Genomic DNA, 144,179 nt, shown 5'->3' on the forward strand with positions numbered 1-144,179 from the left:
CCAGAAAAAGTCAACTTTCTAGACACCACAATTTCCATCAGTACGACTGCTTAACACTATGGCCATATACAAACATCTATCTACAGGAAACTTATGCACAGATGCAGCTGCCTACACAACTCCAGCTTCCACCCTTCACATACAAAAAAATCCTGTATATATCGCCAATCCACATGATGCAATCGTATCTGCTCTGACCCAAGAGCCAGAGATAAATGCCTCAAAATCCTGACTGAATCCTTCAAAAAGACTACAGTCTAAAAATAATTGAGAATAATTCCAAGAAAAGAGAACCACAGAGAGAATTCCCTTGTAGTGACATACAATCCAGAACTGGAAATATTGAGAAGAATCATAAAAGATCTACAGGAGCATGAATTACTGAGAGATATTACTAGCTCCACCAGTGCTGGCCTTCAAACAGCCACCTAATTTGAAACACATCCGTGAAAAGCAAGCTCCCAATACAAGCTGAAAAATAAGATAATGGAACATGTCCCTACGATATATCAAGCTGCAAACTGTGCTAATACATTTCACATGATCCCACAATCACTCACATGGGAAAAATATTCAACTTCAGGGGATCCTTATATATCATTAAATGCAAAAAGTGTGAAGAAGGGTGCTATATTGCAGAAGCAAGCCATTGCTAAAAATGAGAATCAATTTACATAATCAATTGAAAGACGGTAAAAGAGCACACCAAAAGGTAAATACAAAAATAAAAGCACACGACCTCCAGAAACAGGACAATGAAGAGTTCTTTATTTGAAAGACCTGAGACGGGCTGTGTTTCGGCGACCAAGCGCCTGCATCAGGGATCACTGAAATTGCAGAACTCTTAAATGATAAAGATAAGAAATCTTCTGTGAATTCAGTTCAATGACGGGTACTGTCCTCTGTTGAACTGATGCTGCTATCAGTGAAAAACCACCAAAACATGTCATTGAACTGAATTCACAGAATTCTTATCTTTTATCATTTAAGAGTTCTGCAATTTCAGTGACCCCTGATGCACGCCCTTAGTCGCCAAAACATGGCCTGTGTTGAGCAGTGGCGAAATCAGCAATGTTTGGGTGGGTCAACAGGTTCGATGGGTGGGCACTAGAGAACAACCTGCCACCTGATGCACCCATGCCCCACCCCATTCTACCCCTACCCCAATAACTTCAGTGAGGGTAGCAGTGCAGTCTTCAGTGGTTGCAGGTCACATTGAGGGCAAGGGGGAAAGTACAAGAGGCTGCATTCATCTTCCATTGAGCCATGGTCTCTCAGCACACATGCTTCCCCCAAATATTCTGTATCCATTGAAACCCCTGGCCCTCCCCCCAATAGTGAATGCAGAACAGAGCTAGGGTATTTCCCCATAAAACTCACTATACACAAAAATTTACCTCAACAGGCATATTGTAAAGTAATACAAAAAACTATGAAACAAAAAGTCACTCAAGAACATAGAGCAAATCTACCATGCCAGCACTAACATCCAAAACAAAGATCCTATGACATTTTAGGGCCCTAAATATTCCGATGGGGACCTAAAATATCAATACATCTATTGAGAAATCCGAACAAGCTAAATGACTACAGACTACTACATGGAAAATTCATGCTAACAGAATACCTTGGTCACCCACAAAGAACACATGCCAAATACAGAATAAGTGACTACAAACATAAATTAAGTCAAAACCCCAAGAAGCTAGATCTTGCATGTAGTACAACTCCAGAGAAATAGAAGAGATGCACTTCTTCCTACCCTTTGCAAAATATAAAGATTGCACATGCCAGGGATAGTGTTAGGGGGTAAAACTAGAGCAACTGCCCTTGGCCCCCTGGCTGAAGAAGGTGTGGCCTCCCAAATTTATGACCTGGGCCTTTTGTCTGGTCATTTTATTTTTCAAATCATGTGGGTCCCAGCCTCTGGTTTCTGCTTCTCTCTGTCTTCTCTTAACTTGCTCACCAGGGTCTCCTGTCCATTTGGCATTTCTTCTCGCTCCATGTCCACTATCCATCTTCTTCCATCTCTGTGTCCAGCATCTCCCTTACTTTGTGTCCCTGTATTTCCCTGTCCATATTCTCCCCTTTCATCCTCCCCCATGCCAATGTGTCTGTCTCCTCTCTGGCCCTACCCCCATCCAGCTTCTGCCCTCTCACTCCCCCCCCCCCCCCCCCTCCAGCATCTGGCTGGCTTGCTTGCTTGCTTGCTTGCTTGCCTGCCCATTCCACCTCCCTCCTGTGGGTTTAGCATTTGATCCCCTTGGTCTGGTATCTCTTTTTCTCCCTCTCCTGCAGGCCCAGCATCTTTCTCCTCCCTCCAGCTCTTCTCCTCCTCTCACATCCAGCACACCTCTCCCTTCCCTGCAGCCCCCTCCTCCTAGAAAGTCCAGCACACTCCTCCCAGAAAATCCAGCACACCTCTCTATTCCATGCAGTTACAACCAAGAAAAACCAGCACAACTCTCCATTCCCGGCAGCCCCCCCAAGAAAGTTAGCAAACCTCTCCATTCCCTAGAGCCCCCTCCTCCTCCCAGAAAATCCAGCACACCTCTCCATTCCCGGCAGCCCCCCTCCTCCCAAAAAATCCAGCATATCTCTCTCTTCCCTGCAGCTCCCCCCACCTCCCAGAAAGGCCAGCACACCTCTGCCTTTTAGTCTGTCGATCCTCTGGCACGGGAGAGTGGGGAGCGAGGTGACCTGGGGCAGGTACTCCATGGGCCCTGCGTAGATCTCTCTGACGAGAGTGAGTGGAGAGCCAGGCGACCTGTGGCAGCCGATCCCTAGGCCCTCGTGTGGATCCTCTCTCTGACCCACGACTCTACTAATTCTGGTTCATGCCTCTGCCTTGCCTGTCCGCTCTTATCCCTTGGCTCCAGCCTGCTCCAGTCCGGCTTGTTCTGGTCCGCTGCCCTTCTCTTCTGCCTCCGCTCCTACTTGTCCCCTCCGTCTGTCCCCAGTCCCAGCTTGCTCCACTACCTTCTGCTCCACCTAATCCCAGTCCAGCTGTTCCAACCTCTTCCAGTCTGTTCCTGACCGTCTATCCAGCCTGTTCCGGTCCTGCTCCATCATCGTCTGTTCCAACCTGTTCCTGACTGTCTGTCCAGCCTGCTCCAGTCCATCATCATCGTCTGCTCCTGCCTGTTCCAGTCCATCTGTTCCAGCTTGTCCCAGTCCATCGACTCCAGCCTGTTCCAGTCCTGCTTTACCGCTGTCTTCTGCTCCAATTTGCTCCAGTCCTGCTTTACCGCTGTCTTCTGCTTCAATTGGCTCCAGTCTACTCCTGCTGTTCCAGCCCACCTGCTCCACCTTGTTCCAGTCCGCCTGTTCCTGCCTGCCCCAATCCTTCGCTCCAGCCTGTACCGATCCGCCTGTTCCAGCTTGCTCCAGTCCAGCTGTTCCAGCTTGCTCCAGCCTGTTCCAGTGTATTCCTTCCCAGCCCGTCTGCTCCAACTTGTTCCAGTCCATCCGTCCCTGCCTGCCCCAGCTTGTCCCAGTCCGCCTGTTCCAGATTGCTCCATTCCATCCATCTCAGCGTACCCTGTCCATCCATCCTGTTAACCCATCAAGTAACCTTCCTGCCTGCTGCGAGCCTCCCAGCCACTGACTTACCTGCCTGCCTGCTGCTACCTTGTCAACCATTGACTTACCTGCCTGCCTGCTGCTACCTTGTCAACCACTGACTTACCTGCCCGCCTGCCTGCGAGCCTATCATCCATTGACTCACCTGCATGCCTGCTGCTAGCTTGTCAACCATTAACTTACCAGTCCATCAACCCCAAGCCTCCAACCCAGCTCTCCATTCTATCTATCTGCTTAACACCTTAGTCACCGCACAGTCACCTACTACACCTCAGTCACTACGCGTGGGTCCTATCCACATTCTCTTCCTTGCCCTGTCCCTTCCTAATCTTTTCTCCTCCCCACTCCCACTGTCCACCACTGGAACTCGTTGCCCTCCCGCTTGGCCCGCCACGGCAATACCCTTTTCACCCCCATCCCTCACCACCTCACCTTCCCTCTTGTCCCCCTCCTCAATCCTTGCTCTCAACCTTCAACACTTCCTTCCTACTATTAACCCTTCCCCATTCCTCCTAAGTGCACCCCGCCTTCGTCGCCCGTCCTCCCCATCCCTCCTCCGCTCTCTCTTGCTCCTCCTCCTGCTATCCGTGGGAGACATTAACCCTAATCCAGGCCCCCCTCATCTGTCCCTGTCCTATCCACGCGGACGATCCCGGGACGTCTCCAATCTCGTCTCTATTCCCCTCCTCCCCCCCCTCCTCCCTCCCCTTCTCTTGCACCTTGTGGAATACCCACTCAGTCTGCAACAAACTACCCTTCACCCACGATCTCTTCATCTCCCACTCCCTTCAACTGCTCGCCCTAACCGAAACCTGGATCTCCCCGGATGACTCTGCCTCAGTCGCAGCCCTTTGCCATGGTAGTTATCTCTTCTCACACACTCCCCGCCCAGTTGGCCGCTGTGGAGGCGTTGGGTTACTACTCTCGCCCTCCTGTAGTTTCCAACCCCTTCTCCTACCGCAGTCTCACTGCTTCTCATCCTTCGAAGCCCACTCCATCCGGCTATTCAACCCGCTGCCTCTCAGAGTGGCAGTCATCTACCGCCCCCCTGATAAATCCTTCTCCTCCTTCCTTACCGACTTCGATGCTTGGCTCTCTGTTTTTCTTGAACCCTCATCTCCGTCTCTCATTCTCGGAGACTTTAATATACATGCTGATGACCCATCCGACCCTCACGCTTCTAAGTTCCTCACCCTAACATCCTCCTTCAACCTTCAGCTGTGCTCGACCACCCCTACTCACCGTGACGGCCATTGTCTTGACCTCGTTCTCTCTTCATCCGGCTCACCCTCCAATTTCCAAGCTTCAGCTCTCCCTCTCTCCGATCACCACCTGATCACATTCACACTTCACCCCCCCCCTCTGCCCCACCCAACCTTAACCACCACCTCCAGGAATCTCCAGGCCATTGACCCCCCCCACCTTATCCGCTAGTATCTCTAATCTCCTCCCATCCATCATGTCCTCCGAGACTGTCGACAAAGCGGTCTCCGCCTACAATGCCGCTCTCTCTTCTGCTCTGGATACCCTCGCACCATCCACCTCCCGTCCCACAAAGCGTACTAATCCGCAGCCTTGGCTGTCCCCTTGCATCCGTTACCTTCGTTCCTGCGCACGATCTGCTGAACGCCTCTGGAGGAAATCTCGTACTCATTCAGACTTCCTTCACTATAAATTCATGCTATCCTCCTTCCACTCCTCCCTATTCCTTGCGAAACAGGACTATTACACCCAATTGACCGATTCTCTCAGCTCGTCGTCTCTTCGCCACCCTTAACTCTCTCCTCAAGGTGCCCCCCGCTCCCACTCCCCCCTCACTCTCTCCTCAATCACTGGCTGACTACTTCCACGACAAGGTGCAAAAGATCAACCTTGAGTTCACCACCAAGCCATCACCCCCCACCCCCCCCCTCTTCACCCACTAACCCTCTCCCTCAACCAACCAACCCAGGCCTCCTCCTCCTCCTTTCCTGAGATCACCAAGGATGAAACCTCCTGCCGCCTTTCCTCCTCGAAATGCACCACCTGCTCCTCTGATCCCAACCCCACCAACCTACTTAACACCATCGCCCACACTGTCAACCCCTCCATCTGTCGCATCCTTAACCTCTCTCTCTCCACTGCAACTGTCCCTGACTCCTTCAAGCATGCCGTAGTCACACCTCTCCTCAAAAAACCATCACTTGACCCTACCTGCCCCTCCAACTATCGCCCCATCTCTCTCCTACCCTTCCTCTCCAAAATACTTGAGCGTGCCGTTCACAGCCGCTGTCTTGATTTTCTCTCCTCTCATGCCATCCTCGACCCACTCCAGTCCGGTTTCCGCCCTCTCCACTCGACAGAAACAGCACTTTCTAAAGTCTGCAATGACCTGCTCCTGGCCAGATCCAAAGGTCACTACTCCATCCTCATCCTCCTCGATCTCTCTGCCGCTTTTGACACTGTCAATCACGATCTACTTCTCGTCACACTGGCCTTATTTGGGTTCCAGGGCTCTGTCCTCTCCTGGTTCTCTTCCTATCTCTCCCACCGCACATTCAGGGTACACTCTCATGGATCTTCCTCCACTCCCATCCCGCTATCTGTTGGAGTTCCCCATGGATCTGTCCTTGGACCCCTTCTCTTCTCTACACCTCTTCCCTAGGCTCATTGATCTCATCTCATGGCTTCCAGTATCATCTCTACGCTGATGACACCCAGCTCTATCTCTCCTAACCAGACATCACCGCAGAGACCCAGGCCAAGGTATCGGCCTGCCTATCTGACATTGCTGCCTGGATGTCCAACCGCCACCTGAAGCTGAACATGTCCAAGACCGAGCTCCTCGTCTTTCCACCTAAACCCACTTCTCCTCTTCCTCCACCCTCTATCTCAGTTGATAACACCCTCATCCTCCCCGTCTCATCTGCTCGCAACCTTGGAGTCATCTTCGACTCCTCCCTCTCCTCTGCGCATATCCAGCAAACTGCCAAAACCTGTCACTTCTTCCTTTTCAACATCAACAAAATTCGCCCTTTCCTCACTGAGCACACCACCCGAACTCTCGTCCACGCTCTCATTACCTCTCGCCTTGACTACTGCAACTTACTCCTCACTGGCCTCCCACTTAGCCATCTATCCCCCCTTCAATCCATTCAGAACTCTGCCGCACGTCTTATATTCCGCCAGAACCGATATACTCATATCACCCCTCTCCTCAAGTCACTTCACTGGCTTCCGATCAGATACCGCATACAATTCAAGCTTCTCCTCCTTACTTACAAATGCACTCAATCTGCTGCTCCTCACTACCTCTCTACCCTCATCTCCCCCTACGTTCCTGCCCGTAACCTCCGCTCACATGACCAATCCCTCCTCTCAGTACCCTTCTCCACCACTGCCAACTCCAGGCTCCGCCCATTTTGCCTTGCCTCACCCTATGCCTGGAACAACCTTCCCCAATCCCTACGCCAAGCCTCCTCCCTACCCATCTTCAAATCCTTGCTTAAAGCTCACCTCTTCAATGCTGCATTCGGAACCTAACCTTTCGAACCTATAGGTTGCCCCAATCTGTCGGACCTATCAGATTAACTGTACATTTGTCTTTTAGATTGTAAGCTCTTCGAGCAGGGACTGTCCTTCCATGTTACACTGTACAGCGCTGCGTAACCCTAGCAGCGCTTTAGAAATGTTAAGTAGTAGTAGTAGTCTATCATTGATAGCAGCTGCTTCCTTCTTCCTCTGTCGCCACAGCAGTGCCTGCAGCTTACATTTTTGGGCCATCTGCAATTGACACAGGCAGTCCAGGGCCTTCCCTCTGCTGCATCTGGCCCTCGCATAAACACAAAGTTACATCAGAGAGGGCCGCCCATGGCAGAGGGAAGGCCCCTGATTGCCTGTGTGAATATCAGACAGCCTGAAAATGTAAACTACAAGCACTACAGCGGCGGCAGGGGAAGACGGAAGTGGCAGCGATCCCGGACCTGTGGCTAAAAAGGCAGAGAGAGTGATGGATTTTGGGTGGCCAGCCGGGTGCACCATCTCTGGGTGGGCCTTGGGCCCACTTGTGGCTACACCCCTGGTGTCTGGTCTTTCCAATCAATTTACATAGACATCATATTAAATATCACAGTGCCAACCAGGATATCATCTCTGTGGGCCAGCACTTTACAAAACCAAAACACTGCATCAATGATTTTATTTTGTTACATTTGTGCCCCACGCTTTCCCACTCATGGCAGGCTCAATGTGGCAGGCAATGGAGGGTTAAGTGACTTGCCCAGAGTCACAAGGAGCTGCCTGTGCTGGGAATCTCTCAGTTCCCCAGGACCAAAGTCCACCACCCTAACCACTAGGCCACTCCTCACCTAAAGGAAAGTTTAAGACAATCCAGGAATCTAACATTTGAAGTCAAAATGATGAAATACTTTGACACCTACCAAACAGGACAACAAAGATCTGAGTGTTCTATCCTTTATAAAAACAAAAAGTGTTTTTGTTTTTATATATCACGGTTCCGTGAGGATTTTACCTCCTTTTTGTTTTATCTATCCTTTATAAACCATAAAATTATACTGCTTTTGTCTCCCTCTAATCACCCATCCACCCCCCCCCCCCCCCCCACACACACACACACTGTCTCTCACCAAACTCACCCCACCCTGTTCCTGTGAGCCTGGTATTGGAATACCAGGTTCATTCACATATTCTGATCTGAAGAAAGGTTACCTTTAAAAGCTAATATTAAAAAGTAGCGTTAGTCCCATAGAAAAAGTATCATCTTATTTTTCTTTTCTCTGTTTTATTTTATTTCTATTTACTATCTGAAGTGTATACAAACTCGTAAAAAAAATCTATACTTTTTGGTGTAAAGTCTGGAAGTACTTTTAGGCTTTGTATTAATTTTGAGAAAGAAGGGACATCGCTCATCGTGACTTTAGGAAAGTTTCAAGAATCCTTTTATCCTTACTACTACTACTTAGCATTTCTATAGCGCTGCCAGGGTTATGCAGCGCTGTACAAGTTTAGAGAAGGGGAAGGACAGTCCCTGCTCAAGAGAGCTTACAATCTAAAGGTAATAAGCTATGTAGTCAGTGTATGTATCGGGAATGGGGAAGGTGGTTAGGCGCCAAAAGCAAGAGAGAAGAGATGGGCCTTGAGTAAGGACTTGAAAATGGGCAGGGAGGGCGCACGTCGTATGGGCTCAGGAAGTCTGTTCCAGGCATAAGGTGAGGCGAGGCGAGGCGAGGCGAGGCGAGGCGAGGCGAGGCAGAAGGGGCGGAGTCTGGAGTTAGCGGTGGTGGAGAAGGGTACAGATAGGAGTGATTTGTCCTGAGAGCGGAGGTTACGGGTGGGAACATATGGGGAGAGGAGGGTAGAGAGGTAATGGGGGGGCTGCAGATTGAGTGCACTTGAAGGTCAATAGGAGAAGCTTGAATTGTATACGGTAGTGGATCGGGAGCCAGTGAAGCGACTTGAGGAGAGGGGTGATATGAGAGTATCAGTTCATGCGGTAGATAAGACGTGCGGCGGAGTTTTGGACAGATTGAAGGGGGGATAGGTGGCTAAGCGGCTAAGCGAGAGGCCACCGAGGAGAAGGTTGTCAAAAACCTAGATTTACTAATACAAATCAAGGTAAGGTATACACAAAAAGTAGCACATATGAGTTTATCTTGTTGGGCAGACTGGATGGACCGTGCAGGTCTTTTTCTGCCATCATCTACTAAGTTATGTTATGTTACTAATATTAAATAGCAGGAGCAGAGAAAAACCCACACAAACAGCTCTTTACATCTTCTCTCTCCCCGCCCCTCCGTGACGTGATCGTCCCTTCTCTGCCTCTCGCGGCTTCCACGTAAGATTGGCGGGAAAAAAGGGTTTTGGAGCCAGTGTTTTCATTGGGTAAAAAGGCGTTTTCCGGCTGCGGAGTATAACAAAAGTCCTGAAGAGCAGCGAACGCACACAGCGGCAGTATAAATTCTCCCAAGCTTTTACCTCTCATCCTATCTGGCAAACGCGGCTGTGGTGGCGGTTAATAGAGGCGAGTACACGTGCATAATATCAGTCCCCCTTGTCTCAGGAGAGCGGAGCGGTGGAGTTTGGCGGGTAACCTTCGGCGACGACTACTACGTTTTATTCATTTCCCCCATAGAACACCGCCAGAGCAAACAAAGCGTAGAAGCACAATATCCCCCCCCCCCCCATCTCCTTTCTTTCGATATATGTATTTCGCTTTGGGGTTGGGAGCAGCGCGTGCCTGTCTAGAGCGCCGAAAGACTACTTAGGCAGAGCTAGAGTCCTTCCGCGAGTGGCTGGTGGGCGGGATAATAGCGGCCTTTCTACCTGGACGCCACGGCCCGGTTAATAGTAGCGGCAACGCACCCTTTTCAAACAGCTGAGGTCCGAAGTGAACAGGAAGGCGCCCTCTGAGCAATCGCAGGTGAGTATCTTATCTGTATTATTTGTTACATTTCTACCCCACATTTTCCCACACGAAAATAGCCAGTGCCAGTCAAGCCCCCACCCCTGTGGGCCAACACTTTACAAGACCAGAACACTGCACCAGTGATTTCACAGTAAGAATACTGAAAGGTAATTTTAAAACAATACAGGAACGTAAGATCTTTGAAATAAGAATGAATATTTTAACACCCAACAGACAGGACTTAATAAGGATCTGGGTTTTCTAACCCATTATAAACCATAAAGCTGTATTTCTCTGTTTATTACCCTCCTCTCACCTACCAACACCCATCCTGTTAGAATATCAATGAAATGCTTTGATGTCCCCATGCATACCCCCACCCTCCCACTCTGTCAGACTGTCAAAGTAATGCTTTGATGTTTCTCTTATATATACTATCTGCTACCACATTTGCTTATTTCCGATCTGAGGAAGAAGGGCAACCTTCGAAAGCTAATCAAGAAATGTATTAAGTTATGTCCAATAAAAAAGGTATCATCATATTTTCTTTTCCATGTTTTTTATTTTGTTTGATTTCTATTGATAACCTTAATCGGTAGGTAACAAATGCAAGCTTATATTGTGGTCTAATGAGGTAGGTGTGTATTAATATTCATTTTTTTCTCTCTCGCGTTTTATACACACACGCACACCTTACATAGGAGCCGACTTTTCAAAATGTTTGGGGGAAATTAGCCCTCCCAGGACACTGTGTGTGTGTGGGGGGGTGGGTGCTCAAACACTATATGTATGTATATATCGGCCCAGATGCTCAGAACATTGGCGCTGCACCAAACAGCACAGAAAAGCAACTCCCTAAGGCGCTCAGTGTTAATGACAGTGGAGGAATGGCCTAGTGTCTGGAGCACCCGTTCAAATCCCACTGCTGCTCAGTGGCGTTCCTAGGGGCACTGACACCTGGGGCTGATCGACGATGCGCCCCGCCCCCGGGTGCACGCCGCTGGGGTGGGTGCCGCGCGTGCTGGTCGGCTCTTCGTTTCCATGCTTCCTCTGCCCCGGAACAGGAAATAACCTGTTCCGGGGCAGAGGGAGCATGAAAACGAAGAGCCGACAGGCGCGCGGCGCCCCCCCCCTTGGGGCTGCTGCTCCTTGTGATCTTGGGCAAGTCACTTAATCCTCCATTGCCACAGGTACAAACTTAGATTGTGAGCCCTCCTGAGGCAGAGAAATATCCAGTGTACTAAAGGTGTGAACAAAATGGAAATAAAAAAAAAAACAAATATAGGTGCATTCAAGTATTGAACATTAGGGAGTTCAGGAGGATTGTGCTTGGCACATGCGCAGAGGATGGTAAGGGGTTCCTGTGCACATGCGTTTGGCAAAGCTCAAATGTAAAGCACGCGTTGGCATCTGTTTTCTGCAGCCTAAATATAAGCATTTTTAATGTGTGCTTTCATTTTTGGGTCCGCTGTGACTTGCACATATTCATTTCTCACAATTAGTGCTTAAGGGCTTGCACGTACTTCCTTATGCTTTCAGCAGCAATCAAAATCGGCAAAAACCGGCAGATTTTGAAGAAGGCATCATAAGAAATCCTCTCTTCCAACACCTTAATGCCTGCTGTGACCTGGTGTTATTTTTTGCAGCAATAAGGCAGTTTTGTTTTGGGTGCTCTTTTCTGAGCATTGGGGAGGAATACAAAATTATCTTAATTTTCATGAGCTTGATTACATTAGCATGCCACATGCCCTGTTTACATGCTTGTTTGTTTCTGCACTTTGGGCCTCTGTACATTCTGTTCAGGTAAATGTGGGCACTAGTCCAGCGCTAATTGCTCTAGCGCCCGCGTTTACCTTTGAACTTCAGGGCTATAGAGAGGGAGAAGAATGGCTATTTGTATTCACTAGAGCTTGGATGGCAGAGCCGGTGGTTGGGAGGTGGGGCTAGTGTTTCTACAGTCTGTGCCCTGAAAATGGCAGATACAAATCAAGGTAAGTACACAAAAAGTAGCTCATATGAGTTTATCTGGTTGGGCAGACTGGATGAACTGTGCAGGTCTTTTTCTGCCGTCATCTACTATGTTACTATTCCAATATAAACTTGAGCAAAGGTCGGTGCAGCCTATTAAGACAGAGCAAGAAATAGGCAGGGGACCATCAAGTGTCAGACTGCATGCTGGGGTGTGTGGGGGGGGGGGGGGTTTGGCTGAAGAAAGGAAAGTGAAGGCAAAAGGGTAGGTGGTAGAATTGGTCAACAATGCTGCAGGATGACAGACATATGAGTTGACATGACTGAGGACGAGAGGGATGGGTGGGTGGAATCTAGGGACAAGCCCTAGAGAAGGCAGTCCTCTCAGGTGAGGCCCCCTCAGTCTCAGACAGCAAGGTTGCTAGATTTTAAGGGACTAACATCCAGAAAACTGGGGAAAGCAGGGTCTCAAGCTAAAGTAGCCCAATTTTATAAAGACCAAATGAAGGCTAATGGCTCTTTAGGGAACTGCTGCAACCAACTCAACACAAGAGGCCTGTGTCTAGAAGAGTAGGTGTCTTCTGTGTTTAGCATGAATCTTGCTCTCCAGTGTTTGTTCCTAGTTTGTATTTTGTACTGCCTTCAAAGTACATTATCAAAGCAATTTACAGACGTATAACCACCTAAACTTCCGGAAATCACTTAAAAACTTACCTGTTCAAAAAAGCATACCCTACCGACCCTACTTAAATACCTGAACCCTGCAACATTAAGAAACCAAAGCACGCAATGGACATAACGAAACTCTTCCCCTATACGATTCCTTATATGTTTGTTCCACATGAACCTTATTCTACCACAGTATCACTGTGTAACTGTCTATACCGGAATTGGTGAACGCCGTTATGGTACTATGTAAGCCACATTGAGCCTGCAAATAGGTGGGAAAATGTGGGATACAAATGCAATAAATAACATATTCACTTACAATTACATTGACAAAAATCAATAGTCAAACTATTACGAGCATAACAGGAGGAGGTATGAATAGCACAACAATTTATCTTCATTGAAAAGACATTAAAACAAAATTATTATGAGCATAAATTGAGTTTTAGTACACCCCTCTTCAGGTGATGCAGCAGAAAGCAAAATGATTGCCCATTTAAAATATTCACATGTAAATAGTAGCAGGTCTGGACTGACCTGTTGGGACTAAAGGAAAGAGAATTATCAGGTAAGACATAATTTATCAGGGGCAATTTCTCCAAATGGGTTAGTTTTGCACATATCATGACAAGAATGAACCTCACGCCTAACCAGGGTACGTGGAGTATGATCTCAGCCTCTTAAATTTACTGCTAACGCGTGCCAAAGAGAGCTGCTTTTTGGAGTTCATAAGGTATTATGTTTACGGGCAGCTATTCAGGTGCATTTGGAAGTTCTTTTTGGTTAAGCCTGTGGCACCCAAAATGATGGGAAATATTTCTGTATCTTTCTGCCGCATTTTCATGGTCTCAGACTACATTTCTACAGAGTAATCGCTTGAGCCAACACCTTTGTAATCCATGTCGTTCTTGTGTTTTTCTTTTTCCTTTCATGTGTCTCATGGGTTTTGTGCTCTGTGTAAAGATGTCACCAGTTAGGGATGTTTGAAAATTTGGTGTTAATCGGTCCAGTTGACATATAGGTGATATCTAGGAAACGAAGCAATAAGTGAGCAAGGAGTACATGCCCATTAGGCACTACACAGAAGTTGCAGTGAAGAAGAGACCTAAGCAGTGTTCAAGAAGTTTTGATCTTGGAAAGTTGAGTAACAGCTGGTCTTTCAGAGACTGGAATTTCTAGGACCCTTTATACTAAGAATTCCTGTTGATATTAAGGCATTCAAAGAGAGTGATATGGAGACTTGTAACTTATGAAAATGCAAATTCATCACCCAGAAGATGCACTATGGTGATTTAACTTGATAGTTTTACCAAAATAAAACGTGTACATTTTATTTCTTGTCGCATTAGCTGTGTTGTAAAGAGTGATCTTTTAGTGAGAGTTGCTTTTGTTCCCTAAGGGCCCATAGATGTTATCTTCTCTCCATTTATGACCGATCTTACTGGGACTCAGTAGTCAAGCTTCAGTTTCCCAGTGATATGGGAGGAAGATTGCAAGTAGAATGACTGGAAGCTAGCTTTGTCTGGCAGAATACATGTTCTAATAATTAAAGGTTCTAGTGGAAATGCAGGCTTTCGCATAGCTGAGTCTATGTGAGCAGTGACCATGCTAATATTGGTACTAGGCAATGGAAAGATGGGTGCTGGAGGGAAACTAAGTAGAGATTTTCTATCCTGTTCTAAACAAAATGATGGTGTAAAGAGGAAGAAGACAAAGATGGTCCTATATGAGGAGACATCTTTTGTAAGTGTTCTTTAATATTGTGGTCGGGATAAAACTAGACAAACTGGGCCAGATGGTCTTTCACTGTCATCGTTTATTATGTTCTGTCACTTTTCTTTTTAAGGGGATGGGATTTGATATACCACTTTTCTATGGTTACAATTAAAGTGATTTACATACCTAAATATAGGTGCTTATTTTGTACCTGTGGCAGTGGAGGGTTAAGTGACTTGCCCAGAGTCACAAGGAGTACAGTGGGAATTGAATCTTATTCCCCTGGTTCTCAAACTGCTGCACTAACCATTAGGCGGCTGCTCCACTCCTCAGTTAATGTTCATTCCAGTGACTGAAACAAATTCCAAATAAGGGTACTTTTTGGAGGGTAGGTGGAGGGTCCTCCACTTAAGGGAAGGGAGAGGGAAATGGGACTTGATTTACCACCTTTCTGAGGTTTTTGCAACTCCATTCAAAGCGGTTTACATATATTCAGGTACTTATTTTGTACCAGGGGCAATGGAGGGCTAAGTGACTTGCCCAGAGTCACAAGGAGCTGCAGTGGTAATCAAACTCAGTTCCCCAGGATCAAAGTCCACTGCACTAACCACTAGGCTACTTAAGTGTCTGGAGGACAGAATTGGTGAAGTAAATAAAATGTGGCATGGATTTAAGTCTTTGTAACTGTAAGAACAGTAACACAATGTTGTTGTTTTTTCTGCAGAATGAAGGTGGTCACTTGTGAAATAGCCTGGCACAATAAAGAGCCTGTTTACAGTGTAGACTTCCAGCATGGAACAGATGGCAAAATAAATCGACTGGCTTCAGCTGGGGTAGACAATACTGTTCGAGTAAGTTAGCTCATTGCACATTTTCCCATCAATATGATACTTGGAAAAGTATTAGGGAAGCAGTAGCAGAAGTTGATGTTCTCACGCCACTCTCCTGTAAAGATGCAGATATAGTGTTCAGTAGCACAACAGGCTTCCTGCACCCCTTATATACTCTGAGAGAATTTAAAGCTGGAGATAATTGTTCCCATGTTTATTTCCTTTATTCATACATTTCAGAACTCTCTGTCGTGTTCATTTTTAAATGTGCATTTTCTGATCCCTGTTATCTTGTCAGCTTGATTTGACTAGCCTATAAGCTCCATGGAGAAGGGTCTCTTCTGTTTATGTAGTACTGCCTGTGTCATAGAAATAATAGTAAAATTTTAATGTAAAACAGTAACAAAATTCAAGATAAGCACAGATTATTCCTAGTTGCAAAGAAATAAATCCAGAGAGCAGTTGGAACAAGAAATAGACTGGGCAAACTATTGTACTGACGTATTTTATGTTTGTAGCAATATATATTTCAATAACTGTTAAGTTGTCACACCAACTAAGCTTCTATTCAAGTTTTACACATATTAATACATAGAAGGTGGAGCACTTTCAATTGAAAAGAAGCTCTGGAACCAAGAGGTCATAGAATGAAGGTGGAAGGGTTTAGACCCATGAGTAATCTAAGGACATTAATTTATGAATAGGGTGGTGGTTGCATGGAATGGCCTCCCAGCAGAAATGGGGGAAGTGAGGACTCTATCTGAATTTAAGAAAGTGTGGGACAAACACAGAGGATCTCGTGAGGAAGAAATTGTAGTTGGTATGCATGGGCAGACTGTATAAGTCTGGTCTTTATCTGCCATCTTGGGCTAGTCACTTAACCCTCCATTGCTTCTGGTACAAAATTAGATTGTGAGCTCTCCATGGACAGGGAAATAATGTAGTGTACCTGAATATAACTCACCTTAAGCTACTACTTAAAAAGGTGTGAGCAAAATCCAAATAAATAAATAAAAATGGTGTCAGCCGAAATACCCTGAAGAAAAGTTCTGGCATCTAGTTCTCCGAGGACAAGCAGGCTGCTTGTTCTCACGACTGGGGTGACGTCCGCGGCAGCCCCCACCAACCGGAAAGAAGCTTCGCGGGACGGTCGGCACGCAGGGCATGCCCACCGCGCATGCGCGGCCGTCTTCCCGCCCGTGCACGACCGCTCCCGCCAGTTCCTTTTTTTCCGCGACTGGAGAGAGTTGTGCTTCTGCCACTCTCTCCGTTTCAGCCGCCGGATTTTTCGACCGCGTTTACGCGGATCGTCGCTTCGCTTCGGATTACTGTTCGGTTTTCCTTTTTTCTTGTTTGTTAAAAAAAAAAAAAAAAAAAAATCTCTGCGCGTGTGGAGCACGCGCTCCCCTTTTCCCTCGCTTCCAGCGGGGACGCCACATTGCGGCCTAGTGGTCGCTCGGTCGTTTATCTTTTCGTGGTGTGATTTTAGCCACCATTGACGACTTTGACTTCGCCGACGCGATTTTTCCGTCGATGTCCTCGAAGGTCCCGAGTGGATTTAAAAAGTGTGGTCGCTGCGGCCGGCCGATCTCGCAGACCGACACCCACGCTTGGTGCCTCCAGTGCCTCGGGCCGGAGCACAATCTCAAGTCGTGTGCTCTGTGTCTCGGTCTCCGGAAACGGACTCAGGTTGCGAGGCAAGTTCTGCGGGACCGTCTTTTTGGAACTTGCGCCGGCCCCTCGACGTCGACCTCGACAGCATCGGTATCGAAGGCCGGGTCTTCGGTACCGGTATCGATGCCCGAGACATCGGCACCGATGGCAGCGACCCCAGGAGAACAGGTCCCGTTGGCCCGCCGGTCCGCCGGTGAGAGTGGGGTTGAGAGGCCACGTGGGCAGTCGGCCCCGGTCACTCCCTCAGCTCGTGAGCCACGGGACCGACCCCTGTCTGACCCGGTGCCTCGAGACCGAGGGGGATCGACCTCCTCCTCCTCCATGCCCTCCGGCGCCGGTGACGTGCATCGAAAAAAGGATAAGAAGCGTCGTCACCGGACGCCCTCGGTGCATCCCGAAGAGGAGTCGACGCCGAAGCGTCATCGTCGAGAGGAGAGGTCTCCGTCGGTTGTGGAGGTACCGACGCGTCGGGGTTCCGGCACCTCGGTGCCGTCTCCTGGCTCCCAGCAGCTTCCGGCACCGACACCCTTACCGGCCCCACCGCCTTTCCCGGCAGCGGGCCTGGACGAGTGCCTCAGAGCCATCCTTCCGGGGATCCTGGAAGGGCTGATGCGCCAGGCTGTGCCGGCGCCGGGGGTGCTTGCGCCCTCGGCGCCGATGACTGTGGCGCCGGCGAGCTCTAGCCCGGCGCCGGGGCTGTCGACACCGCCGCCGCTTGCGGTGCCGGTCTCGACTGCCACGCAGGTGGAGTCCCCGTCGACGTCGATGGAGGGAGCTCCGTCCCCGCCGGCGCGGGAGTCCACCGCTCGACGACACCGAGACCTCGGTGCCTCGACGTCGAGCCGGGCCCGGTACAGGACTCAGCTACATGAGCTAATGTCCGATACCGAGGATGAGGACTCGTGGGGGGAAGAGGAGGACCCTAGATATTTCTCCTCAGAGGAGTCTACGGGCCTTCCCTCGGACCCCACGCCTTCACCGGAGAGGAAGCTCTCACCTCCTGAGAGTCTCTCCTTTGCCTCCTTTGTGCGGGATATGTCTATCAGCATTCCCTTCCCCGTGGTCTCTGTGGAAGAGCCGAGGGCCGAGATGCTCGAGGTCCTCGACTATCCATCACCACCTAGAGAGTCCTCCACGGTGCCGCTGCACAATGTCCTGAAGGAGACGCTGCTCCGGAACTGGGTGCGACCATTAACTAACCCCACCATTCCCAAGAAAGCAGAGTCCCAGTACAGGATCCACTCTGACCCAGAGCTCATGCGGCCCCAATTGCCCCATGACTCAGCGGTCGTGGATTCTGCTCTCAAGAGGGCACGGAGTTCGAGGGATACCGCCTCGGCGCCCCCGGGGCGGGAGTCTCGCACTCTGGACTCGTTTGGGAGGAAGGCCTACCAATCCTCCATGCTCGTGACCCGCATCCAGTCATACCTGCTCTATATGAGCATTCACATGCGGACCTATGTGCAACAACTGGCGGACCTGGTCGAGAAGCTCCCGCCGGAGCAGTCCAGGCCTTATCAGGAGGTGGTCAGGCAGCTGAAGGCGTGCAGGAAGTTCCTGTCCAGGGGTATTTTTGACACCTGTGACGTGGCATCTCGTGCTGCGGCCCAAGGTATAGTGATGCGCAGGCTCTCATGGCTGCGTGCCTCTGACCTGGACAACCGCACCCAGCAGAGACTGGCTGACGTCCCTTGCCGGGGGGATAACATTTTTGGTGAGAAGGTCGAGCAGATGGTGGACCAACTGCATCAGCGGGAAACCGCTCTCGACAAGCTCTCCCACCGGGCGCCTTCAGCATCCACCTCAGCAGGTGGACGTTTTTCCCGGGCCCGGCAGGCTGCACCCTATTCTTTTGCAAAGCGTAGGTACAACCAGCCGGCCCGAAGGCCTCGTCAGGCACAGGGACAGCCCCAGCGCGCTCGTTCCCGTCAACAGCGTGCGCCTAAGCAGCCCCCTGCGCCTCCACAGCAAAAGCCAGGGACGGGCTTTTGACTGGATCCACGGGAACATAGCCGCCCTCAAAGTGTCCGTACCGGACGATCTGCCGGTCGGGGGGAGGTTAAAATTTTTTCACCAAAGGTGGCCTCTCATAACCTCCGACCAGTGGGTTCTCCAAATAGTGCGGTGCGGATACGCCCTGAATTTGGCCTCCCTGCCTCCAAATTGTCCTCCGGGAGCTCAATCCTTCAGCTCCCATCACAAGCAGGTACTTGCAGAGGAACTCTCCGCCCTTCTCAGCGCCAATGCGGTCGAGCCCGTACCACCCGGGCAGGAAGGGCAGGGATTCTATTCCAGGTACTTCCTTGTGGAAAAGAAAACAGGGGGGATGCGTCCCATCCTAGACCTGAGAGGCCTGAACAAATTCCTGGTCAAAGAAAAGTTCAGGATGCTTTCCTTGGGCACCCTTCTGCCAATGATTCAGAAAAACGATTGGCTATGTTCCCTGGATTTAAAGGATGCATATACTCACATCCCGATACTGCCAGCTCACAGACAGTATCTCAGATTCCGCCTGGGCGCACGGCACTTTCAGTATTGTGTGCTGCCCTTTGGGCTCGCCTCCGCCCCACGAGTGTTTACGAAGTGCCTCGTGGTGGTGGCGGCGTACCTACGCAGGCTGGGAGTGCACGTGTTCCCATATCTCGACGATTGGCTGGTCAAGAACACCTCGGAGGCAGGAGCCCTCCGGTCCATGCAGTGCACTATTCAACTTCTGGAGCTGCTGGGGTTTGTGATAAATTACCCAAAGTCCCATCTCCAGCCATCCCAGTCTCTGGAATTCATAGGAGCGCTGCTGAATACCCAGACGGCTCAGGCCTACCTTCCCGAAGCGCGGGCCACCAATCTCCTGGCCCTGGCTTCGCAGACCAGAGCGTCTCAGCAGGTCACAGCTCGGCAGATGTTGAGACTTCTGGGTCATATGGCCTCCACAGTTCATGTGACTCCCATGGCTCGTCTTCACATGAGATCTGCTCAATGGACCCTAGCTTCCCAGTGGTTCCAAGCCACCGGGAATCTAGAAGATGTCATCCGCCTCTCCACCAGTTGCCGCACTTCACTGCTCTGGTGGACCATCCGGACCAATTTGACCCTGGGACGTCCATTCCAAATTCCGCAGCCTTCGAAAGTGCTGACGACGGATGCATCTCGCCTGGGGTGGGGAGCTCACGTCGATGGGCTTCACACCCAGGGTCTGTGGTCCCTCCAGGAAAAGGATCTACAGATCAACCTCCTGGAGCTCCGAGCGATCTGGAACGCACTGAAGGCTTTCAGAGATCGGCTGTCCTACCAAATTATCCAAATTCGGACAGACAATCAGGTTGCAATGTATTACGTCAACAAGCAGTGGGGCACCGGATCTCGCCCCCTGTGTCAGGAAGCCGTCGGGATGTGGCGTTGGGCGTGCCGGTTCGGCATGCTCCTCCAAGCCACATACCTGGCAGGCGTAAACAACAGTCTGGCCGACAGACTGAGCAGAGTCATGCAACCGCACGAGTGGTCGCTCCATTCCAGAGTGGTACGCAAGATCTTCCGAGAGTGGGGCACCCCCTCGGTGGATCTTTTCGCCTCTCAGACCAACCACAAGCTGCCTCTGTTCTGTTCCAGACTTCAGACACACGGCAGGCTAGCGTCAGATGCCTTTCTCCTTCATTGGGGGACCGGCCTCATGTATGCTTATCCCTCCCATACCTTTGGTGGGGAAGACCTTACTGAAGCTCAAGCAAGACCGCGGCACCATGATTCTGATAGCGCCCTTTTGGCCCCGTCAGATCTGGTTCCCTCTTCTTCTGGAGTTGTCCTCAGAAGAACCGTGGAGATTGGAGTGTTTTCCGACTCTCATTTCGCAGAACGACGGAGCGTTGCTGCACCCCAACCTTCAATCCCTGGCTCTCACGGCCTGGATGTTGAGGGCGTAGACTTCGCTGCGTTGGGTCTGTCTGAGGGTGTCTCCCGGGTCTTGCTTGCCTCTAGGAAGGATTCCACTAAAAAGAGTTACTTTTTCAAGTGGAGGAGGTTTGTCGTTTGGTGTGAGAGCAAGGCCCTAGAACCTCGCTCTTGCCCTGCACAGAACCTGCTTGAATACCTTCTGCACTTATCAGAGTCTGGCCTCAAGACCAACTCAGTAAGGAATCACCTTAGTGCGATTAGTGCTTACCATTATCGTGTGGAAGGTAAAGCCATCTCTGGAGAGCCTTTAGTCGTTCGATTCACGAGAGGCTTGCTTTTGTCAAAGCCCCCTATCAAGCCTCCTACTGTGTCATGGGATCTCAACGTCGTCCTCACCCAGCTGATGAAACCTCCTTTTGAGCCACTGAATACCTGCCATCTGAAGTACTTGACCTGGAAGGTCATTTTCTTGGTGGCAGTTACTTCAGCTCGTAGGGTCAGTGAGCTTCAAGCCCTAGTAGCTCATGCTCCATATACCAAATTTCATCACAACAGAGTAGTGCTCCGCACCCACCCAAAGTTCCTGCCGAAGGTGGTGTCGGAGTTCCATCTTAACCAGTCAATTGTCTTGCCAACATTCTTCCCCAGGCCGCATACCCGCCCTGCTGAACGTCAGTTGCACACATTGGACTGCAAGAGAGCATTGGCCTTCTATCTGGAGCGGACACAGCCCGACAGTCCGCCCAATTGTTTATTTCTTTCGACCCTAACAGGCTAGGGGTCGCTGTCGGGAAACGCACCATCTCCAATTGGCTAGCAGATTGCATTTCCTTCACTTACGCCCAGGCTGGGCTGACTCTTGAGGGTCATGTCACGGCTCATAGTGTCAGAGCCATGGCAGCGTCGGTGGCCCACTTGAAGTCAGCCACTATTGAAGAGATCTGCAAGGCTGCGACGTGGTCATCTGTCCACACATTCACATCTCATTACTGCCTCCAGCAGGATACCCGACGCGACAGTCGGTTCGGGCAGTCGGTGCTGCAGAATCTGTTTGGGGTGTAAATCCAACTCCACCCTCCAGGACCCGAATTTATTCTGGTCAGGCTGCACTCTCAGTTAGTTGTTCTTCGTAGGTCAATTTCTGTTGTACCCTCGCCGTTGCGAGGTTCAATTGACCTGGGTTATTGTTTTGAGTGAGCCTGAGAGCTAGGGATACCCCAGTCGTGAGAACAAGCAGCCTGCTTGTCCTCGGAGAAAGGGTATGATACATACCTGTAGCAGTTGTTCTCCGAGGACAGCAGGCTGATTGTTCTCACCTACCCTCCCTCCTCCCCTTTGGAGTTGTGTGTTTCATCTTTTTGCTAGTCATTCAACTGGCGGGAGCGGCCGCGCACGGGCGGGAAGACGGCCGCGCATGCGCGGTGGGCGTGCCCTGCGTGCCGACCGTCCCGCGAAGCTTCTTTCCGGTTGGTGGGGGCTGCCGCGGACGTCACCCCAGTCGTGAGAACAATCAGCCTGCTGTCCTCGGAGAACAACTGCTACAGGTATGTATCATACCCTTTCTAGAACACTGTGCTAAGAACCTATTGGTATGTAAATCGTTCCCATGCATATTCATTGTGGATGTCCTGAAAACCTGATGGGATTAGGTGTGCCTCAAGGACTGGGTTGAGAGGCTCTTCCATGATGGACAAATCTAATCCTGCACCTTATGAAACATTAAACTTGCCTAGGGATTGCCACTGCTCTGCGCCACCCTGGATTTGTTGGATGTGTGAAGGAATTTTCCTCCTGGTGGACTTGATTACATGCACTTGACGTATTACCATGCAACACAGTTGAGCGTTGATTAATATTCTCTGAGGACAAGCAGGCTTGCTTATTCTCACAAGTGGGGTAGATGCTGATCCGCATTGCTCGGTCCGGCAAATATGCCATAGAAAAAACTAGAGCTTTGAAGAACGCAAGCCGAGCTCCTCTGCGCATGCACGAATGCCTTCCCGCCCGCCACATGAACGAGACTCCCTCAGTTTTGCTTTTTCCGCATGAGGAGCAGCTGCTTTTTGTGGTGTCTTCTCACGCCTGGTTTAGAGCGATTTCTTATTCTTTTGAGTGCCTTTGGCCTTTTTTTGGCTTTTCCCTCACTTTGTTTTTCTTTTTTACAAAAAAAAAAAAAGCCTCAACTCCTAGTAGTTTGCCGGCGTTTTTTTTTTTTTTTCTTTTTCGGCATGGGCCGTTAGGTTTGCCTCGGTCGGGTTGCTTCTTTTTGTACCTTTGCCCTTTTTTTCAGGCACCATCGTGTCGTTTGATTTGGCCGGAGAAGTTTTTCCTTCCATGTCCATGAAGATTCCTGTCAGCTGTGCAGTGCGAGCATTTAGTGTAAGCTCTGACCAATGTATACATTTGGTACATCTGTGCATGTACAGTACATCCTGTGAGCAGTCCCATGAGAAGCAGCAAAACTGTGCAGCAAGAGAGGTAAGGGGACAGGCAAAATGACAGAAGATGCTGCTGCTTTTGTAGAGAATTCAGCCTGTGTCTTTATGTGAATGGCCCTAAGAAGTCTGCTGGTTTGAATTGTCGTTGTTCTGATGCTTGGCCACAGGAAGGAAGAGTAGTGGGATTGTGATGAGGATAGGTGGGAAGAAAAGTGCTACTAGCAAGTGATAGGGACAGAGTAGGAAGAGGAGGGTGCCCAGATAACTTCTGTTGAATTTTTATTGGATTACTTCGAGTACATAACTTATTAGTTAAGCATAATCTTTGCTCCAACCAGATTTGGAAAGTGGAGAAGGGACCAGATGGGAAGGCTATTGTGGAATTCTTGTCTAACCTCATGCGTCATACCAAAGCTGTGAATGTTGTACGTTTCTCTCCCAGTGGTGAGATACTATCATCAGGAGCAGATGGTGAGTACCTGAGTGACATTTTCTCTTTGTTGGGGGTGGCGAGATGGGAAGGAAAATGAGTTTGCAAACAGGACACACTGTGCTGATGAACTAGCTTGTGCTCAGAGTATAATTCACATGTTTATATAAGGCTTTCATTGAAACTGAACATTTTGACCTTTCTTCTCTAATATTTTTGTTATTGTGTCATTGCGGTAACTTGCCTTAAGATCCTTTCCTTAGTGTCCTAGCTGTACCATTCTGACTATTGGGTTGTATCCCCTTCCTACCAGCAGATGGAGATAAACTGATTATTCCCAGTGATATCAAGGGCATAAGGACTGGTGCACTATGAAAAACTCCAGTATTTTCTCTACCTCTAGCAGATGGTAGATTGTGCAGGCTAGCGTTCCTGGTTCATGAACTGCACCTGATGGAACACAGAGAGTGACTGTACAGTCCCAAGTCATTGCTGCAGGGGGAATGGGTCCCTATCCCCTCCCCCTTCTGCCCTCCTGCATCCCTAGTGGGTGCCTCTGGTCCCCCCACAGCTCCAGGCAACCATTAAAAAAAAAAATCTATCTATTTAATCTCCTTAGCGTACGCAGCAGATGAATCCAGCAACTGGTGGGTTGTGTCCATCTACCAGCAGTTGGAGATAGAGATTACAAAGCTGAAGACAGCGATACAAGATGGTCGACTCCTCCTTCACTTAAGTATATCTCTTTCTCTAGCAGGTGGTAGACGGTGTCTCTGCAGCTCCTGGATTCATCTCTTGGGTCTGCTCCTGGGCCTTTTGGCCAGTTTAGCTTAGGGGGTGTTTGGGCTCTGTGCCAACTTTAGGGGCATACCTTGTGACGTGGGTCCCTGCCTCACCTCTTGGTCCCTTTCCTCCCAGAGTTTGGACTGTAGCCTTCCTCACTTAAAAAAACAAAACAAAAAACCCTCTAGTCCACAACAGACCTCTGTTTGCTGCTGTTATCAGCTGTTACATTTTTTTTTTCTTTTAAAGAGCAAAATTCGGGACACAGGCTCTGCAACTGCAACAGGGCAGCAGGTTGCTAAGAGGAGCCTTGGGGGCAAAGTGTCTTGAGTCACTGCGTGTGTGTGTAGCCGCCTGAGCTGGTTTGGTAGCAGGCTTGACTGGGAGGTCCTGCTGTCAGCGGGAAGTCTGGCTGTGCGCTTCTGGTGAGTGCATTTTTTTTTCTGCCATTGGGGGACTCACGGTATTGGCGGCGGAGGCCACCATAGGAGGCTCGTGTTCTGAGCAAGTGTTGGCAGCAGCGGGGGGATGTGTGTTGCCGGGTGCACAGAGGCACAGGCAGGCATCAGGGATTTCTTTCTCTCGAAGCGGGATTCCCGCTCTGAGGTGTCTGGTGCACATGCCATATTCTTTTTGGCTCCTCCCGATGAGGCTCCCGCTTTCCGGCTGTTGGCTGCATTGGCGGCTTCGCCTCTGCTATGGGGACCCCTTCATGCTTTGTACCAACCTCTCCTGATTTGGGGGAATTGTTTTGTACCCAGATTTTTTTCTTCCTTTTTCTCCACGTCCACTGGTTGAAGTGGTTTTTGCCCCCTCAGCATTTGTCTGTAGCCCGCTCCTTTTGAGGGTTTACAGTAATGGCTTTGCTACCCTCTGCGGTAGATCCAGTGTTCCAGGAGAGGTGACTAGGTGCCGTGTTGGAGGTGGAGTCATTGGGACCCCTCTCTGGTTCCCCCTTGGATAACTTCAGACTCGGGGGAGTTCTTACGCCCATCTTGAGCGGATGGGTTCTAGACCTCAAGGTTTTCCAGAAGGAATCTGATGGTCCTTTCTGCGGTGCACCTTGTTTTTCGGGATGCACCATCAGCCAGCCAATCTGGGGCTTGGGAGCTTCTGACCTCCTTCCCCCCCCCCCCCCCCCCCCTCCGAGATCATTCTGCTGCTCCATATACCTATATTTTGCAGAAGCCTGGTAGGGGAAACTGACAATTCCTTTTTAGTTCGGCCTTTTGAGATTTCTGACTTGTTCCCTGTCTGTTTCCACTGATGGACCCTGCTCCAAAGAGGGGATTTTTTACTCTCCAGCTCAGTAGTAGGTTCCATTGCTCTCTTGTCTTCCTCTATTCAGAGGGTCTTTTCAGGACAGTCCCTTTCTGCACAGAGGCAGCAAGAATCACCTGAACTGGAAAGACATGCTTGCCTAAGTGGGTGCTTTGAGGGCAATAGACCTCACTTTGTCTGTGGTGAGCTAAGATTTTCTTATAGTTCCTGCGTTGGCTAAAGGCTGTTCTTGGTGTGGGAAACAGTGAACAGCATCAGAGCAGGGCTCCTTGTGTGTTGGCCCTCTGAAAGGGCCTATTTTGTATTTTTATTTAGACTTTTCGGTCCCCTCAGTTTTGTTTTCTCTGAGGGAAGTTGCTTAAACACCCTGAAGTTTCCCTTGCTTCCTTTGTGGAACTTTTTTTTTTTTTTATATTGGTGGTATAGGTATTGTCTATGGGTAACATAGTAAGTGACGGCAGATAAAGACCTGTACGGTCCATCCAGTCTGCCCAATATGATAAACTCATTTTACATAGTGTGTGATACTTTATATGTATACCTGAGTTTGATTTGTCCTTGCCTTTCTCAGGGCACAGACCGTAGAAGTCTGCCCTGCACTCTTCTTGTACTAAAAGTTCTGAAGGTTCCAGAATCCCAATTAGTAGCAACATTCCATGAAGAAACCTCAAAGAGTAACATAGTAAATGACGGTAGATAAGGACCTGAATGGTCAATCCAGTCTGCCCAACATGATAAACTCTATTTACATGGTACGTGATACTTTATATGTATACCCGAGTTTGATTTGTCCTTGCCTTTCTCAGGGTACACCACCCTTTTCTGAGCATTGGGGAGGAATACAAAATTATCTAATTTTCATGAGCTTGATTACATTAGTATGCCACTTGTGCTGTTTACATGCTTGTTTGTTTCTGCACTTTGGGCCTCTGTACATTCTGTTCAGGTAAATGTGGGCACTAGTCCAGCGCTAATTTTCTCTAGTGCCCACGTTTACCTTTGAACTTCAGGGCTATAGAGAGGGAGAGGAATGGCTATTTGTATTCACTAGAGATTGGGTTGCAGAGCCGGTGGTGGGAGGCGAGGCTAGTGCTGGGCAGACTTCGTCTGTGCCCTAAAAACAGTGGATACAAATCAAGGTAAGGTATACACAAAAAGTAGTACGTATGAGTTTATCTTGGGCACACTGGACCGTGCGGGTCTTTTTCTGCCGTCGTCTACTATGTTACAATATGTTAAATGAAAAAGCAATATATTTACATATTTCTCACATCTAGCTAGTTGTATGTTGCAGTGTCTCTCTAGTTTATTGCACTTTTGCATTTTTTTCTGGGTATTAGACAGCTATCTATATTGCAGAGCTACTTAAATTTAGCATTCTTCCCTGCACTTCTTCTCTAGGAAGCATTTCTGCTCTTTCCTCTTTGGTCCCCTCATATGCGGCTTCTCTGGTTGGCCGTTCTGGACCCTCATGTTCAGTTTCGGCATAGCTACAGCTCCGTGCACCTCTTCCTAGGTTTGGTAGTGTTTCGGCATTATCTGCAAGGACAGCATAAGAGTGCACCCTGTTCTAGACGAGAACCAAGAGTTAACCTTCCCGGGTCTCGCTGTTGGAATCCTTGGGCTGGGTGGTCACCCTTCAAATGAACCATCTTGTCCCGTCCCATACAGCTCTGATGCAATTTGTTCTTGACCGAGTACTGGAGGATCTAGCTTCAGACTTGGGTGCGCAGTCTGCTCGGGGCGCCGAGTCCTTGGGCCTGGCAGTGCGATCATATGTGGCGGCTACTTTGGAGGTAGTGCCGTGGGTTGTGCTCACATGCGACATCTACAGCTCTTGCTTCTCGGCAGGTGGTCTTCTGTGTCCCAGGAGTGTCAGTGCCATCTTCCGTGGCTGTTCTTGGCACAGCTGTGCATGAATTGGTGGCTCCGCAATTCCTCCCTGTGGAGGGGATGCCTTGGCGCCTCCGCAGTGGATGGTGGTGGTCACGGATGCAAGTCTTTTGGGCTGGAGAGCCCTTTGCCTCCTTCCACCACCAAGGTGATGGTTGACATGGGAGACGGTGTGGCCGATCTCCTGCCTTGTCCTGTTTTTGGTGCTGTTCCTCTTCTAGCCTTCAGGCTGTTGCAGGCCAGGTGGTGATGCTTATTCAACAGGGTGGGACTCAGTTGGGCCCTGGCCACCAGGGCATATCGTCCCCATGGAATGGGGAGAGGACCTTGTGTTCCGTTTCTCTTCAGCCCACTTTGCGGGCTTTTCCTACAGTGAGCTCTCTTTCTGCTGTCTTCTGGTCTCAGTGGAAAGGTTATTCCGCCCCAGTAGTGCTTCAGTTTGGCCTCAGAGAACTCTGGAGGTAGATCTGATGGTGTCCTGGCTAGACACCGAGGTGCCTTCTTTCTTTTGTCATCAGAAAAAGGGCGATTCGGCAGGGTTGGTTGTTCAGCTGCTTTTCTGCGGCAGAGTTCTTTTCGGATTGCTCTCCACTGGGGTCAAGTCATTCTGGTAGCTCTGGATTGGCCACGGTGCCCTTGGTATATGAATGTGGTGCAGCTCCTGATGGTGCCTCCGTTTCGAATTCCGCTCTGGGCTCTTCCTTCAGGGTCCCTTACTGAGTGGAGGATCTCTTACTTTTTTTTTTTTTTTTGTTACATTTGTATCCCACCTTTTCCCACTTATTAGTAGGCTCAAAGTGGCTTACATAGTTCCGGAGAGGTGGTTACAAACTCCGATGTGAACAAATACAGTATAGGGGTAATTACGGCCTGGGTTTTTTGAGAGGTTGACTCTGAGGAACAGAGTTCTTCGGACACAGTGATTTCTGCTCTATTGTGAGCTTTTATACTGTTCACTTCAACCGCATGTAGAGGATTTTTTGAGGCATGGTTGTGTCCCACACTTGGTCTCCATTGTGGGTGTCTGTTTCTCAGCGATTATTTTTTCTCTGCAGGACGGGTTGCAGAAGGGCGTGGCCTCTAATCTGCTTCGGGTGCAGGTGACGGTAACCTTCTTCTGGGAGAGAGTGTCAGGCTGTTCTCTGACTTTGCACCCAGATGTGGTGCATTTCTTGCAGTGCTTTGCTCCTCCTCTGCTGTGACCTTGTTCACCCTGAAACCGTTCTTGTTTTCCGAGCCTAGTTTTAGGGCTCCTTGTCTATCGGGCATTGCTTCAGACTCCTTTTGATCCTTTGCAGAAGGCTTCGCTTAGGAGCCTACTCTCAAGTGGTGGTGTTGGTTGCCAATTCTTCGGTACGCAGAGTGTTTTAATTTTTAACCCTGCCATTCCAAGCTGCTTTTCTGCAATTTGCTGACTCTGGAGTGACTTTTTTTTTTTTAAATTGTGATTAATTGCGCTATTAAAACTTTAAATTTTGATATTTAATCACATGATTATAGTTGGGTCATAGCCATCTGGTTGGGGGGGGGGGGCACATTTCCTCTCTAACACACACACTTTTGCTGGTGGGGAATGCTGAAGCCAGATGAAGAAGTCCACTGCCAAAGTATTCCCCATCCTGCATGTTTTGCTTCAGCAGCGAGGAAGTCAACAGAGTGCCTCCAGCCGCCAAAGCTGGCACTTCCCGAGCATGCACAACTGAGCGTGCTTGGGGAGTTCAAGCGTTGGTGGCTGGAGGCATCCCGCTGGCTCCTTAGGCAGTACGAGAAGAAGGGGATGACTCATTAAGTGGATTTCATCAGCTGGTGGGGCTATTGCACCAGCCATTGACCAGGTACTGTAGCTTTGGGAGGGCCTTCACCCATTCTCGTGTCTCCCTGTGCCTTTACCCATGCTCTCTCATGTGCCCCCCCCCCCCCCCGTGCCTTTACCCATGCTCTCTCTCATGCCCTCCTGTGCCTTCATCCATTCTCTTTCTTTCTTGCTCTCTTGCCTGCTCTCCCGCTCTCTTGCCCGCTCTCCCGCTCTCCTGTTCTCTCGCTCTCCCCTGTTTTCCCTCAGTTCCTCTTTCGCTCACCTGCCATCTCTCTCAGACCACAGCTGTGGCTCTCCCCTCCCGGTTTTCATGTTATCTTGCAGTAAATCTTCACCCTGCAGCGGCCGGCAGCGTATTGAAATGCTGCCTCGGCCTGCACCGGGCCTTTCCTTCTGACCTGGTGGACCTTTCAGAAAATATGAAGTTGCGTCAGAAGGAAAGGCAGCATTTCAATACACCACTGGCTGCTGCAGGGCGAAGATTTACTGCAAGACCACTAATGAGGTAAACTAGGAGTGGAGGGGAGAGCCGCCAGAGGTCCAGGAGGGGAGCAAGAGATGCCAGACTGGGTGGGCGGCAATCATTACCCGCAATTTAAAAACTTTAACTGCGATTAATGATTGACACGTTGCTCGCAGTATTAATTGTGATTAATATGCAGCCCTAGTAATAACACTACTACTGAGATATGTGAGTATTAGCTTCTTATCACCTGTGCCAATAGCAGACTTAATGTGATCTGAGAATTTTCCCTACAGACTGCTGCTTGCACATGACCCTGCAAGTGAGGATTAAGATTAAATTAGTGTAATGAGGACCATTTTTCTGCAGATGCTGTTATATTATTGTGGAAGCTGAATGACAGCAAAGAACCAGAGCCTGCTACCTTCCAAGAGGAGGATGAAACTCATCTGAACAAGGAGAACTGGACCGTCATTAAAAGTTTACGGTAAGCAAAATCCTTCAAGGAATGTAAATACGTGGCTTGGGAAGCTGAGACTGAACACAGACTAAAAATTTTTAAAATGTATGGAAACATTTATTTCATTGTTTGCTATACTGTTAATCAAATATCAGAGGGCTTGTGGCATATATTTTGATCTAATGGTCCCAGAGCCTCAGCGTCTGCCTTCATCACTCTGTCTGGTTTATCTCCCAACCTTTCAAAGGCAAGACTACGATTCATTAAAATTTTGATGTTCGCAGAACCCTTCTGCAATATTTGGAGGCCACCAATGACTTCAGATGCTCTGGCCATCTTTTTGTTCTCTTTTCTGGTCCCATGAAGGGAATGCAGGCTTCTAAAGCCACTGTTGCTTATTAGTTGAAAGGTTCCATTTCCTTAGCTTACATTTTAGTGGGGAAACCTCTTCCCTTGGACCTTAAGGTCCGCTCTACTAGAGCACTGGCTACATCTTTTACAGAGTCACACTTGGATTCCATTGATGAAACTTGCAGGCATTCAACCTAGTCTTCCTGTCCTACCTTTGCTAAACACTATTTGTTAGATATTGTGGCCAGGAAGGAAGCTTCATTTGGAGTTTTGGTTCAGCAAGGGTCATCTCTCTCCTCCATTCTTGAGGATATAGGAAAAAAAAGGGTAGATAAAGACCATATTGCTTATGCAGTCTGCCCATCCCAACCTCTTCCTTAGAGATCCTATGTAATTGTTCCAAGTTTTCTTGAATTCAGATAGTTTTTTATCTCCACCACATGCATTGGAAGACTGTGTGAAGAAGTATTTCATCAGTTTACTCAAGATTCAAGTCCCCTTTCACCTTCATCCTACTTGCCCTCATTCCGGAGTTTCCTTTCAGTTGAAAGAGACTTGCCTCTTGTGCATGCATGCCATAGAGGTATTTAAACATTTCTATCGTATCTCCCATTTCCCGCAGTTCTTCCACTTTTCTACCTCCCTTATGTTCTGGACTGATTTGTGGGATGCTAAGGAAGGAGAAATTAGATCTTACCTGCTAATTTTCTTTCCTCTAGTCCCAACAGATCAATCCAGAAGCCTGCTGTAGTTCTCTTGCTCTGTGTTCATGTTTCTGAAGGATGCTTATAAGTTTTTTTCTTTGTTCACAGACACAAGTCATTATTTAAAAAAATAAAATGAACAATAAAAATGTTTGAAACTAAAAAAATGAAATAAAAAAATATATAAATATGAGTTAAAAAGTGTGGTCTGCATTGTTGCTAATTTACAATGGTTTGCATTATGTTAGAGGCAGGAGATTTTTCTTTCCTATTTCTGATGTTCCATTGCATTACCAAAATATTGACTGGAAGCAGCTGCACTGTAGTCTTTATGGAAGAGCTTTGTCATTCTCTATCTCCACTTGCTTGTAAATGAGTTTAACCCACAAGTTCTAGACTGATCTAATAGAAAATTTAGTAGGTAAGATCTCCTTTTGTACATTCCTCCTTGAAATGCTCAAAATTACAATAATTGTAGTAAAGGGTAACAGAGGAGACCACACAGGAAAATATAGAATGGACATATGGATTATTGCTATTGGGGGATGAGGGGCCCATGCAGGAAGTGGGACTTTCTGAAGCATTACAGAGATTCATAAGGGTGCTGCTCATCCTGGTCAAGTAAACCACCTTAAAATTTTGAATCGAAGAGGTGGTGAGAGGAATGGGAAAATGAATGTGTGAGGAAGAGAAACACTTCAGACTGGGGATAAAAAGAGAGTTTGGGTGTAAACATTAAGCTGTAGTTAATGTACTATCCGACCACCTTATTCTTGTGGAGAATATCTTGCTTCTAGACCCTGTTAGAACTTCGGCTTAAAATCAATAGTAGTGTGGCCACTGAATCATTTGTCTTGCGGGGCATATCCAGCTGCTGCTATTTTTGTGGCAAATGCTCAAGTATTTCTAACTCAAATTTATAGATTCTGAGACTGCCTTTAATTCTGTTTGTTCTTCCTGTACACAGTACTGATTTTTATTTCTTTTATCAACATTTTGTCTCACTCTGATTGTATCTAAGTGTGTTTGTTGGATCGTCCGAGGTGTCGCTCGCAAGCTATTTACCTTCCTTTAAGATTAACACGTCAAAATCGTCATAAGTCCAGCTAGGGAGGGAGGGGTGGGGAGAGGGAGGGGGACGGGAATATTTTGGATTGTATCAGTGAATGACTGTTTGATAAGCAACATGTTTGTTATTATACAAAACCAATAAATAAATACAAATTTAAAAAAAAAAAAAATCGTCATAAGTCCATGTGCAATAAAGTTCCTAATTTTTGTTAATTAAATGTTTCAAATTTTAATTATGAATCCACCGTATTTAAGGGAAAAAAAAAGCTTTATACTCATCTTTCACTTCAAAATTATCACAGGGCCTGGTATAATGGTGGAGCTGACATATTTGAAGGTATGTTGAATTTTTTAAGAATGGTTGATCAAATGGAATAATTATTTAAAATGAGTATAAGATTTTAAGATAAAGTTGAATATAGAATTTGTTTTACAAAAAATATAATTTTTGTTACCGGGAAAATTCCTTGACACAGCATGATTTCACTAGAGGCAGGTCTTGTCAGACAAATCTGATTTCTTTTTGTCTGGGTGACCAAACAGTTGGGTGTGGGAGGGGCACTAGATTTGGTGTACTTAGATTTTAGAAAAGCCTTTGACATGGTTCCGCACAGGCGACTGATAAACTGAGTGCCCTTGGTATGGGGCCTAAAGTGACTGATTGGGAGTGGTGTACCACAGGGATCGGTCCTTGGGCTGGCTGTTTGACATTTTTGTGAGTGATACTGGTAAGGTTTGTCTCTTTACAGATGATACCAAAGTTTGTAATAGGGTGAATAGCATGAGAAGAGATCTAACAAAGCTTGAAGAGTGGTTCAGTAATTGGCAACTAAGATTTAATGCTAAAAAATGCAGGGTCATGCACTTGGATTACAGAAATCCAAGGAAACAGTATAGTAAAGGGGGTGAAGTACTTCTGTGTATGAAAGAAGAGTGGGACTTGGGTGGGGGGGGTGATCATAGCTGATGATCTTAAGGTGGCCAGACATGTAGAAAAGGTGACAGTCAAAGCCAGAAGGATGCTCGGGTGCATAGGGATAGGATGACAACAGGAAAGAAAGAGGTGATAGGGCCCTTGTATAAGTCTCTGGTGAGGCCCCATTTAGAATACTGTGTGCAATTCTGGAGACCGCACCTGCAAAAAGATATAAACAGGATGGAATTAGTCCAGATGACGGTCACAAAATTGGTCAGTGGTCTCTGCCATAAAACGTATGGGGACAGATTTGTAGACATCAATATGTATACTCTGGAGGAGGGAAAAGGCGGGAGACAGGTGAATATGATAGACATTTAAATACCTCCATGGTATTTATGTACAGGAGGTGAGCTTTTTTTCAAATGAAGGAAAAAACTGGTGTGATAGGGCATAGGGTGAAGTTAAGAAGTTACAGGCTCAGGAGTAATCTAAGAAAATACTTTTTCACAGAAATGTTGGTGGATGCGTGGAATAGCCTCCCGGTGGAGGTTGTGGACCGTGAATTTACAAAAGCATGGGTCAGGCATGTGGGATTTCTTGGGGAAAGGAGGAGATAAGGGCCAAATGGCCCATTCTCAGTAACCATTATATCTGCTGTCATGTTTCTCTGATGCAAAACATGATTTTATATCAGAAAAGGATACTAGTGCCTCTGCTGAGTGCAAAGCTTTTTTTTTTTTTTTTTTTTTAAAGAATATAGTGGATTCAAGTTAATTACAATTTTGAAAAATATGAAAAAAAAATTTTTAAATGAAAAAAATTTGTAGGAACTGCATTGCATATTGGACTTATGACGATTTGGTACGCTAAATAGCTTGAGTGACACATTTGAGTTCTCCTAGATTTAAACGATTTGCCTTTTTATAAGTACATCCTTCTTTGACATAAAACTGTTGATGATTACAATATAAATGCTAATGAAACTCTAAACATTGCTGCTTTTTCTAACTAGAAATACTTTGTCTTAATTAGAGGGCACTTAGAAGATGTTTATGATATCTGCTGGACACTCGACGGGAACTACATGGCTTCAGCGTCTGTGGATAACACAGCTATCATGTGGGATGTCAGTAAAGGTAAAGCACCTCATAGATAGTGATGTAGAGCTCGGCAGGGGATAATGTAGCAAGCTGGATTACATGCAATCAGCTGATCTTTTCCACATAATTTATCTTGGGCTTCTGCCACTGCAAGGATCTGGCATTGACTCCAACTGGCATTATCAAGAAACTGCTACTGATTTCTATATTTTTGACAAAAAAATCATTGCTGTGGTTAAAAGAAAGTTAGTTACACCAGTGAAAATGTAATATGCAGAGTCTTTACAGGTTAGGTAAGTGTTGCTATTTTTTTCTATAAATTTATTAGAAGGTTTCAGTAGAAAAAACAGCAACTTGAGTACTATCCAAAAGAGAACTTCATTAATAAACCCCCCCCCCACCCACATATTTCCCACTTCCCATCAGAGCTTACTGTTGTTCCTTCAAAGAGCTCCAATTACATGAAAAGACTCAGTCCTCTACACCAACCTTTCCCCATCTACAAAAATGTCCTGCAGTAAGTAGCTCTTTTCTGACATGTAGAAACAGTATTGCTCCTCTCCCATCTATGGGTTCTATGATTATTAAACGTTTTTTTCATTATTCCAGGTCTTTTCTGTTTAATTTCCCTCTGGAATACACGGGGATCATTTTACAAAGCCGCTGTAAAAACTGGCCTGCGGTAGTGTGGGTGTGTCTTTTAGGCATGTGCTGGACCATTTTTTACCGCAGCTGGGAAAAAGGCTATTTTTAATGGGTCTGGGAAATGGGCCTGTGCTAATATAAAAATTATCCCATGTCTATTTATGGCCTGAGCCCTTACCGTTATCCACTGACCTAACAGTAAGGGTCACACACTACCCACGTGGTAACCATGCAGCGCATGCTGCCAGTTACTGCTGGGAGCGCCTCCCCATGGTAGAAAATAGAATATTATTTTCTACCAAGGGATTAGCGCGTACCAAAATCAGAATTACTGCCGGGCGCATGCGCTACTCCAGCAGTAGTGCCGATTGGACATGCGCTTACCCGTGCATTAGCCCTCCCATACCTTTTGTAAAAGGGCCCCATGCTGCATTACTTGTATCAGGAGCTGCTTCTGTGAATCGTGTGATGTACTACATTTACAGTGGAAAAAATTACCGTTTAATATTTTTTAATGTTGGTAATTTCTATTTTTCCCCAGGGCAAAAGGTTTCAATTTTTAATGAACACAAGAGTTATGTGCAAGGTATAGCCTGGGACCCCCTGGGACAGTACATCGCAACCTTAAGCTGTGATCGGTAGGTAGCTGTGTTACAAGTTTATCTTGACATTTGCAGCAATTCGTTTCAGTTGAGCAGTGAACTCATTAGGGTGAGAGAGAACAATTTACTGCCCTTTCTGGATGTGCTAAGGACCCAACATAAATAAAACCCACTGAGTTTAATTGATACAGTAACGGTACTGTTTTTACCAGAATGTTGTGATTAGGGATGACATGACCAAGACAACACAGTCTGTGAAAGAGCCAGGAAAAGGAACAACATATAGGGATTTGCCAGAGGCCACAGGGAAGAGAGTAGCATTTAACAAGATTTCATGTGTCAGTACATGGTCTTGCTTCCCCCTTCATGTACACTGAAAGCTTTTACTTGATTACTTTCTTTGTACAGTGTGTTGCGAGTGTATGGAACGCAGACTAAGCGGGTGGCATTTAATGTCGGTAAGATGTCTCCTGGAACAGCAGCTGAAGGAGAGGTGAGAAACACTGTCCCTGTGCTGGGGATTTATCTGCTGATTTGAAAATTGTATCTCGCACAAAATGTTATCGGAGCACTTACAGGAACAGCTCCTTCTATACAGATTACTGAAAATACAGACTTGGGGGGGGGGGGGAGGGGGAACAGTTCTTAACTGAGTTTTTTGCTTATCAAACTGGAATATGTCTGAAAGAAAAACATCCAAGGAGGAGGCTAGTTTAGTGCTACGTATGTAATATACTGCTTTCATTTTGGATTTGAGAGGTTTATAGTTCTTCGTTGAAAACCAGGATAATATGAGCTACACAAGTTGATGTCATCTGACAGTGCACAGATGGATTAGTTTTCTATGAATGCAGAAAAATCTTATTGGCTGAGGGGTTGGAACAGAAGATAGGGTTGCATGTTGACTGTGTTCTATTTATATATCATGGAACAATCCTTTTGACTTTGTATCCTGATATAGAACACATTCAGTCTTATGAAATTATGCCGTGGAACCCAAGAGGTAGAGAATTGCAGGTATGCTGAATTGCCCTTTAGGTGGAATAGAAAGAGTATTAAACTTTCCCTGCCCATCAAAGATAGTGCAGCATGCAAGTATGGACTAAAATTGTGAACGCCTCTTTCTAATGGGCAACTACCAACAGAATTAAAAATTGCAGTGGTTCACCCTTTGTCATGGTCAAGGTTGTTTTTCTTTAGCAAACTTGAAAGTTACCAGCCAGTATCCGACATCCCATTTCTAGGGAAGCTTATAGAACAAACAGTCTGTGTTCAACTCAGTGAATGGCTAGAAGAGAGAAACTGGCTAGGTCCAATTCAGACCTGGTTATGGAACAGAAACGGTCCTCTTATCCCTACTAGATGATCTTCACAGAAACTGAGACTGGGATTTGCCTCTGTGTTAGTACTGTAGATTTCTCAGCAGCTTTTGACACTGTGAATCATCATATCGTGGTAGCACAACTGGCAGAAACGGGTATCAATGTAACAGTACTTGCCTAGTTCAGATCCTATCTTATCAGACAGACAATCCATAATGTTTTTTTGCAGCACTTCATCGCTACCATGGGCACTGACCTGTGGGGGTACTACAAGGATTGATACTATCACCCATTCTGTTCAACATCTCTACCTCAAGCTACTAGCCGAGTTGATTTGGTCAATGGACACTCAATTCTACATTTATGCGGATGATGTGCAGCTACTCATACCCATTGAGCCTGGATTACCTACAGCCCTGAATAAAACTGATTTACCTGTCTAACATCAGTTCAAGAATGGGCTAAGCACAACAAACTTTGCCTGAACCCAAGTAAAATTGAGCTTCTCTGGGTCCCTAACACAAGTGGACACTTACCTGACATCAAATTCCATATCATCAAGCTGATCAATCCATAGACTGGTGGGTTGTGTCCATCTACCAGCAGGTGGAGATAGAGAGCAAACTTTTGCCTCCCTATATGTGGTCATGTGCTGCCGGAAACTCCTCAGTATGTTCTCTATCTCAGCAGGTGGTGGTCACACACAGCAGCAGCTCTGGCTAGGCCTCCAAGCCTAATTTTTAGGTTTTGTTGAGTGCCTGGGGTTGAGGGCTCTTTTGAGCAAGTGCAAACCTGGTGGTGCCAGGTCCCTCCTTTTCTCCCCCCTCCCGCTGGCTCCGTTAAATAAAAAAAAAAAAAAAAATTTTTGAACGTCCTTAAAGGCGTTTATTTCGACGTTTATTTAAGCGTCTATTGCAGCTACTCACTGGGACACCAGGTCGTTACAACTCGGAGCGGACAGCAGGTAATTTTTACCTTTTTTATAGCGGGCAGGGGGTTCCCCGATTCTTCTCCTCGTGGCATATGGCGTCGGAGGGCGAGGGCGCAAAGGGTCGCTCCCCGGGTCGCTTGAGCGCTTCTAGAGGGGATGCGGGGGTCTTAAAGCCTGATTCGCCCTTGTTGGGTGACAGTTTCGTGACCGATGAATGTCCCGGTCTTTCCTCCGGCGTGGCGGTTTTTCCCGCCATAAACGCCCATCCCCCGCTCCTCGCCTCCGCCATCTTGGCCGGCCACGCGGCTCGGACGGCTTCTTCTTGGGCCGCCCTTGAGGTTGGAGACATTAATGCCATGAACGCCCTTAATTTGGGCGACGGCACAGAAGCGGCTAAAGTTAAGAGCCGTTCTTCCCGCGCGGCTCCTTCGCGGAGTTTCGCGCCGGACGCCATTTTGGATGCGCAGCATGTCTCTCCCCCGCTATTGCGAGCGCCGGTTGAGGGTGCGTCTAGGGCTGTTGCCCAGGCTGCGGAAGTGCACAGTCTGGGGGGTTTCTCCCCCGAGTTTGTTTTGCTGCTGCATCAGGCCTTCCTCATGCACAACGCTGCCCCTGCTCCCTCGTCTGGTAAAGAGGTTGAGGTTCCCAGAGGTAAACGCCCTCGGGTTGATTCCCAGGCCTTGGAGGAATTTGTCTCCTCCGATGTAGATGAGGGCAGCGTGTCTGAGGTCTCCCAACGGTCCTTTGCGGATTCCTTGGAGGAGACGGATCCCCGCTCGGATGGAGCGGATGACCCCTCTGCAGCGCGGCTTTTTAGCCCAGAGGATTTGCCCAACCTGTTGTTACAGGCCATGGACACTTTGAAGATTTCCTCTCCGGAGGACGTCTCTCCCTCAGCCCCTGTTGGCTCTGCCATTATGCTGGGGACGAAGCGCCCGCCTAGAACCTTCCACGTGCATGATGCCATGCACACCTTAATTTCGGCTCAATGGGATGTCCCAGAAGCGAGCCTTAAAGTGGCTAGGGCTATGTCCCGCCTCTATCCTTTGGCTGTGAGTGAACGTGAGGCCTATCTGTGGCCTACCGTGGATTCTTTAATCACTGCGGTGACTAAGAAAACGGCGTTGCCGGTGGAAGGTGGCACGGCCCTAAAGGACGCCCAAGACAGAAGATTGGAGGCGGCCTTAAGGTCGTCCTTTGAGGTGGCTGCTTTAAGTTTGCAGGCCTCAGTTTGCGGCTCCTATGTGGCCAGGGCGTGCCTGACTATGGTGCAGCGGGCTTCCCCCTCGGATCATTCCTTGAGGGCTGATTGGCCGGCCCTGGAATCGGGCTTAGCCTATTTGGCAGACTTGCTGTATGATGTCTTGAGGGCCTCAGCGAAAGGCATGGCTCAGACAATCTCTGCGCGGCGGTGGCTTTGGCTGAAACATTGGTCTGCTGACCACGCCTCTAAATCCCGCCTGGCTAGGTTGCCTTTTAAAGGCAAGCTGCTCTTTGGGGTCGAGCTGGACAAAATCGTGACCGATCTCGGCACGTCTAAGGGCAAGAAATTACCAGAGGTCAGGGCTCGGGCTAGTACTCGTCCCGGTACCTCCAGAGGACGGTTGCAGGAAGCCCGTCGGTACCGCCCGGGCAAGTCTGGTTCCTCTGCCCCCTCTTCCTTCAAGAGGAATTTCTTCCCCAAGCAGCATTCCTTTCGCAGAGACCGCCGTCCCGGAGGTGCTCCCTCCGGTCCTCCCCCAGGGTCTCGTACCCAATGACGGGATCTTGGTCCACGCCCCAGTGCAAATTGGAGGACGGCTGTCCTCGTTTCTGGGCGAGTGGACCACAATAACTTCAGACGCGTGGGTGCTGGAAGTCATCAGAGACGGCTACAAACTAGAGTTCTGCCGACCCTTAAAAGACGGGTTTGTACTCTCTCCCTGCAAGTCTCCGGTCAAAGCTGTGGCAGTGCAGCAGACCTTGGACAATCTGATCCGCCTGGGCGCGGTCGTTCTGGTGCCAGAAAGTCAGCTTGGCAAGGGACGTTACTCCATTTACTTTGTGGTACCAAAGAAAGGAGGTTCTGTCCGGCCTATCCTCGACCTCAAAGGGGTCAATCGGGCCTTGAAAGTGCGGCACTTTCGCATGGAGACTCTCCGCTCTGTTATAGCGGCAGTGAAGGCAGGAGAGTTCCTGGCATCCTTGGACATCAAGGAAGCGTACCTGCATATTCCCATCTGGCCTCCTCATCAACGCTTTCTGCGTTTTGCAGTCCTGGGACGACACTTCCAGTTCAGAGCCCTCCCTTTCGGGTTGGCTACTGCTCCGCGGACCTTTTCCAAAGTAATGGTGGTCATCGCGGCCTTCCTACGAAAGGAAGGGGTACAAGTCCATCCTTATCTGGACGACTGGTTGATCCGAGCCCCCTCTTATGCAGAGTGCGGCAAAGCTGTGGACCGGGTAGTTGCTCTTTTGAGCTCCCTGGGATGGATCATCAAGTGGGAGAAGAGCCAGCTGCGCCCGACTCAGTCCCTGGAGTACCTGGGAGTTCGATTCGACACCCAAGTGGGCAGAGTGTTCCTGCCAGACAATCGGATTGTCAAACTTCAGGCTCAGGTGGACCAGTTCCTAGTAGCCTCTCCCCTTCGGGCTTGGGACTATGTGCAGCTGTTGGGCTCTATGACGGCCACGATGGAAGTTGTGCCCTGGGCCAGGGCTCATATGAGACCACTTCAACACTCTTTGCTGCAGCGCTGGACTCCGATGTCGGAGGATTATGCTGTGCGCCTTCCCTTGGACCCAGCAGTGCGCAAGGCGCTGAGCTGGTGGATGCAGACAGACAAGTTGTCTGCGGGAATGCCTCTGGTGACCCCAGAGTGGATTGTCGTCACGACGGACGCCTCGTTGTCGGGCTGGGGAGCCCACTGCTTGGGAAGGACAGCGCAGGGGCTCTGGTCTCCTGCAGAGGCAAAGTGGTCTATCAACCTCCTGGAACTCAGAGCCATTCGGTTGGCGCTTTTGGAGTTCATCCCGGTACTGGTGTTGAAGCCTGTACGGGTCCTGTCGGACAATGCCACGGCTGTGGCCTATGTCAACCGCCAGGGAGGTACCAAGAGCGCCCCTCTAGCCAAGGAGGCTATGAATCTTTGCCAGTGGGCGGAAGCGAACCTGGAGCAGCTTTCAGCGGCCCACATTGCCGGAGTCATGAATGTCAAGGCGGACTTTCTCAGTCGCCATACCTTGGAGCCCGGAGAGTGGCAGCTATCTGCTCAGGCGTTCTTGGACATCACGAAGCGCTGGGGCCAGCCGAGCCTAGATCTGATGGCGTCATCGGCCAATTGCCAAGTGTCGCGCTTTTTCAGCAGAGGACGGGACCCTCGATCCCTAGGAGTAGATGCTCTTCTCCAACAGTGGCCGACACAAGAGCTTCTCTATGTGTTCCCGCCCTGGCCCATGTTGGGCAGGGTGCTAGACCGGGTGGCAAAGCATCCCGGCAGGGTAATCCTGGTGGGTCCGGATTGGCCCAGGCGTCCCTGGTATGCGGACTTGATCAGGCTCTCAGTCGACGATCCTCTGCGGCTGCCAGTGGAGCAGGGCCTGTTACATCAGGGTCCCGTGGTGATGGAGGATCCCTCCCCCTTTGGTCTTACGGCCTGGCTATTGAGCGGCAGCGTCTGAGGAAGAAGGGCTTCTCAGACAAGGTCATCGCCACTATGCTGAGAGCGAGGAAGCGCTCTACTTCTACTGCTTACGCCAGGGTTTGGCGTATCTTTGCAGCGTGGTGTGAAGCAGGCTCACTTTCTCCCTTCACTGCTCCAATTTCTTCAGTGTTGGCGTTCCTGCAAGAAGGTCTGGAGAAAGGCCTGTCGCTCAGTTCCCTTAAAGTCCAGGTAGCGGCTCTGGTTTGCTTCAGGGGCCGCCTGAAGGGTGCTTCCCTGGCTTCGCAGCCAGATGTGGTGCGCTTTCTCAAGGGAGTTAATCACCTGCGCCCTCCTCTGCACTCAGTGGTGCCTGCGTGGAATCTCAACCTGGTACTAAGAGCATTGCAGAAGCCGCCTTTTGAACCCTTGTCGAGGGCATCTCTGAAAGACCTGACGTTGAAAGCAGTCTTTTTGGTGGCTATCACTTCAGCCAGAAGAGTTTCCGAGCTCCAGGCGCTCTCATGTCGAGAGCCTTTTCTGCAGTTCACTGAGGCAGGAGTGACTATTCGCACAGTGCCTTCCTTCCTGCCCAAGATTGTTTCTCGCTTCCATGTGAATCAGCAGCTCTGTCTCCCTTCCTTTTGTAGGGAGGACTACCCAGAGGAGTACTCTGCTCTTAAATATCTGGATGTGAGACGAGTCATCATCAGATACTTGGAAGTGACCAATGATTTCCGGAAATCGGATCATCTGTTTGTCTTGTTTGCAGGTCCTCGTAAGGGTCTGCAGGCTGCTAAGCCTACAGTGGCAAGATGGGTCAAGGAAGCCATTGCAGCGGCTTATGTGGCCGCGGGGAAGGTGCCGCCTATCCAGCTGAAGGCTCACTCCACAAGAGCTCAGGCGGCCTCGATGGCAGAGGCCGGATCCGTCTCCTTGGAAGAGATATGCAAGGCGGCAACTTGGGCTTCGGCTCATACATTCTCCAAGCATTACCGTTTGACTGTGGCTGCACGGGCGGAGGCCCGGTTTGGAGCTTCAGTGTTGAGGTCAGGGATTTCAATGTCCCGCCCTGGGTGAGTACTGCTTCGGTACATCCCACCAGTCTATGGATTGATCAGCTTGATGATATGGAAGGTAAAATTATGTATAATCATACCTGATAATTTTCTTTCCATTAATCATAGCTGATCAATCCATAGCCCCTCCCGGATATCTGTTTTTATTCTGGTTGCATTTCAGGTTCAAGTTTAGTCTTCAGTTACTTCAGAAAGACTTCGTGTTCAAGTTTTTTCACTTGGATTCTTCAAGAGTTAAGACGAGTTTGTGTTACAGTGAGCTGCTGCATTCCTCTCCCCTCCGTTTTACGGGGCTGGATTGAGACTTAAAATTCTGCCGGCACTCCCTCCCGCTTCGTGCGGCTGTAGGGCAGCTTTGTACCCTTCCCGCTTCGGCGGTGTTAGGGTCAGTCAGCTCCTCCCGCGGTTGCGGTTGCAGGATAAGCCAGATCCCCCCGCATCGGCGGGTGTGGTGTCCCTCCCCCGCTCCGCGGGGATGAGCTGGACGGATTCCCCTCCCCCACTTGTGTGGGGATGAGCTGGGTTAATTCCCCTCCCCCGTTTCGGCGGTGGTGAGCTGGGCAGAGTGTCCCTTCGTGGGTGTAATTCTCTAAGTGCTGAGTCCTGCGGATGGAGCTTTGATATCGACATACTGAGGAGTTTCCGGCAGCACATGACCACATATAGGGAGGCAAAAGTTTGCTCTCTATCTCCACCTGCTGGTAGATGGACACAACCCACCAGTCTATGGATTGATCAGCTATGATTAATGGAAAGAAAATTATCAGGTATGATTATACATAATTTTACCATCTCTTTTGGGAATCCCCCTCAAATCCCAAGTTAGAACCTTGGAATACAGTTAGATTCAGCACTTGCTCGGATTCCCCAAATCCAAGCAACCTTCAAGAGCCGCTTTTACTATTTGTGACATCTGCGCTGCCTCTCTCCTTACATTGAGAAGGAAAATCTTATCCCAGTTGTGCATGCCATGATAACATCAAGACTGGATTATTGTAATGCATTCTACAATGGTCTGACTACAAAGTGCCTGCACCAGCCCCAGTTGATTCAGAATGCTGCAGCAAGACTCATAGAAGGTTGCAAACGACATGACCACATCACACCATTTTTGCAGAAACTTCATTGGCTACCAGTACAGTACAGGGCTAAATTTTAAAACTCTGATCTTCAAGGCCCTTAAAGGAAATGGCCCCAGGTACTTGAAGAACAGGATGACCCTCTACACACTTCCAAGGACACTAAGGTCCTCCCAAAGGGTATCCCTAACTACACCCTCTCCAAAAGACATTACACGATGTGATACCCGCAAGTGAGCCTTCTCCGGGGTAGCCCACACACTCTGGAATGCACTCCCTGAAAGGCTTCGCTTAACACAAGACTATTTATCTACTTCAGGAAGCAGGTGAAAGATTGGCTGTTCAACCAGGCTTTTAATGGAAGATTTTAATGAAAAGAAGTAACTAATTCTTAGTCTCACACACGAGTGACACAGGTTGTACATACTGCAGCAGCACATGTTTATTCACTCCTACCCTAGCTGAGATAACATGTAATCATCTCTCTGACCTCATGTGCAACTTTCTTTAAATTAGTCACCTTATTTTTTTTAAATCCTCTTACTCTTTTACCCATCTATATGTTCCATCTTTGCTTGTATCCTATGCTGTCTATTAAAATGTTCTATTACATATTGTGTTCACATAGTAACATAGTAGATGACGGCAGAAAAAGACCTGCACGGTCCATCCAGTCTGCCCAACAAGATAAACTCATATGTGTATACCTTACCTTGATTTGTACCTGTCTTTTTCAGGGCACAGACCGTATAAGTCTGCCCAGCTCCAGCCCCGCCTCCCACCACCGGCTCTGTAATTAGTATACTATGCCATACTTCGTATTATTTGAATATTTTTACTGCTGTAATTTTCTATTGCTTATGTTTGATTCTTACTGTACACTGCCTTGAGTGAATTCTTTCAAAAAGGTGGTAAATAAAACCAAATAAATACCTTGGGGATGAAACTTTCACGGACATTATGGTTTTGTAGCAATTGAACCTTTGAGGAACTTAAAAAAAAAATGGTGGTAGTAGCTGGAGGTCCCAAACTAGATGGCGCCTTGAACATTTATTCTAGGACTGCAATGAATATTCGTATTAGATTCAATTCACTCCTGAATAGTGCACCGAATACGTTATTTTTGTTTGGCCGAATAGTGATTTAAATTTGAATATGAATAATCCGAGGCTCTGCTGTGCTAAAGCCTACTAAAATAAACACTTTATTTCACGTTGCTTCTTTTATTATTTTTTATGTTAAAACTCAATGCCCATTATTTGTATTTGGTATTTGTATTCTGCCAAATGGGATTATTAGACAAAGATGAGATGTGTCTCCTAGAATAGACAATGGGAGTAAAGAACAAAAGAAACAAAGCCAAAAAAAACCTTTAAAATATCAAATATGAAAAGCACTAAACTTTTTAACATAAAATTTTAAACAAGACTTAAGAAATACAGACAAATGAAAACAGATGACATGTGCCCACACCAGAATATCATCAATGTTTTCCTCAGGACGTTTTGAATGAGCGAGCCACCTGGCTGATTTTACTGACCACCTGACTAACTTAACAGGAAATTTTATAAAACTGCACAGTATTTCCCCTGCCTCTACCTGGCTATTCTTTCATGCAACCAGCTGGCCATATTTTCTGGAGAGAACACCAGTCTTGATACCTTAACACATGTAAAAGTCAGAAAAATATTTGAAAGCATACCAGTAAAAATTACCCATTTCTGTATCTTACAGAGGCTATATAGTACTAGCCTTATATATAAACCATAACATAAAAAATAGGTTAGTATTAACACTTGCCAGAGCTGCTTACTACAAAAAACCCCCTAAGAATGGACCATCACCTTTTTCTTAAAGATACAAAAGGCAAAATAATAATAACCAAATTTTCTAAAACTTCTGGGGATTATGCAGTCCCGGCCTCACAAAAAAAGCAAGTAAAATCCAAACAACCAAAAAAAAATTATGTTCTTTCAGCTAAAACCAAACCATAGCATAACAGGAATAGGCTCCTTCTTCACATGGTGAGTTGCTGTTTCTTTCCCCGGTGGGAACGCTTTTTTCGCTATTGTTTGGATTTCATGCCACTGAGAAGGGCAGTTCACATTGTTCTAGCTCCCTGTTCTGCCTTTCACTCATGTGCTGGTTCTTGTTTTTTCCGTCTTCAGTCAGGTCTGTGCAGACTGCATTGTAAGTTTGGCGGGCTCTGAACCGGTTTGTGCTGGGGCAGCCGCCATCTTGGGGTGTGGTGTTCCTAGCGCGGATTGTTTTTCTTTGTGCTGGCTCTCGATTCTATTGGGGACACTGTCAGAAATCTGGCGGAGTTGCTCGGGAGCAGTTTAGTAGATGTGGTCTCTGACCCGGTTTACTGCGCTTCAGTTGGGCTCGGGGACCACTACCTTAATATTTGGATCATGGTGTAGTGTTTGGGTCCTTCTGTATTTGTCCGATGAGTGCTGTTCTTGTGAATCGGATTGGCAGCTGGTCACACGCTGACCGTTTCAGGTCTCTGGCGTATGCCCTGTTTTGGGGGGGTAAGTTTGTCTTTGATCTTAGCAAGCGTCTGTGAACAGATATTTTCTTTTTCTTTTTTTTTTTCTTCTCAGGTTCTGAGAGGAATTTTTTGGTCTCCCATGCTTAGAAGCCACCATTTCGGCAGCAGGGGAAACGGATTATATGGTTCTGTCTCTTTAGGGAGGATTCAAATGAAGTAAGGGTCCGTTGGCTCTAGCCATCTTGTTTTGCCCACACGAGTGCCCCCTTCGCATATTTTACTACAGTGTTGGTTGTATCATTCAGCTTTGTCTATATTCTGATAGGTCCAGGAGACTTGAGGGTCTGATGCACCCTAAACTCTGTGTGTGTGTGTGTGTGTGTGGGGTGGTTCCTTTGCCCTCAGTTCCCTTCATTGCTAGCTTTTGAGCCCATGGCTGTCACTTGATTTTTTTATTGTCAGGGCGGGAATTGCGCCCCAGTTGCGCTTCCCACATCTTCAACACTGTAAATCCTCTCTGGACTTCTGTTCTCCGATTCTAGCACCTTATTTCTGCACTTTGTTTTGCTCCCTTGCTCTTTATCAGAGCAGGGTAGTGCAGACGATGTTTCTGGAAATCCAGTTTTATGCTGTTGACACCATGGTGCTGGAAGATATGTTACTTGTTACTTGCTGCAGCTAGGGCTCTCCTCAGAGTTCTGGTTGCCATAGTAATCCTGCCCCCCTTTGCATGGCTGTCACTGCTCTCACTGATTCTGTGTGCTGAAGGTTTGGAATGGCACCTCAGGGCAGGGTCAATTCGCCCGTTCCTGGCATCATGGCCTACCTTGCTCCTTATTGGGAGGTCCCTTTCTTTACCTATGAGTGTTGATTCTTCCTCCGGATGTTGAGCCTTGCTCAAGCCTCTGGCCATGAACACTGCTCCGCCTCCGAACAACGAGGCCTGCTCCTCCTCCCTGGGCTTTGAGTGTGTCCTCGTGGGCTTCGCTCAGTCTCCAGATGTTGAGCTCTGTTCCTTCTTCGGGACATTGTGCTTTCTCCATTTATAGATGTCTCCGCTGGCTGCATGCTAGCATTCCTGTGCCTGCAGTAGGTAGCATTTTGGTTCCCTGGGTGTCCACAGCACCTTCTTTGTGGTGGGAGCCTGATTTGTATAGGCTTTGGTCTGGTGGTACGCCTTATTTGCTAGTGCTGGGCATCCCAATAGCGGCATTTGTCAGCCTTCTGGTAAGCTGCATCTTACAAGTTTTCTGGTATGCCGCAAATGAGTTTCTGACCAGGAGTCTCCATCTTCCTTAGTCGCCACTTTTTGGTGGTGTTCTGGTATGCTGCACAGGGGCACCTTGTTTCTGAGTAGCATGGTAACCATATCTGTTTCTTTCTCTCTTATTTTGCTGTGGCTGCTTGATGGCTTTCATTCTGCCTCTGGTGAGTGAGCCAGGCATCCTCTGTCTCTTGAGTGTGATGTCCTTTCTGTCAGTCTGGCTCCTCAGCTCTGTCCATTTTTCCTTGCCTCGTAGCAGATCAGCGTGGCAGTAGGCGCTCCTATTCACGATGGACCTGTCTCAGGGGCTCTCGGGCCTTTCCGGGCTCTACTTTTCGTTGTGAGTCATGCATTCTCGTCTACGGGATGATGCAGTGGAGGCTGGTCTTCGTTCTGTGGCTTGGAGATCTACGATATTTCTGGCGTTGGGGGGGGGGGGTTCCTTCTTGCTGGTTATCGACCTTCCTCGGTCCTTGGTTTTCGAGCTTTTCTTTTTAGGGAGCCGCCTTACGTTTGGTGGCTAGATCTAGCTCCCTGCTCATGACTAATGTTGAGTGGTTTTCCTTTTGTCTACGATCTGAGGAATTTCTTTCGTTCCGTCCGGTGTTGGCGAGTCCTTTTGGGGTTTTGTGACTACTACGGCCCCCATCTTGGGGTTTGGTTCCGGTTTTGGCCTCGGGCCTTAGTCTGTTTTGGAGACACCACCCTACTTTGGGGACTGCTTGTGTACATCCCACTCATCTCTGGCTTGATCTTTGGGATGCTGTGGAAGGTAAAATTAGTTATTACTTGATGATTTTCTTTCCATTAGTCCTAACAGATCAATCCAGAGGCCCGCCCTTTGCTGCTGTTTGAGTACTTTCCCTTGTTTATGGGGGAGCTGTTTATTCCTGTTTCTAGTCTATTAGGTTCTGTCCTATTCTAAGAGACTAATAAATAAAGGAAAACTACAGAAGATGGAGGACTATCATGATGCAATTCGCCACTTCGGCAGTTTCCCTCCCGCTGTAGCGGTAGAGGAAGAGCCTGCACAGGCTTTCTGGAGGCAGGAGAGGACTTTTATGTTGGATTTACTTTTCTTGTGCTGTTTTGGTATGAACAATACTGAGATTAAGGTGGCTGCACATGTTCACGTATAGTAAGACTGAAGTTCTCTCTATCTCCACCTGCTGTTAGGGGGACAAAACCCACTCTTCTCTGGATTGATCTGGTGGGACTAATGGAAAGAAAATTATCAGGTAAGAACTCATTTTACCTTTTTTAGCATTAAATCTTAGCTGCCAAATTCCAGACCATTCCTCTAACTTCACTATTCTTTCCTCATGTTATCCACACCATCGGGGTGTCTACCCTATTACAGATTTTGGTATCATCTGCAGAGAGGCAAACCTTACCAGACAGCCCTTCGGCAATATCGCTTACAAAAAGGTTAACAAGAATTGGTCCAAGAGCTGAATCTTGTGGCACACTACTAGTAATATCCTTTTCCTGAGAATGAGCTCTATTTACCACTACCCTTTGTTGCCTTCCACTCAACCAGGTTCTAACCCAGTCAGTCACTTTAGGGCCCATACCAAGGGCACTCAGTTTATTTATTAGTCATCTATGCGGAACCTTGTCAAAGGCTTTGCTAAAATCTAAATACACCAAATCTAGCACTCCCCCCTCGATCCAACTCTCTGGTCACCCAGTCAAAGAAATTCATCAGATTGGTCTGACAAGACCTGCCTCTAATGAAACCATATTGTGTTGGGTCCTGTAAAATCCACTGAATTCCAAAAACTTTACTATACTTTGCTTTAAAAGCGTTTCCATTAATTTACTTACCATAGAAATCAGACTTACCGGGCTTGTACCCATGATCTGAAGGTGACATAACTGCAGGAAGGTGATCAAATTTTGTTGCTGATACTTGGGTTTACAAAGGGTGTCTCTCTTGAATTCCACAGGTGAAAAGTTATCGAATGTTTCATGATGACAGCATGAAATCCTTCTTCCGGAGGCTCAGCTTCACTCCTGATGGATCTCTGCTCCTTACACCTGGTATAGAAATTTGTTCAAATTTATCAGTATTGAGTTTTTAGTTTGTCTTACTCAGGGCAACGGTAATATTTGTTTTTGTCTCTACTAGATTAGTCCAGGATGAATGGGTTATGTATATCTACCAGCGGAAGAAGACAGAGAAAAAAGTAGTCCCAAATGGTTTTCCCTTAAAGGGTATTATGCAGCTGGAATGTTCAGTATTTTTCTCCGTCTCCACAGAGTCTACACCCTCCTAACCTTTTAGGGTTCTGGTTGTATGCTAGGTTCCACATCTCTTCCAGCCACCTAAGAGGAGCATATAGCATAATCTGTAACTATCTCTCGTTGGTTCCTATTCTTGGGCATCGTCTTCTGATGTACTTATCCCTTTGTTGCCTATTTGCAGCACTCATATGTCTCCAAGACTGTCATATTACAGATGCTTTACAGCTGCAACTTGATAATGAATACTATGACTGAAATGCTCGGTTTTTCCCTTTCTGATACCTGTGCATAGAAATCTGTCCTTCCTTCACTAGACATTGATGTTCTAAGGATTAGCTGGTACTTGGAGTACTCTATCCTTTTGGGCGGCCCTTGCCTGTAGATTTCAGGTTCTTTGACATTACCGCTGTTTTTCCTTGCTCTCTGTTGGCCTCCATTCCTGGTACTCACCTATTGGAGCTTTATTTATTAGAATTTCTGGCTCTTATGTAAAAATATATCTTCGTTAGGTATGGAAACGTATGTTTCCGTCAGGAGATCTTTCTTGCCCTGCAAAGTTCCCTTCTCAGAATGCCTATATGAAACATTCACAGCATGCTCTGATTGGGTTCTGTTATTCTGACATTCTGCAAAGGTGGTCTTTCTCATTTTGCCTCTCAGGTTCAGTCGTCCCCCCACCAATAGGGCACTGCATTGCTATGTCCCATTCATTCTGGATTGATCTGATAGAGATGAAAATGAAGGAAAAGTTGTCTTACCTTTTTCTTTCCTTTAGTCCTACCAGACCAATCTTGATTTAATATGGTCTCACTCTTTTTCTCTCTTTTTTTTGTTTCGTTTATTCATCAGGCTAAGACCCAATTGGCACATCTTATTTCAGATTTTATTATATTGGCCAGTATGCGTGTCGTGAGGACATTGCTTGGCTATTTGAAATACTGAACATTCCAGCTATAAAGGAAAGTCACTTGGGGACTGCATTTTTTTTTTCTCCATCACCTTCCGCTGGTAGATGGACATAACCCATTCGTTCCTTAGCGTCCCTCCGGACCGGTCCAGGAAGTGACTGATGGGTTGTGCACTCCTTCCAGCAGGTGGAGACTCGAGAGAGCCAATAAAAGCCCTGGCCAACTAGCCCTAGATTCAGTATTCTTAGTCTCCAGCAGGCGGAAGGAGGTGAGCCCGTCAGTCTCAAACTTTTTATTTCTTCCTTTCTGTCTTGGTTGTTTGAAAAAAAAAAAAAAAAAAGTTTGCCTTTTCTTCTGTTCCCTGGAGTGTTTTGGCTTTTATTGACTGAGTGTGGTGTACATTTGTTAGCCTTTGGGTGTTACATCCAGGGGGGTACCGGGTCCCTCCCCAATGATTTCCTCTGTAATTTGGGCTAGGCAGTGCTCAATCTCTCCGGCGGGAGAGTATTGCAGTTCTAGGAGAGGCAGCCGACTTTAAAAAAAAAAAAATTTAAAAAGAGGCGCGAAAGGCAGAGCAGCTCTGGGGCCACGATTTGGGGATTCCCTTGGCCGGTTTAATCAGCTGTTCTTGTTTTGAAAAAAAAAAAAAAGACAGAGTGAACTGTGGGGCTGTGCTATGGCCAAAAAGTTACGCAGGTGTGCTGTTTGTCAGCGTCAGGGGGTCGGAGCCTCCAGCACCTGCAAGTATTGCACAGCGGTTCAGACGATGGGTTCGACTGTGACGATGGGTTCGGCTGTATCTGCTCCTTCCACTTCGGCTGCTTCTGAGACCGCTCCAGTTTAGTCGTTTCGCATGTCAGTCAGTGCGCCCTCCCGTTTTGGCAGGAGTGGCGGCCATTTTGCCAACTCCCAGTGTTTTAGAGGACCGTTCTTCTCTGCCTGAACCTCCAGTGAATTCAGCACTGGTGCTTCCTACTCCGGGGGGGGGGGGGGGGGGGAGGCTCAGGAGGGAGGCTTCCCCCCCCCCCCTGGAATTTGTGCTTCAAATGTACCAAGCGTTTCTCCTGAAGCAAGTAGGTCCTTCCTCTCTTCCTGCTGGGGATTTAGGAAGCAGGCAGACTGTTCCTGCTAAAAGAGCTAGGGAGTCCAGGAGGCTTGAAGAGGATCAGACCTCAGACCAGAACTTTGAAATGCCTTCCCTAGGAGAGATGGATGTTCGGGATGATCTACAGTTGGAGGATCCTGGTTCCTCTGAGGCTGGGCTAGATCCTTCTTTACTAGGTGAGGATCCGTCGGTTGTCCATATATTTCACAAAGATGACCTGCAGGAGCTCATTGCATTGGTAGCTAACTCCTTATGTTTTGAAGAGGTCTAGCTCTGCGGTTCCAGAGGTGCGCAATGTGGATCTGCTAGTTAAAGGTATTAGGCGTCCAGGAATCACTCTTCCCATGCACCAGGACATTAGGGATATTATTCAAGCTCAGTGGGATTTCCCAGATTCTCCTTTTCGGATGCCGAGGTCAGTGGTACGGCTTTATCCAGTACCAGATGCGGATAAATCGCTTCTCAAAGTGCCCGTGGTGGATGAGGTACTGTCTGCTGTCACTAAGCGCAATATAGTCCCGGTGGATGTCGGTACTGCTCTTTGGAATGTTCAGGATTGCAGAGTGGAGGCTCCTAAAGAGTAGTTTTGATGTTTTTGTCTCTGGCAGTGCAGGCAGCTATTTGTGGCTCCTTGGTGGCTAGAGTTTTTTTTCGGTGGTTTGAGTGGATCTTGGCTAGACCTTCGGATGACTTGACTTCCATTGACTTGGAGGTTGTTAAAATTGAGATGGGCTCTGCCTTTTTGGCAGATGCTTTGTACGATCTATTGAGGGCTTCCTCAAAATCCATGGCGCTGGGTGTTGCCACTCGCCGCTGTCTTTGGTTGCGGGGTTGGTCTGCGGATGCAGTGTCAGTTTCCCTTTTGAGGTTCCTTTTTGTTTGGGGACGAGTTGAACAAGCTGGTCCGTAGTTTGGGAGATACCAAGGTTCCTCGTCTTCTGAAAGATCATCCTAGAGTCCCTATGCGGGGTTCTGGTCTTGGGCGAGAGTGAGATTTCTGCCGGTTTCGTTCAGGCAGAAGCTTTCCGTCGTAACGGTTTCGTTTTTTCCAGAGGAACCAGTCGTTTTGAGGAGCTCATCGAGGAGGTAGAGACTCCGCTTCTTCCTTTCAGTCCCAAGGCCATCCAGCCCAATTAAGGTGTGAGGGCCTCTCCTCTAATTCCGGTAGGAGCTCATTTGGCGCTGTTTTATCAGAGGTGGGCCCAGATTACCACAGATCAATGGGTATTGGAGGTTATTCGAGACAGGTACGCCTTAGAATTTGCTCGACCTTTCCTCCTTTCTGGAGTCTCCCTGCCGGTCTCGTCTGAAGGCGGCAGCGGTCCGGGACACTCTGTTAAGACTTCTTCAGCTTCAGGCCATTTACCTGGTTCCTCCTTCAGAACTCAGACAGGGCCGTTATTCCATTTACTTTTTGGTTCCAAAGAAGGAAGGTTCCTTTCATCCAATTTTAGATCTCAAGTCGGTCAATCGTGCGCTCAAGATCTCCAGTTTTCGGATTGGAACTCTTCGCTTGGTGATCGTGGCAGTCAGGCCGGGGGAGCTCTTAATGGCCCTGGATTTGACGGAGGCCTACCTGCACATTCCAATTCGGCAGGGACACCAACGCTTCTTCCATTTTGTAGTCCTGAACCAGCATTTTTCAATTTCGAGCGCTTCCGTTCGGTCTTGCCACAGCTCCACATACTTTCACCAAGGTTATGGTAGTGGTCGCAGCAGCTCTCAGAAAGTAGGGAATCTTGGTACATCCTTATCTAGACGATTGGTTGAGTTGGGAGAAGTTGTATCAGGAGCGTCTACAAGTCACGGACCAAGTGGTTCAGTTCCTGCAGTCCCTTGGTTGGGTGGTCAACTCAGAAAGAATCGTCTGGTGCCTCCTTTAAGTAAATCTGCTGGCGAGTATCCTATCCTCATGAGTCTGACTTATGAGGATACTTGCCAGCAGATTTACTTAAAGAAAGGAAATATTTCAGTGTAAACGCTGAGCAACCCAGTCCACATGGCTGTTAAATCAGCATGAACAGAGTAGCTGAAATCTTTTCCTCATAATAAGAAAGATATTAGAGAGTTTTACTTGCTTGCAGTGGACTTTTATATATATGTGTTTTATAGCAAGTACCAGGTATAAGTTAATTGTAAATAGTATGGAAGAACGAGTTTTTTGTTGTAATGTTCTTGATTGTTTGGAGCTGCTTTGTCATTTGTGTTATATATAAAATAAATAAATAAGATAAAAGAACTACATTGTTCATTTTTTCTGGGCTAACTGGCATGGTGGTGTCGATGTTTTGCCTGATTCCTCATTATTCTTATGGATCAGCTGCTTGGATACTTGGTGGCACAGAAGGGGTTTCTTTTTTTCTTCTGCTTTGTTACTTATATACTGAATCTAGGGCTAGTTGGCCAGGGCTCTTATTGGCTCTCTAGGGTCAGAGTTCTCAGTCTCCACCTGCTGGAAGGAGTGCACAACCCATCAGTCACTTCTGGACCAGTCCGGAGGGACTAAAGGAAAGGAAATTAGCAGGTAATATTTCTCCTTTTTTGATTGGTCTGGGAAGACTAAAGTAAAGAAAATTACCATAGTAATACAGAGTTTCCTGAATTAAAATACAAGTTGGGTTGATATATATTTGTAGATTTTTGCCCATTTCGGGTACTTCCCTCCCTCCCCATCTTTTCACTGCCCCTGGGATGGTTGGGAATCTACTGAGCCCCTCAGTGTCCCTCACATGCCAGCAGGGTTAAAAGCCAAAGAAGATGATACACTAAGGGGGGTAAGGATCTATTACCAAATGTGTTTAATAAACCAAACATAGCATTATAGCACTATTTATTCATAGGTATGGGTCTTGCCACACTCCAGTTAATGCATCGGTTGCGTGATTCTTCTTTTTGTTGTTATTCCTAGGTACTGTTCATATTCTCCCAGTATATTTTGTTTCATTTTTTTAATGCCAGAGTAACATAGTAGATGATGGCAGAAAAAGACCTGCACGGTCCATCCAGTCTGCCCAACAAGATAACTCATATTTGCTGCTTTTTGTGTATACCCTACTTTGATTTGTACCTGTGCTCTTCAGGGCACAGACAGTATAAGTCTGCCCAGCACTATCCTCACCTCCCAACCACCAGCCCTGCCTCCCAACCACCGGCTCTGGCACAGACCGTACAAGTCTGTCCAGCACTATCCCTGCCTCCCAACCACCAGTCCTGCTGCCCACCACCGGCTCTGGCACAGACCGTATAAGTCTGCCCAGCACTATCCCCGCCTCCCAACCACCAGCCCCGCCTCCCGATCTTGACTAAGCTCCTGAGGATCCATTTGTTCGGCACAGGATTCCTTTATGCTTATCCCACGCATGTTTGAATTCCGTTACCGTTTTCATTTCCACCACCTCCCGCGGGAGGGCATTCCAAGCATCCACTACTCTCTCCGTGAAAAAATACTTCCTGATATTTTTCTTGAGTCTGCCCCCCTTCAATCTCATTTCATGTCCTCTTGTTCTACCACCTTCCCATCTCCGGAAAAGGTTCGTTTGTGGATTAATACCTTTCAAATATTTGAACGTCTGTATCATATCACCCGTTTCTCCTTTCCTCCAGAGTATACATTTTTAGTTCAGCAAGTCTCTCCTCATACGTCTTGTAACGCAAATCCCATACCATTCTCGTAGCTTTTCTTTGCACCGCTTCAATTCTTTTTACATCCTTAACAAGTTATGGCCTCCAAAACTGAACACAATACTCCAGGTGGGGCCTCACCAACGACTTATACAGGGGCATCAACACCCCCTTTCTTCTGCTGGTCACACCTCTCTCTATACAGCCTAACAACCTTCTAGCTACGGCCACCGCCTTGTCACACTGTTTCGTCGCCTTCAAATCCTCAGATACTATCACCCCAAGATCCCTCTCTCCGCCCGTACCTATCAGACTCTCCCCGCCACCCTCTGGTGTCTGTCCGTCAACCAGTTCCTAATCCAGTTCACCACTTCAGGTCCTATCTTCAGTCCCTACAGTTTATTTAAGAGCCTCCTGTGGGGAACCGTGTCAAAAGCTTTGCTGAAATCCTAAGTAGATTACGTCCGTAGCTCGTCCCTGATTCAATTCTCCTGTCACCCAATCAAAGAACTCAATGAGATTCGTTTGGCACGATTTTCCTTTGGTAAAACCATGTTGTCTCGGATCTTGCAACTTATTGGCTTCCAGGAAATTCACTATCCTTTCCTTCAGCATCGCTTCCATTACTTTTCCAATAACCGAAGTGAGGCTTACCGGCCTGTAGTTTCCAGCTTCTTTCCTATCACCACTTTTGTGAAGAGGGACCACCTCCGCCGTTCTCCAATTTCTCGGAACCTTTCCCCTCTGCAAGGATATATTAAACAAATCTTATATTAAGAGTAAGTGTAAGCACCTTGATTTTAAAATCGCCTTCCTTGTGCCTATTCTTCATACTGTTCTGTGTGCATGTTTTGATGTGATTTTCTGCATATGGTTCAGATGAAGATAGTACAGCATTGTCCAAACATATTTACACTTATGGGAATGAATCCAAAGGAGCTTTCATGAAATTTATATACTAAAATCTCCTTGGAAGTGAAATACAAATCAGGTAAAGCATGTGGGATGTGAAGAATTTTCTATATGAAAGCAATCATGTATTTCTGTTGTGGCACTTTCATGCCCAAGGTAACAGGAGAATCCAAGTTCCCAACATTATAATACCACGTAAGTAGATGTGTATATAAAAAAAAGACTCTAAAGATCACAGCCTTTAATGGTAAGTAAGTGAGAGATTTCTTTTTAATTTAGTATATTTAAAGTGATCTGCTTTGGTCTTTACATTTCCAGTGTGTGGTATAAAGAAAAGTGACTTTTTTTTTTCCTTCCAGCCGGATGTGTTGAAGTGGGAGAAAATGTCATGAACACTACCTATGTTTTCTCAAGAAAAAATTTTAGAAGGTACAGTGAACTTGCTTTTCTGAAATGATAAATTGCAAAGCACAGTAGGGTCCTACTTAGATTTGATGCTTTTATAAGCACACAGTAATATATTAATTTACTTGTGTGTAGTGATTTCTGGTTTTAATTTTCCTTTGTCAGGCCTATAGCCCATCTACCATGTCCTGCAAAGGCTACACTTGCTGTACGTTGCTGTCCAGTTTACTTTGAACTGAAGCCAATGCCTAATAAAGGTACGAGGAGCTCTGTGCGAACAACACTGCAACTTCACTTTCTAGCCAGCTATGTGATACAGCCTTATAGACTAATGGGTTAAACTGGACCTTGATTGCAGAGTAAGATCATTTTTATTTCATCCTAGACCAAACCAGTCCAGATGTGAGACAGAGATCCACAATTTTTCCACTGACATCACTGTATACGAAATAGTTTAGCTGAAAAATGTCTTGCATTCTCTGTCTTCAGCAGTCTGCTAGATTGATTCACTAGAATCATGAGAGGTTCCTAGGGCTGTTTTTCCCTGCTCAAGAACAAGCAAAGGGGAGGGACCTTGGAGATCAGCCAGAGAGGTCTGACTACCTTACAGTCCTGGACTACCTCCCTGTCCTAAGTACAGCGACAGTCAATCTCTGGGGGTTGAATGGTGCCTCTTCTCGTCTTGGAAGATAAATAGTGGAGGACCCTAAGGATCAATAACGCTGAAAATAAAATCCTTCACTAGAGGAAGGGAATTGCAGCAGTAGTCTGTCTGGCAGGTGTTGGGAGAGCACCATTAATATATGACCAAGCAGAGAGAGAAGCAGGTTCTTCAGGGACTATAGAATCTACTACTGGAGTATATTACTAACACCTGTGAGAGCTGATTGGAGTGATCTACATGGGAGTGGAGGATGACTTTACACCAGAATTCATTTAAGTTGTGTTCCAGGCATTCTGCTTAATGGAGAAGCCTGGGAGATCTACCTTGGAGCAAAATTGGTATCTTTTCTTTTGAGGCAGTTGGGCACACATTCTAAGTTCCTTCCTAAGGTTGTGCCGGAGTTCTATGTTAACCAGTCAGTTATTCTGCCAACATCCTTTCCAAAACCCTATTCCCATCCCATCAAAAGCGCATTGCACATCTTGGACTGCAAGAGAGCCTTGGCTTTCTATTCTGAAGTGGACTAAAGCCCATTGATAGTCTACCCAGCTTTTTGTTTCCTAATAGGCTTGGGATTACCATCAGCAAACACACACTATCCAGTTAGCTCGTAGACTGCATTTCTTGTACTTGTGCCTAGGCTGGGCTGACTCTGTAGGGTTATGTTACAGCTCATAATGTTAGAGCCATGGCTGCGTTGGTAGCCTACCTGAAGTAGCTCTGCAATCTCCTAAATGGAGGCTGACAACATGGTCTTCAGTTTATACATAAAATCTCATTGTTGCCTGGAGCAAGATTCCCGGTGCAACAGTTGATTTGATTGATCAGTTCTACAGAATGTATTTGGAGTTTAGAATCCATCTCTGCCCCTCTAGGCCCATTTTATTTCTGTTCTAGGCTGTTCAAAATTGAAAAAATAAAGAAAACAAAATATATAAAAAAAAATGTGTTCTAGGCCTTGGCTTGTTGAAAGCCTTAGTTTCTCTTGTTTTATTTAGAACAGCCTGGTAGCTAGGGAATCCTATCTATGTGAATACGTTGTCCTGCTTGTCCTCCAAGAAAGTAAAGTTGCTTACCTCTAGCAGGTGTTCTCCGAGGACAGCAGGAGACACATTCACACATCTTGCCCACTTCCCCTACTTGTATTCTGTTGGCTTTCTAATAGACTGCCTGGTCCTGCATGGCAACAGTAGGTGGGAAGGTAGGTGCGCACACATGCACAGTGGGTTTTCTAAAAGCTTCAGGAAAAGAAGCTGGGGAGTCTTACCACGCCGTGCTCCATTGGATGGCGTTGGCCACTTGTGTCCTCCAAGGACACCTGCTACACATGAGTAGCTTTGCTTTGTCTCTTAATATACTGTATGAAAGCCTCAGTGCAAAAGTGAAGCCAATTCATTCAGAAATTCAAATTCTGGACAGTGAGCAGTGTAAAGTGGCCTGAATGGTATCGGTTGGATCAGGGAAGCCTGTATTAAGAAAGGATTTCAGGTATGACTTCATCCCACAATATAGACAGGTGGAGAGAGAGCTCCAGACCATGGCCTCGTATACATTAAATTTAGCAACCCATCGCACCCACAAAAGTAAAAATAAAGCAGGGGGAGGGGGAAAAGCCTGGAGCAACAGAAAATGTCCAAAATTAAAAACTGTCAATTTTAGCCTACATTTATCAAGCGGAAAAAGAGAAGACCCAGGAAAACCCAAATATGGCGACAAATGTAAACAAAAAGGTGGGAATATGAGCCAGGCAATCCAATAACTGGATCCAAAATAAAGTTTAAAATAAACAATATTTATTAATTTTCAAGCAAATGATGATAAAACAATTTCCACATTAAAAATGACTTGACACAACGTTGTGTTTCGGCCAGATGGCCTACATCAGGAGTCTTGATGCTGATGATAGCAGTAAAAATAAGATCATCAGGTGATGTGATAATGACTTTTCAAATCACAAATAAGAGGTGTGCACATCAGGATATTAAAAATGGTCTTAAAAAAGACCGTTTGGCGAATAATCCGTCTATCACTGCACGCTACTACAAACAATGCAGTCAGGAACTCATTACAGACATGTGAGTAAGAGAAGGTGAGCAATGCAGTAGAAAAGCCAATTATGTGCAATGGTTTTAGAGCTGATCCAAGACATTAAGAACGGGCAGTGGTGAAAGCTGACTTGATCAAAATGATAGGAGAAATAAAGGCAGACTCAGCAAAATGGCAGACAAATGGAGGAGAGGAGCTTGAATTTGATCCTTTTGCTGGCAGAGAAGGTTTTCTGTTTGCAAGTGGGTGGGGGTGGAACATAGTCTTTTCGTGGTTGTGGATAAAAAGAGCCCAGAGAGAGAGGAGATCGGAAGTCAGGTTTGCCCAGTGGCGTAGGAAGGGGGGGGGGGGGGCGGTCCGGCCCGGGTGCACGCGCTTGGGGGGGGGGGGGGGGTGTCGGATCGCTGGTTCCCTGCTCTTTCTGCCCCGGAACAGTAAGGTTACTTCCTGTTCCGGGGCAGAGAAAGCAGGGAAGCAGCAGAGCCGATGCAGCTCCCAGTGACGTGCACTGGGGGCGGATCGGCCCTCCCTCCCGCCTGCCCCCCCCCCCCCCCCCCCCCCCCGCTGAAAGGTAGGGTGCGTTTCAGGGGGGGGCGCTCCGGAGGGGGGGGGGGACGCCGTGCCCTGCACCCGGGGGGGGGGGGGGGTGCGCAGCGGTGACCCGCCCCGGGTGTCAGGCCACCCTCGCTACGGCACTGGGTTTGCCTACAATTGACTTCTTTGACTGTAAGAACTGGGATCACCTAGTGTATAGTAATCCAATCACAATGCAGGGACAGTTGAAACTAGTTCTGGATTTTGAGATGAAGGCATGGGTTTTGAGGAAAAATCAGTTTGAACTGGTTTAGCTGGTCACAATTCTAGGTCCAGCAAAATTAATAAGGCAGCAAAAAAAAAAAGCAGACAGGATGCAAAGACTGCCCTGTTGTTTCCTTGGGCCAGCAAAATTAATAATCTAGCAAGTTTATCACATGCTCTACATCAGGTATTCCTTTAAGGCAGATATCAGCTGAGAAAGCATATGACATGAGTAGTAAACGAATCAAACTGGCAAAGTGGCAGGGCTTGATAGCATCTCCTCCATTGTATAAAATGTAAGGCACAGCTGATGCCCAGGTTAGTGGAATTGTTTAATTCTATATGAGAGGGAGGAGACATGGAAACAGATATGAAAATGGCAGGAATTTTGGTGTTAGCAAATCAGGGTTCTTACAGGCTGAGATCATTTTTAAACCTGAAGTTAAAAAAAACAGTTAGTTTTGGCTAATAGATTAGTAGCCTATAGAAATGCTTAGTAGTAGTAGTAGTAGCCCATATGCTTACATTGATACATGAAGACTAAGCAGACATTATACCAGGAAGATATGCAAGAGACATATGCAGAATCTTGAATTTATGTGGTGGGCTAAGAGACAAAATACTAGGCAAATATTTAATTCGGCCTTGACTAGTTTCCCCAAATACATTATTTGTAGTCGTCTGAGTAGCGATTTAAATTTGAATATGAATAATCCGGGGCTCTACTATGCTAAATCCTACTGAAATAAACAGTTACTCTGATTTCACATTGCTTCTTTTATTATTTGTGATGCTAAAGCTCAATGCCCATTATACTTATTCAGCCAAATAGTAAAATACGGTATTAGGTACAGCTCTACAAAATACCATCTTTATTATTGGCAGTAGGTGTAAAAAAAAATAAAAAAAAGCTTGTGCCCTGTGCATTGAGTCTCTGTTTACAACTTGGATAAAAATGAGCATTGGAGATAAGTATTGCAGATGGATACAAGCAATATATGCGGAATGAAAGGCAAGCATTTGAGTGAAGCGGAGGATATTCAAAGGAGTTCACACTAAGTAGGGAGATTTGGCATGGCTGGCTGATGTTTCCTGTCAGTCTCTATAACAGTAGAACTATTAGTGGAAATAAGATGAAATAGAGCATCATAGATGTGGGCTCAATATATCCAAAATATTATAATATACAGATGATATTCTATTCACAATTGCTAGTCCCCAGCCGGCAATGATGATCTTAATTTAAGAGCTGCAAATATACAAAAATGTAGTGCTGTTTTCTGTATTAAGGTGTATTATGACAAATCAGCAGTTCTAAAAGTTTACTTAACTGAAAAAGAAGAAACAACGACCAAAGAAGTAGTCTTTTTTTCAGATGAGCAAAAGAAAATGTTAAATATCTGGGTGTCCAAATCTCAGCAAACATAGAGGGACTGTTTGGAAATATCTATGGAATGTTATTGAGAAACACAGATTGGGATCTGGAAAAGTGGGACAACTTAAATTTTTCATGGATGGGAAGAATAGCAAGTATTAAAACCAAATTTTTTTGCTCTTACATTTATACCTATTTTTTTACATTGCCAATACATATAACAATAGCTTTGAAATGGGTACAGAGAGAGAGTTTCTATTATATCTGGTGAAAAAGACCACCAGAGTGGCGAGGGCAGTAATGTTTAGGAATTGAGATCAATGCATATCTGATATACTGGAATACGATAGCTCATCACAACTTAGCACCCTGATAGAATAGTGGGAAGGAAGTCAAAAGAAACCATAGGCCAGGATAGAGCAGGAAATAGCAGAGTATAGTATTGTGGAATAGAATCTGATTGCTGAAGGATTTAATCCTGAAGAGACTTTAACAAAATTCCTTTACTAGGTTAACTCTGGAAATTTGGGAGGAAATTTGTAGGAGAATGCTGAGAGGTAAAAGATCTGGATTTCTTCCTATATGTAATAAATAACTCCCCCAAGGCGTACAGCAGTCTGCTTACAGGAGATAACAGCAGGATAGATAGTGAAAAAAGGGGGTAGCATAAGTGTACGAGTTGGGAAAACAGAGATTTTCTATATTGTCTAAATTTAAGACACTGATGATAGGAAGTATTTAAAGAACTTAAGGCAGATACTATGGTATTTGATGGGCTCATGTGTAAATATAAAAGGGAGAAGAGAGACTTTATCAAATTTATTATGATGCCACAGGAAGATAAAACTACAGTTTATGTGGGGGTGGGAAAAAGACCTGTGAAAGGAATTACAATAAAAGTGGTCAAAAACATAAAAGCAAATGAAACGAATGCCTGTGTACTTAGAGAACAATGTTCCCTCCCCCCCCCGCCATTATGTCCCAAGGATCAGCCCAGACAAATGAGTTGTGACCATCCGCCAGCAGGTGGCGATAGAACTCCGAGTTGTGCCTTATAAACTCCTGCACTTAGCAACCAAGCCAGTATTTTCTATCTCCAGCAGGCGGGATAGCAGCTGCTGTGCGCTGTGGTTACTTCTGTGTAGTCTCCTGTCCTGCTTGCAGGTTCACTTGAGTTTGGGGTTGGGAATATCCTCTGGTTCGGAGGACCCGATGCACAGAACTCTGGCATTTTAAGGAACAGCACCAGAGAAGCACCTCATTAACGAGTCGGAATTACCAACCAATGCTCAACAATAACAGCATGCAAATTATATGCATGCTGTTAGTGTTGCGCATCAGTCAGAAAAGGGGTCCAAGTGTTCCAGCTCATTGATTTTATGAATGTTAATATTGTTCTCTGCCAAGAACATTGGGTTGAGCGTAATATAAATTGTTAAATGCCCACAAGAGCTGTGCCATTGGCGCAGCTCTTGTGCATATGGCCGCTGATTAGACCTCTTCTGACCTACCACAACCAAAAAAGGTCCCTTGAGGTCCAGTGGACCTCCCGCCACCTAAAAACATGCCCAGTGGACCCTCTCCGACCCCCAAAAAGAAATGACTAGTGGCCCCTGAGCCGCACCGTGCTTAGGCCCCTCCCATTGCATCCCAGGATGCACCGGGCAGGGACTAGGCATCGCATTTTGAAGCGGGCAGGCCTGGAAGGAGAAGGTGGTCCTCTTGACTCCAGTTCTAAGTTATGTGCAGGGAGTGGATGGGAATTCCGTTAGACCACCAGGGCTTTTAGTGGCCTGGGGGGTCCAGAATGGCCCAGGGCCTGGTGGATCAGGTTGGTGGGCCCGCTAGATCACGGGGTTATTTCTTTTGGGGGGATAGAGGGGACCACAAGGGATTTTGTTAAGGGGTGTGGGGGGGGGGGGGGGGATCAGGAAGGGGGGTCCACTGCTTCTCCCTTCTTAACTGATGTGAACTCGGTCTATTCAAACCAGCATTGAAGAAGCCATTAAAGGAGGGAGAGCTCCCTCCTGAGGAGGAAAATGACCAGAGAGAACTGAGGTGGTTTCATAAAGAGGAGTTCTAAACTTCTGCATATGAGTGTCCTGCTTTTGCATGGAAACGCTAAGCGCAATCATAGCCTCGGTTCAAGCATAAGCATTTCTCACGGCCCTCAATCTCCAGGAGGCATACTTGCATATTCCCATATGGCCACATCGGAGGTTTCTACATTTTGCGGTGCTGGGCCATCACTTCAAGTTCAAGGCTTTGCTCTTCAGTCTCGTCACGATTCCAAGAATGTTTACCAAGGTTGTGGTGGTGGCGGCGGCGGCCTTCAGTGCCTAAGAATCAGAGTTCACCCGTATCTCGACTACAGGCTCATTCTTGTGTTGTCTTATTTGGACAGTGTGGCAGTGACGGACAAAGTTGTCCATCTTCTTCAGTCATTGGGTTGAGTGATCAGTTTTGAGAAGAGCAGACTAACTCCTATCTGGGCATTCTATTAAACACAACAAGGGAGAGAATCTTTCTTAACGGAATACAGGAGGTCAAAGCTGGTTCAACAGATTCATGTGGAGTCAGTGACAGTGGCGATGGAAGTGGTGCCATGGGCAAGGGGGATGCTGCCCAGGAATTTGACCGTTGGAGCTCCCTTTCTGATAACACAATGGAAGCTGGTGACCACGGACACCAGCAAGTCAGGTTGGGGAGCTCATTTACATCTGGCACAAGATATGTGGACGGAACAGGAGTCCCGGTGGTCAATAAATTGCTTGGAGCTCAAGACAATTCGGAATGATTTTTGCAACTTTGCTCCCTTTCTGGTAGGGGCCCCAGTCCAAGTTTTCTGCAACAATGCAACCGTCGTTGCTTATATCAACAAGCAAGGTGACACTTGCAGTAGTCTGATGGCAGTGGAGGCGGCCTTCCTCATGTGTTGGACGAAGAAAAATCTTCTCTGCTTGTCAGCAGCTCACATTGCTGGGTTCTTGAATGTGAAGGTGAATTTTCTCAGCAGGCACTCCTTTACTTTAGTCACCTTACCCAGAGACTGTCAAGAATGTTACTCCAGTAAAGAAGGAAAGGTGGTACAAAAGGGGGTAGGACTGTGCTGGAGGAAATGTGGACCCAGAAGCAGCAGCTTTTAGTTATTTATCAATGTATTTATAACCCACATTATCCCCACAAACATGCAGGCTCAATGTAGCTTACAAAACCAGAGAGAGAGAGAGATCTCTGGGTGATATCAGAGACAAATTAGAAATGAAGAGCAGAAGTGCAAGAAAGAAAAGACACTTTACAAAGAACAGTACAAAAGAGTGGGTCCAACCAGAATCCACGTTTGCTTGCTGGCAGGGGTTATAGATCTACTTAGGTCTTGTAGAAAATATTTGTGCAAACAGATGCGTTTTTAGTGCCTTGCGAAAGAGAAGGTAGTCACTCAGACTGGTTTTGGCTCTGGGAAGTGCATTCCAGTTTCGCGCACTGATGAATGGAAAGCTTGACGCCTGAATAGAGCCATGCTTACATCCTTTCCAGCTTGGGTAATGCAAGGTGAGATATAATCGCGATGTTCCAGCATTTCTGGCAGGCAAGTCAATCATGGTCAGCATGTAATTTGGTACAACCCCATTGATAATTTTGTGTACCATGGTGCAAACCTTGAATACAATTCGCTCCTTGATTAGAAGCCAGTGAAGTTTAGCAAGAAGAGGCTTTGCGCTATCGAACCGGGCTTCATTGAAGAGAAGTCTTGCCGCTGTATTTTGGGCTGTCTGTAATTTCCTCAAAACAAAGTCTCTACACCCTGCTAACGTACCATCGCAGTAGTCTGTATGACAAAGCACTAATTGTATCATATTTCTAAAGAGATACCTTGCGAAGAGGTGGTGTACCCGCTTCAGCTTCCACATCATGAAGCAGCAGCTTTTATCACATGTCGTGGGAATACCCAGTTAGATGTTTTGGGATGAGGTGGTAGGCTTAAGAAAATTGTAGGGCTATAAGAAGCAAAGGACCCCAAGTGTTTATGGAGGAGGAGAGAAGAAAAATAAGCTTTTGTATGGTGGCAGTACATTGGAAGCAGAATAGATTACCCTACAAAAAGAGGTGGTCAAAAAAACTCTGAGAACATTTCTAGAATGGCTAAGATTACAACTTTCAGACAATCATTATTGAAATATATGAGAGTCTGTGGGGACCTTTTGAGACGTGGAAGAAGAGAATAGAGAAAATATCAACATTTTGAGAAGAGGGGCAAAAGGAGGATTTAAAGCACAGATCAAGAAAGGGTGTGGGAGTATATCAGAAATATTTGTATTAATATGTTAAATGAGATCTCTAAAACTGAGTATATAGAGAAACGGGGCTGTGGGGGGGGGGGGGGGGGGGGGAATAAGTACTGCATATATACTCAAATATAACACATCCGAATATAAACTAAGGTAACATTTTTCCCCTAAAAAGGGAGGGAGGGGAATGTTAACTTGAATAGTAAACTGTCTATATTCCAGAATTCCTCCTCTTCTCCCTTCCCATATTGTCTGGGAATTCCTTCCCTCCCCATGATGATCCCTCCACTGCTGCTGCCCTCCCCCCGGAACCAAAAGAGCTCACATTACCACCCTCCTCTTGAACAGAGGAAGCTCTCCTGGGTCTACCGTATAGTCCTAGTGGTCTAGTGGAGAGTCAGGGCAGGAGTAGTCCTCACTTAGAAGCCATTTTGAGACTGAAGCCAGTACAGGCAGGACGTTTCTACCCATGCTGGTTCTAGTCTCAAAATGCTGCTGGAGATCACGGCAGCCAATCTCGAGAGACTGCCGCTGGAATTCACATCAAACGTTTTGACTGAAGATGGCATGAGCAATAATAGCAAGTTGGGATCGTTCTTGCCTGATGCTCCACTAAACCATCAGGGCTATATGATAGGTCTGGTAGGGAGCTTTCTCTATTTTGGAAGAGGGTGGTTCAGGGTAAGGGGTAACAGCGGGGGAGGGACATAATGAGAGAGAGGGTAAGGAAAGGGAGCAGAGGGGAAAATTTCCCGGACTCCATAGGGGAGGGAAAAGGGGAGGAATGCTAGACAGTATGAGAGAAGGCTCAGACACAGAGATACAATTTTGATGGCTTTTTGGCCAAAAATCTGTTTATATTCTAGTATATACGGTACTGTTGCGATTTATAAATATTTGTACAGGTTCATGGGAAAACATTGTTCAATTTTAAGTTGCAATTGTATATACAAAGGACCTTTGTGAAATAGATGTTTGTACTTCCAATTTTTTTTTTTTAATTTGTAATTTATGTTTGGGTTGATAGAATTGCATATGCTAGAAGTATTATAGTCCCACTTAACTAGAGTGTGAACCATGCTGAACACAATGATTTTCTTTTAAGGATGTTTGTGAAGCACCAACTCGGGCCTCCCTGCATTTCTTTGATATAGGTTTTCTAGCAGCCTTGTTCCTAACCTGGGCAGAAGAAAACCAGCTTTCAGGTATTTCCCACGTCAGGGCTGGTCTGGCAGGATAATAAGGAAAAAAATTAAGCTTGCCTTTTATTCCCTTTCCTTTATTGTGCCAGACCGGGCAGGTCTGGATTTGGATTAGAGAACACAGAAAACGACATTTCAGTTTGTTTTGTTCCTTATTCAACTTTCAGAGTTTCTCTGTTGAGTGACTGAGAGGAGGACTGGGGATGTATGTTCACTTATCTTCCTCTGATGATAAAATCTAGTGGAGGGGAGGGATTAACATGGTCGCCTAGTTCAAGCTCTATATTGAGTAGTGGTAATTGTTTAGACCACAGTATACTGGAAATTGTTCAGATGCATCATATGTTAATGGAAACATTGATCTGTCTCCATCCTTTGGCAGGGTGATATAGTTCACACATCTGGATTGGTTTAACTGGATTCAAGAAAAGGAAATTAAAGACAAACTTCACCTTTGCTATCCCACACCCATTGTTAGAAGATTAAAGAGAGGCAGAGATCACAAGCTGTAGAATTAAGTAAAGCCATTGAAAGTCACCAAAACCGTTCATTGTTCTGGTAGAGTTAAAGCATCTCTCTGCTCTTTTAGGGCCTTTTTTTCTTAGATGATATGTTCCTAAAAGTTGCCTTCTTTAATTTTAACAGCAACTTCAATTTCTGTTAACTGATTTATTTTTAATTTTTTTTCATGGAAGAGTGTGTGCTTTTCTTGGAGTCTCCAAATGCACAGTATTCTAGCAGCTATGGGCCACATGTTTGATATAATTTCCGATGCTGGAAATGGTTCAAAGCTGTTATGCTTTGCTCTTATCTTCTAATGATTTGTGGTATCCTTGCCCTAGATGAGACATCAGAGAAGCAAACCCAGGGCTTAATTAACCAGCCCTATCGCATGGTTTTTGCCGTGGCATCAGAAGATTCTGTGCTGTTCTATGACACTCAGCAGTTGTTCCCCTTTGGTTACTTGTCTAATGTGCATTATCATACACTAAGTGACATTGCTTGGTAAGTAACTTTGTTCATAGCTCTTATTTAGGTAACAACATCATGTATAAAAACCTTTTATAATCATTGCGTATGTTGATCTTTGCTTTTTGAACAGTGCCCTAGAGACGCTGCTGGCCAATCAGATGTGATTATAAAAATGTTTTTGATTTAATGCTGCAGTAAGCTGCTTGCACAACAATTACATTGCCAAGGCACTGAGTCAAACCAAAATAGCCTGAAGTTGTCATTTTAGGACTTGAATAGAGAGGTTAGCCTACTTGTGAAAGGATGAGTTTTCGTAACTAATTTTAACAGTTTTCTAACTCAGGAGCAGGGCTATCGAGGGGGTACACCAAACCTTCAACTCCTACTCATCTGTTTTTCTACTGTCCAACTCCTGCTATGTATAGTAAAGCTAAGAGAAATTTGATTAATTATAGAAACATAGGATATTTCTTTATTTGAAGTTTGAACAAAGAATCTGAACAAAAAATATGTGTAAAAATTGTATTTGATAAATTTACCATATATTATGCTAAGATTTTATTTTGAAGCTAGAGTTGATACATTTTTACCGACTCCAACACCACCCAAAATTGCTTCTGACTCTGATTCCACAGCCCTGCTTGAGAGTTATAGCAATCCTTCTTCATTGATTGACTGCAAGATCTTTATGTACACCCCTTTTATATGCAATCTCTTGTCTACTGGAGGCGGCGGTGTACTGCGTTTTATAGGTTTTTGAAATTGGAATTACTTTCTTTATAGTACAAATCATAAATACTTTTGCCCATTTGAAGACTATATTTTGTATTCTTTTTTTAATTTCCTTTATTTTCTGGCCCTACAATTTCCATCTGTTCCATTTGAGCTTCCAGCGAAACTGTATCCTGCGTCTAGTAGAGCTCTGGTGCCTTGAGCCTTCATTCATAGCTACTTTCAATGTTTCCCAATTTTAACACACCCCATTCCCACTTAATGCAATAATTGTAGCTTCCATATGTACAGTAGAAGGCAACACAGAAAGCAACTCCCTCCAGAATTGGTGGCATGCAAACCGTCACTGTTCTGTAAAGGTTGAGACTTCTACTGTGGACTTTGAATGCCACTTTCACAGTATTTCCTAGCCCAGTTGGCTAAGGAGCAGAAACTAGGCTGGCATCATCCCTAGGTCATATTTGTGGAAATATACAGTAATATCACAGAGTCACTGGTTTGCCTAGGAACAAACACATTTCAGATGACTTTCTGGTCCATGTGGAACAAGGTGTCAGTAAGAAGCAATGGTGTTCAGAGTATGGTTTGTATAGTCTGTATTTAAAGGCAGAGAATGTTTTTGATGAACTTTTATATAAAAAGGATTTGACCAGCCAGGCCTCATAGAAAAATCTCTGGTGCTTGTTTAGAATACATATTGCAATTTTTCTGCTTCAGTTTCCTGGCACCTGACTTGATTGGATTTAATTTTTCCAGTTGTAAGGGGATAAGTTTACTTTCTTTTCTCCTTTTCCTTTCATTGTCATAGGTCCAGTGATGGCTGCTTTCTCGCTGTCTCGTCCACAGATGGATATTGCTCCTTTGTCACATTTGAGGAAAATGAGCTGGGTATCCCACTAAAAGAAAAGCCAGCATTGGTAGTGAAGACACCAACCACCATGGAGAAGAAGATAAAGAAGGTAACGGGGAGCAAGGTCCCTTCTCCTGGTGCCCGATCCTCAGAGGGGACCCCCACTAACAGGACACTGGACCCCACCAGTCCTTGCACACCTCTGCAGCCTCGAGCAGCCACAGCTATTCCACCAAACAAAGACATACTTTCCACACCTGTTGGCATCAAAATCTTTCCTTCAACCCCTACGGCAGATGAGAGGCGAACACTACAGTTCACTGATCAGAATAACAAAACAGGGCAGCCCCGGAGGATAACGCTTAATACTTTGGAAGCGTGGAGCAAGCCAGGTGCACCTACACCACGGTAAGCTTAGAATCTACTTCTAGCAGCATTTTATATAATGACGCAGTTCAAGGAAGTTGCTTGGATTTGAGGGATTAGCGTTGTGTTGAGTCTAGCTGTCCGTCCCGCCCCCCCCCCCCCCCCCCTTCCCCAGGTTTGTGACTTTGTGATTTAAGGGGGAGTTCATATTAGAAAATGACACAGGGACGCGGGGACAGAGCCCACAGGGATGGGACAAACTTTGTCCCCGTGTCAATTTGTAGTTTGAAGCCTGTTAATGAACTGGACTGTTATTTATGTTTAAGTGATGCCTGCAAAGATATTTTTATTTTTTTTGGAAAAACAAGCAAACATACTGGCCACAACTAGCAAAATTTGCATGGGAGATCCTGTACATTCTGCTACCAGCACATCTTCAAAGAAGACAATTTCTATTCCAGGAAGGGCTGTGGAAGACAGGAGAGCTAGATTGAATCCTGAGATTGTTGATGATAGAATTTATCCATAGATTAAATAAACATAACAGTGCTTTATAGGGCATATAGAATGGGTTGTATTTTATACCCCTGGACATTTTAACAATGTGAATTAGGATTCCTTGGTGTAGTAGAAATCACCTATTATTGGGGTTGGAAGGGGGTTTATTATAGCTGCTCCATTGTTGTTATTGTTCTCTATTTGTATTATACACAACAGTTGCACAGCATATTGTTCCTTTTTATATTTTAATAAAAAGATTTAAATATAAAATCATAAGTGTTCGAGGCTTCTGCAGATGAGGACAGAGCCCACAGGGACAGGACAGAACCTGCGGGGATGGGGACGGGGCCTGCGGGGACGGAGACAGAACCTGTGGGGATGGGGCGGGGACGGAGACAAACTTTGTCCCCATGTCATTCTGTAGTTCCTATGTCTTCAAAGAGATTTGGATGTCAGGTATATGCCCACTTGTGTTAGGGATAGCCAGGTTTACTTGGGTTCAGGCATAGCTTGTTGTTTTTAGCACATTCTTGAATTGATGTTGAACAGGTTGTCAATTTATTCAGGGCTGTAGTTGTATGTCATCCACATAGATGTAGAACTGAGTGTTCCTCGACTTATTACTGGGTCGGGCAACCTTTATACACAGAGGGCTGCTTGAATGTCGGCATTATCCTTAGAGGGCCTCATTCAGGAAAGTAACAAATGTGCCATATAATTCACTGCCAAAATGCTTGGATGTAATGACAGAATGAACATAAATTGTTACCAGAATGGTCTGTTACCGTATACTTCAGTTTTTTCAAACAGTTGCTAGTATTGTCAAACAAGTCTTGTCCCGTTGTATCCTTCAGTGGTTCCACTGATGACAAAACTCTGCTAATGACATTTGTGCAGGCTGTTTTTTGTATGTACTTCCCATGATCTTGCCGGCCACAGGCATTTGACTCTTAAAAGAATTAAAATCTTTTGAAATAGAAGGCAGTGGCCTGTTATGGATTGGTAACTGCTGTCTCAGAGATAGAAAACGGGTAACTAGCAGTAGGCCTTGGGGTTTTGTACAGGGACTGGTGCTTTTTAAATCATATATGATCTGGAAAAGGGAATGTCAAGCAAGGTGATCAGTATAAAGATGACAGAATTATTCAAAGTTGTTTGATCACTAGCACGGTGTTTCCTCAGTCCGGTCCTGGAGTACCCCTTGCTAGTCAGGTCTTCAGGATATCCACAATGAATATGCATGAAAGAGATTTGCATATAATGGAGGCAGTGTATGCAAATCAACTTCTTGCATATTCATTTTCCTTAAGTCCATTATTAAAATGGCCTTGGGGAAAATCCGTTATTTTATTTCTAGAATAAGCAGCATAAAATATTTTGGGATCTTGCCAGGTACTTATAACCTGGAATGGCCACTGTTGGAAACAGGATGCTGGACTTGTTGGACCTTCGGTCTGTCCCAGTATTGCAGTACTTATGTACTTATGTATGTAACACATCTTGTGCTTTGTTCCATTTCCACTGTGCAGTAAGAGTATGTAAAATGATTTTTATTGAGGGCATTGAGAAGGTATGAGTCGGTTACAGCTGTGCACAAGTACATCAAATCATTTTGCTGCTACTGAGTGCTGTGAGAATTGTTGGAAAATCTAATACTGTCTGCAAAAATCTGATATTGGTTTGTTTTTAATATATTAGGAGAATAAATTTAATTCCTGTAAAGATGGATACCACAAGTTCCTCTCAGCTAAATCCCACCTCCACGTCGTCATCCTCTGAAACAACTCTCTGTGGTAAGAAATTTGCTCTCTCAACGTTTTGTATGTTTCTCTCCTGTGTAGTTGTAAATCATGGTCCTTGGGTGAGTTAAATTTGTCATCTGTATTCAGCTTTTCCCTGGATCACGTTTTGTGTAAAAGCATATTTGCTGGCATATCTAGTAGCAAAAGCCATTTTGCAAAAAAACATTCAAACAAAAAATTAATATCACTAGACCAGCGTGCCCTATCCATTCTGCTCAGAAAGTTGGCTGGGGTTGTATCTGTGACTGCAAGCATTCCCCCCACCTACAACCTTTTTTTTTTTTTTTTTTGTAGTCTTAAGTGTGAAAGTTATTTGTTTTACTGTGAGTAGAAATTCTTAATACTTCATGCTATATAGGGAACCTTTGTGTTTATCCCACACCTTTTTGAAGTCTCACTGTTCTTGAACCCACCACTTGTCATGGAAGAGTATTCCAGGCATCCGCCACTCTCTCTGTGAAAACGTATTTCCTTAGCATCCCACACCAGACTAATCCAGAACCTTGTGTGTTATAGGCAATAATCAGCAGATGGAGACAGAGCAAGTGCTTTGAAAGCTGCCCTATAAGGGATCTGTGTAGCCGCCTTCAGTATTTCTCTGTCTCCAGCAGATGGTGATAAGGTGGACTGTACAGCTTCTGCATTGGTTCAATAGCTCCTGGACCAGTTTGAGAACTGAGCCACAACTGAGCAGGGGATGAATACTCACAGATGAATCAACAGACAGAAGAAAGCAAACCAGTTGGTGTGCAGATAAAACTATTTATTTCCAGATATCCAACATGGCCACGTTTTACCAATAAGACAGAGTCAGGAGTTTTCAATACAGTGTTGACCAGACATTCATAAAAAAATTAATATTTACAAATAAAATCAGTGATTAAAAGATGAAACTAAAAAGTTAAAATATAACTTAAATGATCAAAAATAACATACAATAAATCAAATAGTCATGCAGATACTTACAGAACAAAAACAAACATGCATGTATGCTATACAACTGATAACCATACATAATAACAATAAAACTAAATGTGAGACCTCCATAAAAAATCACAGCTCAATAGTGCCAGACAGAGGTGTGTATCAAATTACATTTTAGACATAATTCAAAATGACTAACACACTGTATGATATGCTACAAAGGTGGTTTTATACATAAATATTTAATGAACTAGTAAGCATAGATCATGATAAACCCAAAAGGGACATTTATCTAATAAGGGGTAAAAAGGTGCTTCCCCTTAAATAGCAAATCTGTATCCAAGACATCCTAAAAGGATAAATTAAAAATCAGCCTGAAAATACAACAACTTGAATCTAATAAGCACTAAAACTAAATCTACTTAAAAAGACAGCTCCTGGACACTGAATGATAGCGCAGTCAGCTAACCAGCAGTTCCTCTCACTGAGTTTGTGTAGAATCTGCCATCTTGAATGAGACTACCACATTTATACCCTGTGGCGAGGTTAAAGTTCACTAGTCAAATGTCCTATTAAAACTTTTCAAAAATAAAATATCCTCAGTGTGTTTTACCCTTCTCAAATTGCTAATTATGGCTATCATGAGATCTACTGAAATATATTATCAGTTTTCATGTTTGAGTTTCATGACGCCATTTTTAAAAGATGTTAAAAGTGATTTTTAAGTGAATTTCTTAGCATTTTAGGGTAACTACTTTTTTTGTAAACTGCTTAGTTTTCATTACATTTGCTATTGTGTAAACTGCTCAGATGCCTATGTGTAGGTTTTAACAGTGGTATATCAAAAGCTTGTTGGATTACTGTAATGTTTCTTAGCTGTCCCAAGCAGTTAATAAAATTACAGACTATTCAAAACACAGTTTTACGATTGATTTACTCTTTTTAAAAAAATCCGATAGTATTTCTCCTAGAAACCCCAATCTTTAAGCTCCCAAAGCAAAATAATGTTCACTTACCAGAGAAATGTCCTCTTCTCTCAGAACTTATCAGGTAAGCAAAGGTTTTCTACTGCCAATTCTAAATCCAAATTGAAATCCAACTAGCAAAATGTAGACATGAAAACACCAACAAACACAGATTGTGAAATGCCACAAATGTTTAAGCCCAACTGAGAAAGCAAGTTTGGTGCCACTAATCTTGGAATCTGATGAAATAGGTAGGTTTTCAGATGTTTGTGAAAAGCTGGATAGCTAAGCTCAGATTTTGAGGTCCAGGCAATGTATTTCATAAATATGGTGCTTTCTCTGAAGAAGAAGAAAAAAAAAAAAAAAGATATTTTGCACATACATTACAATCTATATTCCTTGGCTGAGGGCAAAACCAAAAGGATATCTTGATTAGAACATGGAACTTAAATAGTATGCACTAAGCAACTTGAGGCTAAACCCTCAAAAGTCTAAGAATGACAGTAAGAAGTAAAAAAAATAAATAAATAATATGCAAGGTAAAGGGAAATGCCTAGTGTACCTGAATGTAGCTCACCTTGCGCCTACTACGAAAAAAGAAAAAAGGTCTGAGCTAAATCCAAATAAATAAAATAAAAGGCCACCAATGTAAAACCTGAAGCAGGGGAAGCCCTGTTCCATCTTTTATGCTGTATAATTCTGCAGGTGATGCAAAATACAGCTGCTGATTGGGAATCTAGCCTCAGTAGAAGTCCTAAATAAATCCTGTATTGCAGTAATAAGAATAGGACAGAACAATCGCCTACATAACTACTCTTAGTGGTGGAGATGAAAACGGTAACGGAATTCAAACATGCGTGGGATAAACATAAAAGGAATCCTGTTCAGAGGGAATGGATCCTCAGGAGCTTAGCTGAAATTGGATGGCAGAGCTGGTAGTGGGAGGAGGGGATAGTGCTGGGCAGACTTATACAGTCTTTGCCAGAACCGGTGGTGGGAGGCGGGGCTGGTGGTTGGGGGGGCAGGGATAGTGCTGGGCAGACTTATAAGGTCTGTGCCCTGAAAAAGACAGGTACAAATCAAGGTAAGGTATGCACAAAAAGTGGCACATAATGAGTTTATCTTGTTAGGCTGACTGGATGGACCGTGCAGGTCTTTTTCTTCCATCATCTACTATGTTACTAGATACAGATTGATAAAAGCACTTTTAGTTGCACCATTGGCAAGCAGATGCTAAGTGTATTCACACTTGTGGTAGAAATACTGTATAAATATTTGACCATGCCTCTTTTGGATTTTCTAGAGAGGTCATCTTCATCAGAGGAATCGTGTAAATCTCCAGAATGTAAGCGCCTACGGACAAGTAGCACTTCAACCTCTGCATCTCCTGATATTCAGAGCAGCAGTGGAGCACCGACCCCATAGGTGCCAGACTTTGGCCAAACAATTTTTGTGTGTTTTGTTTTGTTTTTTTTTCTAAGTTAAAAAACCATGTCAGAAAATTCATCAGTAAATGCCTGGTAGTACTGAAGACAGCAAAGCAGCAGTTATCAAGGGTCCTATTTGTAATCCCTGTTGCTCAAATCATAGATTGTATATTGTGCTATACTTTTCCCATCAGATGTTTTGTGGATAGAAGAACAATTTAGAGATGCAGCACAGTAGCTTGATCCAGTGGCGTTCCTAGGGTGGCTGATACCCGGGGTGGATCGCCGATGCGCCCCCCCCCCCCCCGGGTGCATTTTTACCTGCTGGGTGGGGGGGGTGCTGTGCACCTGTCGGCTTCGCTCGTTCCATGCTCCCTCTGCCCCAGAACAGGAAGTAACCTGTTCCGGGGCAGAGGGAGCAAGGAACGAGCGGAGCCGACAGGTGTGCGGCGCCCCCCCCCCCCCTTGGTACGCCACTGGCTTGATCCTTCTTCCAAACCTCTTCGAACAGCAAAGCAACAGCTCTGTTAGTGTATGGCAGCTCTAGAGATGACCTCAAAATACCTTGGTCATAAAACACCACAATGTGCTGAAACCTTGGTGCTTTTTCATGCCGTCACTTTGTGAAAGAGGATTTCCAGAATTACATGTGCACCTATTCTATTTGGATACAGAGAAAAAGGTGATTGGTCCTTTGAACTTTTAAATCTTTTTCCCTGTGACTGACTTGTGATTCTCAAAATTGATATAGCCAAACGGGATGAGTTAAGGTTCCACCCCAGTACTCTGTGTCAACACACAAACCAATTGTGAAAAACCAATATCATGATGTCAAGAATTCATAGTGTCCAGTTGCTGGTGGGTAAAAGACCTCAGATACCCAGCAATTTTAAAACAAACCCTGATTGTTTGTTTTAAAGGGCTTAACATGTTGCATATGAGTAAAGTATAAGCACTGGTCTTGAGAAACCACCACCATTAGTTTTTAACTAGATGCAGCACTCGAAACGTTTCTATGAAATGCAAAATGTATCATATGGAATACAGATTCATTTGATGTGTATTCAAATAGGCAAAACAGCACTTATCTGTATTTCTGATCCAGACAGGACCCGTTTTGTTATGGCTTTTTCTGGGGATCAAATGTCATGCAGTGCCTATCGGGGAAAAATCCACACTTGCAAAAAATCTATATATATAAAAGACATCACAGTGAAAAAATTTAAATAAAGCTAAAAACTTGGTCTTACTATTACAGTTTGCTGAGAACTTGCTTCTTCACAGCCCCATTACCGGTTCACTTACCTGGCACAGCTGAAAAATACTAAACCCTGAAGCTAACAACCAATCACAAACAACTGACGTCATAATCACGTAGTGGCATTACAGGAATGCAATCCATTCAATTGAATTGTTAAGCCCTAATGGTTCTAAGGTCTGAAGGTGATATATCCCAAAATCGTTCCTTTTGAACAAGATGTTTATCATGGTCACCACCCCGGCTATTTGTGGCTACCCGTTCAATTACCCAACAAGTGAAGGATGAAAAATCATGCCCAAAGTTTTACAATGGGAGACAAGTGAAGCCTCAAGTTTGACAGGAAACCGCTGAATGGTGCTTATTCAGTTTGATATGTAAAGGTCGTCTTGTCTTGCCCACATAGATTTTATTACATCTGTATCACAAAATATATATTATGTGGTCAGATTTACAAGTGGTAGAATGAAATATATATTTTGTCTACTGGATTAGTAAAAGCAGAAATTTCTTCAGTTATAACTCAAGTCTTACATATTACACATTTCTTATGACCAGAAGATTTTTGCAAGCAATCCCGAGTTGAATCAGTAATGAGAATTAACATAGAGGAATTCGACAATTGCTTAAGATTCTTCCTAGAAAAAGCAACATGCAATGATTGGTTGGAAAAAAATAGGATAAGTGTTCATAATGTCCCAATGTTTTCATATAATTTTCATCCACGGGGATCTCTTTTGGAACATTGTCCACCTTCGCAGATTTATTTTTAAAGACCACATATTTCCTCTTGTCATTCCTATATTAAGGGCACTACACGTTTTTTACAGATCTTAGCCAAAGTGCAAGTGGATTCTAATGAATAATTCTTAATGGTAACTCTGGAGGTTAACCCCTATACACCTCCATACCACAAGATAGTGTTGGAGGTTGTATGGGAACTTTGGAAGCAAGAACAAAACCTCTGGGTGTCCCTTCAGATTTTTTATATAGATTAACCAAACTGGCTTTTAAAAATAGAACTATTTCCTGTTTCATGGATTTCCCTTTTTTGTGCAGACCTCAGGTGTTGCTTGTGGGCAGTGTTTGCCCCGAGCATAGCAAAATTTTATGTTGGTTTGAGAACAAATAGATTTTCTATTCAGCAAGAGAATTTTCCTTTGGAGACTGTTCATGGACCAGTAATGAGACTCTGTTGAATTCTTTCGTCAATTGGCTGAATGGGTACAATGAGGTTATATAGTTTACTTTTCAATTTTCTAAAACCAACATACATTTTTTGTATGTGTATATTGTATGGTCAGACAGACGTTTTATGACTTAAGGTGTATAAAAAAAAAAAAGACCGTAATACCTTACTGGACTACCATAGTAATCATCCATGATAATTAAAAAAAAAAAACAGTTTACCGTACTCCCAATTTTTGAAGTTTAGAATAATCTGTGATAAGGAATGTGATTTTCAGGCACAAGCAAAACAATTATCTAAAGGCATGTCCAAAAGAGGTTATCCAAAAAGTGTTTTGAGAATTACATATAGTCAAGCTAAGTATAACAACCATGATTTCATATTTTAACAACTAAGAGTCCTCTGATAAATTGCATGAAGACACTAATATTAATACTTTTGGGGGAAGAGGTGGCAAATATACAAAAACGTTGGGACATTATGAATACTTATCCTATTTTTTCTAACCAATCATTGCGTGTTGCTTTTTCTAGAGGGAAAAATCTTAAGGAATTAAGTCTCTATGTTAATTCTCATTACTGATTCAACTCAGGAATGTTTGCAAAAACCTCCTGGTCATAAGAGATGTGGAACATGTAAGGCTTGCGATATGACTGAAGAAATTTCTGCTTTTACTAATTCAGTAGACAACAAAGAATTCAAATTATTTCATTCTATCATTTGTAAATCTGACCATGTAATATATATTTTGTGATGCAGGTGTAATACAATCTATGTGGACAAGACACCTGTACATAACAAACTGAATGAGCACTGTTTAGTTTATCCCCTCTTGTGCTCCATTGTAAAACTGTTAGGCATAAAATTTCATCCTTCACTTGTTGGGTAATTGAATGGGTAGCTCCGAATAGCTGGGGTGGTGACAGTGATAAACATCTTGTCCAAAAGGAACAACGTTGGATACATCGCCTCCGTCCTTAGGGTTTAACAATTCAATCAAATGGACTGCATTCCTGTAAATGTCACTACATGATTGTGACATCAGTTGGTTATGATTGGTTGTTAGCTTGAGTGTTTAGCGTTGTTCAGGTGTGCTGGTTATGTGAGCTGGTAATGGTGCTGCGAAGCAAGCTCTCGGCAAACTAGTCCAAGTTTTTAAGTTTATTTTAATTTTTCACTGGCTATATATATATATATATATATATATATATATATATATATATATAATCTGTATTTTTGAGTGTTGCATCTAGTTAAATTATAATAGTGGTGGTTTTTCAAGACCAGTGCTTATACTTTACCCATATATGCAATGTGTTAAGCCCTTTAAAACAGGGTTTGTTTTAACACTGCTGGGTATCTGAGGCCTTTTCCCTACCAGCAATTGTATGAATTCTTGACATCATGGTATTGGTTCTTCACAATTGGTTTATGGCTTGTCAAAATTACACATATAACTGCAGTAGCTCTGTTTTCTATGCCGTTAAGGTTTTTTTTTTAATGTGGGCCAATGATAAAACATGGAGTTGTGAAATTGACATTCATGAATTCTGTACAATATGCATTGATCTGGTAAAGGTAGTAATACATCCCTTTCATCTTCTGTTGGAAAGACATTTTGTTTGGGTTTTTTTTGTGTAGCAAAAAAGAAATGTCTTACCCTTTTACACATGGAGACTTGAGTAAGATACAAAGCACGTTTTTATGTTGTCAGATTTAGTCTTCATTTTCTTTATGTAGTACAGATATTTGTATAGTTTTTGAAGCTAAATGCATCGATCCAGTGTTCACTAGATTGGAATTGCACTGCATTTTAATTCCTGTCTTAAAAAGTGAGAAAACCACATGCTCCTCAGGTGTACATATACCCAGACAGTATTTAGATCCCATTTAAATTATGACCTTTTTAAGGTGAAAAATGTCAAGTGCACCATAGTTTTGTAACACTAGTGATCTAAATTGTTAATGAAGGGGCAGAATAAAAGTGTTCAGAACTGAGATTGCAGATTCTGTATTCATATTTACATTGAGTTTTGCCATTTGATATGTCAAAGATTGGTTGAATTACTGGGTAGCCTGTGTCAGGAATGAACCACCCTTTCTTGAGGGCTTCAAAAAAACAGTGGTATTGGGATAGCTGTAATAGCTCTTCATATAGCCATTTTGTGCAAATCTCATATCTTTTTATACGAATTGAATGACTTTTGGATGATCATAGCCCCTGAGGTCAGGAGTTGCTAATTCCTGGCAATTTGACCTTCCAGTGCCCTTTGCTGTGACTGCTTTAGCACCACAAGACTTTCTTAGTGTCCCAACAGACCAGTCCAGACATGTGGGTTTGATTTTTCCTACCAGCAGATGGAGACAGAACTACTCCATTGTGGCTTTTCTTGTGTATTGTGAGGTCTGCCTTCTGCCTAAAGCCTTTACCACACTCAGGATATTGTATATTGTTTCACTGGAACATGGATTCTCTGGTGGACTGTGAGGCTGTCCTCAATGACGCTTTTACCACACTTTCTGTGTGCAACTGTTTTAACTTCTGAATGGATTCTATGGTTCATTGCCAGACCAGTCCACCAGAGCATCCATGTTACAGTGAAACAATATACAATATCCTGAGTGTGGTAAAGGCTTTAGACAGAAGGCAGACCTCACAATACACAAGAAAATCCACAATTGAGTGAAACCATTTACATGGTCTGAGTGTGGTAAAAGCTTTGGTTGGAAAGAGAGCCTCACATGGCATCAGAGAATCCATACAGGGGTGAAGCCATTTACATGCACTGAGGAGGTAAAAGCTTCAGTTGCATTGGGACAGATAATTAAGGAATGTACACTCTTGCTATGAAGTATGGAAAAATAGCACTCTGGTATGTAAATATGTAATGAGACCTTTTTACCTATAGATCTGAATTCAAAGCCCAAATCTACCGATAAACAATAGACACAAGGCTCAGATCTTATAAAAAAAAAGATAGAAAGGTCTTGGCATCAGGTAGAATAATGGGAAAGTGACATCCCAGGAAAGCAGTAGGGCACCCTAGGGGGCACTGCAGTGCTTTGTAAAATACTCCCAGGTACACATCTCACCATTGCTCCCTTACCTTGTCTGCTAAGCCCCCCAAAACCCACTCCCCCCAACTGTACACCACTACCATAGCCCTTACAGGTGAAGGGAGTACCTATATGCGGGTACAGTGGATTTCTGGTGAGTTTTGGAGGATTCACAGTTTCCTCCACAAGTGTAACAGGTTGACCCAGGTTCCTACGTCCCCCTACCTATCTGCAGTGCACTGCACCCACCACTAGATTGCTCCAGGGACCTGCATGCAATTCTGATGGACCTGAGTATAACATCTGAAGGTGGCACAGAGGCTGCAAGTAATGTTTTTCATCACTTTTTTTTGGGGGGGGGGGGGGTGAGAGGGGGTTAGTGACCACTGGGGGGATAAGGAGAGTCATTCCTGATTCCCTCCAGTGGTCATCTGGCTATTTAGGACACCTTTTTGTGCCTTGTTCGTATAAAAACAGATCTAGCTCAAAATGTCTGTTTCAGTCCTGGATGTGTTTTTTCCATTATGGCTGAAAAACATCTAAGTCTTAAGAATGCCCAAGTTCCACCCTGAACACACCCCTGGCACTCCCCCTTGAGATTTGGATGCACTTCTGAAGGACTTCAGATAAAAACATAAAAATAGATTTCAAAAATGCTGATTTGGACATTTTTGTGAGAAAAACTTCCAAATGCAGACATGCCACTTTTTTTGGACATTTTTCTCTTTTGAAAATGAGGCCACAGGTGTACTAAAATAAAAAATCAGACTAAAGATTGCAAATTAATACTGTCAAGTACTGAACATGATGTAAATTGGAACAACAAACATAGTTTGAAATGTCTATATGCGAATGCCAGGAGCCTAAGAAATAAGATGAGAGAGTTAGAATATATTGCACTAAATGAAAAATTAGATATAATAGGCATCTCAGAGACCTAGTGGAAGGAGGATAACCAGTGGGACACTGTCATACTGGGGTACAAATTATATCATAATGATAGGGTGGATCGAATTGGTAGAGGGGTAGCATTGTATATTAAGGAGAGCCTTGAATCAAATAGATTGAAAATTCTGCAGGAAACAAAACACATCTTGGAATCCCTATGGATTGAAATTCCATGTGTAAAGGGGAAAAAGATAGTGATAGGAGTGTACTACTGTCCACCTGGCCAGGATGAACAGTCATATGTAGAAATGTTATCAGAAATCAGGAAGGCTAACAAACTGGGCAACACAATAATAATGGGTGATTTCAATTACCCCAATATTGACTGGGTAAAAATAACATCAAGGCATGCTAGGGAGGTAAAATTCCTTGGCAAAATCAAGGGCTGCTTTATGGAGCAACTGGCACAGGAGCCAACAAGAGAAGGAAACATTCTAGACCTAGTCCTTAGTGGAGCGCATGATCTGGTGCAGGAGTATATATTAATTATGGTGCTGGGGCTGCTTGATAACAGTGATCATAATATGATTGGATTTGATATTAGTTTTGAAGTGTACATAGGAAATCCAATATGTTAGTGTTTAACTTTTAAAAAAGGAGACTATGACAAAATGAGAAGAACGGTGAAAAAAAAACTTAGAGGAGCGGCTGCGAGGGTCAAAAGTTTACATCAGTTGTGGATGATGTTCAAAAATACCATCCTGCAAGTCCAGGCCAAATATATTCCGTGTATTAAAAAAGGAGGGAGGAAGACCAAACAGCCAGCATGGTTAAAAAGTGAGGTGAAGGAAACAGAGCTAAAAGAAAATCCTTCAGAAAATGGAAGAAGGACCAGACTGAAAATAAAAGAAACAGCATAAGGAATGTCAAGTCAAATGCAAAGCACTGATAAGAAAGGCTAAGAGGGACTTTGAAAAAAGATTGCATTGGAGTCAAAAACACATAGTAAAATTTATTTTTAGGTATATTAAAAGCAAGAAGCTGGCAAAAGAATCGGACCGCTAGATGACCGAGGGATAATAGGGGCAATCAGGGAAGATAAAGCCATAGCGGAGAGATTAAATTAATTCTTTGCTTCAGTCTTCACCGAGGAAGATTTGGGAGATATACCGGTGCCAGAAATGGTATTCAAAGCTGATGAGGCGGAGAAACTGAATGAAATCGCTAGAAACCTAGAGGATGTAATGGGGCAATTTGAAAAATTGAAGAGTAGCAAATCTCCTGGACAAGATGTTATTCATACCAGACTACTGATAGAATTGAAAAATGAACTTGCAGAACTATTGTTAGTAATATGTAATTTATCTTTAAAATCGAGCATGGTACCGGACGATTGGAGGGTGGCCAATGTAGCGCCGATATTTAAAAAAGGTTCCAGAGGGGATCCGGGAAATTATAGACCGGTGAGCCTTATGTTGGTGCTGGGCAAAGTAGTAGAGACTATTATAAAGAACAAAATTACAGAGCATATTCAAAAGCATGGATTAATGAGACAAAGCCAACATGGATTTAGTGAAGGGAAATCTTGCCTGACCAATCTATTATATTTCTTTGAAGGGGTGAACAAACGTGGATAAAGGTGAGCTGGACGATATTGTGTATATGGATTTTCACAAGGCGTTTGACAAAGTACCTCATGAAAGACTCCAGAAGCAATTGGAGAGTCATGGGATAGGAGGTAGTGTTCTATTGTGGATTAAAAACTGGTTAAAAAAGAGAAAACAGAGAGTAGGGTTAGTATTCTCAATGGAGAAGGGTAGATAGTGGGGTTCCCCAGGGGACCTCTGCTTTTTAACATGTTTAGAAATGATCTACAGATGGGAGTAACTAGTGAGATAATTAAATTTGCTGACGACACAAAGTTATTCAAAGTTGTTAAATCGCAAGAGGATTGTGAAAAATTACAAGGGGACCTTACGAGACTGGGAGTCTAAATGGCAGAGAACATCTAATGTGAGCAAGTGCAAAGTGATGCATGTGGGGAAGAGGAACCCGAATTATAGCTACGCAATGCAAGGTTCCATATTAGGAGTAACTGACCAGGAAAGGGATCTAGGCGTCGTCATTGATGAAACCCTGTGCTCAGTGTGCAGCGGCGGCTAAGAAAGCAAATAGAATGTTAGGTATTATTAGGCAAGGAATGGAAAATAAAAATTAGGATGTTATATAATGCCTTTGTATCACTCCATGGTGCAACTGCACCTTAAATATTGTGTTCAATTCTGATCACTGCATCTTAAAAAAGATATAGTGGAATTATAAAAGGTAGAAGGGCGATGAAAATGACAAAGGGGATGGGACGACTTCCCTATGTGGAAAGGCTAATGCGGCAAGGGCTCTTCTGCTTGGAGAAAAGATGGCTGAGGGGAGATATGATAAAGGTCTATAAAAAAATGAGTGAAGTGGAGCAGGTAGACTTGATTCACTTGTTTATTCTTTTAAAAAATATTAGGCCTAGGGGGCATGCGATGAAGCTACAAAGTAGTAAATTTAAAATGAATCGGAGAAAAAGTTTTCTTCACTCATTGTGCAATTAAACTCTTGAATTCGTCGCCAGAGAATGTAGTAAAAGCAGTTAGCAGGGTTTAAAAAAGGTTTGGATGGCTTCCTAAAGGAAAAGTCCATAAACAATTATTAAAATGGACATGGGGGGGGGGTCACGTGATGGATTGAGAGACGAAGACACGTTTTTTCAGGTCTCTCCGGGATAATCCCCCCACTAAGCTCAAAATCGCGCTAAAATCGACGAAATTGCCCTCCACAGGAATCGCTATCTCCCAAGAGATTATGGACTCATATGTAACAAGAGAAACCAGGGCGATGTCGGGCAAAACGCTAAAAAAAGAAGGCGAGAAAAACAGAGTACAGACGACACCTAAGATGGCGGCGAGCCCGAACCAGGAAAAAGGCTGTGCCTTTACCGCAGAACAACTTTCACAGCTGGCAGAGGCGGTAAAAAAGGCGCTGGAACCAGAATTACACAAAATAACAAATCGGCTGGCAAGTATGGAATCCCTTTTGAGCGAGACGACCCGCCGAACGGGGGAACTAGAGGCTCGCGTATCAGAGATCGAAGATATGGAAATCCACAGAGAAGCGGCCCTCAAAGAAACGCAGCAAGAGCTCCAGGCCCTGCGAAAACAAGTTGACGACCTTGAGAACAGATCCAGAAGATCGAATCTTAGGTTAATAGGAGTGCCGGAAACGATTCCTGACCGGACCTTACCAACTCAGCTTGAACGCTGGCTAAAAGCAGAATTTGCGCTATCCGATAGTGCGGGGTCATTATGCTTGGAGAGGGCCCATCGAGTTGGAAGGAAGAATCCAGCGACGACCAGACCAAGAGCAGTTCTCATAAAAATACACAATTTTATCCACAAAGAAGAGATTTTGAGAGGGGCCCGATCCAAATGGGACACTTTAACGCTGGAAGGAGAGCATATTAGGATATTCCAAGATTACTCTCTGGTGGTTCAAGAAAAAAGGAAGGCCTTTAGTCCTATATGTCAGAGTCTGGTGGCCAAGAAACAGCGCTTTAAATTGCTGTATCCGGCCCAGCTAAAAATCCAAATAAAAGGGACATGGAAAACTTTTATAACTCCATCAGAGGCACAAAAAGCACTGAACCAGGAGACAGATGCAGAGAACACCTGATGGAATTACAAATTTAAATTGCTGGACAAAGCAAGAGAGGAACAGATTTTCTGGCAATGGGAGGAAGAGCAGATGACATGCCATTCAGCTCCATGGGCAGTAAAAGACAAATGTTAAGTAGTAGTTAATCTTCATAAATGAACATGTTGAGAGTTATAGTTATGTTATGTTATAATTGAAAGTGCACTTGTTACAGTAGCAACCAGTAAGGTGAGAGGGGATTACCACCATCATCAGACCTTTACTCTTATACCTGACGCTCAGATAGAGAGTGTGGGGTTGAGAGTAAGCAATGGGGAGTAAAGGGGAGAAGGGGGAGAGGGATGAGGGAGGGGGGGGGGAAAGAACAATGATAATTCGATCAGGAATATACAGAGGAACAGGTTACTTAGGAGGAATAGAAGGGGAGGTAACCAAGTAGGAGGGGGAACCACATATACGAACAGTCAGAGCTACGGGGAAGGAGGACGGGAGTGGAACCAAGAGGTCCGGGTGAGCTGGGCACCACGGGCGTCAAAGGAGAAAAGCCAATACAAGAATGACACTGAGACCTCATATGAGCATGCAAGATAAGTCGATAAGGTTTCTGACCTGGAACGTGGGAGGGGTCTCCAGCCCAATAAAAAGGGCAAAAATATTAGCTGCACTAAATAGACATAAAGCAGACGTGATATGTCTCCAGGAAACTAGATTAACACCTGAGGAACACCTAAAGCTAAAACGAACTTGGGTTGGAGAGGTTCATGCGTCATCAGCGGAGGGGAGGAAAAGAGGAGTAGCCATATTAATCCGTAAAGGAATTGTGGCAAAAACTCAACTCATAGAAAGTGATCCCCAAGGTAGATATGTGATGGTACATTTATGGCTTCACCACAAAGAGTATTTGGTAGTGGGGATGTATGGTCCGAACTTATATGAGAGATCATTTTATGACAAAGTAGTGCAATCTTGCCTCCTCTATAGATCCTTGCCGTTAATTATCTTAGGTGATTTCAATCTAGTGGCAGATCCTATGCTGGATTGCTCAGTACCAAGACGAGCAACGAGAGGAGGGCAAAATAAAAGAGCTTTAAATCAATTCATGCAATCCCTGCTAGTTGCAGACACATGGAGGACATTGAATCCTGAAAGGAGGGAGTTTACCCACATGTCTAGAGCCCATGGAACATTTTCCAGGATAGATTACATATTAGTGGACAAGAAAATTTTTTCCCAGGTGCGTTCAGCAGAGATAGGCCCAGAAGAAATATCAGACCATGCGATGGTCTGGGTTGATATGCGGGTTCTAGGAGATGGAACGATAACTAAGGGATGGCGATTTCCATCTTATTTATCAACCAATACAGAATTTAGGAGATACATTCAAAATAGATGGGTGGATTACTCAGACAACAATGCAGCTTACAAAGATCGCCCATTTGTTTTTGGCCAGCCGCAAAGGCGGTGTTAAGGGGAGACATAATTGCTTTCACGGCTAAGAGGGAAAAAAGGTTGACAGGGGCCATTATTAACTTGGAGCAGAAATATCAAAAAGCAAAAAGGAGGTATCTACACTCACCTAACCAATATCTTAAAGAACAAATGCAAACAGCACAAATAGCATTAAACACATTGCTACATGAGAGAGCGACTAGAGCATTAATAGTTAGGAAATACAAGCTCCAACGTTTTGGCAATAAATCAGGAACGTTAATGGCCAGATTAGTCAAATACCAGGGGGGTAGCAGGGTGATAACAGCAATAAAAGACCAGGAAGGGAAGACCCAACACGAAAAAGAGAAAGTAGCCAGGGTTCTGGAGGAATTCTTTGGTTCCCTATACGAGGCAAGGAAGACATCGAGCCAGGTAGGAATACAAGAATATTTGGAACAGTCAGGCATGTCTCAATTCTCTAGCGAGGTTGTAGAGTCCATAAACAGACCCATAACAGGAAAGGAGCTGCAAGAAATCATTAGCTCACTACCTAACCACTCTGCTCCTGGCCCAGATGGATACCCAAGTGAATTTTACAGAATCTTGGGACCTATGGTAATAGCCACCCTCATAGAATACTTTGAGGAAGTGGTGGACAAAGGAAGCTTTCCCTCATTCACAAATGAAGCTTTGATTACATTGATCTTAAAACCTGGGAAAGTAGAAACGCAAGCAGAATCGTATAGGCCGATATCGTTGATTAATGTTGAAGTAAAAATCCTTGCCAAACTGATCTCAAATAGGCTACACCAACACCTCCCAAATTTGATAGCACCGGAGCAGGTTGGGTTTGTTAGGAACCGTCAATCAGTAGTGAATGTGAGGCGAGTATTGCTAGCAATGGGACACTGCCAACACTCAAAGATAAAATCAGCGCTGATCAGCCTAGATGCTGAGAAAGCGTTTGATAGCATAGATTGGGGATACTTATTTGAAGTGTTACACTACACGGGTATGGAGGGATGGACACTTCGGGCGATAATGGCGCTCTACTCGAACCCCAGAGCTACGGTACTAGTGAATGGAGAGCGGACCAGACAATTTCCCATAAAGAGAGGGACCAGACAGGGATGTCCCCTCTCCCCAGCACTGTTCCTTTTGGCAATAGAACCCCTCTTAAGGACAATAGCCAAGACAGAATCAATAGTGGGAGTGGAAGTAGGAGGAGAAAAACTTAAAGCAATGGCATTTGCAGACGACTTGTTGATAGTGACGGAGCAACCCAATACTTCAGTTAAATTTCTAATCCGTGCAATTACTCAGTTTGGAGCAATATCGGGATTTAAGATAAACATGCAAAAATCCAACGTTATGCAAATATATCCTTTGGGGCAGGTAGAAAGGAGAGAAAGGGAAAGTGCATTTAATCTACAGGGAGTGGAGGAGGTGAAGTATTTAGGAGTGCAAATCCCACAAGACTTAACGAAAATCTATGAGCGCAACATTAACCCACTGTTAAAGGAGACTGTAGCCAAACTGAAACAGTGGCAAGGGCTCCCGCTATCGCTGCCAGGGCGTATAGCAATGTGTAATATGATGATTGCACCCTGCTGGTTGTACAGATTCCAGATGTTACCTCTATACCTTAACAGAGCAGATGAATTGAAGTTGAACGCGGCACTACAAAAATTCATATGGAACGGGAAACGGTCAAGAATGGCACTGGATATGGTGTGTGCTCCGACAGAATATAGCGGCTTGGGCCTAATGAACATCAGAACCCTATCAATAGCATGTGCCATGAGACATTTAAATGACTGGTTCCGAGGCACAGCAGACTTTTCAGCAACTCAAATTGAGATGAACCTATTTAAAAACCATCATTTCAGTAGCTATTTACATAGGTTGAAATGCACGCCTATACCAACGCTGATGACATCACATATACTGCCCACCCTACAGAGAGCGTGGGCATGGATCTGCAGATTACATCACTGCTCTCCCAGAGTCACTCCCTTCCTGCCAGTGTGCGGAAACCCGGAGTTCTCCCCGGGTGATCTACACGACATATTTAGAAAATGGAAAGCCAAAGGAGTACAATATTTGTTGAATATAATCACTGAAGAAGGGAGATTGAAATCCTTTAATGACTTAATAGAAGCACAACTTTTCGGACCTAAAGACCATTTTTACTACTGGCAATTAAGGCACTATGTGAGGAGCTTGCCATGGGAGGCGCTGACAGAGGATGTTCAGGAAGAATTGCCTTCGGCTCTGTCTTTGAACTCACAACAGAAAGTGCCTCAAGCATTCCATCATAGACACATCAAGGACACCAAGCTGGAAATGGACTATGTCAAACAAGCTAAGATCTGGAGTGGAGACTTACTAACTCTGATTCCAGCAATTGTGTTTAAGTCCCATATGCTAACGATTCGAAGAACGACTCCATGGTCAACATACTGGGAGCTCCAATATAAGTTTGCGGCACGACTCCATATACCCCCGCGCAGAGCGTTCCACATGGGATTGTCCCCGGATGGGGCGTGCCCAAAATGTGGGGGGGAAGGAGCAACGTTAGGACACATGTTTTGGAGTTGCCCGAAAGTCCAAAAGTTCTGGAGGACCATTGTGGAACACTCCCGGAGAATCTGGGACGCAACATGGAGAAGTAATCCCTTGATGCTGTTTGGAAAGCTGGACCTGGGCGTATCAAAGCCCAGAGGATATACGGACTTTGTGAAACGGGCAGTGATGGTGGCAAAAAAGACCATTCTCGTGGACTGGTTGGAAGCAAGAGGTCCACGAACTCAATTGTGGCGGACCCAGATGATTTTTCTTCTAAGAATGGAGAGATTGCTCTACAAAGACAGACCTAGACAAGAATTTGAACAATTTTTGACAAGATGGACACCATTTTTGAGGACTCTATCCCCGGCAGCAAGAAGCCAATTGTTGAATATGTAGCTAACCCATTATTAATAGTTAACTCTGTATGTATAAGATAGTTTGGAAAAGGAAAAGGGGGGGGAGGAGGGGAGGGTGGGGAGGAGGAGAGGGTGGGAAGGAAGAAAAATGGAAATGATGATAGAACCAATGTGGAATTGTATATAATCTGATTGTCATCAATAAAAATGATTTAAACATAAAATGGACATGGGAAAATCCACTATTTATTTCTAGGATAAGCAGCATAAAATGTAGTGTACTTTTTTGGGGATCTGGGTTGGCCACTGTTGGAAATAGGATGCTGGTCTTGATGGAGCTTCGGGCTGTCCCATTATGGCAATAATTATGTACTAGCACTCTCTTCCCACAAACTGGGTCACAGCCGCCTCTGGGCGAGTCTCCTGCTCGCAAATTATGATTTCTAGGTTACTGGGGCCACACTCCCAGTGGTCCCACAATTCCCAGAAAGCACCCACAGACCCAACACACAAACCACCAGGATTCTTCATCAGTCCAGACAACAGAGTCAACAAGCAAAGTGTTGTTTATAGTCTTTTTTTTTTTTTTAATCTAACTGGAACAAAATAGAGCAATTAGCAAACAATAACAGGTAACTGAAATATGGATCAATTATAACACTAAACATTTTACTTCTTAGAAAGCACCTGGGGAGATTAGGACATATAACTGTTTGTTTACTGAGCCTGAGAAAAGAGATCTGTTTTTTTCTCCCAGGCTATGACTGAAGGCAGAATCAGTACACTTTAAAGGAAATGAGCTCCTGGGCCAATCAGAGCCCAGTCAACAAAATTTAAAAGTATACTGCTGCTTGCTTACAGTAAAGAAACACCACTTGCTGGCAAATAGGAGAAATACACTGCAAGACATAAGGCAGGAAAATATGCAATACATTTTTACCTCCCCCCCTAACGAGAGAGACCCCAGACTGCGGCCTCTACTGACTTCTGCTCGGGTCTCGAAAGTCCAGTGTCAGGGTGGATCTGGCTCTTCCTTTCTGGAGAGGCCATCAGCATCACCATGTTCACTGCCTTTCTGGTGCTTATAACAGAAGGTTTTTTTTTGTTTGTTTTTTTTAACCACACTTGGTAAAGGCTAACAGTTTTTTAAAATCTTGTATGTTTCATTTTTTTTGTGAATCCGCATGTGAATGCTTACTATCATACCACGTCTTTTGCTTAGTCTGGGTTGCCTGTAAGTTATCTCTGACAAAGCCCATGTTTTTCTAATCTCTGTCGCATGTTTTATTTATTTGTTAAATTTGTATCTCACATTTTACTACCTATTTGCAGGCTCAATGTGGCTTACATAGTACCGTAGAGGCAATCGCCAAGTCTGTTAGGGGAAACAAATATAATTTGATAACAGGGTGGGTAAGGTTGGTATATTCAGGTACATTGGGGTCAAGGATAGGAAGGAATATATAGTGTCCAATACAATCTATGGTTATGCTGTGTTGCAGAGTTGAGGCATTTAAGTTTGGTCGGTGGGGAATACCTTTCTGAACAGGTAGGTCTTTAATGATCTCCTGAAGTTTAGATGGTTGTAGATTGTTGTAACTATATATTCAATTACAGGGGTGTCAGAAGTATCAAATGGGCCCTCTCATCCTCTGGCCATAAAGCAACTCAAATAGGGAGAACCCTGTAGATTCCTGAGGTACTGCTGTCCAGGGCCTATTAGGATCAGCAGGATCAGTCTCTATACATCAAGCCCCCTTTCCATAAGATACGATCTTTACCAGTCTCATTGATTGGCTGACCAGCCCTCTGCCTCAGGGCTTCCAGGTCAGGGTCAGAGCGCTGTGCTTCCAGAAAAGCATGTCTCTGCCCTATATTAGTATCCATATCTGGAAGGGTCTCTACTGGTGATTCTGACTAATCAGGGTCCATCAGTACATAAGTACATAAGTAGTGCCATACTGGGAAAGACCAAAGGTCCATCTAGCCCAGCATCCTGTCACCGACAGTGGCCAATCCAGGTCAAGGGCACCTGGCACGCTCCCTAAACGTAAAAACATTCCAGACAAGTTATACCTAAAAATGCGGAATTTTTCCAAGTCCATTTAATAGCGGTCTATGGACTTGTCCTTTAGGAATCTATCTAACCCCTTTTTAAACTCCGTCAAGCTAACCGCCCGTACCATGTTCTCCGGCAACGAATTCCAGAGTCTAATTACACATTGGGTGAAGAAAAATTTTCTCCGATTCGTTTTAAATTTACCACACTGTAGCTTCAACTCATGCCCTCTAGTCCTAGTATTTTTGGATAGCGTGAACAGTCGCTTCACATCCACCCGATCCATTCCACTCATTATTTTATACACTTCTATCATATCTCCCCTCAGCCGTCTCTTCTCCAAGCTGAAAAGCCCTAGCCTTCTCAGCCTCTCTTCATAGGAAAGTCGTCCCATCCCCACTATCATTTTCGTCGCCCTTCGCTGTACCTTTTCCAATTCTACTATATCTTTTTTGAGATACGGAGACCAGTACTGAACACAATACTCCAGGTGCGGTCGCACCATGGAGCGATACAACGGCATTATAACATCCGCACACCTGGACTCCATACCCTTCCTAATAGCACCCAACATTCTATTCGCTTTCCTAGCCGCAGCAGCACACTGAGCAGAAGGTTTCAGCGTATCATCGACGACGACACCCAGATCCCTTTCTTGATCCGTAACTCCTAACGCGGAACCTTGCAAGACGTAGCTATAATTCGGGTTCCTCTTACCCACATGCATCACTGATCAATAGGTGTGTCAGTTAAGGTGGTTTCATTAGGGTTACCATATGGCTCCAGAAAAAGGAGGTCAGATTGAGCCAGTCTGGGTTTTACTTTCATTGCTGCCAATGGAAGCAAAATCCGGACTGGATCTACGTGTCCTCCTTTTTCTGGAGCCATATGGTAACCCTAGGTTTCATACTCATGGCCTCTGTCACCTCAGGCACTGCTGCTGCTGGAAGCACTGGCGTGCCTCCTGCTGTCGCTTGGTCAGCTGGTCCCACCTGAAGTGGCTCAAGATCTGGAACTGGAGAGGTGATCTCTGCTCCTTCTGCTTGTTGGGCTGCCCTGGCCTGACTACAGGTCACCATAGTGGAAATGCTGACTCCATCATCAAGAATAATTTATCACATTTGTATCCCACCTTTTCCCACTGAATAATGAATAATGTTCATTGGACCCATATCGGTCCCTCACTTTTAAAGGAAATGAGCTCCTGGGCCAATTGGAGCCCAGTCAACAAAATTTAAAAGTATACTGCTGCTTGCTTCCTGCTTGTGTTAAAGAAAAAGAACACTCAGTTCCCCTATAACAACTTACAGCAAAACACCACCTGCTGGCCAAATAGGAGAAATACACTTCAGGACATAAGGCAGAAAAATATCCAATACATTTTACAGACTTAAAATACTGTTTCTTCAAACTGGAAAAATAGAGAGAAGCTCCCTAGTAAGATTTGATGACCTATTGATACAAGCAGAAAAGGAGCTTTTAGATTTCTTCAGCTGATAATTGTAATTTTTAAGCTCAATCTTAAAAACCAAAAGATCAGCAGGGTATCTAGACTTCATTTCTGTTCAGCCTGGTGCATGTCTTTTTTTTGTGCTCTAAGTCCAGGATGGAACCAAGACTTTTTATTAGAAGAAAATGGGATTTTTAGAAAGGGTCAAAGGAGCAATATGGTCCAGCATAGAAGTGAGTGTAGAATGGAAAGCAGAAGCCAGGTTATCCAGTGTTCAAGATTCAAAATCAGGAAAGGCGAACATGGAATGAAAAAGGGTGAATGGATGGACTCAAGCGTTTAAGTGCCTAGATCATTTTGGTGAAAAGGAAGGAACAGGGGAAGGTAAGGAAAGAGGTAGGGAGAACTGAATTAGGGAATGGTCAGACCAAGGAACTACTAGAGAAGACTGTGAATTAGGCGTAAATAAAGAATCCGTTGGAGAGATAATGAGATCTAAGGTGTGATCACCTTGATGTGTCAAAAAAGTAATCCACTGTGTAAGGTTAAGATCAGAAAGGAGAGTCTTGAAAATTCTCGAAACGGGATGGGAGGGGACATCCGAGTGAATATTAAAAACTTCACGTTGAATAATATAATAGCGGACTGTGGCCTCAGAAATCATTTGAAAACATAAATCCCATTGTGCAGAAGATGAACAATGAAGAAGAAGAAACAGCTAGATGGGAAAGGCTTTAGAAGGGACTGTGTAGAGATGGTAGGAGCAATTAGCATATGTGCTCAGAACTTGTTCAACAGTGTAATGTACAAAAGTAATATTTGCAAAGGAGTGCTAACAAAGAAACAGCATTTTCTTTTATATTGAGCAATATTTTCATTTTTACTACTGAGATGAGCAACATTAGAGTTCATTAAAATAGGAAGCTAGTTGAATTGTATAATTTATATCCAAGTTCTTGGAAAACAGGTGAACAGTAAGTGAAATCTGTTAGGGGGAGAACTGGTGGCCTCTGAGCAACTCATGACCAGGTATTGTGATAACTGCTTTGTGGGTCTCTGGACAATGAAGACGGTAAAGACATTAGTTCTCTGTGCATAAGCAGAATAATGCAGACAAACTTGGTTTTTGTAATCTGTTAGCTTTAAATGCGGAACAGCCAGGCTTATTAGATTTTTTGTGACCAATGCAATGTTCCATCATCTTCCTAACTTGGTGATGTCATATCACTATTCAGCCACTCTTTTTCCTTCCACACTGCTGTTTGGCAGTGTCAGCCCTCTCTCTCACATAGTTCTCAGGGCAGTGGGGGGGGGGGGGGGGGGGGGGGTTGTGTTCAGCACCATTTGTCTTAGGTTTGGGATAATGCAGACACACCTTCCCATCCTCCATCTCCTCAAAAAAAAAAAAAATAAAGACCTGTGCCAGGAGCCCCATACTTATGCATTTTTACATCCTTTTTAAAAAAATTTCTTTTCCTCTTGTTAGCTTTTAACAGACTGATCTGAATAGTGACATGATGTCACCAAGGCAGGAAGAAGGTGGAGTATCGCATTAGTAATAAAATGCTAATCAGTCTCGAGAGGGCTGTTCAGCATTCATGGATAACAGAAGATGAAACCCAAGTGTATCTGCATTATCCTGTTTACCCACAGAGAACCCCCTTTACAGGTAAGCAACCTCGCTTTCTGCATCCTGACTTACGCCCATCAGCCGAAACAAAGAGGGTGAATGTCTTCCATGTGGCAGTTTCTAGCACAGAGAGGGCACAACTGAAGATTTAACGTATTCGTGAAAAACTTTGCTGGCTGGAGAAGATGATAAAGACGCCAATGAACTTTATTATTATTATTTATTTATTTGGATTTTGCTCACACCTTTTTCAGTAGTAGCTCAAGGTGAGTTACATTCAGGTACACTTTAACAGTATGTGATAGAATCCAAGAAAATAAAGATGAATTAAATTTGTTGGGAAAGGTTTGTCACATGTCTCTCTTTGGCACAGCAAAAAAAAAAAAAAACAACAACCCCCCGAATAGATGACTATATAGGAAGGGCCGTGCATGCTCAGAACTTTATACTAAACTCTATCCTACAGTTGTTGCATAAGTACATAAGTAATGCCACATTGGGAAAGACCAAGGGTCCATCGAGCCCAGCATCCTGTCCACGACACTGGCCAATCCAGGCCAAGGGCCAGTTGTGTGCCTCACTCAATCCTGCTTGACAAGAGAAAGTGATTTCCAGCTGTAAAACCCACAGACAGTTCTGTTGTGTCTCCTGTAGAGAGGAACTTTAATCACTTGAACCTTCACGTGCTGTGGTATTATTTATCACATCACATGGGCTCTAGCTCTTTTTTATATACCAAATTATTCAGTTTAAACACTAAAGAAAAAAAAAAAAAGAAAACACTCTTACATCAATATAACGTGGAGGGGCATAATCGAACGCAAACGCCTATCTCCATGGGCGTCTATGTCCGAAAACGGGTACGTGAAGAGGCGGGACAGACCGTATTTTCGAAAAAAAATGGACGTTTTTCAGCTGTGCATTTGTTTTTTTTAGCAATAATGGAAACTAAAAACGCACAGCTCAAAAACGTCCTAATCCGAGCCATTTGGTCGTGGGAGGGGCCACGATTCGTAGTACACTCGCCCCCCTGACATGCCAGGACACCAACTGGGCACCCAAGAGGTCAGTGCGGTGGACTTCAGAAAAACCTCCCACATGCATAGCTCCCTTACCATGGGTGCTGAGCACCCAACCCCCTCCCCCAAAACCCACTACCCACAAATTTACAACACTACCATAGCTCTTAGGGGTGAAGGGGGCACCTACATGTGGGTACAGTGGGTTTTGGAGACCTCCCATTTACCAGCACAAGTGTTACAGGTAGGGGGGATGGGCCTGGGTCCACCTGGCTGAAGTGCACTGCGGTACCCACTAAAAGTGCTCCAGGGACTTGCATACACGCAGGCCTCTAGGACTTGTTGCACACCAGTTGACACCTGAAGACCAATCTCTCCAAAAACGTCCTTTATTGGAATAAGCATGCTTACTCACAGTTAACTGCAGATCAGAGGTTGTGCCCCACTGGCAACGAGTCTCCCTGGTACTGAGATTAACAGTAGGTCAGAGCTGGCAGAATGCTGTACAATGCCCTCTTTCAGCCACATTCAAGGGAAGAACTAAGTTCTGTAACGTGGCTAACACGTGAAAGGGATCTAAAACTGGCTTACAAAAATGGCCACTACCTCATGGACTACTGGAAACAAAACAGGGCACACTCTGACCCAGCAGAGGGAAAAGCACCATGGGAGTAGAGCCTACCAACTACCAACATCGTGAGCATTTGCCACAAGCTAGTGGAATCACAGAGCCCAATAGCCTACACCCACCACAATTCATTGCTGATGTGACTCTGCAGTGCGCATAACAGAAAAGGTGTCACACTCACCCGAGAGCCACATCAGAACCAGGGAAAGGCTGTCACAGGATAGAACACATTCTGCTGTCATGGAGGTGGATACGGCATTTGAGGCTGGCATAGAAGCTGGAAAAAAAGTTTTTAAAGTAGGGTTTTTTTGGTGGGAGGGGGTTAGTGGCCACTGGGGGAGTCCGGGGAGGTCACCCCCGATTCCCTCCAGTGGTCATCTGGTCAGTTGGGGCACTTTTTTGAGACTTGTTCGTGAAAAAAAAGGGTCCAAAAAAAGTGACCCAAAATCGCGGTATAAATGCTTTTTTTTCGATTATCAGCTAAAGATGCCCATCTCTCCTCGGCCGATAACCATGCCCCAGTTCCGCCTTCACCATGCCTCCAACACGCCCCTGTCAATTTTACCCGTTTCTGCGACGGATTGCAGTTGGAAACGCCCAAAATCGGCTTTCGATTATACCGATTTGGGCGCCCACGGGAGAAAGACGCCCATCTCCTGATTTGGGTCGCAATATAGGCGTTTTTATCTTTCGATTATAAGCAGGATAGTGTGTGCATTATTTAAAGCTAAGTGACATTATTTAGATTCTCTGTAATACTGGAAACTAGTCACAACTAACTCACATTCATTTGGAATTATCAATGATTGAATATAAGAACAAGTGGAGTTTTTTGACCAATTATAATAATGGAGTCTTAAAGATGCGGGCATTGAGTACATTATTTGTTCTGCTGCCACACGGTGACTACTGAGGTCTTTTTCTCCACTTTACTAACTTGGTATCACGTGTACTGTAAATGCAATGATTTATTTATTTATATCCCATATTTTCCCACCTTTTTGCAGGCTCAATGTGGCTTACATTATGCCGTAGTGGCGATCGCCATTTCCGGAATGAGAAATACAAAGTGGTATTGCATTAAAGTTCATAAATCATAGAGTAAATTATAGTTATGGTGATTAAGTTAGATTAGATTATTTCAGCTCATTAATAGTACTAAGTGAAAGTAGGCCATGATTGCTTATTTTGAGCCAGATGGTGGGATTTGGGGGTCTGAGGCACAGAATGTACTATGAGTAGTTGCAACTAACTTCATCAGTGAGGTGAGAGAGACTGGATTAAAAGTTGACCATTGATGTAGAAGGGTGTCAAAATTATGAAGTCTACAAGTGTGATTGTGAAGGTTCTTCCTCTACCCCTGGGAACGGCTCTGAGATTACGCCAAGTGAATAGTATTCGGTTTACAAGGCTCAGTAGTGAGTCCCCCTGACTTCATAAGACCCTGCCACAAGTTGGAATTGAGTGTGCGCAAAGAAATTTAACTCCTCAACAGGCGGAACATTAGAGTTCTGGGACTGAGTACTCAAGCAGTACACATCATGCAAATACCATTAATTCAGCAATACTGCTGCTTGACCCATTTATTGCTAGAGATAGAAATTGAATGTGATTTTTCAGTGTCAGAGCCCTTCCATTGAGCAACTGAACTGAGATTTTGTATTAATTTCAAACTTAAAATCTGATATGGTGGCAAGGAAATAAGTACATAAGTATTGTCATACTGGGACAGATTGAAGGTCCATCAAGCTCCGCATCCTGTTTCCAACAGTGGCCAATCCCGGTCACAAGTACCTGGCAAGATCCCAAAAAAGTACAATACATTTTATGCTGTTTATCCTAGAAATAAGCAGTGGATTTTCCCCAAGTCCATTTTAATAATGGTCTATGGATTTTTCCTTTAGGAAGCCATCCAGATGTAGAGACAAGTAGTTTTGGTGTAATTTTTTCCAGAGGTACTGGAATATAAGGATTTTCCACATTACACTTTTTTTTTAAAGTTGTGGTCTAATAGATTTTGTGCCTCAGGTAACAGGTTAATAATCCAACCTGAAGAATTCCTCTGACCTTGCCACTAGAAGTCTGCTGTAGAAGCGAAGGTCATGTTTTTAAGCTGAAATTTTGAATATTAAACTTAATGGTGCTCAGGGATGAATTGAGGAGAGGAAATGGACTTAGGCTGCTGTTATTGAACTACTATCTATCTATCTACTTATCATTTCTATAGTGCTACAAGGCATACGCAGCGCTGTACACCATACACAGAAGACAGTCCCTGCTCAAACTAGGAAGAGTTTGGTGGTGATTATTAATGCATGCTTGTATTTTTAACAACTAGGGTAAATTGTGTGCAGGGCTCAGTGGCGTACCAAGGTTGGGGCGGTCCACCCCGGGTGCACGCCGCTGGGGGGGGGGTGCCGAGCACCTGTCGGCTCCGCTCGTTCCGTGCTCCCTCTGCTCCGGAACAGGTTACTTCCTGTTCCGGGGCAGAGGGAGCATGGAACGAGCGAAGCTGAGAGGCGCGCGGCACCCCCCCCCCCCCCAGCAGGTAAAAATGCACCCTGGGGTGGGGTGTCCTTTCGCCGGGGGTGGGGGGGTCACGCTGCACCCGGGGGGGGGGGTGCATTGGCGATCCGCCTCGGGTGTCAGCCACCCTAGGAATGCCACTGGCAGGGCTTGCCCTTGCTGAAACTTGTGTTAGTAAAAGGACTGGGAAAAATGAATTCTTGAGTGCTTTTGGAACTGAGAAAAATGGCCCAGGGGCTCCAAGTAGACATCTTCAGCTGGAAGGGCTTGGGCATCCCCACCAGCAGCAATAATGTGGTGCACTGGTGCTGAGTAGACCTGAAGCCAAAGTGGGTGGATGCCACTGCTTTATTGCCATTGCCATGTTTTACTTTGTTCTGACAGGTCTGTCCCTGTCTTATTATATAAATGTGGTGTTTGTTTTTGTGGATTAGATTAGTAAACTGTTTTGTTATTTCCTTATGAAAGGTGGTATAGTAAACAAAATAAACGTTAGGAGTTTACAATTAAAAGAATAGATTCCATAAGAGCCAAACAACTTACTAATTACATAGAAAAATTCTCAATACCACATGAATCACAATCCGGATTTCGCCCCCTCCACAGCACTGAAACAGTACTAACTACCCTCCTGGCCAAATTCAAACAGGAAATAGCAATAGGCAAAAGCATACTTCTTCAAATCGACATGTCTAGTTAATTCAACATGGTAAACCATAATATACTACTAAGACTCCTAGACTACTTCGGGATTGGCGGAAACATACTCAGTTGGATGAAGGGTTTCCTATCCACCAGAACATACCAAGTGAAATCTAACTCAAACATATCACCACCGTGGAAAGCAGATTGCGGAGTACCTCAAGGATCACCACTATCACCGATCCTCTTCAACTTAATGATGACCCCCACTAGCAAAGTCCCTATCCACCCAAGGTTTCAACCCATTCATCTATGCAGACGACGTTACAATATACATTCCTTTCAAACATGACCTGACAGAAATCACCAACGAAATCAATCTCAGCATGAATACCATGACCTCATGGGCAAATGCTTTCCAACTAAAACTCAACACAGAAAAAACACACTGTCTCATCCTCTCATCCCAATACAACACACACAAACCCACTAATTTAAATACTCCAGATCACACCCTCCCTATCTCAGATAGCCTGAAAATCCTCGGGGCCACAATTGACTGTAACCTTACACTCGAGAGCCAAGTGAACTCTACAACCAAGAAAATGTTCCACTCAATGTGGAAACTCAAATGCGTGAAACCATTCTTCCCGAGGGAAACATTCCGCAACCTGATACAATCAATGGTACTAAGCCATGCTGACCACTACAATGGAATCTATGCAGGATGCAAAGAGCAGTTCATAAAAAAACTTCAGACTGCTCACAACACAGCAGCCAGACTCATATTTGGAAAAACGCGATTCGAAAGCGCCAAACCCCTCCGAGAAAAATTGCACTGGCTCCCAATCAAAGAACATATTGCTTTCAAGATCTGCACCCTGGTCCATAAAATTATTCATGGCGAAGCCCTGGGATACATGACCGACCTGATAGACCTACCAACCAGAAACACAGTCGTATCAACATGTACATACTTAAATCTCCACTACCCAAGCTGTAAAGGACTCAAATACAAATCAACATATGCATCCAGCTTCTCCTACATATGTACACAACTGTGGAATGCATTACCAAAAGCTGTGAAAACAACGTATGACCACTTCAACTTCCAGAAATCACTAAAGACCAACCTGTTCAATAAGACATACCCTCCTGACCCAACTTAAGTGTATGAACCCTGCAACACAATGTAACTAAAGCTCATAATGAACACTATATAACTCTCCTTCTCTACGATTCCCAATGTATCTGTAACATATAAACCTTATTCAACTATAACTTCACTTTGTATTTGTTTCTCTCCGGAGTTGGCAAACGCCTTCACAGTACTATGTAAGCCACATTGAGCCTGCAAATAGGTGGGAAAATGTGGGATACAAATGTAACAAATAAATAAATATGTAAATAAATTAATAACCTCTAAATGTCATATTAATATCCAAATGTATAAGGACCAACCATAATCACTAGAAGACTACCCTTAGCCATTAACATACTAAGGGGTCTTTTTACTAAGATGCAGTGAAAAATGGGCTGCGCTAGTGTAGGTGTGTGTTTTGGGCGCCCAGTTCCATTTTTCAGCGCACCTGTAAAAAAGGCCATTTTAAATTTTTTGCCAAAAATGGACATTTGGCAAAATAAAAATTGGTGCACATCCATTTTGGGTCTGAGACCATTGACTTGGCGGTAAGGTCTCACACAGAAGCCATGCGGTAATCGTCTATGTGTGTAGAATGATGATTACTGCCCGGTTTCCGCTGTGCGCCAGAAAATAAAAAAATTTTTCCGGCACATGTAGTGGACGCATGTAAAAAAACAAAATTACTGCCCAGGCCACACAGCAGCCGAGTGGCAACTCTGAATTGACGCACGTTGGGCATGCATAGGTGCCAATGTGGCTTAGTAAAGGGGCCCCTAATTATGTCCCATATGTGTGGATTTAGATCCCTGTAAGAACAGAAGCGCTAATTGCTGATCAAAGGGAACCATGCAAAAATTAGAGCTGAAATAGCAATGCTGTTGCCAAAACATGAGAACAAATATTTCTTATAAAAAATAATTATGGAAATTCATAAACCTAACAAAACAAAAAGTTTGAGAAGCATGTTGCATAAAGCTAACTATCCTAGATTAAATTTCCCAATAACAAAAGACTTGGAAGTTTGAGTTAATCTTCATGGATTGGAGGGATTTTATTTATTTATTTATTTATTGCATTTGTATCCCACATTTTCCCACCTATTTGCAGGCTTAATGTGGTTTACATGATACCGTGATGGCAATCGCCAATTCCGGTATGAGAAATACAGAGTGGTATTGCGTTAAAGTTCAAGAGTGACAAGAGTAAATTAGGTAGTCAAGGAGGAAGAGTTAAGTTTTGTCCAGTTCTGGTATAAGTTTCGTTGTGTTGCAGTGTTCAGGTGTTTAAGTTGGATCGTTATGGTATGCCTTTTTGAACAAGTTGGTTTTTAGTGATTTCTGGAAGTTTGTTAGATCATGCATTGTTTTCAAAATGTTTGGTAGTGCATGCCATAGTTGCGTGCTTATGTAGGAGAAGCTGGATGCATAGGTTGATTTATATTTTAGTCCTTTGCAGCTTGGGTAATGGAGATTTAGGTATGTGCGTGTTGACCTTTTTGTGTTTCTGGTTGGTAAGTCTATGAGGTCTGCCATGTATACCGGGGCCTCACCGTGAATAATTTTATGAACCAGGGTGCAGATTTTGAACGCAATTCTTTCTTTGATTGGGAGCAAATGCAGTTTTTCTCGTAGGGGTTTGGTGCTTTCAAATCTTGGTTTTCCAAATATGATTCTGGCTGCGGTGTTTTGGGCAGTTTGGAGTTTCTTGATGATTTGTTCTTTGCATCTGGCATAGATTGCATTGCAGTAGTCTAGGTGACTTATAGTACCATTGATTGTACCACGCTGCAGAAAGGTTTTACTCGTTTGAGTTTCCACATTGAGTGGAACATTTTCTTTGTTGTAGTTTTCGCTTGGCTTTCTATCGTGAGGTTTCTGTTGATTGTAACTCCGAGAATTTTCAGGCTGTTTGAAACAGGAAGGGTGTAGTCTGAGGTGTTTATATTGTTGGGTTTATTCGAGTTGTATTGGGATGAGAGGATTAGACAGTGTGTTTTTTTCTGCGTTGAGTTTTACTTGAAATGCATCCGCTCATGAGTTCATGATTTGCAGGCTGAGTTTGATTTCGTTTGTGATTTCTGTTAGATCGTGTTTGAACGGGATGTATATCGTGACATCATCTGCGTAGATGTAAGGGTTAAGGTCTTGGTAAGATAGGGATTTGGCTAGTGGGGTCATCATTAGGTTGAAAAGGGTTGGTGATAACGGTGATCCTTGGGGTACTCCACATTCTGGTTTCCATGGTGATGATATTTTCAAATATGATATCACCTGGTATGTTCTTGTGGTTAGAAAACCCTTGATCCAACTGAGTACACTTCCACCGATCCCGAAGTGTCCCGCCCTCACGGAAATAGGAAGTTACATCAGAGGGCGGGACAAAGTGAAGGAAGGGCCGACGCGAACGCGATGAGGGAGGCGATTTGCTTGCTTTACAGCAGCAGTGCCGAGCAGAGCAGACGCCAGGCGCTTCATGGACTTTTTTTTTTTAAAGGCTGGGTCAGGTCAGGTTACGGGTGGCAGGGGAAGAAGAGGGTCGTGTCCGTCGGGGGAGCTGGTAGGCAGGTGGGGACTGCGGTGCCAGCGGAGCACCGCCCCACCTGCTGACACCCGGGGTGTTGGCTGGGCGGGCCTGGAGGGAAAGTGGCTGGGCCTGGGCCCATATTGGCCCGCCCGTGGCTACGCCCCTGGGTGGTGGTAAGGGCTCCCTGCTGCATGGCCACATGGTAAGTTATCGCATGGCCATTTTTTCGGCTTTTACCAGCTGTGGAATAAACATCCCTGGCATGTGGGAAAAATGGCCCCCGCAGGGCCCTTTTTCCCATAGCTTAGTAAAAGGACCCCTTAGTGAATAAAACGACCTTCATAGTTTCTCTGCTCACAATGCAATCATTCATTTGCCTGGCCAATCTATACATAAAGATGTACCGGACAGCAATAGCAGCTGCCTGAAGCTAAACCAGTTTAGAAAAACTGCCAAACCAAAACTTACACATGCACAGTGTCTTCGTATATAGGACGGTGACATTGCGTCATTTATGAAGGATTTGAGAAAGCAAGAGCGGCCAATAGGGAAGATTTGTTATCCAGACATGTGGATCGACTGCGACCAGATATTGTATGTAGTCTCAAATTCTACAAAATGGCTGGAAATACACGAAGGATTTTGCAGAATCATTGGCACGTCCTGGAGGGACATAAATGTTTCCAAAATAAGAGGCTAACAGTAGCATATATGTGTGATAGAAAAAAATTAAAGAAATTACATAGTAACATAGTAGATGATGGCAGAAAAAGACCTGCACGGTCCATCCAGTCTGCCCAACAAGATAAACTCATATGTTCTACTTTTTGTGTATACCTTACCTTGATTTGTACCTGTCCTTTTCAGGGCACAGACCGTGTAAGTCTGCCCAGCACTATCCCCACCTCCCAACCACCAGCCCCGCCTCCCACCACCAGCTCTGGCACAGACCGTATAAGTCTGCTCAGCACTATCCCCGCCTCCCAACCACCAGCCCCGCCTCCCACCACCGGCTCTGGCACAGACCGTATAAGTCTGCCCAGCATTTTCCCCGCCTCCCAACCACCAGCCCCGCCTCCCACCACCAGCTCTGGCACAGACCGTATAAGTCTGCTCAGCACTATCCCCGCCTCCCAACCACCAGCCCCGCCTCCCACCACCGGCTCTGGCACAGACCATATAAGTCTGCCCAGCATTTTCCCCGCCTCCCAACCACCAGCCCCGCCTCCCACCACCAGCTCTGGCACAGACCGTATAAGTCTGCTCAGCACTATCCCCGCCTCCCAACCACCAGCCCCGCCTCCCACCACCGGCTCTGGCACAGACCGTATAAGTCTGCCCAGCATTTTCCCCGCCTCCCAACCACCAGCCCCGCCTCCCACCACCGGCTCTGGCACAGACCGTATAAGTCTGCCCAGCACTATCCCCGCCTCCCAACCACCAGTCCCACCTCCCACCACCGGCTCTGGCACAGACCGTATAAGTCTGCCCAGCACCATCCCCGCCTCCCGCCACCGAGGGCACCTTCTGCACTTCCTAGTAAAGCACCAGTGGCAGGACCTAGATGAGGTCATTTTCCCTGTGGGTCCTGCTCTGTATGCCCATCTTGTACGTCTACAGATGTTTTTATTCATCCACGTACAAACAAGGTTTACTCATTGAGACATTTGTCTAATTGCAACACTGAAAGGGCGGTATGTGCTATTGTGTGACCTTCTAAACTGATATATGTAGGCAAGACTAGGATGATTGAACACAGGAGCAAAATTAGAAGAGAGAACATCGCTACGCCACTGGTACAACATTGTATTGACTTAGCACATAGCTTTTCTGACTTGAGTTTTCTGGTTTTGAAAACTATTAACTACAAATTGGCTTGGAGGGAATGTTGAGATATCATTACTTCAGAATGAACAAAGATTCATCTTTGAATTAGTTACGGTGTTTTCTCTGCAGGATTAAATGTAGAATTGGATCTATCTGTGTTCCTGTGAGCTATTTAGTCTTTTTTTTTTAGCAGGCTTAATAGGTTTAAGATTTGTTTTGATATGTGTTGTATGTTTGTACTTGAAATATGATGGTACGATCATGAGTTACGTTATCAAGGCTTAATAAAATTCATTATATATAGTACTGCCTTAATCTTCTATTTTTAAGTGGTGCCGTATTCTCCATTTTTAGTACAATTATGAGTATTCATTTGGGATTTGTTTTTAGAAATCATGGGGCTCTTCAACCAGGCCTTTAATGGAAGAAGTAACTAACATGTTAGTCTCACTCACACACACAAGGAGTGACATGGGCTGCAGTAGGACATGTTTATCCACTCCTACCCTAGCTGACCTCATGTGCAACTTTCTTTAAATTAGTCACCTTACTTTCTAACTTTTCTTACTCTCTTATTTATCTACGTGTTCCATCTTTGCTTTACCCTTCATTATTGATTAAAATGTTCTATTACGTATTGTGTTGACATTGTAAGTAGTACTCTATGCCATACTTTGTATTGTTATTTGAATATTTTTACTGCTCTAATTGCCTATTGCTCATGTTTGATCTATTCTTAACTGTACACTGCCTTGAGTGAATTTCTTCAAAAAGCCGGTAAATAAATCCTAATAAATAAATAATAAAATAAAATAAATTATGTAGATTAGATCATCTCACATCAAAATGCAGAGCACTTCTGCTCCTATCCCCTCCTCCCTCCCCTCCCCTCCCCTCCCCTCCCCCCCCCCCCCATGCCTGTCAATGTCACTGGTTATCTTCACATCCAGTCAGATCAGATCTAAGCAAAACAATGTAGGTCAGAGATAATTCAGACCAACTCTTTTCCCCAGCTTTACACCTATTTGTGATGAGTTTTATACCGGTGTAGTTTATATCTAGCCACCTCCATTATGTTCCCCTCCCATGTTTTTATTGAGGGCTCCTTCTCTTTAGTCCAATATTTTTACAATTAACTTTTTCCCTAGTGATAATGCTCTATAGAGGAGCTGACATCCACTATCTATATCCCCAAGTCCTTCAACGCTTCCATATCTCCCATTAGTAACATGCCACAGATCTGTTCTAGTGGTTCAAGGTAATGTCTTGGCTACATGTAGCCATAGGATTTTGATTGTAAAAGTTCTTATATTTGTATTGGTACTGTTTTGTTGTACATGTAAATATAGTTTGATGTATTGAACAAATAAAATATTTTGTAATGTTACCCACCCGCCAACCGAACCACAGTCGGATATGGCAAAATACTGCACTGCTTCTAACACATTTGACTTGGTAGTTTGAGAGATGATTAATGTGTCTCAAATAGTAAAAAAAACTCACCTTTATGTGTAAATCCTATATAATAATTCTCACCACCAATGTTCTAATGTGGGACTGCCTGTGTCCATAGCTCCTGGAGTTGCTGAGCAAGGCTCCGTAGCCAGGATGACGTCACTCACAGCTGATTCCAAGGCAAGGGGAGGAGTAGGGAAACATGTGGAGCGCGTTTCCCTACTCCTTCCCCTGCCTGGGAAACAGCTGACAGTGTGCTGCTCCCTGCCACTTCGGAGCAAGTGGCAGGGAACGGCACATTAAAAAAATACAAGCACGGAAACAAAGAACCCCCCTCGGTGCATCACCCAAGCCCCACCCAAAACACATCTCCCCCTGCCCCCCTGCAGTCACCCATGTCCTAAGACCCTCCCCTCCCCCTGCCCCCCCCCTGCAGCCACCCATGTCCTGACCCTCCTCTCCCCTGCCCTCCTCCAGCCACCCATGTCCTAAGACCCTCCTTTCCCCCTGCCCCCTTGCAGCCACCCATGTCCAGTGGCGACCCTGATCTCCCCCTGCCCCCTCTCCAGCCACCCATGTCCAGCGACCCTGCTCTCTCACCTGCCCCTCCTTCATCCACCCAGGCTGTGTTTAACGAAATCTTCGGGGCAGGCTGGAAAGATCCACATTGCTGCCTGCCTGCCCGCTGCTGGCGCTGCTGACGCTCCACCGATGCCGGATCACAGTTCAAAGTCTTGTGAGACCGCCATTGGAAGTCTCGGAGGCCATTTTCAACAGCGATCCGGCATCGGGGAAGCATCAGCAGCGGGCAGGCAGGAACGTGGATCTTTCCTGCCTGCCCCGAAGATTTCGTTAAACACAACCTGGGTGGATGAAGGAGGGGCAGGTGAGAGAGCAGGGTCGCTGGACATGGGTGGCTGGAGGGGGACAGGGGGAGAGCTGGGTCGCTGGGCATGGGTGGCTGCAGGGGGGGCAGGGGGAGAGCAGGGATGCTGGGCTTGGGTGGCTGCAAGGGGGGCAGGGGGAGAGGAGGGTCGCAGGACATGGGTGGCTGGAGGGGGGCAGGGGGAAGGGGAGGGTCGCTGGACATGGGTGGCTGCAGGGGGGGGTGAGGGGGGTCCTATGACCAGAAAGGTGGGGGGTGAGGGGGTCCTAAGACCTGAAAGGTGGGGGGTACTAAGACCAGAAAGGTGGGGGTGGATGAGGGGCCTCAGACCATAAAGGGAGGGGGTGCACTCTCACTCTCTCACTCTCTGTCTATCACAAACACTGTCTCTGACACACTCTCTATCACACTCTACATCTCTCACACACACACACTCTCTCTCAAACATACACTCCGAGGAGAACCTTGCTAGCACCCATTTCATTTCTTTTTTTTTTTTTTTGACAGAAACGGGCCTTTTTTTTTACTAGTGAATAATATTTGTCAATAAATTCATTTTGACTTTTGATATACTTGGACACATGCTGGGCTATTTATTCAGTGTTGTGGCCTTTGCCAGAGCAGAGATCAAGAATGTAGGCTGCAGACTGAAATTTATTATCCAATTTGAAATTGTTATTTGGAGGTAAACTGCACGTTCCTAATGTAAGCTGATGAACTCATCCACACTTAGGGGGTAACTTTATTGAAGATTTCCACACATAAAACAGGGTTTTACATGCAGAAATACCTTTTATAAACTTCTAGTGTATATACCCCTAAGCTTATATGCATACAGACCCGAATGTACATATGATTTATCTGAGTGAATGTGTTGGGGTTAGAGTGGAGTCTGGACTTACGCACATACTTTATAAAATGTGTGTGCATATGTGCATAAAAAAGCAAGAAATTTGTGCCTGCCACAGAGCAGATATAAATGAATGCATGTACTTTCTGTGGGGTAAGTTCATATGCAAATATTTAAAATGTGTGTGCCAGGGGCGTAGCCAGATGGCTAATTTTGAGTGGGCCTAAACCCAAGGTTGGTGGGCATGGAATTCGCCCCCCCCCCCCTGGCCACCCTCCAGTTTGCTCCTCTCTCCACTCCTTCCTGCCCACAAACCCCAAATATTAAATACTTGATCTGGCGGGGATCCTCAAACCCGGCAGCACATGCCTCAAACTGATGCTGTTGCCGGCAGGCTGTGCATGCTCAGTGCTTTTGCATGTGCGAAAACTGAGTATGTGCAGAAGGGCCGGTCTCAGCGTCAGCTCAAGGCAAGTGCTGCTGGCTGACATTTGGAAGAGTGCTGGCTGCCCAAGGAGAGAAAATCTTCAGCTTGCAAGGTTTGGGGATCCCCACCAACCACAGCAAGAGTGTCACAATTTTTTGGGTGGGCCTGAGTACAAAGTGGGTGGGCCCTGGCCCACCCAGGCCCACCTGTGGCTACGCCACTGGTGTGTGCACGTGTGCACAAAATAAAGCGGGAAATATGTGCTTGCCGCAGAGCAGGTATAAATGTGTGCGTAAAATAAAGCAGATATAAATGAATGCAATGCGTGTACTTTCTGTGGGGTACGTTTGTATGCACATACTTTCTCTTTTGGAAATGTATAAATTAAGACTCCTTCCTATTACACAAGTTTAAAGGGTACTTTAGCAAAATGTGTTATGTGTTCATTTTTTAAAAATAATATACTCTAAATTATTTGACAATTGTTTTGATTACCCAATACAGTATTTATGATTTAGTAATACTCAGCATTTCAATAGCAACAGGTCGCATAGTTCTTACAGCTATCAGTTTAATGTTAGATGAGGTTCAACATGAAAAATATCCTTATTGTCATGTAGATGCTCCAGCATATATTATCCCTTTTTAAATTTCTCTTGTAAATCCCCTTTTCCTCTCGTAGCAAATCTCTCCTCTCCCCCATTTCTGTTTCCATGCTCGCCTTTGCCCATTCTCCTTTATATCAGGGGGGCACCGGATCTCGCCCTCTGTGTCAGGAAGCCGTCCAGATGTGACTCTGGACTCGCTGTCACAGCATGTTTCTCCAGGCCACTTACCTGGCAGGCGTAAACAATGGCTTGGCAGACAGACTGAGCAGGATCATGCAACCTCACGAGTGGTCTCTGAACATGGGCGTAGCCCGCAAGGTCTTCTGAGTGTTGGGCACCCCCTCGGTGGATCTTTTTGCCACTCAACTCAATCACAAGGTCCCTCAGTTCTGTTCCAGGCTTCAGGCCCACGACAGACTAGCATCAGATTCCTTTCTCCTTCATTGGGGGACAGACCTTCTGTATGCGTATCCTCCCATATCTCTAGTAGGAAAGACTTTGTTGAAACTCAAGCAAGACCATGGAACCATGATTCTGATCGCGCCATACTGGCCGTGGCAGATATGGTTCCCTCTTCTTCTGGAATTGTCCTCCGAAGAACCGTGGAGATTGGAGTGTTTTCTGACCCTCATCACACAGAATAAGAGATCGCTTTTACATCCCAATCTTAAGTCTCTGGCTCTCACAGACTGGATGTTGAGAGCCTAGAATTCGCTTCCTTGGGTCTTTCGGAGAGTGTCTCCCGAGTCTTGCTGGCTTCCAGAAAAGATTCCAGTAAGAGATGTTACTCTTTTAAATGGAGGAGGTTTGCCATCTGGTGTGACAACAAAGCCATAGATCCCCTTTCTTGACCTGCTTGAATACATTCTACACTTATCAGTCTGGTCTTAAGACCAAATCTGTAAGGGTTCACCTTGGTGCAATTAGTGCTTCTCATCAACGTGTAGAAGGTAGGCCTATCTCTGGACAACCTTTAGTTGTTCACCTTATGAGAGGTTTGCTTTTGTCAAAGGCCCCTGTGAAACCTCTGCCAGTGCTATGGGATCTCACCATCGCAGAGCCAGTGGTGGGAGGCGAGGCTGGTGGTTGGGAGGCGGGGCTAGTGCTGGGCAGACTTCTATGGTCTGTGCCCTGAAAATGGCAGATACAAATCAAGGTAAGGTATACACAAAAAGTAGCACATATGAGTTTATCTTGTTGGGCAGACTGGATGGACCGTGCAGATCTTTTTCTGCCGTCATCTACTATGTTACTATCCAGCTTATTTTTGAAAGAGAAGGGCGCCCATCTTCCAACACAAATCGGGAGATGGGCGCCCTTCTCCTAAGGGCAGCCAAATCGGCATAATCGAAGGCCGATTTTGGCCGTCCTCAACTGCTTTCCGTTGCAGGGACGGCCAGAGTTCAAGGGGCTGTGTTGGCAGTGTACCGAAGGCGGGATGGGGGTGTGGTTAAGAGATGGCTGTCCTTGGCCGATAATGAAAAAAAGAAGGGCGTCCCTCACGAGCACTTGGCCGACTTTACTTGGTCCCTTTTTGTTCAAGACCAAGCCTTCAAAAGGTGCCCGAACTGACCAGATGACCAATCGGGGATGACCTCCCCTTACTCCCCCAGTGGTCACCAACCCCCTCCCACCCAAAATAAATTGAAAAACATTTTTTTGCCAGCCTCTATGCCAGCCTCAAATGTCATACCCAGCTCCATCACAGCACTATGCAGGTCCCTGGAGCAGTTTTTAGTGGGTACTGCAGTGTACTTCAGGCAGGCGGCCCACTTGTGGTGGTAAATGGGAACCCATCAAAACCCACCCGAAACCCACTGTACCCACATCTAGGTGCCCCCCCCATTACCCTTTAAGGGCTATGATAGTGTTGTACAGTTGTGGGGAGTGGGTTTTGGGGAGGGGGGGTTGCGGGGCTCACCACACAAGGTAAGGGAGCTATGCACCTGGGAGCAATTTCTGAAGTCCACTGCAGTGCCCCCTAGGGTGCCCGGTTGGTGTCCTGGTATGTGAGGGGAACCAGTGCACTACAAATGCTGGCTCCTCCCACGACCAAATGGCTTGGATTTGGCCGGTTTTGAGATGGCCACCCTTAGTTTCCATTATCGGCGAAAACCAATGTCGGCCATCTCTAAGGGCAGCCCGACCGTATTATCGAAACGAAAGATGGCCGCCCATCTTGTTTCAATAATACGTTCGGGTACGCTTCTTTACGGGGCCATCCTTAGAGATGGGCGCCCTTATAGATGGGCGCCCCCATTCGATTATGCCCCTCCACATTACTATCTTTATTTCTGCCTAGCTGTCTTAGGGCTGCCACCTTCCTCTCCAAAGCTCTGCAAGCCCTCAAATCTGTGAGCATTTATCCAGGGTCAAATATACTCAGTGCAACAGATACTCAACTGTAATATTTCATTTGCATTAATTGAAATCCTGTTGTACAACTGCCTCTTCCTCATCAAATTTATCTATTCATAAACTCTTGAATAATCACACGAACCACAAATTATCTCCCACACAGAAAAGCATGACTGTAACTCATAATCTCTGGAATAATCACATGAACTATAGTCCTCCCACACTGCAAAGCATGATGGTAACTCCACCAAAATGTAAACTGTAAGCCACTTTGAACCGAAACTTGTTTTTGGATAATAGTGGGATACAAGAATGCATAAGTTAATTAAATTCAAACATATGCCCAAAAAACCACAAGATGGCAGTATTGCCAATTTTTAACATTTGTAAATATCTGTCTATAATGTATATCCATATATGTATATTTGTAAATAAATATGGCTGTATATGTATGTGCATTTCTGTGTATGTGTACATACTTGACACTTTCAAGATGAAAAAGTTACAGAAATATTCAAAAACTAATTAAGAAAAGGAAACCAAAAAGCCTTGATTGCAAAATTACTACTTGACATGTCTATAAATGCTCTTTCATATTGAATGTGTAACATAACATAACTTATATTCAGTCTACTCCTCGCGGTTCAGGGTGGATCACAATAAAAGAAGCTGGTCACATCCAGGAAAAAATATATATATAGATAGGTAGATAGATAAAGAAATAAACCTCTGACACAAGTAGGTTTTTATAGTTTTCCAGAATTATAAATAATTTGTTGCAGAGAGCAGTAAGGTTAAAACTTATTTTTCAAGACAAGTTTCTTGAAATTAGAATAAAGTGTCAAGCAATGTAAATCTTTACATGTCTTTAAGAACAGGAAAAGTAAATAAGGTTAATGATCTTGTACTTCTGTTTTCCTAGTAAAAATAAAATGATCCAGTAAATATAATGGTGCTAGACGTGTAAAACTTTTAAAATGAGACAATAAAATTTGAATTGTACTCTTGCAAAGACCGGTAACCAGTGACTCAATATAGAACTGAGATATTTTCTATCAGATTTTTTCAGAGTAAACCAAGCAAAGTGCCCAATTCTGAATAGTCTGCAAACACTTCATCAATTGATTGGAGACACCCAGAGTAGAGTATGTTGTATTTTTTAGACAGCAACATGTAAAGGCTTTAACAAGTCGATGCAATATGGAATCTAAGCTGAAGTGAACGAGTAGAACTGCAGCCTGAGAACCAGAGAAGCCAGGGTTCAAATCCCACTGCAGCTTCTGCGTAGCTTGAGCAAATCAATTAATCCTCTACTGCCTCAGGTACAAAACTTAGGGGCCCTGGAGATCAAGATGGCAACGTGAATGGTTGTGAGGCTCAGTAGCTCCCGAGAATCAACATTGCTTCTGAGAGAGGATCACTTACTCGACTTCGCGATGGGTAAGAGAAAGGGGAAGACGGCGATTCCTTCCTCCGCGCTACCGCCTCCGTTACCCACCTCTCACCAGATGACTATGGAGAACTTTGGGGTTCGAGCGCTTGGAGAACGGGTGCTCACTTCGGCGGACTCAGCCATTTTGGGCCTTGAGTGCAGCATAGAAGGAGCGTTGTTGAGCCCTCCTTCCCACACTGCTCCTCCGCGACCTGGAGACGATTTGCTGACCATGGGGTCACGGCTTCCCGAGGATGAAAACCCGGTGTTGGCTGTGGAAGGAGGACCTATGGGCACTTCGACCCCGGGAAAGGAAACATCTATGCTGGATACTGTTCCATCAACCCGGGAGATCGTAGCAGTGAGTACCGGAGGAATTGTAAGACCTTCAGTGGTGTCGTTAGACACACTATGGGACGCCATACAAGGTGTGAATAGTACCTTATTATTAATGAATGCCTCAGTTAAAGGTGAAATACTTGAGATAAAAAAGTCTAATAAGGGTTTATCTGAACAAACTCAAGAACAGAACGTGAAAATTATTAAAATGTCAGGAGAAATTGAAGAATTAAAAAACTTAACCACGACTTTGATTAAAGAAAGAGAAATCCAAGAAAGAAAATTGGAATATCTGGAAAACAATGGACGCAGGAACAATTTAAGGTTCCTGAATTTCCCTAAGTCACCTCTTATTTCCTCTCTGGACATGCTTAAGAAATATTTTTGTGATGTACTGGGAATACCCGTTGAGGGATACCCCCCCATAACAAGGGCCCAGTACATAACTGGGATAATTAAGGTGCCTAAAGAACAACCTCAGCCTGCTCCTAATCCTGACCTAAACTTGACAGAATTCTTGGAGAGTTCTCTTGAATTAATAACTGAAAGAACAAAATTACTAGTCACCTTCGCTCTTGAACCTGATAGAAACAATATTCTTCACTCATACTTTCGCCATATTAACAGGGGCGTATCTGCGTGGGGCCTCAGGGGCCTGGGCCCCCGCAGATTTTGCCCTGGCCCCCCCTACCGCCATCAACCCTCCCCCGCTGCCGTTCTTACTTTTGCTGGCGGGGGACCCCAACCCCCGCCAGCCGAGGTCTGCTTCCACCTGCCGCTGCCTTCAAAACTTCTTCTTCAGCCGGCGGGGGACCCCAAACCCCCGCCAGCCGCCCCGCGCTGTTTAAAATTCATCTTCGGCCTCCGTGGCCGTGCTGCTGGGATAGGCGGCGCTGTTGAAATCCACTTCGGAGTCTGACGTCGTTGTACGTTGTACGTTGTACGTGCTGCGACGTCAGACTCCGAAGTGGATTTCAACAGCGCCGCCTATCCCAGCAGCACGGCCACGGAGGCCGAAGATGAATTTTAAACAGCGCGGGGCGGCTGGCGGGGGTTTGGGGTCCCCCGCCGGCTGAAGAAGAAGTTTTGAAGGCAGCGGCAGGTGGAAGCAGACCTCGGCTGGCGGGGGTTGGGGTCCCCCGCCAGCAAAAGTAAGAACGGTAGCGGGGGAGGGTTGGCGGCGGGAGGGGGGTGGAGAGACTAAGTTATTGGTGGCGGTGGGGGCTCGGCGGCGGCGGCGGCGGCGGGGGGGGCGCTAAAATGTGCCCCCTCCCTCTGGCTCTGGCCCCCCCTACCGCCGGAGTCCAGATACGCCCCTGCATATTAATGGTTCTTTCTTGGGACAAAAGATACAGGTTTTTCCTGATATGGCGCGAAACACACAAAAAAGGAGACAAGAATTCTTGATGTATAAATCAAGAGTTCTTAAACTAGGTGGAACATTCATTCTAAAATTTCCTTGTAAATGTTATATCTCCTTTGCAAAAGTGAATTTTGTGTTTTTTTACACCCAAGAAATTATTGGAGCTTATTGAATTAAAAGAAAAAGATGTGTCACCTGTAGAGACTCCCATAGTTAATGCTGTTTAAGCCGGCTGTGATCATCCGTTTTTCCCTTCTGTTTGTAATAGTTATACTATGTTATTGTATTACTCAGTAGATATTTCTTAGTATCTTGATCTATTTCTTTTTATTGTGGACAAATTATAATTTTTATTTCAAGATTATATCAGTTTGATATAATGTATTATACTGCTATTATAATTTCTGATATTTCCAATACATTTATGTTGGTGGATATAAATGTAAAAAAATTTAATAAATAAATAAATAAATAAAACTTAGGGGCCCTTTTACTAAGCTGCATTAGGTGCTAACTCACTCCTTACGCAGCTAAAATTGGTGCAGTGTGGCTCGAGCTAATGTGTCCTGTGGTAGCTTTGAAATATGCATCCACTAAAAATATTTTGATGGGGTGTATCAGGGGAAAAAGTGGGTGTGCTGTGCTGACCAGTTAATGCACAACAGGCAAACGTAGAGGCTGACAAAGGACGAATCACCACCGGAGATGTAAATCCAACAGTCTTTATTTAAAATGAAAAAGAAGGACCCGACACGGGCCATGTTTCGACGCTCGCAAACGTCTGCATCAGGGGTCAAACTGTAAATTCTATGAATAAAGGTTATCAATAGAAATCAAACAAAATAAAACATGGAAAAGAAAATAAGATGATACCTTTTTTATTGGACATAACTTAATACATTGCTTGATTAGCTTTTGAAGGTTGCCCTTCTTCGTCAGATCAGAAATAAGCAAATGTGCTAGCTGGCAGTGTATATAAGTGAAAACATTCAAGCATTACTATGACAGTCTGACAGGGTGGGAGGATGGGGGTGGGTCGGAGGTATGCATGGGGACATCAAAGCATATCATTGATATTCTAACAGGATGGGTGTGGATAGGTGAGGGGTGGGGTGATCAACAGAGACATACAGCTTTATGGTTTATAATGGGCTAGGAACCCCAGGTCCTTGTTAAGTCCTTTCTGTTGGGTGTGAAATTATTGGAAACCGTGCTGAGAGCTATGCAGAAGATCCCTTACCTTCTATAAACTTAGTCAACTGAGATCCCACAACAAACTCAAGCAGTTTTGCAAGAAAAAGAATATTTGCAATTAGTCTAAAATTAGATACTAAGGATGAATCTCCATCAAGTTCTTTTAATATATATGACAAAACAATGTGTCCTATATTTTGGGGAAACCATCCCAGCTTCAGTGCAAAATTAACAAGCAAAATAAGCTAATTTAATAGCACAACAGAAGCATCCCTCAACAAATAAGGAATTACATCTAAAGGACAACCAAATCTAGACAATCTGTTCACTAACGGATAAAGAGAAGACTAAGGAACAGGTTCACCTGAAGTCCAAGGTCTATCAGTCGGAATACATTCAAGGTTCATATCATCCATTCCCAATTTATCACAATCTTCAACTTCTAGAGTAATCTTAAAAGACTGATGAATCTTATATACTTTCAGGCAAAATAACGAGCCAGAGCCTCAGCAGAAGGCTGAGCTGAAACAGAAGAATTTGGTAATAACACATTTTCTTGTAACAAACCAAATAACTTCCTGAAATTTAGTCTTTCTATTCCCACCACCTCAGAATAATATGTGGCTGGCGTAAATGCGTGTGCCTAAAATATAAGGGGTAAATATTCAGCTGGTGATGGTGAACGTTTTGCTGACCGCTGCTACTGTTATTCCTGGATATTCAATGCCGAGTTCAATATCTGGTTTACGTGGCACCGGCTAACACTGGGAGCTTAAGTCGATATTCAGAACGTAAGCGGCCATGGGCTACCACATAAAGATGGGACTGTGTTTTATGTGGTCTCACTTATGCAGTTACCCTGGCTGGTTAAGTGCTGAACATCGGCACTTAACAAGCCAAGTGCTGACTCTGACTCTGGAATTGCCCCCAAAATAGCTGGCTGTCACTTATGCATAAGTGACACTGAAACTTAGCAGATAGCCCTGAACAAGGAATTTAATCCGTCAACTCCTGTTTCTGGCCAGTTAAATCGTTTTGAATATCGACCAGTAAGTACATATCTGACCTGTCACACTGGTATTTTATAAAGGAAATTGGGCACTTACGATTCTTTATAGAATACTTTCCAACCAGGCACTCTCTAAGCACTTATATCTAGGCACCATTATAGAAGTGCCCCTTAAATAGCTGCAAAAATTATATACATAAATTCAGGTAGCTGCTGCTTAGTTTTTATCCTGTGTAGTGTAATTTGTGTCAATGCCATGAGATTCTCTGGAAAGTGCCAATGTCTGCTAGAAATGCTTCCATTTTGTGTGTTATCGTACATGCTTCTTTTAATGGAAAGTCCTAAAAGCTGAGTTGGTTAGTATCTCTGAATAGCTGTGCTGTACCTACACCAGAAGGATGCTAGGCTGCGTAGAGAGGGGCATAACCAGCAGAAGAAAGGAGGTGTTGATGCCCCTCTACAAGTCATTGGTGAGGCCCCACTTGGAGTATTGTGTTCAGTTTTGGAGGCCGTATCTTGCTAAAGATGTAAAAAGACTGGAAGCGGTGCAAAGAAAAGCTACGACAATGGTATGGGATTTGCGTTGCAAACCATATGAGGAGAGACTTGCTGACCTGAACATGTATACCTTTGTCACGATTGTGGCCGTGACCCCTCTTTTGACTCACCTTATTTCTGCTGGTCAGCTCATGGGCTGACTTCTATCTGCATTGTTGTGTTTGTCCTGTGTGTTCCAAGCCTCACTTTGGTGTTCAGAGTGTAGGGTTTCTATTTCCTGTGTGTTTCAAACCTCACTTCAGTGTTCAGTGTGTATTTCCTGTTTCTGTCCTGCAGGGTTTCCACTTCCTCTGTGTTTCAAGCCTCACTTTGGATTCTGTGTATTTCCTGTCTCTGTCCTGTTTATAAGGAAGTGGTTGACTTTCATTCAGGGCCTTTGCAATGCCAAAGATCCCCAGGTTAGTCTGTGTGCTTGTGAGCACTTCTTCCTTGTTCTTAGTCTGTGTGCTTGTGGGTACTTCTGCCTAGATCCTTGTTGCTTTGTTCATAGCCTGTGTGCCCGTGGGCACTTCTGATTAGGGTGCCTGTGTGCACTTCGGTTTCTGTTCTACTCTGTTTGTTTGCTTTGTGTCCTGCCTAGTCTGCCTTGCTTGTTCTAGTCCCTTCTACCTTAGCTTCAGCCTTAGTTCTGTTGTTTGTCTGTGTGGGTCAGCTTTGTAGCCTGCTTGTTTCTGCCCTGTTTGTCTTCAGCTCCGGTTAGCTTCTGTTCCCCTCCTGTTTGTATCTGCCCTGTCTGTCTTTAGCTCCAGTCCCCTTCCTGCTTGTCTCTGCCTTGCAAGCCTTCAGCTTTGGATCTGTCCCTGCTTGTCTGTCTTTACCCTGGTAGTCTTTAGCTCCTGTCCCCTTCCTGCTTGTCTCTGCCCTGTTTGCTGCCAAGCTTGTTTGTAAATCCTGAATCTTGCTTGAGTTTCTGAATCCAGTTCCTGTCCAGTCAAGCCAAGCTTGTTCCTGAATCCATTTCCAGTCCAGTCAAGCCAAGCTTGTTCCTGAATCCGGTTCCAGTCCAGGCAAGCCCAGCTTGTTCCTGAATCCGGTTCTAGTCCAGTCAAGCCTAGCTTGTTTCTGAATCTGGTTCCAGTCAAGCCTAGCTTGTTCCTGAATCTGGTTCCAGTCCGGTCAAGCCCAGCTTGTTCCAGAATCCGGTTCCAGTCCAGTCAAGCCCAGCTTGTTCCAGTATTCAGTTCCAGTCCAGCTAGGCCTAGTCCGTTCCAGAATCCAGTTCCAGTCCAGTCAAGCCAAGCTTCTTCCAGAATCTGGTTCCAGTCCGGCCCAGCCAAGTCTGTTCCAGAATCCTGTTCCAGTTCGGTCAAGCCAAGTCCGTTCCAGTCTCCTGTTGTTCCAGTCTGTCTGTTCCAGCCCTGCCTGTCTACAGCTCCAGTCCTGTTAGTCCAGTCTTGGTTGGGGAATTTTGCCTCCTGCTGCCGCTCGTCGACAGTAGGCCAAGGGCTCACGTTGTTCCAGAGTCTGTGACTGTTTGTTCAAAGCCTGGGATCATGACAACCTTGGAGCAAAGGAGAAACAGGGGTGATATGATACAGACGTTCAAATATTTGAAAGGTATTTATCCGCAAACGAACCTTTTCCGGAGACGGGAAGGCGGTAGAACTAGAGGACATGAATTGAGATTGAAGGGGGGCAGACTCAGTCAGGACTAATGTCAGGAAGTATTTTTTCACGGAGAGGGTGGTGGATATGTGGTATGCCCTCCCGTGGAAGGTAGTGGAGATGAAAACGGTAATTGAATTCAAACATGCGTGGGATAAACACAAAGGAATCCTGTTTAGAAGGAATGGTTCCGGGGAATCTTAGCGGCGATTGGGTGGTGATGCCGGTAATTGGAAACAAAATGTGACTTCTACGGTCTACGCCCTGATCATGACTGAATAGATAAGGGATGAGCTGGAGGGTAAATTTAAGGGGCTTTGATGTTAGCTTCAGAACTTAGTACAAGAACAGTGCTGGGCAGACTTCTGCGGTCTGTTCCCTGAGAAAGGCAAGGACAAATCAAGCTCAGGTATACATATAAAGTATTACATACCATGTAAAATGAATTTATCTTGTTGGGCAGACTGGATGGACCATACAGGTCTTTATCTGTCGTCATTTACTATGTTACTATGTTACTTCATCTGGTCTAAGTGGTATTGTATGCATTAGGATAGTGTTTCCGGTCCTGGAGTACCCCTTGCCAGTCAGGTTTTCAGGATATCTGCAATCCTCAAGTTCATACATATTCATTGTTGATATCCTGAAAATCTGACTGGCAAGGGGTACTCCAGGACTGGACTTGGGAAACCCTGCATTAGGGAACACAATAACAATGAAGGGTAACATGGTTCTAAATTGGTTCGTGAACATTTACCCCTGAGTCTCATCCATTCTCTGGACCATTATGGCTGGAGCCAGGTTTCCTGAGTAGATGTGATCAGTCATTCAGAATCTGTCCCATAAGTGGACAGTATTTTGAGGAAAAGTGAGTAGATGCCAGTAGAACGGCAAAGCTTTCTTGAGGATTCCCCCCTTGTCCTGTCCTTAAGTAAGGTGCAATTGGAGATTTGAACAGTAACTCTAGTGCAGTGATTTAGAAAAAAAGTATTTTCGTGCTATTATTATGCACGTGAGCAGAATACAGAGGCTGTTGTAGAGGCAGGATCCACAGTGACTGCAGGAATAGTGGAGGGCACAGTAGTAGGTAGAGATATAGAAGAAGCCCCAACTGTAGGGCTGGAACTGGAGACGACTGCATAGACCTCACAGGTGGTGGGGCCAGCAGTGGGGGGTGTGATCAGAGGCAGCTGTGTAGACTGGAAAGCAGACGATATTGGGGTGGAGCCAATCGATGCAGTAGTGGGTGCATGATCGGAGGCAGCTGTGGGACCTGGAAGCAGGAGCACTGGGACCAGCGTCCCCTACAGGGCCTAGGAACACCAGTACATCACCAATAATTGAGGACAGGTAGAGATACCAGTGGTGAGGGAATAACTGGAGGGAGACGCTGGGGAACTTGCTAGAGGGGAGAAAGAGGCTGGTGGGGATGGGCTAGGATGAAAAAAAGAGAAACAGAGAGGCTGGTAGAGACTGGTTAGGGGAAAAGAAAGAGACCGGGAGGAGGGGGGAGAAACAGGGAGAGAGACTGACACTAATGGGGAATGTTTGTAGCAGAAGAGAAAGAGAAGCTACGGGGATTGGCTAGGGAGAAAGGAGGGAACTGGCTATTTTATTTATTTATTTATTTATTGCATTTCTATCCCACATTTTCTCACCTATTTGCAGGCTCAATGTGGCTTACAGAGTTTTGTTAAGACATAGTCATTCCAAGATGTCAGATACAATTAGTAATGTAAAAAGATTAAGTAAGGGAAGAGAGAAGGAAGGTGTTAGGCAGGATAGTATAAAAGGTGGACTTGGGTGGGTTGGTGAGGTAGTTTTGTAGGCTATGGGTTCTCTTTGTATGCCTTGTTGAAGAGGTGTGTCTTCAAAGATTTGGGAGGGGGTGTGAAGAGATTGACCAGTATGGCCTGGTTGGAGAGAGTAAGAGAGAGAGAAAGAGAGAGAGAGAGAGAGAGAGAGAGAACAGAAATAGGCTGGTATGGACTGACTGAAATGCAAGAAAGACAGAGACCAGTGGAATTTGGAACTGGTTAAAAAATGAAACAAAAATCAGCGAGCAGAACACAACAGTTAGCTTCCTCAATAGAGAAATGTGAATAGTGGGTTCCCCAGGGATCAGTACTGGGATTGCTGCTTTCTAACATAAATTACCTGGGAATGGAAGCAACAAGTGAGCTCGTCAAATCTGCAGATTACACAAAATTATTAAACCTCAGGAGGATTGTGAGAAACTGCAAGAGGACGATGGGAGACTGGGCATGAACCAACAACTCAAATTACAGCTACACGATACAATGTTCCACATTAGGAGTCACCTCCAGGCATCATCATGAGCAATATGTTGTAATCCTTTGCTCAATGTGCTGCAGCAGCAGCCAAGAAAGTAAATAGAAAATAAAATAAAGAATATCCTAATCCCTCTGCATCACTCCAAGGTGCAATGGCAGCTTGAGTGTTGTGTGCAATTCTGCTCAGATGTAGAAGAATTAGCAAAGATAGAAGAGAAGAGCAACCAAAAATTATCAAGGGATTGAAGACAGGCCAAAGAGGTTAGGGGTCTTCAGCTTGGAGAAGAGATGGGTGAGAGGGTCTCTGATAGAGGACTATAAAATCATGAGTGGAGTGGAACTGGTAAATGTAAATTGGCTGTTTCCTCTTTCAAAAAGTACAAACACTAGAGATGAAGGGTCATGGAGGAGTGGCCTAGTGGTTAGGGTGGTGGACTTTGGTCCTGGGGAAATGAGTTTAATTCCTACTTCAGGCACAGGCAGCTCCTTGTGACTCTGGGCAAGTCACTTAGCCCTCCGTTGCCCCATGTAAGCCGCATTGAGCCTGCCATGAGTGGGAAAGCGCGGGGTACAAATGTAACAAAAATAAAATAGATACTATTGGAGATTCTACATGGAATGTTGCTACTATTGGAGATTCTACATGGAATGTTGCTATTCCACTAGCAACATTCCATGTAGAAGGCTGCGCAGGCTTCTGTTTCTGTGAGTCTGACGTCCTGCACGTACAGACTCACAGAAGCAGAAGCCTGCGCAGCCACATTGCTGACCTGCAAGGGCTGACTTCTACATGGAATGTTGCTAGTGGAATAGCAACATTCCATGTAGAATCTCAAATAGTAGCAACAGTGGAGAAGTGGCCTAGTGGTGGTTAGGGTGGTGGACTTTGGTCCTGGGGAACTGAGTTCGATTCCCACTTCAGGCACAGGCAGCTCCTTGTGACTCTGGGCAAGTCACTTAACCCTCCGTTGCCCCAGGTACAAATAAGTACCTGTATACAATCTGTAAGCTGCCTTGAGCCTGTCATGAGTGGGAAAGCACAGGGTACAAATGTAACAAAAATAAATAAATATACTGCCTTTCTGTGATTTACATTGATTACATTACTAAACAGTCCATTTAAAACAAATAGGAGAAAATATTTTTTTCACTCTATGCATAATTAACCTCTGTGAAGGGGACCAGGAAGAGTGGGAGGGATAAATTGGGGGGGGGGGGGGGGGGGGGGGGGGGGGGTCTCTAAACCTTTTGGAGGTTATTAACTTGACAGGAAAAGGAGTTCCGTATCTTTTTGTTTCCTACTTTTTGCCATATTCTGATGTCATGTAAGTTTTTGCTCCTGTAAAGTGTAGATTCTAGCTCTCAAACTAGTACTTGTTAGCCTTTGTCATGCACACTTGATGTTAGGTCATCTTGTAATTCACCAGCCTCTGTGGTGTGAAATTTTAGTCTTGTGATTATACCCTTGCCTACTATTTTCATTTTTCTCCATGAAGTATTTTACACCAACACACAACAATTCGAAGGTAGCAGTTTAGTCAACAAAAGACTCCCTTAACAAGGGAAACTCCTGACATGACCACGTTTCGCCAAAACTGTTTCAGTAGTGTAGAATTTTGTGGTGCTTTTGGCACATTTCCACTTTTAGTGAAGACAAGAATGTATACCCTCATATTGATTTTTTTTTGATCCAATGGTGCCAGAAGCACCATAAAATTCTGTGTTACTGAAGCAGTATTCAACAACCATTGTTAACCCCTAATGCAGCCTGTTGTTGAATAAACTGCTGAAAAGGAGACAAAAGTGGGAAAACGACCATGGACTCCAAAGATGATAAAGGCATCAATCATATTGCCGACTGTCCCTGTTTACCAGTGAGGCTATCCTTTATGCGGTTAAAAATGTGACTGTCAGCCATCTCAGTTAAAGTTTTTTCTGGACGCTAAAAATCCATCTAGCTGAATAGGCAGAACGATTGATATCAGCAAGTAAGAATTAAGAGAAAGTAAAATCAGGACTATGCCAATTTGTGCTAAGATTTTTTTTCCCCTTCTGTTTTAGAGTAATAACTCTCCTTAACTTTGTTTGGACTCTCCCCCCTTATCTTATGGTGGTCTAAGGAAGAGTGATAAGATAAATAAGTTTGACATGTATGTTTAAATGGAATTTTTTTTTCTCCTCAATAACTCTCTGTATTGCCTTACAAACTTGATTTGTTTGTCTTTATAACTAAAATCAATAAATATAAAAAAAAATGTGACTGTCAAATTTATTCTTCTGAGCTTCTATTCATTTATGTAGCCAACTGGAATTCTTTGCAAGCTCTGATAATCTTTGTTGGCCCAACAAAATGAGGTTGCAATTCAAAATCTTTTGAGAGAGTATGGGATGGGGCCCTTCTTCCAACGCCAACAGTTAAATCTTAGACCGTTATGATGATTGAATTGTTACAGAGGACCCTGTGGAAGAGGAAGAGGATTGGGCTCTCCCTCAGGGTTTTTCCAGTGCCATCCTAAATCCAGCAGACGTTTCTTTATAGGTGGGATACGTTTTGCTTTAAAAAATCGGACATGCCTAAAAGATGCTACAAATTATTCAAACTATAATGTTGACATATGTCCACAACTTCTTTGTCTTTCTGCATCAAAAACATGCAAAAGTAGAATGAACTGTTGGCAGCTAATTGTTGGCTATACATACTGCTTTCTGAATCAGAATCCATGTATCTCGTTAGTTTAATTTCATCCAGCAGACACGGTGAGTTTTGATTTTAATTCAGGTCATTTCCAATGCTCTTCTCTGCTTAAAAGCCAAGGCTTAATTGTTTAATGACCACATAGGGACACATGAAGGATCACATTAGTGATGCTGTGCCCCTTTAGACTTGGGAGGTGAAATAAACGTGTGAACAAGAATAAGTGGAAGCACTAGAGTCATTAAAAGTAATGAACTGACAGTGATGCTAATATGAGTCCAATGCAGTAAGAGCATTTAAGGTAAATTGCTACAGGCTCCTATTATACCTGCTAATGAGGAAGATGCCATGAAGGGTTACGTAGATGCTAATGTGGTCTCTCCAAATACGTAATAAAATAATGTACTTTGCAAGTTTTTAATTCCCCAAAGTTGTTCACTTTTGAGTGACTTGTAACATTTTATTTTAAAGAAAGGCATTGTTCTAGCACTACCCATAAAAGATGGCTCTTAAGGTACCACAGCCATTAAAAGTCCTTGTTTGCCATTCCTATTTAACTTAAAAATAAATATGGATAATAAGCAATTATCTTTTTTTTTTCAAGCATAACAGTAGGGCCCCTAAGTATTTTTCCTATAGATACAACCAGGGGTGTGCTGGTAAATTTTAACAACGGGCTCTCTCTCTCTCTGCGCATAGCCAGCCCTAAACTTTTGGGGGTGGGGTGGGGTGTGGGAATACATGCCTCTCTCTCTTCTCCCTTGTGCGGGCACGCTAGGCATACCTTTGCCGAGCCCCACCAGCCAATAAATGGACTGCCACCATTCTCTGCTGCTTGTTTCTGGCTCTGAGCAACATGATGGAACCTTCTTGCACTTGCATGAAAAGTCCCAGCCTGATGATCAGAGTCAGAAACAAGGAGCAGGGAGCAGCAGCAGTCTATTTACTTGGCTGGTGGGGCCAACCTCACTGCCAGCAAAGTAAAAGAGAATTCAGGAGGGGGCCCAAGCCCACATTTTGGGAGTCAGTTGTTAAAGTAGCCATGGGGAGGCCTACTTTAACAACCGGCTCCCAAAATTCTTAAAAACTTAACAAACGGCTCTTGCGAGCCCACTCCAGCACACCACTGGATACAACAGGGGATAACTTTATAAAACTTATGTGCTCAGTATACATGCAGAATGTTATGTGCCTGTGTATCTGTGGTGTTATTTTATAAAGGAAGTAATCCATCACACAGAGACACGTGCGTTACAAAAGAGGTGGGGAATGGGTGGGATGCATAAGCAGCAGGTATATAATGTAGGTATGTGTCTGTCACAGAAAATGAATACGTGCCTTGCCACCTGTTCTCAAGAACACCTAAGGTTCAATCAACTTGTCTTTTGGGAACTGGTGAATGGATTATTATTATTATTATTTATGACATTTATATCCCACATTATCCCAAACAAGTTTGATGTCAATGTGGCTTACAATAAACAGTATTGGATGCATAACAAAGAATAATTTCATAAGAAAGTAATTTGTTGTAAGAATCCAATTTTACAATACAGTATCATGAACATACTGGGATAGCTATGGATGTTTAACATTTAGAAAATCTATTATGAATGAGAAATTGTACATGAAGCAAAGAGAAAGTTAATGGTAAATAGAGTAATAACCAATTCAGGTAATAATTAATTGTTTGAGATATGGTTGTGAGGGTTTGTTTGAATAGGAATGATTTGAGGATTTTGCGGAATCTAGTATATTTGTGTACATTTCTTATTTTGGGTGGTAAGGAGTTCCACCATTTGGTTCCTAGGTAAGTGAAGTCTGCAGAGTGGACAGTTTTGTAGATCACTTTTTTGCAATTTGGGGGAGGTGTAGTCTGAGATAGTTTCTTGCCTCATATTTAGTGTTTCTTTGAGGTAAGTTTATTAATGGTTGGTGCTGGAGATTAGCTTGAGAGTTAGTGGTCAGTTCCTCTTAATATTTCTTTGTCCTCTGCCTCTTCCCACCCTCCTTTTCCTTCTACTAATCCTTGTCTGCTCTTTTTTTTTCTCTTTGTGTCCACCTGGTCTTTCTACCTCCCTGTCTGTCAGCTTCATCCCCTCTGTGCCTGTCTCTACATTTGGTCCCAGGCCTGACTTTGGTTCAGGATCCAAAATGAGAGAAAAACCTAAAGGCCTGTGACTCTGACTTGAAGTCCAGTGTTGCTCAAAGGCTCATGAGCTATTGAGACACTGCAGAGCAAGCAGACATCTGCAAGAATAAGGAAGGGTGGGGGGGGGGGGTCTAACTTGCAGAGTTGCATGAATGTGGTAATATGGTGGTAACAGATGTTCAGAAAGACAGAACTGGATAATTCCACAGGAAGATGACCAGGTGTCACAGAAAGTGTTTTGAGGAAGTTAAAAAAAAGGCAGGCCTAAGTTCAGGAAGTCCAGAGACTTGTATGTTAAGTGAAGTTTATATAAGTGATTGAAATAGATCATTACGTTGGAGAGTCAGATTCTGATAATACCAATGGTTGTATTGCTTGCTGTCCTCCCGATGAGAACTGCTGATTTGACTTGTACCTGGTAAATAAAATTCAGTTGTACTTCTCATCACAAATGGTGTTCTGTAAACTGCACTTACTGAGCAATGGTTTATTGTAATTATACTTGGTGGTTAAGAAATAAAAGTATCTAATTGCTTTCTCAATCGCAACCTTGGGTGATTTGTTCCATCCCTATGTATTGGTAGGAGAACTGCCATATTGGGAGGGATAAATACACCCTAATCAAAACACTGGATATCTCTCCATCTATAAACAGGATACGCAAAGCAATTGTTAGTACACTGTAGACCCCATATATAACATGAAAATACAACAAAAAGGTGGACCCAGACTTTCACCACCAGAATGCTGGATAGGAGGAAAAGGTCTCGGATGTTACCAGATCTATTCACCCTGTATATTCACATCGGGTGAAAGAAAAGATCCAGTTGGTAACCATTGAAATCATTGACCAAAAAAACCCCTCCTACTTAATCATTCCAAATCAAATTTTGAAATCCTTCATATTTTTAACATTTTCAATATCATTCAATATCATATTTTTTTTGCATTTTTCAACATTTTTCATAAAAAATGAACAGGAGTAACTGGCAATTGGCAAACTCTATAGAATGAGTAAAGTCGTGAGGGTTCAAATAAACAAAAACTGGTGTTGGAAATTTTTCCTTTTTCAATTGCACCAGACTATTAGTTCCAAACGATAAATAAAACAATTTTTTATTTGTTTTTTTAACTTGCAGTGCTTAGTAATGCTGTCGTGCCCTTTCAAACCAAATGTTTCTGGATTGGGTATACAGCCGTCTTACTTCACCGCACTCGCCCTTCCTACCTTCCTTATCTCACGGTCGTGAGACACAAGCTACAGTGCTTGACAGATGAAATAGTTTATATAGGCACTGGTAGATTACTTATCTTAGTTGTCCTGATGAGTGCGCGGTCTGTAATGCCTCCAGAACACCCGTGTTTAGTGCATAGTGATTAAAATCAATTACTCCGTCTTTATCCCCAACGCGGAGCCACGTTTCACTATGCGAAGCTTTTTCAAGGGACTGTGTTCACTCCTCCCTGCTATAATCTCTCCCGCTTTATTTAACATGCACCTTGGGACTCCACCAAACAGATTTTTCATATATTCATTCATTTAAGTTCATAATGCTCTTCAGATCTCAGCAGAGCCACTTAAACTTCTCACAGTTCACTTCACACAGTTTACTTTGCAGAGTAAGACATGGACCAGTACTTACCTTACACTCTGTAGTAAGAGAATATATCCAACTGGCTGATTTCAGAGGTGTTGACATCATCCAGAAAAGACAGGACCAGGCCCTTCATCAAGGATAGAGCAACCTGACCAAAAGGCCCAACTTGTACTGACTGCCTGCTTACCTTTAGCTTTTTAGGTAAGGTCCCTGAATCCTCAATGTCACTTTGGAAGATGGTATTCAGCTCGCCACGCTATTTGTGGTGCAATGTTGGCCTTCCCGATAAGTGCCACTCTCTTGGCAGCTATTATGCGGTTGCACATATGCTTATAAAATAGTGTGTATGGGATGAGAGTAACCAGTCATGGTGGAGAGAGAGAAGGATAGTAGCTATCTGATGTCTAGGCTCTACATTGTTCCTGGTGCCAGCCCAGCTGCTTTCCTTGATTACCTTGCTTCTGTGCAGCTGGGTGTGCTTTGTCTCTGCCTGCCTTTGCTTTCCCTACCTGGCTCTGTGTGCTGGCTGAGTTCTGGTAAGAACATTGTTTGTTTTTCCCTTTGTTTGCTTTATACCTTTGACTGCAGTGTAAGCCCTGCTTCTTGCTGACATGTTTTAGAAGCAGCCTTTCCCTTTAGCCTGCTTTAACTCTTTGCTGTGTCTGTCTCCTGATTCTTGTGAGCATTGCTCCTTATCTGATTTGTGTATGTAAAGGCAGCTTTCCCTGTTTGCTTGCTTTTCCCTTTGTCTCTAGTGTCTGTTATTTGACTCTGTGGCACAGCCTTGTGTATTCCTTTAAGTGGCTTCCTTTTACCTTTCAGTCCTGTATGGCCAGCCTTGTGTATTCTTGTGAGTGGATTCCCTTGACCTTTGAGTGCTGAGTGGCACAGCCTTGTGTATTCCTATAGGTGGCTTCCCTTTACCCTTGAGTGCCTGGTGGCACACTCTTGAGTGTTCCTTTGAGTGGCTTCCCTCTTCCCTGAGTGCTGTCTGGTACAGCTTAGAGTGTTCCTTTATGAGTGGCTTCCCTTTTTCCCTTGAGTGGCTGGTGGCGCACCCTTGAGTATTTCTTTGAGTGGCTTCCCTCTTCCCTGAGTGTTGTATGGTACAGCTTAGAGTGTTCCTTCATGAGTGGCTTCCCTTATCTTTGAGTGCTGTGTGGCATAGCCGTGAGTGTTCCTTTGGGTGGCCTTGTCTTGAGTTTTTCCTGTTACAACAGTATAATCAAGTACCAATAAAATCATAATAATAATTAGATAGTAGTAAGCAGGGCTGTGGAGTCGGAGTTGGAAGCAATTTTGAGAGAAGTTGGAGTCAGTAAAAATGCACCAACTCTGGCTGGAAAATAATAACTTACAACATTATGATATATGGTAAATTTATCATTTTATACTTATCTCTCTCTATATATCTATAGATATAGATATCTTTGTCCTGGATCTAAAGTACTGGCAAATATACCAGTACTTTAGATCCAGATACATTTAGACTCCACTATGAGTATTCAAAAGGTGTAGCTAGGTGGGTCGCCAGTGGAGCAGCCGCTCCCCCAAATGGGCTTCCAACAGTGCTTATTTTTTATGTGATCTGTCACATTTACAATGTGTGCTGTCGGCAGACCGCTTTCCGCTCTCCGCTCCTCCCACGCCTTCGATGCGTACTTGCCCCTGGACATCCATCTACAGACTTCCAATAAGAAATATAAGTCAGCTCTGCGAACCTACTACTTTGTGGAAACAAACAAAGCAGATCAATTGGAGATATAAGCAACTCTTTATTGGTGAAACACTAACCAAAGTAATGCAGTCTAAATGTATCTGGGAGTCAGAACAGAAAATCTGATGGGTAATGACAAGGATTTTGAATGCAATTTGAAAAGAAATCCAAAGCCAATGTTCTTCAACCAAGAAGGAAGTGATGTATTCATATTTCCTAGTTCCAAAGAGCAGTTTGACTGAAGTGTTCTGATGTGGGAGAGTACAGACATACAGATACATCAGTGCAACATGTCACTTATACATAAAGAGGGTAATCATACAAAGAGTTTTCCATATTTAAAGCTAGCTTTACATGCAGAAAAGTCCTTATAAAACTGTGCAGCCATTATGCATATGCATGTATACAATATCTATATATATAAAACTCACCCTCAAAGTTCTATTTGCACTGACGTCACTGAAGCCAGGTTCGTAAGTTCGAAGCTCTGAAGCCACACAAAATCACAGTCTTTGGGCCCCGCCCTCGCGTCAAACGTCATGACGTTGAGGGCGGAGCACATTCTCAGCTCCAACGTTGTACTGCACTGTAGCTCTGCTCCGCCCTCGCGTCAAAACGCCATGACGTCGAGGGCGGAGCACACGTTACTTCGGCAGGTCAGTGGGGTGGGGGTGGGGGCCTTCGGCGGAGGCTGCAGGGGGGCCGGCGACACACGGAGACACAAAGGGACGGAGGGGAGGCTTGCTAGCGCCCGTTTCATTGTGATTTGAAACGGGCCTTCCTTACTAGTTATATATATTTACTAGTAAAAAAGGCCCGTTTCTGTTTTAAATGAAACGGGCGCTAGCAAGGTTTTCCTCAGAGTGTGTATGTTTGAGAGAGTGTCTGTGAGTGTGACTGTGTGAGAGAGAGTGAATGTGCGAGTGTGTGTGTGTGTGACAGAGAGAGAGTGAGACTGGGTGCGAGTGTGTGAGAATGAGAGTATGTGCCAGGGTCCCCCCTCCCTGTATCCACCCAGCGATGCTCTTCTCTCCCCTGCCCCCCCCCTCCCGCCACCCAGCGATTCCCCTCTCTCCCCGGCCCCCCCTCCAGGCACCGATCGATTCCCCTCTCTCTACGGTCCCCCCCCTTTTTTGTACTGTCTATCTAGTTAAAACAGTTTTTGCAGCAGCTCCTAGGTTTGCTTGCTTTGTTTTGAGTGTATGGCAATGATGGCTGCGTGGGGGAGTGGAAACAGAGATTAACCAACATGCTTCCTTGCTTACAGTGGACTTGATTGGTTCACTTCCACTCCTGTCTATTAAACGTCTGCTTGCACGGCTGGGGGCGGCGACCTGGGGGGCGTGGCATTGCGGCAAGGGCTCCTCCACCTTTTAAGGCACTATGCGGCTGTCAGCTGATGATCCCCCTTCCATCAGTGATGGGATCGTGAAATCGGCGCTAGCAGTACGGAGGGAGAGCGGGCGGTCAGTCTCCGCCAGTCCACTTAAGCCTTTTCTTTTTCCCTCAGCGGGGAAGGTGTTCGAAAATTAAAACCTTCCCCGCTGAGGTAAAAAAAAGAAAGGCTTAAGTGGACTGGCGGAGACCGCCCGCTCTCCCTGCCTACTGCTAGCGCCGGTTTCACAATCCCATCAGGAGAGGAGAGGGAGGGTGTGGGGGGGTTGAGGGCGGTTAGTGTGCACGGGTGGTTCGGGAGGTTGCCAGCCAGTCTTGAGCGATTCCTAGGCAGGGGGAGGAGTAGGGAAACACGTGTTTCCCTACTCCTCCCCCTGCCTAGGTCGCTGTTTGTTGCTGTGTGTCGGGCTGGTGACTTCACCCAAGGCGCAGCCAATCAGTGGGATGATCTACAGTAGAAATCAGACCACCTCCGACTCGGGGAGCCACGGTTCCAGGCAACTGTAGAACGTTGGAGGTGAGAATTATTATATAGGATATGTGCAGTGCGAATAGGTGTTCCCAGGAACATAGCTAGGGCAGAGGTCAGGTGCAGAAATAGGGGACAACTCCAGAATTTAGGGCCTACTTTACGCGAGGGAGCCTATTCTGCAATGGCAATTTTGCTCATAATTTCCATTATAGAATATTAGTGTAAGTTTACAGTTATGTGCTGTAAACACTTCCCACGCCGCTTGGCTGTGATTCGACTTTCCCAGACCTGGGCCCAACTCCACACCAGGTTTACTAGGTAACTCTGGATACCTGGCAGTTCAAACAATATCAAACCAGTCAGAAATTTCCTGTATTTAATTAGGAATAGTCTCTTCCCTGGGGCTATATGCTTCCCCGGGCTTAGTACATAGCTCCAGCACTCTTATAGCTTCAACTCGGCAACAAAAGGAAAACAAAAAAAAACAAGCTCTTTTCCAACAGGCATTAACCCACCCTGAGTCCCACAGTCCAAATCCTTCCCTCTCCGAGTTCATCAAGTCCACTAATCCTTGGGCAAAAGTTCCAGCACTTCCCCCAGCAAAAAGGTTCCCCAAGGTCCATTCAGCAAAAAGCCCCAAAGTTCTTTCACCAAAAAGTTCCACAAAGTTCATTCAGCAAGAAGGTTCTGCTTCGCGCTTCCCACTCAAACCCCACAAACCCTCCCCTCAGAGCAACCTGAGGAAAAGGGACCCCCTCCCATTCATACCAGCCATTAACTCCTGGTATCCTCCCCAAGGGTCACGCTTGAGCCCCGGGCCAGGTGGAAGCTACTTCTCCAGGAAACCCACTCAAATACTTCTCTGGGCTTTTCTCTCAATGAATTGAATTAACCGGTTCATCAAGGTTGCTAACAGGCCCTGAGATTGTCCCTTTTCCACTTGGGCTAAAGCAGAAATATCCATGGGCTCTACCTGCATCTCTTCACTAACCTCTTTAGCCTTGGTAATCACCTCCTCAGGCATCCACCCCATAGGCTCTATCTGTCTCTCCCCTCTCTCCAGCTACTTCCAATCTTTATCTTGAGCTCGCTCAAAGGCTTCCTGTTCCTCTCCCCTAGGAACCTGGGAGTTGTAGTCCGGTTCACCATCTCTAAGGGAGTCTAGTGGCCTCCTCTAGGAGTTGAGGGTATTGCAGCGCTGGTTAGCCTTCCCAGAGGATTCAGGTGATCCTTCCCGAGGATGCTGGGATTGGTAGTCCCTCCATTATTCCCACCCACGCCTGCCTCTCCAGCGCTCTGGTCCGCAGTTCTGGCTCCTGGATCTGCCTAACCCCTCACAGTTGTCACAGTGCCTACATTTAGATGTGTCCACTTAAGCCATGTCAATAGCAGGCATAAATGTGCATGCCTAAATATAAACAGAGAAACATGACAGCAGATAAAGGCCAAATGGCCCGTACAGTCTGCCCATCCTCCGTAACCACTAACTCTTCCTTTTCCTAAGGGATCCCAAGTGCTTGTCCCACGCTTTCTTAAATTCTGACATAGTCCTCGTCTCCACGCCCTCCACCAGGAGGCCATTCCACACTTCTATCACTCTTTCAATGAACAAATACTTTCTTAGATTCCTCCTAAGCCTATCTCCTCTTAACTTCATCATATGCCCCCTCATTCCAGAGTTTTCCTTCATTTGAAAAAGGCTCACTTCTTGTACATTAATGCCCCTGAGATATTTAAACATCTCTATCATATCTCCTCTTTCCCTCCTCTCTTCCAGCATATACATATTGAGGTTCATAAGCCTGGATGGGGCCACTAGGCCACCAGGGCCTCAGCAATTGGGAGGTCTGAATATCCCACAGACCTCTCCTGTGTTTGACAGGTCCGGGCTTATGACAGCCTGGACCTATCCAACAAGTGCAGGAGGATTGTGCCTGAGCACATGTTCAGGCATAATCCTCCGGCACTTTCACAGGGGCATTATAGCCCCGTGCTATTCCAGTGCTATTTATAGAGCGCTGTTTGCAACAGTGCAGGGCTTCTGATCATTGGCACTCAAGAGCTTTAAAAAGGATAATAGCAGGGCATAAACTTTATCTTAAAAGAAAGTTACTTTCTGTTATTGCTTGGATGTGAGTTAGCAGTGCTACTGACCTGAATTAGGTGTTAATTAAGGTGGGAGGCAGCTGCAAAGGTTGCTAGGGCAATCTGATTACTGTGATAGCTTCAAAGGGTCTGTTTGAAGTAGTCCCCTTACAATAAAAACTATATAGAGAGGAAAGGTCCCAGGAAACTTTCTTTCTGAGAAGCTCTGAAAGAAGAGAACATTTCTCTGGGTAAGTGAACATTTTTTGTACTCTGTGCTTTGGTGATTTAAAGGTTGGAGTTTAAAAGAGGTAAGGTACGCTTATTGATAAAGACAGTTAGAATTTTATAAAGCAAACTTTATTAACTAGTCTCCCTACCCTTTTCCCCATAGTTACTAAAATGTAAACCACAGCATATAGCATTAACAGCCTCTAGAAGGCACAGCAGGGCCTAGTTCAGCCTTTATTCCTGACCACCCACCCCTAGCACATCTCTTCATTTATAGCCTTAACTAATAGTCAATTATTCTAATTAGGATAACAAGAGGGAAGTTTTCATTAGAATTGTAATTACTTTCTGAGAAGTGAACACTAAATAAATCACACAATATGCCATATAATCTTTAGGTTCTTTATATTATTCTAATATCCTAGTACCTTAAGAAGTGTAAATACCACAATAATACTAACATGCAGACAGCAGTCCAGCAGCAAGAGGGGTGCTATCCAGTCTTTTGCATTGAGTGTCACATGTATGATTACCTCCCAGTTGGCGAGAGATTATATGTGTGTGCACAATGCAAAGAGCTCCTAGCTCTCAGAGAATAAATCCATTCTCTTGAGGCTACAGTAGCAGACTTGGAGGCGCTGAGGGAGACAGAGAGGTACAAAGAAGAGGCCTACAGGGACATTGTAGAGAAGTCCCACTTCCAGTATGGCAGCCCCTGTGCTGCCTTGGAGGATGGAGGTCTTCTAGAACGAAAGCATCACCTTGGTGAAGTTAGCACCTGCCCACCAGGGGATGCAATATCCTCTCGCACTGAGGATGTGTCTCCAGGAGCTTCTGCCCAGGAATAAAGGTTTAGGATATCTGTTGTAGTTGGTGATTCAATCATTAGGTATGTAGATAGCTGGGTGGCTGGTGGACATGAGGATTGCCTGGTCTCTTGCCTTCCTAGTGCAAAGGTGGTGGACCTCATGTGTCACCTGGATGGTTAAAAGGCTATTAGAGCCAAAAGAGCATCCTTCAAATAATGGAAAAAGGATCCAAATGAAGAAAATATGAAACAACATAAGCAGCATCAAGCAAGATGCAAAGCACTGATAAAGAAGGCTAAAAGAGAACATGAAGAAAAACTTGCTGTGAAGACAAAAACTCATAGTAACACTTTTTTTCAGGTACATCAGAAGCAGAAAGCCTATGAGGGAATCCATGCACTGTTAGATCATGAAGAAGCAAAAGGGGCACTCAGGAAGGTCAAAGCCATAGCAGAGAGATTGAATGAATTCTTTGCTTTAGTCTGTACAAAAGCAGATGTAAGAGATCTACCTGTACCAGAAATGGTTTTTAAGAGTGACGATATGGAGGAACTGAAAGAAATCTCAGTGAACCTGGAAGACGTACTGAGACAAACTGACAAGTTAAAGAGTGATAAATCACCTGGACCAGATGGTATACACCCCAGGGTACTGAAGGAACTCAAACATTTCTGATCTGTTGATAGTGACCTGTAACCTCTCATTAAAATCATCCGTAGTACCTGAAGATTGGGGGATGGCCAATGTAGCGCCGATTAAAAAAAAAAGGGTTCCAGGGATGATTCAGGAAATTACAGACCCGTAAGCCTGACTTCAGTACCAGGGAAAATAGTGGAAACTATTATAAAGAATAAAATTACGGAACATGTAGACAAACTTGGTCAATGGGACTGAGTCGGCATGGGAAGTCTTATCTCACTAATTTGCTTCATTTCTTTGAAGGCATAAATAAACATGTTAATAAAGGGGAGCCGGTTAATGTAGTTTATCTAGATTTTCAGAAAGCTTTTGACAAAGTATCTCATGAGAGAGTCCTGAGAAAATTAAAGAGTCATGGGAGAGGAGGCAATGTCCTTATGTGTATTAGGAATTGGTTATTGGACAGAAAACAGAGGGTAGGATTCAATGGCCATTTTTCTGAATGGAGGTGGGTGAATAGTGGAGTGCTGCAAGGATCGGTACTGGGACTGGTGATATTTAGCATATTTATAAAAGATCTGGAAAACGGAACAGTGAGTGAGGTGATTAAATTTTCAGATGACACAAAACTATTCAAAGTTGTCAAAACACATGCGGATTGTGAAAAATTGCAGAAGACCTTCGGAAACTGGAAGGCTGGGCATCCAAATGGCACATGAAATTTAATGTGGACAAATGCAAAGTGATGCACATTGGGAAGAATAGCCCAAATCATAGTTACCTGGTGCTGGGGTCCACCTTAGGAGTCAGCACTCAAGAAAAAGATCTAGGTGTCATTGTAGACAATACGCTGAAATCTGCCAAGTGTGCGGCAGTGGCCAAAAAAACCCAACAGGATGCTAGGAATTATTGGAAAAGGGATGCAAATTAAGACCAAGAATATTATAATGCATCTGTATCGCTCCATGGTGTGACCTCACCTTGAGTACTGAGTTCAATTCTGGTCTCAGTATCTCAAAAAAGACATTGCGAAATTAGAAAAGGTTCAAAGAAGAGTGAACAAAATGATCAAGGGGATGGATATGAGGAAAGGCTAAAGAGGTTAGGGCTCCTCAGCTTGGAAAAGAGACAGCTGAGGGGGGTGGGTATGATTGAGGACTATAAAATCCTGAGTGGTATACAACAGGTAGAAGTGAATCAATTTTCACTCTTTCAAAAAGTATAAAAGCCAGGGGACACTCAATGAAATTACATGGAAATACTTTTAAAACAAATTGGAGGAAATATTTTTTCACTCAAAGAATAGTTAAGCTCTGGAACTCGCTGCTGGAGGATGTGGTACCAGCGGTTAACATATCTGGGTTTAAAAAAAGGTTTGGACAAGTTCCTGGAGGAAAAGTCTATAGTCTGTAATTGAGATGGACATGGGGGGAGCCACTGCTTGCCCCAGGATTGGTAGTATGGAACATTGCTACTAATGGGTTTGTGCCAGGTACTTATGACCTGGATAGACCACTGTTGGAAGCAGGATACTAGGCTAGATGGACCATTGGTCTGACCCAGTATACATTCTTATGTTCTTATGTAAGACCCTTGAAGTCAAAATGATAAAATATTTTGACACCACCGGATAGGACTTAACAAAGATCTAGGTTTTCTATCCCATTATAAGCCATTAAATTAGACTGCTTTGTCACCCTTTTATCACCCATCCATCACTCCCTGTCTCTCACCTACCCAGCTCTCCCGTTTCTCACCTAACCCACCCCACCCTTGCCCTGTGAGATTGTCATTAGAATGCTTTTGTGTTTCACTTGTCAACATTTGCTCATATCTGATCTGAAGCAGTGGCGTACCAAGGGGGGGGGGCGGTGGGGGCGGTCCGCCCCGGGTGCACGCCACTGGGGGGTGCTGCAGCGCGTGCCTGCTCCTCCGAATTCGCTAAACTTTGTTCGTTCGCTGCAGCTCCCTCTGCCCTGGAACAGGTTACTTCCTGTTCCGGGGCAGAGGGAGCTGCAGCGAACAAACGAAGTTTAGTGAACTCGGAGCAGGCGCGCGCCGTGGCACCCCCCCAGCGGCGTGCACCCGGGGGAGGGGTGTCATCTAGTGGGGGGGCGCGCTGCACCCGGGGGGGGGGGGGCGCATCGGCACTCCACCCCGGGTGCCATTGAGTCCAGGAACGCCACTGATCTGAAGCTAATCAGAAAAATGTATCGTTAGTCCAATAAAATAGGTATCATCTTATTTTCTTTTCTCTGTTTTGTTTTATTTATTACCTCCATACTTTGAAATCCAATTTGATGTCTTCTTTCTGGCGCTAAGACAGCTCTTCTCTTTTAAACAGAAACCCTGAAAAAGGATTCTGTCCTCTTGCTTTTTTCACATGTCTTCTTGTATGTGATATCTCATGACTCTTGGAGCTTGGTAATTAGAAGCCCCAATATCATGGAGTATAACCCTGGCACAGCAATCACCTGAGGTCTCTATTATTTTATGAAGTCTCTTTTATTGAATAAATCACAGATAATTTACTCATAGATAGATGTTCAAAGATGCTGATTCAGGATACAGAGACTTCTTAATCTGGAGGCTGTGGGAGGTGGAGATCTGAGGAGAGGTAGTTGTGTTGCAAGGGGGGAGAAAGGTAGTTGAACAGGTAGAAATAGTCCAAAGCTAGGTGAATGGAATGTGCAATATCTCATTTGGGAGGGGAACCGGTGGTGGGAGGCGGGATAGTGCTGGGCAGACTTATACGATCTGTGCCCTGAAAAGGGCAGGTACAAATCAAGGTAAGGTATACACAAAAAGTAGCACATATGAGTTTATCTTGTTGGGCAGACTGGATGGACCGTGCAGGTCTTTTTCTGCCGTCATCTACTATGTTACTATGTTATTATCCACCTTATAATTGAAAGAGAAAAACGCCTAGATTTTGACCCAAATCGGGAGATAGACGTTTATCTCACAAAAACGAATAAATCGGTATAATGGAAAGCCGATTTTGGACGTTTTCAACTGCACTCCATTGCGGAAGTGTACAAAGTTGACGGGGGCGTGTCGGAGGCGTGGCAAAGGTGGAACTGGGGTGTGGTTATCGGCCGAGGAGAGATGGACGCCTTTCGCCGATAATGGAAAAAAAGTATGCGTTTGTAGCTAGAATTTAGGGCACTTTTCATGGACCCTGTTTTTTCACGAATAAGGCCCCAAAAAGTGCCCTAAATGACCAGATTACCACCAGAGGGAATCGGGGATGACCTCCCCTGACTCCCCCAGTGGTCACTAACCCCCTCCCACCACAAAACATGATGTTTCACAACTTTTTATTTTCACCCTCAAATGTCATACCCACCTCCCTGGCAGCAGTATGCAGGTCCCTGGAGCAGTTGTTAGGGGGTGCAGTGGACTTCAGGCAGGTGGACCCAGGCCCATCCCCCCCCTACCTGTTACAATTGTGCTGCTTAATGCTTAGTCATCCAACCTCCCCAAACCCACTGTACCCACATGTAGGTGCCCCCCTTCACCCCTTAGGGCTATAGTAATGGTGTAGACTTGTGGGCAGTGGGTTTTGAGGGGGATTTGGGGGGCTCAACACACAAGGGAAGGGTGCTATGCACCTGGGAGCTCTTTTACCTTTTTTTTTGTTTTTGTAAAAGTGCCCCTAGGGTGCCCGGTTGGTGTCCTGGCATGTGAGGGGGACCAGTGCACTACGAATCCTGGCCCCTCCCACGAACAAATGCCTTGGATTTATTCGTTTTTGAGCTGGGCGCTTTCATTTTCCATTATCACTGAAAAACAAAAACGCCCAGCTCACAAATTGTCGAATAAAACATGGACGTCTATTTTTTTCGAAAATACAGTTCGGTCCGCCCCTTCACGGACCCGTTCTCGGAGATAAACGCCCATGGAGATAGACGTTTTCGTTCAATTATGCCCCTCCACGTGTGTGTGTGTGAGAAAGAATGTGTTTGTTTTCTGTGCCCTTGCAGTGTGTGATAAGGACTAAAGGTTGCTTCTCCAGAATCCTGAGAAATACACCCTGCTAGCCAGATTAATAACAGGCATTTTACCTTTTATTCTGCAATATTTCTGAGTTGTGTAAATTATCACATATCAGGAACTATTCAAAACAGCTCACAACATTACTTCCTCATATTGCCAAATAAAATAATACTAATAAAATAAATAAACACGGAGATATTTGGGTTGACATAGGAGAATCTGTCTCTACCTCACGTAAAAATGTGGTACTGAGATTATACTGAAGGTTTCAGAGAGATGTTTTTCACTTAAGGCACAGAGCATCAGGGCTTTTGCTTCGGGTTGATCTGTTGCAGAACAGTATTAGATGGACAGGCAGGGTCACTGCTGGCATTCCTTCCCATTAATCTTTTCGCCCAGCTCCAGCCCTTGCTGGAAACATGGACTGTGCATAGGGTTACCATACGTCCGGATTTCCCCGGACATGTCCTCTTTTTGAGGGCATGTCCGGGGCGTCCGGCGGATTTTTCCCGCGCCCACGTTTGTCCGGATTTCTGGACAAACGTGGGCGCGGGTGCGAGCAGGCGCGTGCGTGCGGTGGGCGTGTGATCGGCGCCGTGGGTCTGGTGACCTGGTCTCCCGTCCCCTCCCCTTCCTTACCATGTTCCCTGGTGGTCTAGTGACGTCTTCGGGGCAGGAAAGAGCCCCCTCTTTCCTGCCCGGAGCGCTGCCTCCCCTGTCTATCATCTTTCTCGGTCTGGCTGGGGATTCAAAATGGCCGCCGAGAGTTGAACTCTCGCGAGGCCGCTTCAACTCTCGGTGGCCATTTTGAATCCCCAGCCAGACCGAGGAGGATGCAGCAGGCAAGGGCAGGCAGCGCTCCGGGCAGGAAAGAGGGGGCTCTTTCCTGCCCCGAAGAGAAGACTCTACTAGACCACCAGTAAGTGAGGGGGGGGTATGTGATGGGGGGGGAGGGGACTATGTGACGGGGGGGGGGAATAGGGGCGGAACCCGGACCTGAAGGGGGCGTGGCGGGGGGCGGGACATGAGGCGTGGCGGGGGCGGGGTAGGGGGGCGTGACATGTGTCCTCTTTTTCAGAGGACACAAAATGGTAACCCTAACTGTGCAGGGACTGAGTTATGAGTGTTACAGGGATAAAGGTTGAAGCTTTGATCATGGTTGGCATTATTGCTCACAAGTTTCAAACTTGAGCTGATTCAGTCATTCTTCTGGGGGGGGAGGGGATAATGTCTCCAAATGAGTTAATTTTGTGCGTACCATGACAGCAGTGAACCTCACTCCTAAGTGAGAACTTTTTCTGTGTATGCTTGCCTATGTACTATTCTGAGTCACCTATAAACTGATTAATTTATGCTGTTCAATTAGGTAGTGAAAATAGTGCATGCATTCTTCAGAAGCACTTGCTCTTCCATTTCCCAAATCTGCTTCTACCTTATGTTAGTGAATATCTGACATTGAATGTAGCGTATGACTGAAATCACATTTTTTTTAATTACATTTCTACCCCATGCTTTCCCATTCATGGCAGGCTCAATGCGGCTTACATGGGGCAATGGAGGGTTAAGTGACTTGTCCAGATTCGCAAGGAGCTGCCTGTGCCTGAAGTGGGAAACAAACTCAGTTCCCCAGGACCAAAGTCCACCACCCTAACCACTAGGCCACTCCTCCACTGTTGCTACTATTTGAGATTCTACATGGAATGTTGCTATTCCACTAGCAACATTCCATGTAGAAGTCAGCCCTTGCAGATCACCAATGTGGCCGCGCAGGCTTCTGCTTCTGTACGTGCAGGACGTCAGACTCACAGAAACAGAAGCCTGCACAGCCTTCTACATGGAATGTTGCTAGTGGAATACCAACATTCCATGTAGAATCTCCAATAGTAGCAACATTCCATGTAGAATCTCCAATAGCATCTATTTTATTTTTGTTACATTTGTACCCCGTGCTTTCCTACTCATGGCAGGCTCAATGCGGCTTACATGGGGCAATGGAGGGTTAAGTGACTTGCCCAGAGTCACAAGGAGCTGCCGGTGCCTGACGTGGGAATCGAATTCAGTTCCTCAGGACCAAAGTCCACCACCCTAATCACTAGGCCACTCCTCCACTAAAAGGTGTTTATCACCTTTGCACTCCCTCGCCTCCCCCTCCCCCTCCCCCCACAGCTTTTGAATAAACTTTCCACTCACATATTATGCATATAGGCTGAAAAACAAAAGGGTAAACGTTGGCAATTAAAAGCCTTCTCAAGTCTCTCTTTCCTTGTTCACAGTTCGAAGATGATGTTATTGTAAAGTTGGCGACTTGGAGAAAGATCCAAGCACACTTCAGACATAGTCATATAATCTGTAACCGCTGTGTGAGGCAGATGTCAGTGAAGGAGCACTGTTACCTTTGTATGCAGTTGGCGGTCTGTATGAGGGGGCTGCTCTGGTACGGTGGCGTGGAGGTCGTTGAGGTATGTTATTCCTGTTACCCTGACACGATGTACAGAGCAAAAGGGTGCCACCAATTACAGTCAAAATTGCAGAGATGAAGCCAACGTATAGGGCTTGTCCGATCTCATACTTCATGCCATTCGGAAGCATTGGATCATAGAAGTCTTTCACCACATCGTTTGTTGACCAAGAGACGGGAACCAAACACAAGATTCCAGCTAGAGTGAAAGAAATCCCTCCGCTGGCTGCGATGGCATTCTTGGCAGAAGAGTCGTTGGCACACCGTGTGCATTTCATACCGACGACAGATACAACACAAGCCAGAGTGGAGAGCACACAAGACACTGCCATCAAGGCACGAGCTGCCCGAAGGTCACGGGGTAGGGCCAGCTGAGACTGATGGACCTGGCACTGGTAGATGCCGGTGCTGTGCCAGACACACTCCATCCAGAGCCCCTTCATGTATGCCACGGCTGTGATGATATTGGTGCCCACGTGTGCAGTTCTCCGCCAGTGAGGAAGAGCGGTGGCAATGAAGGTCCCAAACAAACCCAAGAGAGCCACAAAGAAGCCCAGAAGCTGTCCGGCGCTGCTGACCATGCTTGTCTCAATCCGAGACCCCAGCTGCAATTCTTGCTTCCAAGTTCACGGCTTGTGTGAAATGGCAGCTGCACCTTTACACCTTCTTATGAGCAAATAAACAGGCACTTAGGAAAAGAAGTTAAATATTATTGGAGTGTATGATTTCTGCAACCAATCCAGTGCATTCGGAGAGCAATCAATGCCATCATTAGCATATTTATTACACTTTCTGGTATTTTACTTAAGTAGTGTGGTGACCTGGTTTATAAATTTCTTTTGACAGATGACTTAACAAATAAAACCCTGAAAAGAGATGTGTGGTATTGGATTTCTACAGATAAAGAGTATATTATGCAACTTAGAACAGCTTCTATAAAATAGTACCAATAATTTAAAATTCCTCAGAAAACCTGAATTCTCACCATATTTTACATTCTATGTATGGGAGCCTGGCCTAGGAGATGACCTGGCTTGACTGGTTCACCTGATATATCACTTGGGATTTAATTAAAATTTAATCTTTACAAATTAAAATACAGGTGATTAACCAGTTCAAAGAGGATTTCAAATAAAGGGAAATGGGACTTGATATACTGCCTTTCTGAGGTTTTTGCAACTACATTCAAAGCAGTTTACATATATTCAGGTATTTATTTTGTACCAGGGGCAATGGAGGGTTAAGTGATTTGCCCAGAGTCACAAGGGGCTGTAGTGGGAACTGAACTCAGTTCCCCAGGATCAAAGTCCACTGCAGTAACCACTAGGCTACTCCTCCACTAGCAACATTCCATGTAGAAGCCTGCCCTTGCAGATCAGCAACGCGGCCGCGCAGGCTTCTGTTTCTGTGAGTCTGACTCACAGAAACAGAAGCCTGCGCGACCGCGTTGCTGATCTGCAAGGGCAGGCTTCTACATAGAATGTTGCTAGTGGAATAGCAACATTCCATGTAGAATCTCAAATAGTAGCAACATTCCATGTAGAATCTCAAATAGGGAAAGGGAAATGGGACTTGATATACCACCTTTCTGAGGTTTTTGCAACTACATTCAAAGCGGTTTACATATATTCAGGTACTTATTTTGTACCAGGGGCAATGGAAGGGTTAAGCGACTTGCCCAGAGTCACAAGGAGCTGCAGAGGGAATCGAACTGAGTTCCCCAGGATCAAAGTCCACTGCACTAATCAAAAGCATCATTAAAAATATCTGTACATATAAACAGCCCTGTTTACAAAGGTGTACTAGTGGTTTCAGCATGCACCAAACATGTAGATGTCCACAGGGATATTATGGGCATCCACATGGTTAGCGCATGCTAATTTTTAGTGTCACCTGTCCGCTGTGAGCTTCACACAGTTCTGCTTATCTAACCTTTGTTTGTAGTCATTTAATTTAGCCAAGATAATTTAATCTGTATTCAGCTCACAGGAGATGGGTTAGACATAAGCAATGACCTCATCCATAAAAGGTGTCACCGGATGAAAATTATTATGACGTGTGGTATGAAGGT

At 45.0% G+C, this 144,179-nt stretch overlaps 2 protein-coding genes across 2 annotated transcripts; one reads left to right on the top strand and one right to left on the bottom strand.

Annotated features, from left to right (window-relative positions):
* Positions 1–9,500: 9,500 nt before the first annotated feature.
* Positions 9,501–75,855, top strand: CHAF1B (chromatin assembly factor 1 subunit B). Its single transcript, XM_030199681.1, has 14 exons — positions 9,501–10,000; positions 15,063–15,189; positions 23,507–23,639; positions 30,204–30,321; positions 34,372–34,475; positions 35,626–35,722; positions 36,095–36,179; positions 49,425–49,518; positions 56,628–56,697; positions 56,839–56,930; positions 67,890–68,052; positions 69,560–70,009; positions 72,167–72,261; positions 75,463–75,855. The coding sequence occupies exons 2-14, from the start codon at positions 15,064–15,066 to the stop codon at positions 75,582–75,584; spliced, it is 1,749 nt and encodes a 582-aa protein (XP_030055541.1). The 5' UTR covers positions 9,501–10,000; position 15,063; the 3' UTR covers positions 75,585–75,855.
* Positions 75,856–141,765: 65,910 nt separating this feature from the next.
* On the bottom strand, positions 141,766–142,758 carry CLDN14 (claudin 14). Its single transcript, XM_030199682.1, has one exon. It carries the CDS (start codon positions 142,687–142,689, stop codon positions 141,979–141,981), a length of 711 nt encoding a protein of 236 aa, XP_030055542.1. The 5' UTR covers positions 142,690–142,758; the 3' UTR covers positions 141,766–141,978.
* Positions 142,759–144,179: the final 1,421 nt, after the last annotated feature.

This window comes from Microcaecilia unicolor, chromosome 4 (assembly GCF_901765095.1).
Source record: "Microcaecilia unicolor chromosome 4, aMicUni1.1, whole genome shotgun sequence".
In the NCBI taxonomy this organism is placed as follows: Eukaryota; Metazoa; Chordata; class Amphibia; order Gymnophiona; family Siphonopidae; genus Microcaecilia; species Microcaecilia unicolor.

What these genes read in the sequence shown, in the direction of transcription:
- CLDN14 (XM_030199682.1), bottom strand. Translation starts at nt 142,689, where the DNA reads ATGGTCAGCAGCGCCGGACAGCTTCTGGGCTTCTTTGTGGCTCTCTTG.
- CHAF1B (XM_030199681.1), top strand. Translation starts at nt 15,064, where the DNA reads ATGAAGGTGGTCACTTGTGAAATAGCCTGGCACAATAAAGAGCCTGTT. An exon ending in ACCGTCATTAAAAGTTTACG is followed by an intron (nt 30,322 to 34,371) that starts GTAAGCAAAATC and finishes TGTCTTAATTAG; the next exon opens with AGGGCACTTAGAAGATGTTT. An exon ending in GCAACCTTAAGCTGTGATCG is followed by an intron (nt 35,723 to 36,094) that starts GTAGGTAGCTGT and finishes TTCTTTGTACAG; the next exon opens with TGTGTTGCGAGTGTATGGAA.